Raw genomic sequence first — 119,676 nt, 5'->3', positions numbered from 1 at the left:
ACAGAAGGTCACTTCATTCAAATACCTTGAAGTACATTACACAAATAATTTAACTTGGAAGAACATCAGGAAATCACTATACTCAAAGCTACGCCTTCTATGGATGCTTTTTGGGAATTTGGGGGAGGGGACAGATTTTTTTTTAATGGCCACTATGTTTAGTTATGCCTTCCTTAAACAATCTCCAAACTAAAACTAATTAAGACTGAAGTTATATTGAGCAGAAATTTGGAAACTAAATGGTCCATCTGTCTGTGGAAGCACAGATTCAATGTTTTGTTTTGTTTTGTTTTTTTTCACTAAAAATTGTGGCTTCATCCAATATTCCCTCAGAAACTAATGATTTATTAGTCTCTTAAATTTCCCCAAAAGATGTCGCTCCTACACCAGCTCAACGTCCCATTAAGACTAGAGCCCTTGGGTAGATGAACTCTGGATATAGCTAATATCCCAGCTAGTTAATATATATAATCTGTGGGTTTGCCTGTGACAAATAGCATTTATAAAAGAATATTAGAGGCTTGTTTATTATCACTTCTTGGAGTCTTTAACATGTACCCCAGAATTAAGGCAAGCAAGCACTTAGCAAAGACCATTGGGACAATACCCTCCTGACTTAATCCCTAGAATTTCTTTTGAGTTTGAAGCCATTGGTCAACATTGCAGGAAACGCCACAGAACGGTTTTATGAAATTCATCATTGTGTCGACTGTAAGAGTATTGTTGATTACATTACACAATGGGATCTTTTTGTGTACTCTCGAGTTATTTCCCTCTGGCATTATGGAAATACTTGTGCTTGTTCTCAACAGTTCATTTGCTGCTATCCTGTAGACACTGAGTTGTCTTTTCACGTTTGCCAATAAGAAGCTAGAGCTAAGTTTGTGCTCTATCCCCCAAAACAGGGCATGTTGGTGTTCACTATCTATATTAGCCTGCTTTTTGGCCCCTTTTTCCTTCTTCTACTTCAAAATAATATTATCTGGCTATATTCATCCTAACCCTATAAGTTGTCTTCTATTCTTTTGAAACATGTGGTTGTATTTCTTTAGACCACACCAGTCAGAATGAGCAATAGAGTCATAATATATGAAAAACCTTATCACCCATGCTTGGAAATCTTAGTCACCCAAGCAATTTGTCTCTTCCTTAGGGTTCCAGAGTAGCTCATCAAGTATCCCTATAGCAAATGTTCACAGTCACAGAGGGGAGCATCTGTAGTTAATGACCAAGAAATTTACAATTAAATTCATATGCTACATCAAAACACAAGAAGAAACATTGGGAATAGAGTTTCATATATAGGAAAATTCTTAATACAGTGAACAGAATTTTATATAATCAAGGAAAGGAAGGAAGTAAAATATAATTTAATTTGTATCTAATCTCTGATATAGAGAATAGCTTTAGCATATGAACAAAAGAAAGCAAAGTGCATAAAATTATAATACTTACCAAAAAGAAGTATTTCTCTTAGTCAAAAAAAAAAAATTAAGAGGCAAATTGGAAAAATATTTTAAAAAATGAATAGACCTATTTTTAATATCTTTACATGAAGAACTCTTACAATTTTATTTTAAAACTCGGTTTTTCTACAACTTAGGGCTGGTTGATGGTTTATGATTCCATATAGTACATGACTTCATTCCATTACTTTGGTCTCCATGACATAAATCGTTTAACTTGGAGTGTACATCAGGAAGCAACACTCTGAAGGCTGCGGATTCTATGGACACTTTATTGAGATTTTTTTTCTCCCCCACCTCCATCTTTTAGTGTGCCACAGTGGAATTTTGATCACACCATCCTTAAATATTTCACGGAATAAAATTATCAGGTCTGTGCTATATGGAGGAAAAGTCTCAGCCCTCAATAGCCCATCTGTGATTAAGAGAAAATTCAGTTTTTTCCTGGGGAGAATCTTGGCCATGTCTTACCTACCCTCTCAGCCATCAATAGGATGGCCCTTTCGGTTATGCTTTTCAGTACGTGGAGAAAATCTGTCTTAACCCCAGATCCCCTAGCATTTAATGCCTGAACTCATGCTGTCTATCAACCAAACAGAATAGCTGTACTCTAGATATTTATACTTTTGCCTTTATTCTGTTGACTGTGATTTTTAGTCATACTACTTTTATGTTTTTTGTTTTACTTGCTGATATTGGAACTGAGTCTACACATTCACTTTTTTTTTTTTTTGGAGTATAATTATTTTTCTTTTTTCTTTTTTTTTTTATTAAATCATAGCTGTGTACATTGATATGATCATGGGGCATCACACACTAGCTTCATAAACCGTTTGACACATTTTCATCACACTGGTTGACATAGCCTTCCTGGCGTTTTTCAGTTATTGGGCTAAGACACTTACATTCTACATTTACTAAGTTTCACATATATCCTGTACCAGAATGTTTATTGCAGCCCAATTCATAATTGTTAAGTCATGGAAAAAGCCCAAGTGCCCATAGATCCACAAATGGATTAATAAATTGTGGTATATATACACCATGGAATATTATGCAGCCTTAAAGAATGATGGAGACTTTACCTCTTTTATGTTTACATGGATGGAACTGGAAAATATTCTTCTTAGTAAAGTATCTCAAGAATGGATTACACATTCACTTTTAACAGATCTTGTCATGGTCGTCAGAAGCTAGTGGACATCCATCCAATTTTGTATTTTTTTGTTGATTACTCTTCATCATCATGACATATTTTTTCTTTTTGAACTTGTTGCAATGGTCTAGTTTTTATTTCTTCTCTATTGATTTGAGTTTTCCATACCCTGCTTCGACTATACCAGTGGTTATCTTTAATTCTGTCCTCAGAATTCTAATATTATCTGAGCAAGACCATGTAAAAGGAACTGGCATATTATTGGAACAAAAATTAAGATTGCAGTGAGCCTATCATTTCCCATATGAAGCATGTGTACACTTCATTTTTGGCAAGGTGCTAGCCTTAAAAATACCAATGCAGTTATACAGGGAATTCAGAAAGAAGACTCCAGAGAGTTGGTAAGCCTCTGTCTCTCAGCATGCTGGTCATCTTTAAAATACCAAGGAAGCTATGTGCAGAGAACAGAAATAGGAATGCCTTCTAGTGCCAGCATGCACCCTCCAGCTTCTCCTTGCAAGAGCAAACTCTTTCATTTTTTTAACGTATTTATTTTTCAATAGGGAATATATTTAGATGGTTCAAAAATAAAAAAAGATATTAAGGGAAGATAATACAAAGTTTTATTTTTCCTCCACAGTTGCTCATCCGCCTACTTCCCCTGACTACTATTCCCAACTATATGTAGCCACTTTTACTAGCTTTTCGTATATTTTTACCAATTTCCTTTACATAGTACCAAAAATTAGGAATCTATATACATATTTCTCCTCTCTTTAACATAAAATACACCAGATTAATGCAATTTTTTTACTTAGCAATATTTCCTGGGATCTTTTTTCTGTGGTTACCCTTGTGTTCACATTTAAACCCTAAATTTGAATTGATGCCAATTTAACTGCACTAACATACAAAATCACTGCTCTCGTACAGCTCTTTCCCCTTTTTTATGTTATCAGTGGTATAAATTACATTTTTATGTTGTGTGTCCAATAATAAAGATTTACAATTTTAATCCATTTGTCTTTTAAATTATGTAGAAAATAGAAAGTAGAGTTACAAAACAAAATTACAATAGTACCAGCTTTTATATTTATACATATATTTACCTTAATGGAGATTTGTATTTCTTTATATGGATTTGGGTTATTATAGAGTGTCCTTTCATTTCAACCTAAAGGAAATGCTCCCTTGAGCATTTCTTGTAGGGTAGCTCTAATAGTAAGAAAATTCCTCAGCTATTGTTTATCTGGGAATGTCTTAATTTTGCCCATTTTTTTTTTCAGGATAGTTTTCGCAGGCATATAATTCTTCATTGACAGGTTTTTTTAGGCTGGGATAATTATAAGGCATATCACAGAGAAGGCCTAAATTGCATTAAACTGGTTTTTAGCTCAAAAATTTAAAGATACTGTTAGTGAACTCTCTCAGAAGAAAGTAAGAGATTATTTGAAATTGTAGAAGGGGAAGTTATTGTCAGTTGTGGTAGAAGGCTTAGAGAAATCCTTTTCTGCAGCAACATGGAAAGAGCTCACACATGATAAACGTAAATATATAACTATTTCAGGCTAAGTATTGAAAATATGCCTGGTTTGCTTAAAGCAATACATGAGAGGAAAATTGCAATTAAAGAGAAAATTGTTAAACAGAAAGTAACTGGGAGTGGATTACTTTTTAAATTTTAGCCTATCTAAGTGCCAAGTAAGCCTAGAATCAGAAATGGCTACAAAAAGTGTAGCATAAAAAGAAAGTTGAGGGTATTATGTACAGCCTTTTGTTAAAACTTCAAAAAATCAAAAGGTCAGAGTATTCAGTCATATAAATGACCATTCAAATAAACTAAGCATGTGTCTCATAAATCTTCCCAAACTAGAGGGCTTCCAGGAAACATAATGGTATTGTCCCTCAGGAGAAAGGCAAAATAGAGAAAGGATTCTCTTAAAAAAAGATCTGGGGGACTGAGAGTGGTGGCTCATGCCTGTAATCTCAGCACCCTGGGAGGCTGAGGCAGGTAGATTGCCTGAGCTCAGGAGTTTGAGAGCAGCCTGAGCCAGAGCAAGATCTGGTCTCCAAAAAAACAGTCAGGCATTGTGATGGGTGCCTGTCGTCCCAGCTACTGGGGAGGCTGAGGCTTGAGCCCAAGAGTTTGAGGTTGCTGTGAGCTGTGACGCCACAGCACTCTACTGAGGATGACAAAGTGAGACTCTGTCTCAAAAAAATCTGGGGATGTGGCTTTTGTCTAATAAAGTTAATCACCAAGAAATACATTGAAATACATGGAAGATTCGTAAAGTTCTTGAGAAAATGATTATTCAGAAACATCTCCAGCTTGACCTACAAAGGAAACTATTCACACTATTCACACTACCACCACCTCAGCAATTCTACTGGCAGGAAGCAGGCCGATGAAGCTGCTCAGTGATAAATACACGCTACCCTCACGATAAAGAAAGAATGACTGAAATTAGAAGGTGGAACCAAGAGTTACAAAATATTTTTCCCAGACCTTGAAGCCTGATCAAGAATACATTTGCCCAACTGGATTTTAGAACTGCATTGAACCAGTGTCACCTTTTTGCTTCCATTTTCTCTCCCTTTTGAGTTGAGATGCCTTTAACTATTATCCTATACCTCTCTCATCTGTTATGTGATTACATTGACAGCAGGTAACTTGTCTCTTTAGTTCCACAGATCCATAAATTGAGAGGACTCATACTTAAGAAACCGTACTTATAAATGACATGCAGGAGCCTCCTTTATGTCTGATTTAAATGATCCTGATAATAAAATTTTAGACTTTGAGATGATGATATTTAGATTTAGATGACAAGATTACTTTTTACTTTGAGAAGATGCTATAATAGGACTCTAGAGAATACTGAGGTAAATGTGTGGCAAGGATGTGTATCTCTGGGGACCACAGGAAAGACTGTGATAGGAAAAATTCTAAGATGGCTCGCAATATTCCCAAATGTCTGATATAATTGTACCTTGTATAATTCCCTCTCATTGAGTGTAGAAGGGACTAGTAAATATGGTTATTAGGTTACTAATCAGTAACTTTGACCTAATTTAAAAAAGAGAATATTCTACATTGCCCTGACCTAATCAAGTGAGCCTTTAAAAGGGAGACTATGTTCTTCCTGAAGGGAGAGATTCAGAGTGGAAGAGATTCTCCAGCAGGCCTTGAAGAGGCAAATCACCACATTGTGAACAATCACGTAGTAAATTACATTGTCAGGAACTGAGAGAAACCTCTTAGAGCTGAGAGTGGCCCCCAACATATAGTCAGTACAGAAACAGGGACTATGGTACCACAACCACAAGGAACAGAACTCTTACAACCATCAGTGAGTTTTGCAGAGGCCCCTGAACCTCAGATGAGCTCCTATCCCAGCCAACACCTTCATTTCATTCTGGTGAGATCCTGAGCAGAGGACTCACCTAACCCATATTGTGCTGCTAAGTTTGTAATTATTTCTATACAACAAGGAAAAACAGATAACCTACTGCTATATATGTCTCATGATTCCCCCTCTTAAAAAAACATCTGTATAAATCTTGTCCTTGTCTCTCCATTCTATGTTGGGGGGGGCAGAATACGCACAGTTTTAGTATATGTCTCTGTATCAAGAGTAGCCACATCAAAGGAGATCTTTCTGAACCTAATACATACAGATCACAACATCTTACAATTCAAGTCGGTTTCCATGTATGGATGAAAACTTGGGGGTCTTGACTTGGGTTTAGTATCTTTTGCATGTGGGAAGAAATAAATATTTAGGGACAATGTGCCAACTATGATAGGTTGATTTTCATTAATGGCCTCAGTTAATGGTATCCCCCTGTTCACAATGTACCCTGTTATCTTATATTCCTTTCCCACTCTGATTGAGAGCTCAGCCAGTTTATTTGCTTTAGCAAATGGGATGTTAGCAAATGGTTCACAAAGAGTGAATGATTTGAAAATCCAGCTGAGATCTGAAGAACAGTTTAATCAAACCCAACCTAAATATATGACTCACGGTGAGCTAAAAAATGCTTATTATTTGAAGTCACTGAGTTTTATGGTGGTTTGTTTCACATGAGACGTGTAATAGTAGGTAACTAACTTATCAAGAAATAAGCTACATAGCATAATCTATTTGAGAGCTACATCTCCCACCCCATTTTTTATTTTTAGATTCTTGGAATTTTTCACAAAATAGACTTAATGGGTTCACAGAGTTGTGAGGCTCTGTGATGCAGAGTTACTGGGCACGATGGATTTGATTTCTTTTAGGAAAGACTTTTTTGTCATCTATCGAGATGTAACAGCAATATGTCTCACTGGGAACTGTCCGGACATTCAGTAAAGAACTCTTCTATCTCAATTGACTACTTGGCTTGGCCTGGGAGTTTACAAAATCACCATTCAGATCTCTGAACCCCCAATGGAAGCAGTCTTAGTTATTCATTTTAATTTTCCAACGATTATTCAGAGATGAGAGCTCACCAGAGATAAATTAGGTCATCACTCTATTTACTTTTGAAATGTGTCTGTTCCTCTTTAAGTTTGTCTAAGATAACCCTGTGTTACACATTCACCTGAAACAAGACCCCTGGCCTTCATTATCTTTACCCACAACAGAACCTTTGGCCACTCTGCACTAATGCAGACAGTACCAGGTATTCGTATACATGACTAGTTAATATTTCACCAATACCATCTGTTGTTGCCCATAAGATTTGTTTCAGATACTTACCACAAACTTACGCACACAGCAATTTGGCAGATAGTATTGAAAATACCTGAGATAGATCATTTATCCTGCTCCTTGCCCTAATAAAAGTGGACTTTTGTAACTAGAAAAAGAATGCTCAAACTAAACTTTTGATTTTATCCTTGATATCTATTCTTTTCCCCAGCCTTTTGAAATTCAAATTGGAGCAAAAATACACCCAGGAACTAAAGCCATCATTCTAGAAATCATCTTGATTCCTTCTTTCCCCAAATTTCCTTCATCTAGTCCACCAGTAAATCTTGTCAATTCAGCGTACATAAAATTTCTCAGAGACAAATATATCTGTTCACTTCTTCTTTTCTGTTCTATTCCTGAACAGCTGCTCTTCCTTTCTCTTTGTATTAAGTTCTTTCCTTTTCATCTATTCTTCATATTTTGGTTACAGTGCTGTTTTTAAGCATTTTTATTTTGAGATAATTCCAAATTTGAAAACGCTTTATGTATAGTACAACCATCCTCATATACTGAGATTTACCAAATGTTTGTATTTTAGCACTCTTTCTTTATCATTTCTAATACCCATCCATCTATATATTTCTGAAAGTAGCTGAATAGAAATTGCAGACATGATTCCCCTTTCTCTATATATTTTTTTACGTAAATTCTTGATAAAGACATTTTATTATATGATCTCAGTTCAGTCCTCCAACACAGGAATTTAACGTTGCTAGAACTCTACTGTCTAATTTTCAGCTCTGACTCCAATTTTACCAATACAGTACTTTTTTCTGACCCATAATCAGTTCAATATTACACACTGCATTTGGCCATAATATCAAGACTCCAGTGGATGCCTGAAACCACCGATAGTACCAAACTCTATATATGTTATGATGCTATGTTTTTCTCCCTATCCACACATAACCTCTGGGAAAGTTTAATTTCTAAATTAAGCATTGTAGAGATTAGTAACAACGACTAATAATAAAATAGAACAATTATAACAACATACTGTCATTAAAGTTATGTTAATGTGATATCTCTCTCTCAAAATACACTAGAACCTCTTTCAGTTGACCTGATTTTCGTAGACTGGACATGTAGCACCTGTGTGTATCAGTGCCATAGGCCTAGTTCCTTATATTGACCACCTCCATACATTGACTAGTTTGACACAATCCCTTGTATGGTCAACTTGCAGAGGTTCTACTGTTTCTTGTTATACTGTATTCTCCCTTCTTGTGAGGTGAGATGATAAAACACTTCATGTAAGTTTAATGCTTTTTGTACAATATGTTGCTATTAATGAGAACATGTTTCTGTTCTTATCTCCTACCAACAAACTTAATGCTTTTTCCATCTTAACTAAGCATTATGATGCACTGTAACTGTAACTTGAAGTGCAACAGCTAAACTAGCAAGAACTTCTTTTTCTTTCTTCCCAATTTCACAGGATGAAGCTGTGTTTTTATTGTAGATCTTAGCAACCTACACATATAATATTTTTTGCCTTACTAAGTTGAGAACTCTCACATTTTCATATAAAGGAAGCACTTTATGGCTTCTTTTGGCATATCTAAATCGCCGCCATCACTACTCTTGAACTTCAAGGCCATTATTAGGTAAAATAAGTGTTACTTTAACATAAGCACTATGATACTATAACATTTGATCTCATCATGCAGACAGCTACTAAATCACAAATGGGCTGGCAGTGTCTGCAGTGTGGATATGCTGGACAGAGGGATGATAGACATCCCAGGTCAATGGAGTGGGCAGGATATTGCATCCTGCTACTCAGTCTGAATGGTACAGCATTTTAAACTTATAAATTATTTCTGCAATTGTCTATTTAATATCTTTGGACCACAACTGACGATGAGTAATGGAAACCATGGAAAGAGAAACTGAGGGCAAGGGAGGGCTACTGTACCAAGCAAATCCCCCAAACTAGGCAGACGCAAGGAAGGCTTCTCCTTCACAGGTTACAGAAGGCTCATGGTCCTACTGACACTGATTTCAGACTTCCAGCCTCCAGAACTGTGAGACAATAAATTTTTGTTGTTTTCGGTACTAGTTTACCATACTTTGTTGCAGCACCCCTAGGAAATTAATATAATAATAAATCTTTGTATTTCAGGAAGATATTTTGAGACAATGCAAATAACCTGTTCTTCTAGATACATAATTTTGCTATAGAGATAGAAGATGTATGTATACATGTACATATCTATATATTTTTTAGGTCTGTCCACTGACCTAGAGTGGATCAGGGAAAGTATTAAATGAGACCAGAACATTGTTTTTGTGCCAGAAAATAAGAATATACCAAAGAACAATGGATATTTATCAAAAGAACTGGCCCCTTGTGGCCAGAAGGGGCACACCCTGGCCAAATATGGGATAATTTGATTGACTAAATATAATCATGCATTATAGTCTATTGATAAAATAACAGTCCCATCAAATATAGAGATGTATGTAAGCACACACACATCCTCTGTCAGTTTATTAAAAAGTTCAGGTTCATATTGTTATCTCCAATTCTAACCCATAACTGTGGAGTTCATATTAGCCTTTCTTCTTTTCACAAGTCTAACTCCCTGCTCCAAAGGTGAGAAATGTGGTTCCCATTGTCTACAAAATCTTTACTGATTTACACAATGCTCAAAGAGTAAGTTTTCAGTATTGTGAGCCCATACTACTATAAAAGCAAACCTACTGGGCTAGAACATTTGTATATAGTTCTTTTTGTTTTTACCTTAAAACAAATAGTCAAGACATTATATTCCAATTGTATAGGTTAGTTCAACCCCCACCATTTGAGCATGTTTAAGTTATTTATTTTAAATATTTAGATGTATTAGTTTTTCTACTGTGAATGCTCACATCCTTGAGATTATTTATTTTATTCATTTATTCAAGTATGTGAAACATTAGTACAGTTCTAAATGTAAGAACCTTATTGAAAAAATATACTCAGAACGTTAACCCCCCCTTTCCATACTTTCTACCTCTTTCTCCTACCCTGCATAGGCAACCAATCTCATTAGTACATGTATTTAGTTTATCCTATGTTTTTTTCTCCATATGAGTATTTTCCTATATCTCCATTATTATTCTTTCCTTTTTCAGATACAAAATACTATGGAAACTTTTTGGGTTTTTTTTTTTTTTTTTTGGAGACGGAGTCTCACATTGCCACCCTTGGTAGAGTGCTGTAGTGTAATAGCTCACAGCAACCTCAAACTCTTGAGCTTAAGTGATCCTCTTGCCTCAGCCTCCCAAATAGCTGGGATTACAGGCACCTGCCACAAGGCCCAGCCGTTTCTTTTTTTTTTTTTTAAGAGATGGGGCTCACTCTTCTTGCTCAGGCTGGTCTTCAACTCTTGAGCTCAGGCAATCCACCTGCATTGGCCTCCCAGAGTGCTAGGATAACAGGCATGAGCCACCAAAGGAAATTTTTTCTACTTTCAGTTTTTACTTAAAAATATATGTTGGAGGAATGTTTATAGTAGCTCGATTCATAATCACAAAGATGTGGAACCAACCCGAGTGCCCATCAACCCTTGAATGGGTTAATAAACTGTGGTATATGTATACCATGGAATACTATTCAGCCATAAAAAGATGGAGACTTCACTTCTTTTGTATTTACCTGGAAGGATTTGGAGAACATCCTCTTAAGAACCACAAGAATGGAAAAGCAAGCATCCAATGTACTCAATATTAATATGAAACTAGTAGATGAACAATTACACATTTGATGTGGGAAAAACACATTTAATTCAAGAAGGAGGAAGGGGAGAAGGGGTTTGGTAAGCTTTAACCTATTAAGTACAATGTAGAGGTATGACACACCTCCTGGGTGAAGAACTCAACTAACTTGGACTTTACCTAACAAATGCAATCAATGTAACCTAATCATATGTGCCCTTATGTATCCTTATTAATATGTACCCTTATTAATCTGAAATAAAAAATAAATGAATAAAAAATATATATTGAATGAATATATATTGAAATGAATACCTAAAAAACATATATTGGAAATCACTTAGTAGCATTTCATAGAAATCATCTTCATTCACTTTTACTGCTACCTAGTACTTAATTATATGGATATACCATTGTTTATTAAACCACTTTCCTAAGTATGGGCCTTTAAGTTATTTCCAATATTTTGAAAGTAGAATTACACAATGAACAACTTTGTGCAAAGTAATTTTTATACTGATGGAAATGTTTTTTTAATGTACAAGTGAGATTTCTAGTTAAAGACATAAATACCTAAGTAGTTATCCTAGACATTGCCAAATTCCCCTCAAAGTAGTTGCACTAGTTTGCCCCATCATCAATATCTGAGCATATTCCCTTACAGTCTCAAGAACAGAAAATGTTGTCATACTTTTTAATTTTTGCAGATTTTATAAGTGAGAAATAGCATCTCAGTGTGGCTTATATTTGTATTTTCCTAATTATTGAGGGATTTGAACATCTTTTTAAATGTTTGACCATTTATCTGGCTTTTGTAATTGTACGATCATGTCTTTTGTCCATCTCCTGTAAGGTTCTTGGTATTTTCTGCCTCAGGTTAAGAATTCATTATGTATTAAGAACCTTTTTACCTGTGATTTATGTTACAGTTAATTATTTTCCATTTGCCAGTTTTCTTTTGATTTTGTTTTTGCCATGCAAAATAATTTTCATAAAAGGTTTTACATAGTGAAAGAGAATAGTTTTTAATCTTACAGCTTAATTTTATGAGATTAGTATGGCCATTCTAAATTTCTTTGGGTTGTTATTTTGCCTCAATTATCTTTATTTTTTTAATTTCACTTTTAACCTGTTTGCTTCTTTGAACCTCAAATGTATTTCTTGGGGACAACATATAGTTGATTTATGCTTTTCTTTTCTTTCTTTCTTTCTTTTTTTTTTTTTTTTGAGACAGAGTTTCACTATTTTGCCCTCAGTAGAGTGCTGTAGTGTCACAGCTCATAGCAACGTCAAACTCTTGGGCTTAAGCAATTCTTTTGTCTTAGCCTCCCATGTAGCTGGGACTACAGGCACCCACCACAATGCCTGGCTATTTTTAGTTGTAGTTGTCTCTGTTGTTTAGCTGGCCTGGGCTAGGTTCAAACCTGCCAGCCTTGGGGTACATGGCTGGCACTATAACCACTGTGCTATGGGCACCGAGCCTGATTTATGCTTTTCTAATCAGTATCCCAATCTCTGCCTTTTAATTGTGAAAATTTAATCTATTTGTATTTAATACAGGTACTGATAAGCTAAGATTTACATCTCCCATTTTGCTATTTGCCATGTAAGATGTATGTATTTTGCCTCTATAATTTCATTCACATCCCTTCTCTTCTTTGTACTGTTACTGTCGTAAAATTACTGAAGAAAGTCCTTCTCATGGAAATGAAACAAGAGAAACTTGAATCTACATGTGGAAATAAAGAGTATTAAAGGTAACTAACTACATAGGTAAATATAAGAGATAATAAAAATGTATATTTTGTTTGTCATTATCTTTCTTCTATGTGTCTTGAAAGACAACTCCATAAAGCACTAATTATTAATATAAGTTTATGTTGATTAGAATACAATGTATAAAGATGTGATTTATGGCAAATGCCTCAGTTTGCTCTATGGAGGATACTGTAGTCTGAGTACCTAAGTTCATTCACTTTTCATGACCATGTGACTAACTCCTCAATAAACACCTTGGATGTCAAGGTTTAGATTAGCCACACTTTGCATATGTCATCACACATTGTTACTGGAACAATTACGCACATCTCTGTGTGACTTTGCTGGGAGGGGGCACCTAGAAGCTTGTGTCTGGTTTCTTCTATATTTACTTCATGCACCTTTTCCTTTTGCAAATTGTGATTTATATCCTTTTGCTGTAATAAACTGTAGCCATAACTCTGACAGAGTCTATGTTCTCTGAGTCTTTCTGGTGAATCACTGAACCTGAGGAAGGTTTTGGGGACCTGGAGTGAAGTTTTCATTTTGGTTATTGTTCTATTTATTTCAGAATTTCTATTTGTTTCTTTCTTAAAATTTCTAGCTTTTTATTGATATTTTCCATTTGGTGAAACATTGCTCTCATGCTTTCATTTAGTTCTTCATACATGGTTTCCTTTAATTCTTCAAATATATTTAAAAATAACTGATTTAAAGTCTTTGTCTAGTAGGTCTAACTTCTATGCTTCCTGGACAGTTTCTTGTAATTGCTTTATTTCCTGTGTATGGACTACACTTTGTTTTTTTTTTTGCATGTTTCCTATGCATTTTTGTGCTTCTGAAAACTATTTTAAATAATACACCAATCCTGTGGATTAGATCATCTTTTGTGTGTCTGCCTCCCACAGAGTTATGTTGTGATTTTTCTAAACTAATAAAGTGTATTTTTTGTCATGTGTGACTACTGAAGTCTCTGCTCAGTTATCTTCCATGGTCAGCTAAACAGAGATTTTCTTATATGCCTTTGCCAAAGGACTCTGTGTACATATTGGGTAATGCTTTAAAACTGAACCAAGTATCTGGGAACTCTGCATTAGCATTCACTGTCTGATTGCACAGAGCCTCAAGATCATCCTGAGGTGAGAGCATCAGGCCTTCTCAGGTCTTTCATGAGCATACATACAACCCTAAATATTCAAGTGGTCTTATAGGTTCCAGGAATGCACGGAAACTTTTCAAAGCCCTCAAGGAACTCTCATTCCATAAAGTTTTCCTTTTAAGCTCTTTGATTAGTATATAGTTTGCCTCAGCTTAACAGTTTCCAGCATCTCGACAGCTAGAAAGTTCATAAATTGCTTCTAGTTGTTTTCACTGAATACCTCAGGGAAAAACTTTTTACTCTGTGAGAACTCTGTCTCAGATCAAATAAAGCAAGCCTTGTAAGTTTGGTCATCTAGGAAACCACCAGACAGGTAAAATAAAGACAATTCTTTTCAACAGTCTTTGGATCATGTTACTTTTCTACTTTAAATGTTTTATTTCAAATACTCTTAGAATAATATGCAAACTCCTTTATCTGTAAGACTGATAGGACACTGCTTACATCTCCAAAACCACCTTTAATTCCTTTCTCATCAAATTCCATGGCTTCAATGACTACTTATACTCAAGATGACTCACCAGTTGTAGCATACTCAAGGTTCAAATTCATGTATCAAATTGCCTACTTCTCTTGATTTTCTCAAAGGCACTTGAAGTTCATCTTGCATAAAACTTAAATCATAATTGTTTTTCTCAACCCTTGTTCTCATCATTGTTGACACGCCTCAAAGATGGTACTAGCATTTGCTAAGAAAAACCCACACATCAGAATTGGCTCCTTCCTGTTCCTTTAAACCTTTACCAAAGTATCAATGGATCAAGAACTACTGTCTATTTTGTCTCCTAAATAGCTCTTAAATTTCCCAACACTATCCTAGTAAAAGCTATTATTTCTCTAATTTTTATCTACAATAGCATTCTAGCTGGTCTATCCACACATACTTTTCCCACCTACTCTACCTGTTCTCTATATTATTGTTGGATTGTTTGTAGAAAAAATGAAAAATATGACATTTTTCATTATAATAATAAAATCCTACAGACTTTTCCTGCCTTTAAGTTCATTCATGACTTGATCCTTCCTACATCTTGGGTCTCACTTTTCCCCACACTTCACCAACATCCTTTACTTATACATCATATTCTGGCTACATTGGACTTCGTAATAAAACCCTATACTCACCAGGATCTCTTCTCCCTAAACAGTTGTCTAAAATAATTTTTCTTATTTTTCATCTTATGAATTTCTTCTTTCTTGTTTTTAAAAAACATGTATTTTTATATTTTTAAAATAATTTAAAGATGTTTATTCTGAGCTGAATATGTGTAACCAGCCTGGAGTACGTGGCCTTGTGAATTTTACTCATCTTTTTATATCAGTACAAATTTTAGGGAAGCTTCTCTGACCTTGATAAATAGGTAAGTTTCTCTGTGATAAGCTTATCTATAGCTTATACAATTACTTTCCTTCATAGTATTTATCATAACAGGTTGACATCTGTGTGACTACCTATGTTTGTCTGTGTTTCCTGTTAGATTGTAAACTCCATGGGAAGAGAGCCTTTGTCTAACTTTGTTCAGCACTGTATCCTTGCAACACTACCTGACTCATACTAACTTATTAGGCACTCCATACGTAAGAAAATGGCAGGGATTTTTCAGAGGAACTTCAAAATGCAGATTTATGCAGCTGCTCCAGCTTAATATGGCTTTCTTGAAGGTTTTTGTTCATCTACTCAATTAGTTATAGTGGAGACATGAGAGTGATAGCTCAAGTCTTGGACTATTGATCCCAAGAGTCACATACCTACTACTGTAATTGGTATTTCAGGGCAAAGGCTTACACCGACTAATAACTGGAAAAGGTGTCTTAAGTTTACCTTTGAAACTCAAAACTCACCATGTAATTTGCCCATTGTGAGAGTGGGTAGCTGGAACTGAAATCCTCAGCATGTGGCAGAATCCCCTTTTTATTCAACCATAAAATAATAACTATTTATTAGAGTTGTCATCAACCAAGGGAAATTATTTGGACTCTTCCCACCAAAATATTAAGTCAGAGGCAAGATCACTTTTTGCTGGCAATGATTTCTACCATCATTCAATTTCTCAATGTGTTCAGTGCAAAACAATGCTAACTCTAACTTCCATTTTCCAATCCCCAAATGGCCCCTTCACCAGAACAGAGGAATAAAGTTCCTGCATCTTTATTCTGCAGTTCCTGATATGTCAATCATGCATTATTTTGTTCCTGTTTGCTGGGCTTGGCTTACTAGGAACAGTTTGATTTCATCTGGCAGGAGCAACAGTTTGTTAACTCTTTGCATCTGTGCCTCCACCTAGTACTCTGGTGCCTTGCAACAACTGTTCCTTCCTCCTACGACATAACCCTGACCTATTCCATTTACAATCTCAAGCTGATTATTTCTGGAAAACACCAAATGGCAATACTGCAGTTATCTTGGAAAGGAATCAGAGTTAAGAGATACATCTTTAAGAAATGAAAGAGCCCACATCCTCTGTTAAGTCCCAGAAAGAAGTGAGGAGTTCCAATGTCAATGACAAGATAAAGTTGTTCCTGCTTGGTGAGAGACATGTTTCTGTACACAAGGGAGTTGTTTTTGATTTTAGAATCAGATTTAGATAGCATTTTTGTGACATATGACCAATTAACAGGTAACAGAAATTTGCCCACAGCACAGTAAGAGAAGGTTTTCCAGCTAGGCCAGTCTGCAACAAAAGCTGACGTGCCAGCTAGCCTGATGGCTACCCTGATCCAAGTGTGTCCAAGATGCATGATGCACACCAAAATGGTATGAGGAAACTCTGTTAAGGCTTGAACCTCAGAGTTACTAGGAGGCAACTATGCTGTTTTTTGTGTAACAACTCCTGGCTTGCTTCTAAAACCAAATATCTGATTATAAAGCGAGGTAAGTATGCAACCTGGGCTGCCCTGCATGAGCTGAGTGTCATCAGTTCCACAATCCATAAAACTATGTTTACAAACATTTTAAGAAGTGGCATACAAAACAAAAGGCTTCATGAGCCATCAAAGTTAAAGTATTATTTAAATGGATTACCTACTTGAAACATAGAAGCATAAACATTTGAGATATTCATAAATGCAGGTGATAATCATCTTGTTGGATGACAAGGAGCACATAAACCTGTGCCTGGCAACTAAAAGATTCCTACCAAAAAGAAGGCAATCGAAGGCTTTTCTGAAGTAAATATCACCAGGCATCAGGCTTCATTAGTAATATTTATTTTAAAGATCACTTTTTATTGTAACAAATATAAAGTCATCAATGTTTTTACAAATTGTCAAAAATGCTGTAAGTACAAAAAAAACATTAGTAAAATGAAAGTTATGTTCTATTATTTGGTACATACTTAATACTGTCAACGTGCACACCATATGCCAAAAAGCTCATGCATTATGGGAAAAGAAAAGGAATAAGATATTAACTGCCAGATTGTCTGATTATAAATTCATTGCTTCCGTCAGTTTTCTTTCTTCAGGGATACCATTTACCTGCAATGTGTTAAGAATGAATATGAACATGAGTTAAGTCAGGGCATGGATGCTTTCAGATTTTAAGCAAAACAAATTATGGCAAGCAGAAGAAATTTTCTACCTTCTTAATGTAATTTAAAATAATTATATTGCATTATTCCTCTGCATTTGGTTTTTTTTAAAAAAGAAAAAATTCTAAATTAGTTTTCTCCCTTTTAAATCACAGCTATAATATTTGTATTTCTCAAAAGGTACGGTCTGAAAATTCCTCCCACAACAAACAAAATGAATGAGGTTGACTGTGGGATGCATGACTACAGCTTTTAATGGTGGCTTATTAAAAAAAAAATCATGTGGGCTTGTAGGGCAGAAAAAATTAGAAAACCTGAAGGGGCAGCAAACCTAATGGCTTGAGCCTAGTCCAAAAGGTAATGCTACTGCCAGCGTTTAACTGCTCTATTATCCCAGCTAGTATTCATGTCCAGAAATACAACACTAGCAGCTAGTTCATTTCTCAAGCTTTTGACAAGAATTTAAAAGAAAACAACTAAATGAAAGAAACTTCAAAATCTACTCTCTTCTGATAAATTCTATATAGGTAGCTACAAATACAATTACATGATATCCAAGAGACGAACTCTATGCCTAAATTACTTTCATAAAGAAAACTGACGCTAGCACAGGGCTTTGGGGCACTGGAAGAAGCCAATTATTGTTTCATGATAATCACACACACATGGAGCTGCCTCTTTGTGGGACCGCGATAACCAGGGTGAAAGAACAGAAGAGCTGTCACAGCCACAAATATACATAAACAGCACTGAATTCATGCGTTTGCAGACAGAACAGAATTAATTCAGAAATTGAGAAATAAACTTTATTTTTTCATTTAAATGAATAGAATGGGAATAAGAAATGTAACTGCCCATTTTGCTCCTCTCCCCAGGAGTATGACTGTGATATTAAGGTATCCGAGGTAGAAACACAAGCTTTCATAATTATAAAAATGCTAGGATAGTCTCTCTCCCTTTTACGTGCTTGGGGACTCATTGAAAAAATAACAATAACAACAAAACAACCAAGAGGAGATAGTGTATTTTAGTCGATAATATGATCCAAATTGCAGAAAAACAGCATTAACTAAAAAAGGAGATCAAAACTTTCTTGACTCAAGCAAAATACCTACTCCCTAAAACCTGTTTTAGAAAATAATTTAGAAAATTAGGTTGAACAAGCCAAAATTCCCTTAGGAAAATTTCTGGGCTCTTATCACATTTGCTGAGGCATAAATCATTCTTGTATTTGGAAATACTCCGTATTACTAAAACACAGCACACTAACAAGTGTACTTGCTAAAAAATCCATGTGATTATCAAATAAATCACCACAATATCATCTGCTCAAGCTTCCAATTTCCCTTAGTGGATAAATAAATCTGGATTTTTAAAGTACTCAAAAGAATGATTTACTATTTTTTTTTTAAGAAATTGTCTTGTCTCCTTTCTACTCACTCCATGAAATAATTAAGAATCCGAAGATAGACACCTTAGGAGAGATGAAAAGTCTCTAAGGTTAATGGAGAAGTTCTGTCATTTCCACTGCAGAAATAGTCTTTTAAAATTTTTCCTCTTAAAAAAAAAATAGGCATAAAATCCAAAGTAGCAGGGACTCATTTATCTTTTTTCCTCTTCAGGTGACACATATTTATAACAAAGTTTGTTCCTTCATCAATCTCCTAAATGCTTACAAAGTAGCACCAACCACGTCAATATATTGAACGGTCTTGTTGAAACACGTAAGCATTTAATTAAAATAAGTCATCAATATTGTAGGAAAAAATTCTGATAAACATTATTTCATAATTAAAATCTGATGAACAACTTCATTGTACTTGCCTCAAATCTTTGAAAAGTTGTCAAACGAAAATCTCCTTTAAATTCCCGAAAGCAGTAACAGAGAAGATAATTTCTGAATGAGAACATCCATTTCTATATGCGCCTGAAGTTTTTGAGGGACTTACTTAACAGCTTCCTTACTACAATGCCACTATTCATGCTTAGAATTCCCCACCCAACTTACATTTTTAAAACTTCTCTTGTTTTTCCAAAAGAGCTACAAAGGCAACACTGGTTGCCTGGCAATTAGAACTAGGAATCAACACTAACTAGAAGACAATCATGAATAAGTTATCTACTCAGTACCGAAATGAATGAAATAATTGGCTGTAGAAAAATTTTAGGGGCACTTGAAAGAAGACGTAAACGTAAAGAAAGCAAGTCTTAGGAAAATAGAATAGTCCAGGGAGAATTGTCCGCCATCTTGTTGTCATTGGTCATGTTATAACAGCTTTTTAAAGCGGCTTTTAAGCCAGGCCAACCATTTCTCATTTATCGCCCTGAAGCCTCAGTGATTAGTCACAATGGTTTCCTTTTGTAAGAGTCAGTTTCAACCTGCTCACTTACTGAGACAAATCCTGGATGCATCCAAGCTAAGAATCTTTCATACCAAGGGGAAGAATAGGGAGCTTCTCTGAAGGAAGAGGATTTTATTCAGCCTTCCTTAATTAGACAGGACCTCCATGGATGCTTTTGCTCTAAGATCATTTAACCTGCGTTTATCATTCAGATGCCAATCTATGTAATAATCTGAGCTATTATCCTGAGGTTCTAAGTTTGATTAAGGAATGACAAACTCTTTTGCTTTACTTGGTGAGGCTATAGCTTCATAAATTATATAGTGCTATAATTACCTTTTAATCTATTAGCTTCATCCATAAACATTGACTTACTACTCTTAGTACTCACCTGTAGTTTGCTGTTGGGGAATCTGTGTCTGATGTGGCAGGTTCCTAGAAACGATTAACATTTTTAAGTAAAGTTGTGTGTGTTTGTTTACACACATATAAATAAAGAGCAGACGTATTAGAATGAAAAACTTTATAGGTAAATGTGACCCCAGACCATGTGATCCAGCATAACTCCCCCTTCCATTTCATGAGTTGATGGATGAGCAAACTGAATTCCTGAGGAGAATAAATAACAACAATATTTGAGAACATTCATGGAATTCTTACTACAGGCTGTATGTAAAGTCTAAACTATATCACAAGAAGCTTAAAAGGTAAGTATTATTATTTTGCCCATTTTATAGACGAAGAAATAGCCTTTAAGGTCCAAGACCATATATTAGGAAGCAATAGATAAAGATGTGAACATAGCATCTTCACAACTTGTGCTATTATAACCTGTATATTTTCAGATCTAGGTCTAAAACATATATACTCACACATTCTCGCTGAACAATATATAGACCTACCCCCTTCATTCACTATCTCAAACCTGAGCTTATTTATCTTCATGACAGGGAATGACCCTCACCATCCACCCAAAAGTACTTGTCAAAATGCTAAAGTCATCCTAGCCTCTTCCTGCTCCTTTAGTCCCCACATTCAATCCCTTGGGAGCTTTCGATATTTCTTCTCTATTTCACTTTAATCTGTCCCTTCTTCCTCATCCCCATTGCTAACTTGGTTGAAGCTATTATTGTTTTTCACTTGGATTCTCCTAGCTGGTCTGACTTGTTTCCTCGTTCACATTCTTGCTATTATCTACTCTAATCACTGCTGTAAGAATGATCTACTAAGACACAAGTCTGATTACGCCATGCAAACAACATGTCTTAATATTTACCTGTATCTATCTGCAAATTAAGTTTCAGCTTTCTTAGTGTGGCCTAGAAGGCCATCACTATGTCTGATTCTTACATAGAGTGTCCCCTGTCTGCTTTAAACAGACAACCAATCACTATAGCTACTACCACCATGTCCTATACCCAACCAGCTCTCATGTGGGCTTGCAAACTCAACTCAGAAATTGTTACAGCAGACAGGTACGACTCCTATAAGTTAAAAATTTCCACATATATTTTAGTTTAAATATATTGTTTAAATATATTATGTATTTTATATATTATTTTTAATTAAAAAAATCTTATCTCAAGAACCACCTCTCTATACCTCCTCACTCTGTAAGCAACCCCCAGGTAGGTTACCACTTGGCATGCTTTCATACACATGCTGATTATTGCTGCATTCCTCTGCATGTAATATTTAACTACTCCAAAGTGCCTTAAAAGCAAAAACTATCCTATGTTGTTAAATATCTCCAGCTGTAAGTACACAGTGTGTTTTGAATGAAGATATGCAAAAGTGAAGATACTTACAAAGACTCGCATATAATATATATTTATTTACAGACACATCCGCTTATTTTCAAATTTTGATATTAAAATTAGTTCACAAAAATGTGCATTTTAGGTTCTACAGAGGAGAAACTCTTGGGGTCAAACTCTCGCTACAGAGTAAGGTTTGATCAAAACTAGAGATTTTCAAAATTGTTTGTTTCTCTTCAGAAGTGGAATTCCTTTTAATTGAAATCCTAAGCATAACTCTGACGTACAAAAGAGATAAATGTGAGGTTGCTCGGGTTCAAACAAGGGAGTTAGGAATCCTGTCTGCTTTGTTTCTTTCCTTTCGCACCACATGCTGGCCCCTACGGCATTTCTAAGAAACTTCTAAAAAACATTCTGAAAACCGCTGATTTGAATCATTATGGCAAACATCATGTTCCAAAAACAGCATTCTAAAGTAGAAAACAGCACATACTAGTTAGATACTGTTTAAACTCTTAATGTAATCTTAGTTAACACCATCAAGTGACTTTTTAAAATTTTTCAGTTCCAAAATATATTGATAAAGAAATAAAAAAATCCATTCTAATTCAATTTAAGGATATGACTAAATAATCCCAATAATTGTATTCTTTTTTTGCTATTACTTGGCCCTACTTATCCTTGTGTGATCTAAGGTAGTATTTCTTTGGGTTTGTTTGTTCTTTCAGTATTTTACACAATGTATTTATATTGGTTTTAGTCATGAAAGCAAAAGATAAATTTATAAACCACAAAAGGGAAATGATTTCTAGATTTTAAGAAGAAAAAGCAAACATCTTTACTACAAAAGTCAAAATGCAATTACACGGGCATCTAGGTTGGGATGGGAAGGGAGGATGTGTTTTATTTTAACTACTCAGGTACAACTGACTTCAGTCTATTCTACATTAAAGTTAGTACAGGGCACACTCTATCTACACACCCCCTCCCCATACACACACAGCACCTCCTCATTCCCTGTCATCTCTAGCTCTACCTAGCCTATAGACAAATTAAATCAACACCCTTTGACAAAATACAGAAAGCAAAAAGGACAAAGAAAGCACAGAACAGAGGTGTTCTAACACAGGCAGTGGTTGGCCAAAAAACACACAGGTTTTTCAAAAGCCCTAAATCAAGAATACCCCAAATTCAAAATCAGTATTTGGACAAGGTAGTTGGAAACCCCCTTGTCTCGCAGGCCTTCCCAGTCACCCCATCTGTGGAATACAGCTTGAAACCACTGATTAAACCATTCGATCCACGCCTTGTCGTTTCTTCTCTAGCCTCCATTTTCCCTCTTCTGCTATGTTGCTAAATCTTCTAAATCACACTGGGCTGGGCTTGGTGAAGGGAGATGGTTGGTTGAGAAAGTACTACACACAAACTAGCAAGAAACTTGGAAAAGATTCATACAAAGGCAATCGTGAGTTATTACTCTGGTTTAGGGATGTAGAAGTATCTTAGTGCATGTTTCCAATTAGTTAAGTTTAAATGAGGCAAATGTACTTCTTGCAATTTCAACTGAAATTGAGCTGAGTTATATCAAAAGTGTTTATGTGTGCAAATAGGTGCTCAACCAAAAAAATGTTGACATTCAACTTCCCCAGAGTCTCCAAGGTATGCACACCTAGCTCTGTTTTTGTGGCTGCCCAAACTTGTGACTGCATGTGGGCCCATGAGTATTAGAGTGCTAATACATCTGTGATGGGCATATTTGAAATTGTATGTTCCATTTAAAAGTTGATGGGATGTACCTCATAAGAGCATACTGCTTCAGGCCTACTGGAAAAGTGCCTACAACTAATTCTGCTGGAGCTAAGACAGAGAGAATGCAGGAAGAAAGTAGGAGCATTTCCACCTTTGGTGAGAGCAGGCTGCTCACGGGATCATACAGGAGGGAGGGAGTTGGCTTAAAATACAGGCCCCAAAATGCTTCAAATGAAGGGTCTTAATAAAGCCATAAAACTATTGATAATAAGTTATTAATGGGCTAACTGAAAGGTTATTATGTATAAACTGCATTATGTAAAAATGTAATTCTCTACATTATTAGCATTATTTTCTAATTTTATTACCATTAATTACATGCATTTAAATAGAACATTGGGTAAATTAGTCATTGCACGAATTCATTCCTAAAGAAAGCAAAGGCAATAACTTGCAAATTAATAGTAAGTGATTTGGGGAGCACACAATTATTTGTTATTTCTACAACCATTTTAAGGTAATCTGACATTCTTGGATACCCTGTAGAGTAATTCTCTAAGTAGGGTTGAGAATTATTAACTGATTATACAGCTACTTGCTTCAAGATTCAAAAGCAAAGTGATCTCCATGCTGAAAGAAAATGACATTAGTTATGTGGAATACAAAACATTTCTCTTTTGAATTAGTAGGGAGTCATTTAACAATAAGAAATAGTAATATACATATTTTTGGAATTGAATAGCTCTGAAATATCCTTGGCTGTTTGACACTTCCTGTCAACAGTAAACCATTATCTTGGTGCTTTCAACAGATACTTTCATTAAAACTTAATTTTTTATTTATAGAATTTTACCATAAAGTTGGTTCTCATTATTACCAAAGGGAAGACAAATGGAAAAATACTTGAATACAAGCTAAATGATTAGATACTATCTTTAGTTAGAAGACTTAATTCTACTTTTATACTTGTTAATTTGGAAAAGATTAAGCACAACCTACCTCCTGTTTTGAGGGAGACCTAATTATCTTGCCTTAGATATTATGTTTAGAATAGTGAATAGGAAAGATTTTTGTATAGACAATTAAAATCTTGTTGGAAAATGTGTGGGGAACTTTCCCCTATTACTCATCGCCTAAGGGTCCTCATGAAGATGCCTCCCACTCAGAAAAAATCAATTGGTATTGATGTTGGTATGAGAAACAAGAAACAAATAATGAGGAGGCAGCTCTTCCCCTAGAAGGCAATAAAATTCGTTACGATTTAATAATAAATTATTTTTCAGAAAATCAAATATTTTCGTTCCTCCAATCAATGTTTCTTTCTTCAAATTACAGAGATGACTATGATTTCTCAGTGGTTTTGAACTTTTCTAGGCTTAGTGTTTTTCTGGCCCACTCAGGCATTGTTTTCTGATTATCACTCATCTCTCACTTTACATCATTGTCTTGCAGCAGTTTAAGGAGGTGTGGAAAAGTCTAGAGGCTGATAAATATAAACCTATACACACCCCAAACTTCTAGACAAGGTGCATAGATTGCCGGTCTTCCACAGTTTTACACAGGGGAAATTAGGAGAAATGGTCCCCCTTTTAAAACTATGTGGAGGAGTATAAATAACAACCCTTCCACTTCCCCACCCTGCACCAGAATATCAGAGGCTCTGGATTTCCCAGTTTTAAAACTTAAGTCTTTTATGTTTTTAAGTTGGGTCTTCTCAACCTTTTTTCCTGCTGTAGCACAACATACACTTCAATCAGACTCCAAATCCCCAGACTTAGGGCCCCAGGATCTGTATTATAAAAGCTCCACAGTGATTCTGACCTACAACATAGTTTGAGGAACGAGGCCAGACTCTCTCTCTCTCAACATTCCTTTTAGGACTTAAAATTTTATGACTTAGAATTTATTTTTTTTTTCATTTAAATAATTACGAAGGTTAATCTTTGATGTACATCTATCAAATCTATAATAGATTTCTGACATTAACTATTTGTCACAAACATAACCTCCATTCCACAACGATGATTCTTTGGGCAAAGCCAATTTATTTTTTAGAATTAACTTCTATAATGTGATTTCCAGAAATGAATTGTAATAAGGGGAATGCTTACAGAGGAAAAAATTCTGACTACTGTTAGTGGTAACACTTATTCACTGAGCTACAAAGATAACTAAGTACAATACAGAAAACCCAACTGGAGAGGAGAGATGGGTGGCCTTCGACAGAATCCCTAGCTAGTATTCCTCAGACTGTCAAGGTCATGGGACACAAGCAAGGTTTATGAAACTGCCCAGACCAGAGAAGAACTAGGAGACATGTTTATTGTGTCCTAGATAGAATCCTGGAACAGAAAAAGGACATTAGTGAAAAAATGAATAAAATCTGAAGTTCTGAAGTCTAGATAATAGTAAAGTACCAATATTGGGTTCTTCGTGGTACCCTAAGATATTAAAAATGGGAAAAATTAGTGCTAAGGGGTATCTGGGAACTCTCTGTATTATCTTTGCAACTTTCCTGTACCTCTAAAATCATTCCAAAATAAACATTTTATTAAAGAATAAATAAACAAAAATAAAATGAAACTGCCCTTCCATTTCTAGACAATGTGATAATTTTAACAGCCTATTTACATTCTCTCTGTAATCTGAGAAGCAGAGGGTACGCTGTATAAAATGCAACCCCTCCTTTCCGAGCATGTACTACATCTCCAGGTTCTGCCTGGCTTCCCTTCCCAATACCTCTTTATTCCTTTTGCTTGTAACCTGAGATCCCTGTGAGGTCAATGACCAAGCTATCTATCCCAGACTACACTATCACACTATCAGGATAGGTAAATAATCTAATCTCAGTTCTGACTTAATTTAGCTTTGTCTCTTATCAATGCCTCAAATTTATCATCTGCAAATGATTAAACATTTTCTACTGACTGATTTATGGTGCCAGTCTGGCGCACTGGCAAGCATTCTACCAAAAAGAAAATATTACTATGTAGTCAATAACTATGGCAGCCCCTCATCACAAGTTCTTTGAACTAAACAGACTTGTTTAAAAGACCAAGGTCTTTCTATGCAGCTCTGAAGGAAAACTTGAATATCCTTGAGTCTTGCTTAGAAGCAAACACAACTTTTAGTCATATTCTTATGTTCATGAATGATAAATTCAGTATGAATATGTGAAAATGAAATGCATGCCCTTCAAGAAGGGTTAATTAATAAGTACAGGCGGCATCATCTAAGCTTTTACCTGGTTATTAAGTAGTGTAATACTTCATCAACTAAAATATCTCATTTTAATCTTGAGAATTCAGTTCAATCCAAATGACCAAAATATTTATATGTATCTACTTGGTGCTGAAATGAAACTTTGAAACACAACTATGTTTTTTGGGTAAGTGGCAAAAGTTGAATTTACGTAAAGGACAGCTATGATGAACTTGATATAATAAATTCCCTATTATCTGGCATGGTTGGAAAATGAGGTTAATCACATATTCTGGCTTATAGAGAGTTACCATAGAGACCGTGCACATATTATCCATTTCCAAGAATAAAAGAAAGATAATATACACTCAACACTGAAACAACACCGAATGTAATTTAATTTTCCTCTGATGAGTCAGACGCACTTGATGATCCTGCACTGCCTCAGAATAATCATTGTGAACATCATCAATGATCTATGTACCCTATTTATATAGAAGTGCTAGTTAATGGAGCTTTTCCATTAGCAGATATCTGAATAATATAAGGTTTTCTGAACTTAAAAATACGTATATGCTGAAATTGTTGCAAGTTCAATATAATAGCCAATTGCATTTGCAAATAGATCTGATCAACTTAACAGTTTTGATGGGGGTTCTGGGAAGACTGGAAGATGCATTTGGTTGTAAACTACATAGAAAATTTTATTTTGCTTGAATATTAGTAGCAACATTGCAAAAATCCTAACTATAGGAAGCCAAAGTAATTTTTAAGGAGCTATTTGTATTTTCAATATATATGGTCAGAAAAGGTATCTAAAAATGACAGTAGCTAACTGTACTAGCCACAGAGTTTTACTGATTTGCAAATTTCTCCTACTCATTATAATAAATAGCTTTGTATCCTAAAATTTTATAGCATTGTTACTTTGTCAATAATTTCCCACACTGTTTTCTGAAGAGTTACCTATTCTGACCTTTTCCCATGGATTCACAAAATGTTTTAACACATTTGTCTGAGGGTCTGAGAACTCCTGCAGCTTAAAAAATAAACACACAAAAACTGTTTTCCAAGGGTATATGCCTACTTCTTTTCTTTCTTTCTTTTTTTTTTTTTTTAAAGAGATGGGGTGTCATTCTGTTGCCCAGGCTGGAACATGCAGTGCTACCATCATAGCCTTAAGCTCCTAGGCTCAAGCAATCCTGCCTCAGCCTCTGAAGTAGCTGGCAAACGCCTCTACCTATACAGATGAGGTCTCACTATGTTGCCCAGGAAGGTCTCAAACTCCAGGCCTCAAACAATCCTTCTAACTCGGCCTCCCAAAACGCTAAAATTATAGGCAAGCCCCCAAAATTGGCCTGCCCATTTCATTTTTGAAGAATATCTATCAACTTTTCACTGGCACTCTAGGGCAAACAAGAAGAAATATTAGTTTTAAAGAGTAAGTGTAAATTTTTTTATTTTGAAAGTTAAGGTCATTCATAATTTTCAAACTAAAAAAGCAAGATAAATTGGTAAATTGTGAATTATTATAATATGCTTGAAATTTGACTAATATTTCTCATCAGTACATAATCCTAGAAAACTGAGTTTTATGATGACCCATAACAGATAGAAATCCATCCTTTCCATTCAGTACAACTAAATTTTGTGAGACTTTAATATTTGTATCCATGGTACATTAATGTTTCCAAAACTCAAAATTTTAAATGTATGTAATTTTCACCACCGTTCATAGGACTTAAATGAATCACTTTCTCTTTCTCTCTCTCTCTCTCTCACATATGCACACACATAAACACATCTTTGGCCTATACAATACTAAGTAAATAATCTTAGAGAACGTTAGTAAAATGTTCATAATACTTTTGGATTTCTAAAGTATTCTAGACAAATTTATCTAGTCAAACTACTCGTATTATTATTATTGAATCTTTAAATTACTACGTGCATTCAAAATAAACACTGTCAAGAGGAAAATATTTGCAGCCAGCATAGTTCCCAGAAAAATTTTTAATCAATAAATGTTTACTTTTATATCACATTCTAAGGGAAAAGAGACAAAGACAGAGAGAGAGAGAGAAAAGATTTTTCTACATATTAGTTCTATCTACAAAAGTAAAATGAAAAGGAGGAAATTCTCAAAAGCCGACTTTGTGACTTCTAGTGCTTGGGGTAATTGAATTCAACCCATTTTAACATATGGTTAAAATGAAAACAGAGCCATATTCTTAAAAGTAAACACCGGTTTTACCACCATTCCTTTATATCAAAATCTAGCTTGCAGGCATATAACATGGGTTCTTAAAACCACCTGTGTGATTTCCTCACCATACCTGCCCCTTACAGTTTCCTTCCAGGCTTTCTGACTGTGGTCTTTCCAGCACTAGAAAGGTTTGCACTGACGAAACAGGTGTTTACAGCCCAATTGGAACTACTTGTTTTAATATACAAGCATATCACACACACAAAAAAAACAACCTAAAAATCCCTTTGTTTTACCCCGAGGCAAAAAATTTAGATCCTATGGGATCTATGCATTAATAAAAGCCTTTAAAATGGTTAATTAACAAAGCCAAATAATTCTAACATCTCTAAAAAAAGAAAATCAATTTGATCTGCTTTAGGATATGCTTCTTTCTTCGCAATTAACTCATCTTTGAGTAAGCATCTGTATTAGTTTATCATCAAGGCCAATTTCTTAAATATTAAGGTAAATGTGTTCTTGTTTGGATTAGTGACGGAGAAAACAAAAAAGCATTTCCTGAAAGGAACTCTGTTGTATTTGTGGCAGGATAGTGTGGGATTTACACTATCAATGTCCTTTTGGTATTTTCTCTTCCAATTATAAGCAAACAAACACAACAAGGAAAAGCTTTCGCCTTTACAGACATTAGAGAAAATATACATGTATGTCAATAATGACGGCTCCAAGTGGATACTTACTGCTGCGTTTGCATCAAAGGCATGTTAGTGCTATCATAGCTGTCTGTGTGTAGAGGAGGTATGATTTCCCCAGTCACAGGGTGAAACACAGGAAGTGTTGACAGGGGCCATGCTATCTCTCTATTCTTGGACATGTCTCGAAGTTCCTTGGTAGACTTTTGAATAGCACTGTGATGAACCAGTTGGATGCTGAGTCAAAAAGAAACAAAACAACATATATTTAAAATCACACATTATCCTGATGGATCATCAATTTGACAAAGTTATGAAATAATGTTTTCTCTTAAAATAATAAGACATTATTGCACTCTAGGCATTTTACAAGTTATTTCACAGAGTTATCTCACTAAATTTTGTGAGACTTATTATTTGTATCCCTGGTACACTAATGTTTCCAAAACTCAAAATTTTAAATGTATATAATTTTCACCACCGTTTTAACATACTTTTAACATAGCAAAACTAAAAATTATAAACTGATTTTGAAATACATACTTTTTCATTAAACGAAGCTGAGAAGCAATTGTGTTATAATATTATAGCCCTAAGTAACAACCTAGTTTTCTATTTATTTTTTATAGTTAAGATAAAACTTCCATAGCTTTTATATTGTTGCTTCTGGTGGGGCATTTATAAATACTCACATAAGTTTCATTTTATGGTAGGTTATTACTGTAGATTCTGGAAAACGTGTATGAAAGGCCTTTTCATCTGTTCTCTGGTTTAGAGAAGTGCAGATTGGGAAATCACATAATATAAATGGCAAGTTAATATTCTGAATCTGAAATATTTTAGGTTTAATTTTTTTTATCTGTGTAATCTTAGTTTTCAAATCCTTTTTAGCTTTGGTTTCTACACCTCCTAACTACCTCTATTTAGAAAGCAGCTTTCACATGTACGAAATAAACTATGAAAGATGACAAATGAAAAAAAGCATGACACACACGTGTAGAGCATGATGGGCAACTGAGGAGTGGAAAAAAATGATAAAGAAAATAACAGGAAAGAAGACACTTACTCTGGTGTTTGCATGTTTCTCTTTTCCCTAGAAACAAAACAAAATTTATGAATTAAATAATAGCATTGATATTTGGAACATTAAGACTATATGCTCATGGGATTTTGCATGATGTGGAAATGCTGACATTGTTACTATTAAATGCAACCGGGCAGCATTTGCCACCAGGTTTATGACATTACTTGGATGAGTACATGTACAGCAATGGAATACTGATGAGAAACACATAGAAAAATGAAACAAATGGAGATTAAGAGTCAAGCTCTTGATTAAAATAAATTCTATGACATAATGAAATCAGGCTACATGTAAAAATGGAAGAATTTGCTACTTGCTGCTTTATTAATTTTTTACCCTTTGCTTTGTTACCCTGACTTCCAGAAAATCTCAGGAGATTATCTTAATTGACATAGATGCCCTGAAAGTACTAACTATTCATGAGGTGAAGATTCATTACTCAAATTATACCTTAGTTTTATTAATTTGCTCCTAAATTGCTTTCTTAAATACATTTTAAACATTTAAATTATGTCACCGCGTTTTACAGCAGAAAAGATTTCAAAAGGAATTCTGACCATCACTTCTGATCAAACTAAGACAGTTTATTTACTTAAAAGTACAATTACCACGTCAATAGATTCTGAAGTCTCTGCTCACAAAAGATAGCTTGTATAAGCAAAATATCTAGCCTCAATTATTCTTGGGTCTGTTTACCAGCATGCATTTATATCTAATATTAATAAATTTTGAATAAAGTAATTATAGCTCCTAATTTGATTTACTAGACTCAAAACTATTTTAATTCATTTTAAAGGAATAAAGTACTGCAGTTTAACTTGAACACATTTTCAATTCATTTATAAAGCATTTTATGAACTGAACGGAACTCTGCTTTTAGTAGAGTCTCTATGCTGCTATCGTAGCAGGCTCCCTGATTCTTTATCAGTGTTTAGAGTACTCACACTCCTTCCCGTCGGCAGCACATGATATAAGCAAGAATCAGAAAAAGGACCAGTGCTACTGCCGAGGGCACAGCCAGTGTAATAAGGAAATCCGTGTAATAGTCTCTGCTTTTCAAAGAATCAGATGGGGGTTTGTATTCTCCACCATCAGGCAAAATCCCCTCTCCACGGATCACTTCCTGATAGGTGGACACTTGCTTTGTTTTATCAACCTGATACAAAAGAAGACAAACATCAAATTAATATCTACAAACATTAAGAGATGTTATGATCAGGACATACCAAAACATTCACTGATAAATTATCTAAAAAGTCGTCTTTTCTAATTATTTTATCATCTTGAATTTGCAATTATTTATTGCAGTAATAAAAAGGTAAGGAATGACCACAATAAAGGCTTTATCTTGATCTATTTTCTCTGCCCTTCCCACATTAGGAATACGGGCACATATACGTATACATACATACATAATGTCTCTCGGTGTACATGTGTCTGTAAGTATAATCCTTTTTCAGTTTTCTACTTCTAAAGCAGTAGTCCTTCATACTACTATGTAAATTTCTTGTTGCCTAGTGACAAACCTATAGTGCAGATGTTAACAAACCTTAATTGGCTGACAGCCACGTATGGAGGTCTGGTTTCTAAGTTTTGTGAAAGTGGAAATTAAAAAAAAGATAGACAATTTCCAAACGTATTATCCTTGGTCTTTCTGCTACCCAGATATGGAAGTAACTTTCAGGAAAGACAGTCTAAGAAACACAAAACCAATCCAATGCTATACTCTTACCATTAAATAAATTCTATCCCAGGATTAAAAAATGCCCAACACTTGCACTATGCTAATTTACCTAGACAGCAGTTGAACTGCTTTCACTGAGTTGCATATAATTATGTTCAGGTTTTTACAGGAGGACACTAAAAGGATAGCCATGTGAAATTTATTACTACATTTGCTACTAAAAAAAATGTTGGGGAGAATTATTTGTAGAATGACTGCGTATCCTCTCCCAGAAAACTCCACTGGTAGAATTTTGTTAATAACACAATTCTAAGGCGAGGTGCAGCGGCTCACTCCTCTAATCCTAGCACTTTGGGAGGCTGAGGTGGGAAGATCCCTTAAGCTCAGGAGCTGGAGGCCAGCCTGAGCAAGAGCCAGACCCTGTCTCTACTAAAAATAGAAAAAATTAGCCAGGCATGGTGGTGCATGCCTGTAGTCCAGCTGCTCAGGAGGCTGAGGGAGGAGGATCCCGTGAGCCCAGGACTTTGAAGTTGCTGTGAACTAGGCTGATGCTGACGCTACGCCACTCTAGCCTGGGTGACTGAGTGAGACTCTGTCTAAAAAATCAAAACAAACGAACAAAATCCCACTAGTAAAAACTCTGCTATCTGGCAAAGGAATTGATGTTCTGCCTCTTCTTTAAGAATGAGAAATGCATTAAGATGCATTTCCTGTTTTTGCCCTGCATGTGAGGAGGCTTATTGTCAAACATGATCTTATGCTTATTTTATGGGATAAAGTTTAGGTCCTGATTTTCCATTTCTTTTATATTTTATTTATTATGTTTATTGTATGACTCTTTTATTCAAGTCTTCTGAAAACTTCTGTGCTAAGACGTGGAATATAATATATGTAAAATAAAAAATAAACATCCCTGACTTTTCCATTTATACGGTGGAATAAAAATCTTCAAAGCACACATCACTATTAACCTTTTAGAAATTAGGGAATATTCCTAAACATGAACTCATTTTACAATACAAGCACAACTACAAAAGAGTTGTTATGGGCTATCATGTACTGACTCTGGGAAAAAGACCCTATTTAAGTTAGGATAGCAACATCTCCGTTTTCTACACCCTTGTATGATTAGGGCCATGGTTAAATTCTGAGCTTTGCAAATTCACCTATAACACACATAAACCACAAGTTAATAATTTTACTTGATTTAAGAAAGCAAAGAAAGACCATTTTTTCCCCTAAGACACAAGGGATATGAGAAAAGTCCAAGGCAAAGGGCCACAGGGGTGCGAAGTGCTGCAATGTGAGTAACATGTTCTCCAGTACTGGATCCTAGAAAGTTGCCTGCAGTTGGCTCTCTTAAGTCATAAAGCAATAGTTGTGTTTATGTGTCAATAATTTTGTTCAAATGTCAACTTTAAACTTAGATCTAATTCACTCACCACCAGTCATAAAGAGTTGACAGAAGTTAAATCTAAAGGTGGTGAAAAAGTTAGAAGAACATTCCTACCTTTCAGGTACAGGATTAAATTATTATTTATGGACATATAAAATAAAATATAAATTTAAATGTAAAATATTGCACATGTATTACATATATATGTTCTTTTTTTTTTTTGTAGAGACAGAGTCTCACTTTATGGCCCTCGGTAGAGTGCCATGGCCTCACACAGCTCACAGCAACCTCCAACTCCTGGGCTTAAGGCGATTCTCTTGCCTCCCAAGTAGCTGGGACCACAGGCACCTGCCACAACGCCCGGCTATTTTTTGGTTGCAGTTTGGCCAGGGCCGGGTTTGAACCCGCCACCCTTGGTATATGGGGCCGGCGCCTTACCAACTGAGCCACAGGCGCCGCCCCATATATATGTTCTTATATTTTATGCAAATTAAAAAGTTGTATGGAAAGAAATATTAAAGATTTATGAGATACAGGTAAGATTCTAACTTTCTTCTTGTACTTCAAACTTTCCCTAAAATTTGAGTTTTCAGGACATTGAGTCATAGCATATTATTGCTATATTTTTGGAGTTACAATTGTTCTTCATTCTTTCTTCCCAAAGTAGAGTGGTGGCAGTATGTTCTGCCCGTATCCCACTGACTCCATAATCCCTACTGACTTAGGAGCTACCTGAATGTCTAGCGGTTCATTTGGATCACCTGCCAAGGTAACCCAGCCCCAGCAACCAATCAAGGGTAGAGTGAGATATTTTTTCCTACATGGATGTACTGTTGACAAGCTTACCAAATCCTTAAAGTCAAGGAAAGCCGACTGCAGTTAACAAAGTAAACCCAGGATTTGTTCTTAAAAGCAATTCAGGTTTTTGCCAAGTGCTATCACCAGCCACATCACTCTTAATCACATTTGTAGAAACAAAACGAAAACTCACCAATGAAATTTTGCACCAGTCTATGTAAAACTGAGTACGGAATTTTTTATCACATGTTATTACAGGCTCCATTTCTTGACTGCATCTCAATTGATTCTGTGGATTTTCAACTTCTCGCAAACAAGAAGAAAATGGGACATCGGCACCAACCATGACATAAACACTGTAAAAATGTGAAACTCTCAGGTTATCCTTTAAGAAAATTGGAAACACTAAAAGCAATCTACTTTGAAAGCAGGATTTATTGTTTCAAATTGAGAGATTAACTAGAATTATCCCTAAAGTAGACGCCTAGGCTTTAAAAGCAGTGATTCATGTAGGGGCTTTCTCTTACTCATTCCTTTATTCTACCAACATTTACTGAGTGCCTTGGTGTACCTTACACTCTCTCCAATCCATGTTGATTACTAAAAATTTTATTTTATTCCATTTATTTTCTTTAAAAACAATCATGTATTACATTCTGATTACTATATTTGGAAGACTACTTATGCTAAAAAAATTATTCTTAATGTACATTGTGTAAAAAATAACCTCACTGGGCAGCGCCTGTAACTCAAGGAGTAGGGGCACTGGCCCCATATACTGGAGGTGGCGGGTTCAAACCCGACCCTGACCAAAAACTGCAAAAAAAAAAAGTAATAATAAAAAATACCCTACCACTAATATAGTAAATAATTATAAGTAATAAATCAGCACTTGATTTCACTATAATAAAATTGTGAAACTAAAGCCCTGGAAGTATGGAGCTTTAGTAACCCAAGAGTTCTGTCAGTTTTTCTACCAAACAAATCCCTCTCTGCTTGTCTCTCATTAGAATGCCTCTGAGTTTCTTATTTAAGAAAGTAATGTAAGAGAAAAACTAATGTCTGGTAAACACAAACAAGGCACACAAAATTTATTTTCTTTGTGTGTATCTTAGCGATTATGAAGAAAGAATTTACTTAATTTCCTAGCAAGAATTCACAATAAAATATTTTTAGAGATAATAGCGTTTAATAATCGCAGAAAAGCTTGAGAAGACAGGAATCTCATTGACCTTTCACAAGAAAAGAGAAAACCAGGAAATTGAGTAAACATTATTTCTTTTCATGATGACAATGTTATAGCTACTTATAAAATGAAATAAAACCATCAAAGTTCCAGCTGCCTTCTTTGCAGAAATTGAGAAACTGATCCTAACATTCGTATGGAAATTTAAGGAACCCAGAATCGCCACACACATAAAATCTTGATAAAGAACAACAAAGAAGGATTACAAATCCCAATTTGAAAACTTATTCAAAGTTACAGTCATCAAGGCAGTGTGACATTGGCATAGGACAGACACACAGAATAAGGGAATAAAACTGAAAAATAAATCCTCATATTTAGTAAATTGAATACTGTCTTGATTTCCCCCAAGATAATCAAGGGGGAAAGAATAGTCTTTCCAACTAATGGTGCTGGAACAACTTGACAACCACATAAAAAATAATGAAGTTGGGGCCCCTAACTCACATCATGTATAAAATTAACCCAAAATTGATGAAAGAAGATTTCTGGTTTCTAATACGGAAGTAAACATGTCCATCCTATCAACATGTAAAAAGCTCAACAAAGTGAAAAATAATTATTCTTAGGTCCGTGAGAGAAATAAGGTGACAGGACAAACTTCTGCCTAGAAAACTGGAGAGACTTAGAGACACACTTAGAGACTGAAACCTCTGCGAGAACCAGAACAGAGGCAGGCAAAGCTGAGCTGCAACTCATGTGTGCGTAAGTCTGAGAAGGTAGTAACTCCAGAGGGACCCAGTCACCAGAAGGCTCCCACATTTTGTGAGAGTCATCCCTTTGAGATTACCAGGTTCTCACCATAAATATCAAAGAATGTCCTTGTGCTTCCAGCAAGGGAAGAAAAAAAAAAACCATTTTGAAATATACCAAAGTGTACTGTTCTTAAGAAGGTCTGCCCTCAAGAGAAACTAACCAGAGCCTAACCTGCTAGGGTTGAATCAGAGCCTCACTGACTTGGGTAAAGGTAAATACCCAGCTATAGTTGGCTCTATCCTTCCATGCAAAGGAAGGAAAATACCAATGCCAGGTCACTTTAGCCATCCTGTGCCCCCTGAGGAGGGGAGCTGAGTAGCACATGTGGAGTTCAGTCCTGAGAAACAGGCTCACTAAAAGACTGAGAACAAGTCACAGGGCTATCGACCCCCACCCCCCTTACCACCAGACTACTAACGGCCTATTTACAGCCATTCCTTTCACCTGGTCCATTAGTCTGGCTATCAAAGAAAAATCACAAAATGTACTAAATAGCAAAGCACACAATCTGAAGAGACTGCACAAGCATCAGAACCAGATTGGGAGAGATGTTGAAATGATCAGACCAGAAATTTTAGACAACCATGATTAATATGTAAAAAGTTCTCATGAATAAAGTGGACCTGCCTTGCAAGAAATGTTAAAAGAAGTTCTTTAGAGAGATGGAAAATTATATAGGTCAGAAAATCAGACATACATAAAGAAAAGTACAGCATCAAAGAAGAAATAAAGATAAAAGAATTTTAATTTTTCCTATTTTTAATTGATCTAACAGCTTGTTCAAAATAATAATAGCAATAATGTGTTAATCTATGTACGCTTAAGTAATGGATGAACATGCTTACATATAAATGCAACGAACGAGTGCAGTGATACAAGGGAAGTGAGAGAGAAATAGGGATTATTTTGTAATCATACAGGCACTTGCACCACCTGGGAAGTAGTATAGTGCTATTTGAAAGTGGACTTGGATTGCTTGTACATGTATATTACAAACTCTAAGACAACCACTAAAAAAGGAAAAAAATATATAACCAATATACTAAGAGAGGGGAGAAAATAGAATCATATAAAGTGCTTAATTAAAACCACAAGAGGTGAGCAGAGAGTGAAAGACAAAAAAAAGAAGAACAAAGAGCAAGGGCACCAAATAGAAAAACAGTAGCAAATCTAACAGAGAATAATCCAACTATGTTAATAATTAATTTAAATATCAATTGTCTAGATGCCCTAATTAACAGAACTTACCAGAGTATAATAAAAAACAAGATCCAGCTACATGCTGTTTATAAGAAATCTACTTTAAATATAGATACATATACTTTAATTGGATAGAAAAAGATACACCATGCTAATGCTAATTTTTAAAAAAGTAGAAGTAGAGATATTAATTTTAGACAGGGCAAGGAAAGTTCATAGCAAGGAAAGTTATCAGGGATAAGAAGGGCATGATAAAGGACTCAATTCTCTAAGAATATAAAGCAATCCTTACAATGTAAGAGCCTAATAACAAGGCATCAAAATATATGAAGCAAAAGCTCACAGAAATGCAAAGAGGAGGATAAATCTACTATTACAGTTGGATAGTTCAACATCCCTGTACCATAAACAGACAAAGGCAATATGCAGAAAGCTGGTTAAGACATAGTGGAACTAAACATCATCATCAGTTGACTTGATTTAATAGATTTCCATCGACTACTTCAGCGAACAGTAACAGAAACACACTTTTTTCAAGCTCCCATGGAATATTTACCAATATTCTGAGCCATTAAATATCTTACTGAACTTAAAATAAAAGAAATCATACAATGTCTGCTCTCAGAGAACAACAGAATTAAACTAAAAGTCAATATCAAGAGGTAAATGGAAAATCTCCAAGCACTTGGAGATTAAGCAACACACTTCTAAATAACATACAAGTTAAAGGAGAAATCTCAAAAGAAGTTCAAAAATATTTTAAACTAAATGAAAATAAAACGATAACATCAAAATCTGTAAGATGAAGCAAAAGCAACATTTAGAGAAAAATTGATTAGCAACTGAATTCATATGTTAGTAGAGACAAAAGATCTAAGTTTTTACCTTAGGAAATTAGAAAAAGAAGGATAAACGAAATCCAAGGTAAGCAGAAACAAACAAACAAACAATGAAAGTTACAGAATAAATCAGTGAAATTACAAAAAAAAAAAAAAAAAAACCAAGAGAAAAGAAATCAAAGAGACAAGAAGTTGGTTCTTTGAGAAGAGCAATAGAATTGATAACCTAGGCTTATGAAGAAAAGGACACAGTGCTAATCTCAGAAATGAAAGATATCTGTAAAGATTCCATGGACATTAGAAGGATAATCAATGAACAACTCTGTACCCATAAATTTGATAATGTAGATATGTGGCTCTGGCAAAAGAACAAAGAAATAGATAAATGGAACAGCAAAGAGAACCCCAAAATAGACTCACATAAATACAGTCAATTAATCTTTGACAAAGGAGCAAAGGCCATAAAACGGAGGAAAGAATCTTTTCTTCAAGTAGCATTTTAACAACTAGACACATATATGCAAAAAATATATAGACACAAAACTTATACCTTTCACAAAAATCAACTAAAAATGGATCACAGATATGAATGCAAGATTATGAAACTCCTTGAAGATAAAGTAGGAAAAAATCTAGATGACCTTGGGTATGGTGATAACTTTTTAGCAATAACACCAAAGGCACAATCCATGAAAGAAAGAATTGGTAAGATGGACTTCATTAAAATTAAGAAGTTATGGTCTGCAAAAGACACTGTCAAAAATAGGAAAAGGCAAGCCACAGATGGGAAGAAAATATCTGCAAAACACATTTCTGATAAAAGATTGTTACCCAAAACATACAAAGAACTCTTCAAATCGAACCACTAGAAAACAAACAATTCAATGTAAAAATGGCCCAAAGAACCTAACAGACACCTCTCCAAAGAAGACAAACCCCTGGCAAATAAGCATATGGAAAGATGCTCTATATTACACCAGGGAAGTACAAATTAAGACAACAATAAAATATTATCATATACCTATTAGAATAGCCAAAATCCAGAATACTAACAGCACCAAATGCTAGCAAGGATCGGGAGTAACAGGAACATTCATTCATTGCTGGTGGGACTGAAAAATGGTGCAACAACTTCCAAACAACTTTGGAAGACAGCTTGGCAAGTTTCTTACAAAACTAAACATACTTTTACCCTATAATCCAGCTATCACTCTCCCTATTTTACCCAAGGGAGCTGAAAACATTTGTCTACACAAAAGCCTGCATACAGCTTTATTCATAATTGCCAAAACTTGGGGACAATCAAGATGTACTTTACTAGATGAATGATAAATAAACTGCAGTACATCCAGGCAATGGATTATTATTCAGCACTAACAAAGAATAAGCTATCAAGACATGAAAAGACATGGAAGCAACTCAAACACATATCACTGAATGAAAGGAGCCAATCTGAAAGGTTTACATACTATAAGATTTCAACTATATGACATTCTGGAAAAGTAAATTGTGGAGACAGTAAAACAATCAATGTTTACCACGGGATGGGGGAAGGAGGAATAAATAGGTGGAACAGAGACAATTTTCAGAGCAGTGAAACTACTCTGTATGGTGCTGTAATCCTGGAGGCATGTCATCAGACATTTGTCCAAACCCACACAATGTACACTACCAACAGTAAAATCTATTGCAGACTATAGGCTGTAGGTGATAATGATGTTTGTCAATGCAAGTTCACCATCTGTAACAAGTGCTCCATTCAGGTAAGGGATGTTGATAACGGGGGACACCATGCATGCGGGGGAAGAGCAGGTATAGGGGCAATCTCTGCACCTTCTCTTAATTTTTCTATATACCTAAAAATTCTCATAAAATTAGTATACTTGAAGAACATACCAAATGCTTAAATGTGAGAGCTAAAACTATTAAACTCTGAGAAGACAATAGACATAAATCTTTATGACTTTAGATTAGACAGTGATTTCTTAAATATGAAAAAGCTCCAGCAATAGAAGAAAAGAAATAAATGTATTAAATTTTAAATATTCTGTGCTTCAAAGAACAATATCAAGAAAGTGAAAAGACAGACCCAGGGAATGGGAGAAAACACGGGCAAATCATGTACCTCATGAGGGACTTGTATCTAGAACATACACATAAAGGACTCTTCCAACTTAATAAAAAGACAAATAATCCAATGAAAAATGGCAAGGCATACGAACAGACATACTTCCAAAGATGATGTACCAACGTTTGATAAGCATAGGAAAAGATGACTAACATCACTGACCATCAGAGAAACAGAAATCAAAATCACAATGAGATACCAGTTCACCCCGACTAGAATGGCTATAATAAAGACAAATAATAACTGGAGCTGGTAGAGATGTGGAGGAATTGAAATCCTCCTATTCTGGTGTAAAATGACGCAACACTTTTGGAAAACAGTGTGGCAGTTCCTCAAAAGGTTAAAGACAACTACAGTATGGCCCAGTAATTCCATTCCTGGGGATATATTTAAGAAAAATATAAATATATGTCTACACAAAAACTTGTGCATGAATGTTCACACCAACATTACTCATAATAGTAAAAAAGTGGAAATAATCCATATGCTCATCAATTTACGAAGGGAAGCAAAAGATGGCATACCCATACAATAGAATATTATTTAGCAATAAAAAGAAATGAAATGCTGGTATATTCTACAACATAGATGAAACTTAAAACTGTTATGGAAACTGAAAGAAGCTAGCTAGTCACAGAAGACCACATGTACTTTGATTCCATTCATATGAAATGCCAGAACAGGCACATTTGTAGAGACGGCAAAGCACATCAATGGTTACCTGGGTGAGGTGCGGTGGTAAATGACTGCTAAGAGGTGCAGGGGTGCGGGTGGGGGATTGGGAAAATAACAGTGGTCTAAAAGTGATTATAGTAATCACAAAATTGTACACTTTAAGGAGGTAAAGTATATGATATGTAAATATTATATCTCAATAAAACCGTTACTTAAAAAAATGAAATGAAATAAAGTAGAGCACACAGATTCAAAGCTATGTCAATAAAAGTATGAGGTCACAGAGAAGCCTAAGATAACAAGTGTGTTCCAAATATGTTTACCCAAATTCACGTGCCCGTTACACTAAAGTTACATTAGATCTTAAGTTTAATTTGCAAAAACATTAAACAAAAAAAGTATACCTTTGGGAAATAAACAAAACGAGTAACTAAAATTAAAGATCAAATAAATTCATAACAAAAGTAGATATAAGAAACTCAGATGATCAGTGAATATAAACATATTTCATTTAAAATGAGTTACTAGATTTAAGCTTCAAAGAAAGTCAATTTCTCATCTTTTATTAACTGATGAGATAACCCTGTATTTTCCTTGATAACTGTAAAATATATTTGTATATACAGAGACAAAAATGAATATTTCAGAACGGTTAACAGCTCTATTGCCTAAGTAAGACATCGATTTGTAATTGTAATTTTTAAGATTTTAAATTAATTCCTTTCAAGATAACATAAATGGGCACAAGAGTTTTGGTGCTTTGAAATGTTTTTTTTCTTGAATTATAAGAGCAATATAAAATATTACATAAAACTTGGGATATAAAAACAGAACTCATTTATATCGCCAGGAGTACTATTTTCATTTTCCAATGTACCTTGCATAATATTTTTCAAATGCATATATTTTAACCTAATTGCAATCATTTCTAAAATATAATTTTGTACCCTGCTTTTTCAATTAATGCATCATAAGCATTTTTCATGTTGTAGTCTTTGTAATTATGGTTTTATGGCAATATAATTTTTTAAGTGCACATGATTTATTCAGCAATTACTTCAGAGTTGGACATGCAAGTTGCTTCTAATTTTTTTATGTTATAAATAATATTGCAAAGACTATCTCTGAGCTTATTCTTTAATGTTACTATCTTAAAAGAGATGCCTAGAGTGGAAACATTTTTATGACAGTTGACACACATACTGCCAAATTACTTTCATCTCCACTTGGATATCTATAAGCTTCTCCAACGTAATATGTTCCAAGCTGAGCTCACCACTACCCCACCCCACCTCCACCTGTTCCTCCTTCTATCTTCTTTCTCAATGATTGGCATCCCCAAATGCTCAAGTCATGAATTCAAGCACCATCATCTTTGACTCCTCTCCTTCTTTCCTCATATCCAATCCATCATTAGCCTCTGACATTTACCCTGAAATAACTCTTAGACATCTGTCCTCTTTGTTCTTTCCCACTGATACAACTCTACTTCTAGTCACCATCACCTCCCTCGGGTAGGGAAGCAACAGTCTTTAACAGTTCTCCTTGAACCCACTCCTTGTCATTGTCCTTAGGAAGCCTATTTGCTGAACAAGAGAGCAAGTAAAAAACACATTATACCATGTTTAGAAACACAAGCAGAGCAAAAATGTCATGCTCAAGAGCAGCTGATATTGGATTTGCCTTGTACGTTAAAGAAAAGGTGTATATACTTACCGTTTATTTTGTAGAATCAAAAAGCTTGAACCTTCTGGCTTTTCTCATATACATAATTTTGTCTGAGGCTATGTGTAATAACTCTATGCTATACAGGCCAAAATCATGTTTTTCATAATCTGCTGTTTGCCTTTAAGATAGCTTTTAGATATGCAGAAATTTAAAATTGTTATGAAGTGAAATGAGGATGATCTTTACCATTATGACTTTAGCACATGTTTTCAAAATTTCAAATGTGTATAAACAGATGAGATGAGACTGTATTACCAAGTACAAGGCTCTCGGTGAATGCTAACAAAACACGGAGCTTCAAAATCTTAGGGATTAGTGGATGTATACTAGATAGAATCATCCTTTACAACAATTTTTTCCTTCCAGTTTGAACAATTCAATTCCCCTTCTTTGAGGTAAAATGGTAATACATTTATTGAGGCCTTGAAACATGTAATGTGAAGAGCCAAGTAACAGGTAAATAACGTTAAGTCGAAATTCTGCCTTTTTCAGCAATAGTCAGATAAATGGATTCAATGGTTGTATTTTTTTCCTAATTGTCCAACTAACAAATGTATTCTTTATTTTATGTATCTAGGAGATAAGAGGCAATTTAGAGAAGAATGTGTCCACGTATGTTACATGCTGCCTGGTAACTTGGGCTCTCCACAGAAGCAGAACCAGACTTCCTGTCTTCTCCCTCTACCCCACTTCTTTTTTCTTTACGTATCTGTCATTAATCAATCGAAAAGTAAGATAAAAATAAAGAGAAAGGATCTCTGAGGTTATAACAAAACATACATAATACGCAAATAAAAGAAAAACCAAAAAATTAGGGAAAAACTGAAAAATCAAGTGTTAATAATGCCATTGTAATTCAGAGCACTGACTTTACTGAAACAGAAAAAAAAAAAACAGTAAATGTCACAATTCTCATTATTAGAGAGGGGGGAGTATGTCTAGTTCTTAGAAACCTTAATGTTTTAGTGGCACTAAAGTCTAAAAGAATTTTACTCATGCGTTCATGTTCCTTTAGCTGAGAACACAGCAACCACTGGGTCCCCTAAATACCAATATTTTCAGGCAGCAATCCCTCCATTCAGTCCTTCCCTCGTTCTACTCAAGTATGATCTCTCAAATAAAAACTTTAGTATCAGCCGTTTGTCTACCATGGTCCCTAATGCTTCAGGATAAGATACAAACTTCTCCAGGTCTGCAAGGACATACATGGTCTGGTCTTTGCCCCCTTGGTAACTATCGCTTATAGACCCCTCTCTCCCATTTCCACACTAAGCAGGTTTCCAAGTCCATCATGTTCTCTCCTATCAAGGGCTTTAGCCATGCCTTTACCTTTGCCTAAAGGTCCCCTTTCTCATTTTCTCAGCAAGCCAGTTTGTACTCATATTTTCAATGCAAGTCAGGCTTCACCTCTTCCATGAACTCTTGCCAGGCATAGACCTAAAGCAAAGTAGGAGCCCATTCTGTGATACCTCAATCTTAGCTATCACAATGATGATTTTAATTATCTGATTACTTGCATGGTCCATAGTAGATTGCAAGCACAGATTTTATATCACAAATCACTACACCCCAGAGACCAAAACAATATTCTCCCATTAAAAAAAATTGAAAAAATGTTATAGTATGAAAGAAAAAAATGATAGAACTTAAAAGAATAGACATTAAACGTACATTAATTTCACTTATTTTTTGTTACAAAAATGGACTGATATGGGTTTCCACTTTTTATTTTTATTAAAGAATTTTTTTCAAAAATTCCTATCTCGTATTACCACCAAACCACAAGAGAAAGGATACTTGTACCAAAAATGTAGGAGGGACTTTTAAAATAATTTTTATTTCAAATATTAGGAGGTATAAATGTTCTTATTCCATGGATGAACTGTGTAATGCTGAAGTCAGGGCTTTTACTGTGCTTGTCACCAGAATAGTGTACATTATAGTTAATAAGTGAGTCCATACTCCTCACCCCTCCCTTCTCTTCTTAGTTTCCAATGTCCTTTATGCCACTTTATGACCATGTGTACCACTGTGTAGGGCCTATTTACTAGTAGAACGTCTGGTGTTTGTTTTTCTATTCCTCAGTTACTTCACTTAGGCTAATAGTCTCCAGTTCCATCCAAGCTGCTGCAAAGGACATTATTTCATATGGCTGAGTAGTACTCATCAACTGATGGGCACTGAGGCTTATTCCACATCTTTGCATTTATGAGTCGTAACATTCAGAGGCAGGTGTCTTTTTGATAAAATAACTTCTTTTCCTGTGGGTAGATACCCAGCAATGGGACCGCTAGATCAAATGGTAGGTCTACTTTTAGTTCCTTGAGTAATCTCCACACTGCTGTCCATAGTGACTGTTCTAATTTACAGAGGAATAATATTATTTAAGAAAAAAGGGCAATCAGGGAAGTGACCGAAGATGGAAACAATTTCAGAACTCTAATGAAACTAACCCAGAATCATGATTTGCCATCAAATCACTATGTGGCAGCCATTGACTTACGTTCTGTCTTCCTTGAGTATAACTTCTCACTGAGGCCTTTCATACAGGACAAAATCAGACAACAAATCAGAGGGAGTATTTTGTGAGATGGTGCAGAGACGGAACTAGGATTCTCAGCTGCTAATTGGGGGTAGATCTACATGCTTTGGTAATCAGAGGAAACAGTGGTAGGTTTGACAATCTCTTAGGAAAAGGGAGTATATTCTTTAATCTCAACACCCCATCATTCCCTTCATAGCCACCATTTACACTACATCACTCACCCAGGGTTAGCAGCTATGACATGCCTGGAGTGAAATACAAACCTGCTCCTCTTTCCACCAGCTTTATCCCAGGCTAAATACATCCACGAGGCCTTAGCCTCTGGATCAGTGTCAGGAGAAAAAGCAGCACAAGACCGTGCCCAGAGACTGCAGTTTCCTTGGTATTATGGGTCTGGCAAGTAAAAACAAACCTTCTCAGAGGACTCGGCCTTCCTTTGCAGGAGCGTATGCACTTTGAAGTAAACCTTTGCAATCATTTTCTGTTTGACATAGAAGTTTGAAAGCTGTCACTGAGCTCTACAGACATGAAAATATGCTCTTCAAGAAGGACAATGAGCTGGGAAGCTACTGGGTGGGCTCTTGAAGACAGACATATGATGACCCTTTAGGTGGCGGAAGGATAGTAGGTTTACTTCAAGAGTCTACAACTGAGAGCTATTCTTGGTCATCTGCTGTTTATTTGACTACACACATCACAAACGCAAAAATTTATAGTTAGTAGATAGTGGCTGCCATGACTAATAGGAAAAAATTTTCATGAAAGTTTTTTTTTAAAAAATCCAGGACCAAAGCTTATGATTAAGCATTAAGTAGAACACGTTTCTTAGGTGGTTAATTGATACTTCCGAAGTGTATGAATATAAATTTTAAATAAAATATTTAAAAAGCAAGGGTTGCAATTCCTTTGCAATCTCTGACCCTACTTCTTAATCTTTTCAATATTTCATCTTTAACAGGATATATAGCCCAAGGTATTTTTAAAAGAAAATGCAAAGAAGAAAAGTATATTAAATAAATTAAAAACCATAATATTACACCATTAAAAAGGAAGAAAGTTACTAGAGATGAGTTAAGCATTGGATCCATTTCTAAATTTAAGCAAATATGGCTAAAAAAGTATTTGTTAACACAACATTATAAAACAAGTAAAGAAAACATGCAAAATCATTCTCAGGGATAAACTTTTCTCAAACCAGATTTTATTTTATTAATATTTTTATAAGGACAATGGAGTAATGGAGTTGGCATTGGGTACAAATTATAGTAATGCTATTTTAAAAGACATCTCATAAGAATATTTTGCAAAGGCTAAGACTTAATATTAAATTAAAACCATGGGGAGCATTTCAAATTGGGAAGAGATCTGAGACAAGAGTCCAAATAAATGTCACCAGGCGCGGACTCTCAAATATCTGACAGCATATGCCACCCTCTAGCAGGTGTTGGGGCTCAGTCTGCCAATGACTAGAGTCTCTAACAAGTACTTGTGGGACAAAAACTCTGTTCTTAATTTACAGTCACATGTTCAGGCCCAGCCCTGGGCTCCAAGAATCAGGCTCTAAGGGGACTCACAGGCCAGGAACTCTCTCTATTTTGGTTATGTTCTACTGGCAACTCTTAGGTTAGGCGTAGTTGGAAAGCACTGCTTTAGGTCAGAGTTTGGTTTAGGGACCTGCTTAGTTCAATTTAGTTCAGATTCTAAAAGTACCTCTATGGGTGAGGCCTGCACTATTGATTGGAGAAAGAGTGAGACCAGAAAAAAGTACAACTCTGGAAAACTACTAGTGCCTGGATTTTGTGCTATTTCCTCCAAAAATTTTGTTGGTTATATTTTATCAAACGTGGGAGAACATATTAATTTAAGACAACTGTTGATGACAAAGTGCCGCATGAGGGGAACGTTTCAGGGGCGATACTCCTGTTCATCTCGTTCCGTGTCCTGCTTTAATGCCTCGGGGGAACAGAGAACCATACTGTAACTCGGAAGTGAACATTTAACCTCCAGAATTATGTTTTCATATAGAAAACCAACCAGCATATAGACAAAAAAAATAAAGCAACAATTTTCCCCAAAGCACTTCTGTGTGTGCTTGACTGACTTCAAAATTCATTGCTGTAATGCAGAACATAAAACTGAATTCTGAAATTTTTAAGTTGGACATTAATGATTCACTGCTTTCCCTACCCTTCTTCTGCCTACTCCCTCAGTCTTCATCTATGTGATCTGTGATCTTTTCCCTTCCTTTAAAGCTTCCCTGAGACTTAATTCTTGCTAATCCAGGTAGTCAAGCTATTAATAATTTCAGATATCACCTGTGTAGCAGTGTTCTCAGGATCACGGATGAAGGAGGAGTTAGAGAAGGGTACGCTATGTGAAGAGTGATTTGCTCCACACACTGTACTTTTATAGGACTTGGGGGAGCAAATCCACCTCAACTTACAGACTGGTATCATAATTAAAGATCAAAATTTGTCTTGATAATAATATCGATACTTTCAATTTATACAGGCAAGAGTGTTTCTTGACCTCTACAAGTATACAAGACATACTTTGTATTTGTATAGCTTGAGAATGACAAATCCCTTTCTAATACAAGGGCTCATTTAATTATCACAACAACCTGAGGAAGAGTATAACCCTCCTAGAATAGATAAGGAAGTTGAGGCCCAGAGGAGTTCAACATTTGCCTAATGTCACCCAGCTTGTGAGTGACAAGGCCAGACTTCAGGCTCTCGTGTCATAGGAATGGGCTTCAAATCCACCCCAGCTACCAGTCACCAACACTTGGTGGAAAGAATGTTAAAGATGAAGAAATAGTTTCCTAGAATAAAGTTACAGCAGTCTGTCCGCGAGTCCTTCTGCAGCTGATAACAGGGGCACCAACTTCCTTTGAAATTCATGGTCCTAAATAATCAGCTTCTCTATGGAAGGCACAAAAGACTTAGTGCTGTAATTTATGATGTTGATCCTGATTTACAATTAGATTTCACAGAACTGGGACCTGAGATGTAAAGAACCATTAACACAACTTCTTTGTCAATATAGAAAATTATTAGCATGTTCGTACCTTCACAATATCTATTCCCTATTAAAAAGAAAAAATAATAGACTATCTGCCCTCTAAACTAAAAATGGTATAGTAAGTGGGTCAAAATCGCTGTATTGAAACATCTATATTTAAGACAAGGAGATAAAAGTCTGCTTACCCCTCCTTCAGGTCATTAATGGGAAGCGGCACCCTGCCGCCCCTGTCTAGGGCTGATGTGATGTTTATGGCGTTCAGACGCTCAGGCTGCCACACATTTTTCACCGCCCCAAGAAAGTCTCCGAGAACCTCACTGGCCAACATTTCTTCTACATTCATATTTTTAATGAAGAATTCTGCTTGATATGGCAATGGGAAGTCTAATTTTGGTGGAAAAGAGTATGCATATTTTTAATGAAGTAGTCTTTTAAAAGGGAAACAAAAGAACAATTTGAGACTTATTGAGTTCTGATAGTCCTGAGAGCCGGGAACAATATTAATACTGACTTGAAAGGTTTTCTGTATAAGAGAAGAAGTATCTAAAAACAAAGCATACATTAGACACAGAACTTTACCTATAATATAAAACAGTCTAAGGTTCAGTAATTTACAATTATAGGACTTGGCAAAGAAATAAATCTGCATTTTTAATTTATAATATTACTGATCTTTTGGGGAGCATGGTAAAATGTTAAAATTTTGATATGTCCAATAAAAACTCTAAAAATCAAAGCAATTCTACTATTTTTATCACTCTTCAATTAAAAATTGTAGGAAAATTTAAAAGTTCTCCACATTTCACATTGTTAGAGATTTAGTTAACTTTTTCCCTTCCCAACATCTCATCAAAATTTCTCTCTAAACATTTCATAATTTATATTTTAAACCAACCCAATGTCAAATTTAGACTTTCAATGTAAGCAATTCTAAGTAAACACAAAAATATTTGTTACTCAAATGTTACTCTTGAATTGTGAACATCTTTTCCCACATTCTGACTGTTCTATTGCCTACCTTTTATATAATTTTTTTTTGTAATAAATATTAACTTTTGAAAAGTATTTACTATGAGGCAGGCCAAGCTGAGGGATTTATGTGAATTAGAACATTTAATTCAAAGCAGGACGAGAAGTAGGCACTTATATTTTTCTCAATATAGACAGTCCCCGGGTTACAAACAAGATAGGTTCTGTAGGTTTGTTAAGTTGAATTTATTTGTATTGTAAGTTGAAACCGATACACGTACATACTACCTGTAATGGCCTCCATTTGTTAAGTATGAGTTGTATGTCAGTTGGATGTTTATAATTCAAGCATTTACTGTAATAGCCTCTGTTTGTGAGAGTTGTACCTAAGCCGAATGTTTGTAACCTGGAGACTGCTTAAACTTTCACATATGGAAGCTTATTTTTGGAGAGGTCTGAGAACTTATCATAAATTGAATTTAGCACATATAATTTTTATCTCATTTAAAAGAGACTATATAAAGTGCTCAGAGCAGTTCTTAACACATAGTAAGAATTATAAAATAATAAACTTTGATTTTGGATTTTTTGAGACCGGGTTTCACTTTGTCACTTAGGCTAGAGGGCACTGGTATGATCACGCTCTTGGGCTCAAGTGTTTCTCCTGCCTTAGCTTTCCAAGTACCTGGGATTATAGGTGTGTGCCCGCACACCTGGCTAATTTCAAAATTTGTTTTGTAGAAATGGAGTCTCACTATGTTGCTCAGGCTGGTCTTGCACGCCTGGCCGCAAGCAATCATCCCACCTTGGCCTCCCTCAAGTGCCGAATTACAGGCACAAACCACCACACCTGGCTAAACTTTAACTCTTATTGTAATACGAAAAGGTTGGTTATCTGAATTCATACTCTCAAAGAAGCACAAGAAAATGTTTCTGGACTCTACACAAATAAATTTTTGTGTTCTGTTGCATAGTAGGATGACTAGAGTTTTTTGTGTGTGTGTATATTTGTTTGTTTGTCTTTTTTTGCCATCCTTTTGATGACTAGAGTTAATAGTAATGTATATTTCCCAATAGCTAGGAGAGTTTTCAGAATATCATCACAAAGAAATGATAAATATTTAAGATGATGGATATGCTAATTTCCCTGATTTGATCATTATAAAATGTATAAATGCACCACAATATCACATTGTAATCAACAAATATGTACAGATAAAAAAATAGTCTCCAGTAGTAATTATATTCTGTATATCTTCTGATTTATTTCAATAAAGTTCATGTACCTGTAAAGTATTCCCCTCTTATTTAAGAAACAAAAAATAAAAATTACATAATAAATACCTGAATCTTGATGATTTCATTTCTTATGGAGCTTCTTTGATATTAAAAGGCCTTTTCTAGAGCATTGCCATCACTTTCTAAGGAGTTAGTACTTCAAGGCCCTGATTACAGGAAGTTCTTTACTTATTTCCTAAACTGTCATTTATTCTGCTTATGATTTTGTCCTATTTGTTTAATGTATAGCCCATCTGCAATCTTCTAACATATACTTATTCTCTTTTATGCAGATAAATTTCCTGTTTTATACAGATAAACAATAGCTTAATCATATTACATGTTTCTGCAAACCTAAAAATCGTCATGCAGAAATACATGATGAAGAAGAGCTTCTTGGCAATAAATACTATTTATAAATAATACCAAATATAGCTGTCAATATGACAGAAGACTATAACCTAGCCATTTCCTTAAAATGTTTTTACATCGTTTTCTTTAAGAAAACTTTTTTCTTATTATCAGAGCTACTTTTTGAAGACCTGTTTCTCGGCTTTTCCTGATCCCTATGACACTATTCCGTGGCTCCCTGAGACCTGCCATGAAGCCTGTCACTGCCACCCTGCCTCACAGAGGTTCTAGGCTGGGCAGCTGCCTGCTGTCTACCCAGGTTATGTGCCGCTGCCAGGCCTCGGAGATATGAGTCATGGCAGCTTTCTAACTCTGGGGAAATCCCATGCCTGCTATATTTGGAAATCACAGAGGCCAAGAGAACAGTGGGCCAACAGATTGGCGGCAGGCCTCTCAGGCACTAAACCCAATTTAGAGAATCACTTTTTGTACTCTCCTTGAGCACCACGCTGTGTGAGTCTACATGACTAATTTCCAGTTAGGTCTCTCAGAACAGGAGACAGCTGGGCAGGGAGTCGCACAGAACCCGATTACCCTGATACAAACTTCTGTTATTTCTTTGCCTAAAACTTGTCTGGGGACAAATAGCATGAGTAGAGGCCATGCTCAAAAATGTGCACCTTAGTGTGCATGTACGTTCTTTCTGGACAAGCAAAGACAAACATGGGACCTTTAGTTCAGTGATACTCAAATAGTTCAGGGCCACTGAAACCTATTAACAAGCAGTAAAAGTTCTGCCTGAATTAGAGGTGGTGGCTTCCAGAACCCATCTCTTCTTTCTCCTCAGCAGCATACCTTCAAAACCATGACTTTAGATAAATAGCCCTGATGCAAACTTTCAACCCCACGGTTGACCAGCAGTCTTCCACTATAAGCATCTCCTTCATCACAGGTGCCCTACATCAGCACCACCACCTGGTAAGACGCCTCGTATACTCAATATCTACAGCACTAAGACCAAATTTGAGAAGGAATGAGCTCAAGCTGCAGACAGGCTGTCTCTGTTTGTAGGAATTTGCATATTTGATAAAAAGTTTTGAGTCTCTCTGAGAGCATAATGGTGAGGTTAGATGGTCCAAGCCCACTGTAAAAGAACTATAACTATAACTATAGCGATGAACACTCAAGGAGGAAGAAAACTTTTCAACTGCCCTGCTCATTAAGTGTATTTCAATTCTACAGGGACAGCTTGAGACAGATGCAAGCATCCAGCCAACCACAACTGTAGTCAAGAACTAAAGTCTCCCTGATCCCAACACAGTACCTACCAAAAGCCCATGGGGAAGGCCAAAGTCGAGAGAGAGCCTTGGACTTGCTTTTCAGGTATGAAGGTCATTTTAATTTTAAACTTGCATATTTGTTGCCTACAATTCATACTGCTAAATATGTGGAGGAAAATTCACTTTATGAGGTTCAAGTCTGTAAGCAAGCTTTCCAAATTTCATTTTACAGAAATCGCTTTCTTTTATATAAAGGCGATTTTTAATCCAGCCTTGACTGATTTATCATGAATTCCACATTAGTAGGTTCTGATAAAATGTTTTGTGTTTGCTCATTCGCTTTTAGTTGTATTAGTAAACAGAAGCAGGAATTTCCCTATTATGAATGCACAATTGTTTTTCTGTTTTCAAAGGAAAAAACTTACATATCAGGTCCTCTCTTACATGGATCACCCTCATACAATGGTATCCCATGATTTATAAATTTTAACTATGAAGTTTTTAGTATTTTTCCCACTCATTTGTCAAAATTGAGTCAAGATATTTGAGTGTGTGAGTCTTTAAGAAATCCTTTACTATTTAGGCATACACAACAATGCGATTTGACTGCTACCTATAGTAAAATCTAAAGTAAAATAATAAAACTAGCTAATACTTATTGATTGTGCACTCTTGAGATCAGCTATATGTTAAGCACATTTCAAGCCATAATTCAGAATCCTTACTGCAGAGTTATAAAAGGGATGCTATTCTTTTTTTTTTTCTGAGACAGAGTCTTACTCTGTCAACCCTGGAGGAATGTCATGATGTCATATTTCACAGCAACCTCAAACTCTTAGGTTCAAGCCATCCTCTTGCCTCAGACTCCTGAGTAGCTGGACTGTAGTCACCTGCCATAACACCCTGCTGTTTTTAGAGATGGGGTTCTCGCTCTTGCTCAGGCTGGTCTTGAACTCCTAAACTCAAGCAATCCATCTGCCTCTGCCTCCCAGAGTGCTGGGATTATAGGCTTGAGCCACCTCATCAGTGTAGTTATACTATTCTTAAGTCTCATTTTACAGATGATGAAACCAAGGCTTAGAGAAATAAGTGGCTCATCTGTTCAGTTCCCTATCCTGAGTTCTTCACCACCATAGCACACCATGATATTTTATGACAAATTAGATACTGCTTAGTTTTCTTTTCTACATTTGACTTTTTTTATCAGTTATATTAGTTATATGGTGCTTTAAAATTCTTAACTCTGTTTTATATAGTTATGAAACATAATGAAATACTTCTTGTAAATAAGAAAATGATCAACATATTTTCAATACCTACCTTCTGCTGACATTATATTAATTATCAAATTATGCCTTGCAGTCTCAAAGGTGCGCCTATTGTAGGCAGTTATCTATTATAAAAGGAAAAGCATATTAAAGAAGTGAAATGTTATTTGTAAAACGAAATTCATTAAGGGCAAAAATGAAAACAAATTGTCATTCTTTCCATTTTCATTATTTGTTGACATACTTACAAAATATTCCTTCTCTGGGTAATAAGAATTTGGGGCTTTTAGCAATATTATGGGAAAATAAATAATTAGTCAGTTCTATTTAATGTGCTGAAACAAAAAGTTAAAATCAGAAAAGACTCTTTCATGGAAGGCCATTAAGTGCTGGTACAGATGCATCATTAGCAAACGAATTAACCATTATGAATTACTTACCGGTGATGTCTTAAGGCTTTTAAAAAATCTAAACAATATATTTTTCTACTTTTAAAAGGAGTTTAAGGAGTATAATGAAACGTACACTTTAACACAAGCACATCTTTGTGTTGTTTGCATTTAGACTAAACTGCATACCAAATTGGTCAGAAAATGTCATAAACAACCCTTTGGAAATCACACCTCACTTATGATGGTAGTAAAGCAGTAAGGATTATTGTCTATGAAGCTTATGGCACATGCTCAAAAACACAAATCAATCCTTTCCTAAAGTCAAATATTAGTAAACATTTGTAGGGCCAGTGAACTTACATCAAAGTCAACTCAGGGAAAAGCCACTGCAAACAACAAACAAAGTAAAGGCCAACAACAGGATATGGCTTCGAAATTCAAAGAATAATTAACTTTGTAACAGATAGTTAATCATTCAGATGTGTCCGCAATACCTCAAAGACATGAGTGATTGTGTCAAAGTCTTAGAATCCCAGCTTTAGCCTTCTGGCAGTGATTGCAGCTGGAGTTGACACTGAGACAAAAGAATAGTACAAAACTGATTCAAACTAAAAGAAAAAAAATCATTTTGTGCATTTAAAAGCAAATATCAAAGATTTTTATATATCACATCTGAGCTTCTAAACAAATAAACTGCACTTCTTAGAAATATTATTTGAGAATCTGAATTTTAAAATAATTCCAAACCATTAATAATGCTAAAAAGGTATATCTTCTGAAAGCATGTTATTCCACAAAGTTACAAGAACCCTCTCCATGGCTTGTCAAATTTCCACCAGATTTAATCATTTCCTTGCTGCTATCTTTTGAGACATCTAATCAATTAGCCTCACAGTGAACACTAAAATTAAGACTTGGAACTATTAAAATAAACTAGAAACTACTGCTGAAATGAAGTAAATGAAAAAATTCAAAATAGATTTCATTTGGGAAACGTCATGATTTAAAAAGTTCACCCTGCAAAAAAATTTAATCACATTTTCAATGGAAAAAAAAAGCCTTCTACCATTTGTTAGACTATCTTGAAACTCCAGCTCAAGAAAATGGATGTTTTCAAGTTGATAAGCAATTTTTTTATGGCTAGCATTCCCATATTCATTACAAATTTCATTATTATAAATTTCATACATTCTAATAAATGATTTTTGAAATCCCAAGCAACTGAGTGGAGTAAAGAATAATTCATACTGGGAAGAATAATTTTATTATCTGATTTTATATTTAATGTTTAAATTTAATGGCTATGACAGAATGTAGTCCTTCTATCACTTTTCTAATGAGATATTTAAATACCTTAATACCCTCAAATTTTACTTATGATGATGTGAAGACCTTCAAAGAATAAGTGTGTGTGTACATGTGCATGTTTTATTTTCAATCCTCTATTTCTAAAACAGTGCCTTGATCTACTTTACATACTTAAAATCTAAATATTTCAGAATTACAACATCTACTGAACTAATTAATTACTAGAATTATATGATAAAATGAGTGTGATATGCAAATTATTGAAAAAATTATAGAGAATTTTAGCTTTTTTTTTTTTTGTGGTTTTTGGCCGGGGCTAGGTTTGAACCTGCCACCTCTGGCATATGGGACCAGCGCCATACTCCTTGAGCCACAGGCGCCGCCCAATTATAGAGGATTTTAAAATGTTATACCTGTTACTATATTTATATGTATGTAAAAAATTATTTACCAGATAATTCACTATTTGTTATATGAGGGATATGCTAAATTTTTATCTTCAATATTTTAGTATATTTTTAATACATATTTATGACACCATATGTTAGTAAAAAAGTCTAAAAACGTAATGAACTCTTATGAAACCATCTTAACACATGGGTTTCTCTCTTATCCTAGACCCTTGCCCCTCCCAAGCAGAAATAAGTAATTTTCAATTTTATCTTTAATATTCTATTCGTTTAAAATACAGTTTTATTATTAATGCATGTATGCTTAAAATATATGGTTTAGTCTGTTTGTTTTTGAGCTCTAGCAACATGGTATAGGTAAACTCTATATAGTCTTCTGGTATTCATTCGTTTTGTTTTGTTCTTTAATTCAACATTGTGTTTACAGTATTCATCCATGTTGCTGGGCAATCTTAGGGTTCTTAACATTCACGATGCGAATACATAGTACTTTACTAATCTATTCTCTTACTGATAGACTTTTTGGGCTCCATAGTATTGGTTTCCAGTGTTTTGCTATGCTAACATTGTGCCTGATGAACACAATTGCAGATGTCCTCCAGGAGGGCATTTGTAAGTGTTTCTTTTGGCTATATATCTACAAGTGGGACAGCTGGATCACAGGGTACAGTGACAGTCAACTACGTTTCACCGTTCCCTATGATCAAATATCCTGGAGGCATCAGGATCTAAAACTATGGAGGACGCTCCTGCCATTAGTTGCCATTATAATTCTGATTTTCAGGGGAGTGGGGCAGAGTATAGTAAATAGTAAAACACTTTTAGCTTCTATGTCAATTCATTTTTTTTTTTGAGACAGTCTCATTATGTCGCCCTTGGTAGAGTGCTGTGGTGTCACAGCTCATAGCAACCTCTAACTATTAGGCTTAAGCAATTCTCTTGCCTCAGCCTCCCAAGCAGCTGGGACTACAGGTGCCCACCACAATGCCTGGGTATTTTTCGTTGTAGTTGTCATTGTTGTTTAGCAAGCCTGGGCCGGGTTCGACCCGCCAGCCCCAGTGTATGTGGCTGGCATCCTAACCACCGAGCTACAGGCACCAAGCCGCCAATTCATTTTTTTAAAAGTACAATATTAATTCCTGTTAAAGCTTTGATGTAATCATTGTTTTTGTTGTTATACTTTTAATTTCTAATATATTCCAGGTATGATATTATGTACTGTGAAAACTTGATGCATTTTAACAAAACCATCACTTCTAGAATAAAGGCTAAGAACATCAGCATGACTTTCAGAGCCCTCAATGATGTGCCCTACTAATATCAACAACTCCCATTCCTATCACTTGCCCACTGGTGTGCACCCTACACTCTGGCCACACTTGTAGTTCTGAGACCGTGTGATTTGTTTATACTTCCAAGGTTTTGATATGCTCTGCCCAGAATAGTTTTCCTTCTACTTTGAGAAGTAAATTCTTTGCCCTCTTATAACTCTGCACGAAACAGTACCTTCTTACTACAGCAGTTATTATAGCATTGGCAAAGTATGTGTTTCCACGCCAATGTCACGACTCTGGACTGTAAGACATGGCAAGACTCTCCTGCAACTCATCTTTCTATCCCTAGGCACCTAAGACAACACTTATCACATAAGATACCTTCTGAATGACTACATTGCAATGAATATAAAATTTGAATCCAAAATACAGAGCAAAGTATTGCAATTATTTTCTTAAGTAGAACTCATAATTATAGTATTTCTTTTAAATATCTTATTAGTTTTTTTTACTAATTAAGCCTGTCAATTTTTGTAAAGTAAAGGTGAAATAAAAAACTTTATAGACAGAAAGAAAAGAGTGACATATTTCCAAATATTACCTAGTGTGTTTCCAGGCATAAAAAATTAAAAACCCTCTGCCATGGAACTTTAATTTCAACACTTAAAACTCAAATTAATATATATATGTGTGTGTGTATATATATGTATATATAGTATATATGCACGTATATAACTTTTCTCTAAGTAAATTACCTCAATGATAGTTGGTTTCCCCACATTGTCAGCTGTTGGAGACCCATACAGGACTCCATCACTATACGGTGTCCTTTGGATATATCGAAGCCATCCAGGTCGGTCTGGGTAACCCATTAAATTTGTATTAAATGTTATGGGATCATTACTAATCTCACCTGGATAAGAAACACAGAATTAAGACATAAAGTTATTTTCACACATGCTGCTTTGGTAGTTTCAATTAAAACATTCTAAATTTTTTTCTTAAATTTGTAGCAAACTAAACACACACACGCACTCCATATGGCTATTTTGAATAGGGCCCCGTGGTAAAAAAAAATATATATCCTTTTGGTTGTTTAATTTGTCTAGACATTTGATGCAATAAAGAAAACTGATTCATATCATTTTCTGGAATTTTTTTTTATCACTTAAGAGTAAGATTAAAACTTCAGAAAAATTTCCTAATCATATTAATATATTCATTCTTTTGAGAAGTATTCCTCTTGTGAAATTCTGGACACTATGAAACTAATTATTAAAGAATATTTAAAAATGACTAAAGTGTATCATCAAAATAAAAATAATTTAATTTTAAAATATTGAAGGATAGGATAAAAAAGATGTTACAAACCCAAAACAACTATAACAATGACAGCATTTATTAAAAATGAGCACTAATAATTTTACAAGTACTATTTCATTGATTTTCAAACATAGCTATGAAAGTATCCCTAATTTAACTGACGGAATATTTTATTATATTGTCTACAGTAAGCTATTTCTCCACAGTCATAGGAAGCGGAGAAACTAGAATTTAACCCTGGCTGACTCTAGAAACTAAGCTGCTAACTCCGTATTTTCTTCTCAATTGTTAGAAACGATGCTCAAAAGTTTTAGCTACAGAGTTTCACAAACACAGAATGCCTCATACAAAAACACTTTTTCAATAATTGATAAAAACATTACCATTTTTCTCGAATATTACTAAGAACATAGCTAACTACATTTTATAAAAGTTTTCAGGTATGCTATTCATCATACAATCTACAAAAAATTAAAATGTGTTCTTACAAAATGTAATTTTCAGAAAACTCATTTTTATTTGTTATTTGAATTATAACTTAGTATAAAAAATACCACATGTTCTTAGTAATGAGTGGGAGCCAGGCAATGGGTATACATGGTGATGTGAAGGACATTGGAAACTCAGAAGTTGGGATGCTGGGAGGGAAGTGAGAGATAAAAATGTACCCATGGAGTACCATGTACACTACTCTGGGGACAGGCATACTAATTCCTCATACAATTGAATAATGTACTATACATTCTACAACTGATCCGTGTAACCCTTACACTGAACAAAAAAAAAAAAGAAAATTTAGTAAATTAACCCCCCACACACACACACAAAAACATACCAGGTTTTGGATAAGGTGGAAATTCTCCCTTAAAATATTCTCTTTCCAAAACATGAACAAAGAGGACGCCTGCAGATGGGTATACATTCCGGTCAGAGTGCACCTTGGAGAAAATAGTGTACACTGAAAACACAGAGGAAACATAAGAGACAGAAAGACAAATAATGAGACAGCCTGTTAATAATTCAGCTTGCACTGTAAAGAAGGGTCTCACTAGGTAGAAATGTCTGGGAAAAGCGAAGCAACGTGCAAGACAACTGTTAATCACAGGTTGTTTTAAAGGGAGGTAATTTCAGGACAAAACATGGAAAAACTTAACTCGCACTGAGAGCCTTTTCAAACACTATGTGAACAGAATTAGGCACATTTACTATTTTAAATTGTTATTAAGTAAGGACAACATCGATAAGACATTTTTGGAAATTTCTTTTTAGTTGAAATTTTTGCCAAGCAAAGACATCATAAGAACTGATCAACTACATAAGTGCTGCAGGTTTTCTTTTTCCCTTTATAAAAAAACAAAGTACATAGAGTAATTTTTTAATTGTAAGAATCCATACTGTATTGTTTTCTATATAAAGCACATCAGTCTATATAATACCATCAATACATGTAAGGTAACTTTTACACATACTTAGAAAAACGCACTGAATACTTTTCTGAGTGTTCATTCCTCATCTCTCTCCTAGAAATGATTTATTCCACTTTCTCTGATCTTAACATTTAATAATTCAAACAACATAATCTATTATATTATGCTACATTCTAAATAGGCAATAAAATTCAGCACAAATAATCTAAGTAAAATGGGGCAGATTTCATGATTTACAAGTTACTTAAGACATATGATGTGAGTACATTAAAATGGCCAAATTGGTTTGATTAGTTTCCACCTATTGTTTTTGCTCTGATGTCATCCTCTCCACCAACACATTATTGCCATTACCCTTGTCACCTCTACAATCTCTTTTGGGGTTTCGATCTTCCTGATTGGCTAACAGCTGCAATTTTTAGACAGATAAACCCTAACGAGCCAGTCCTTTCTCTTAGTCACTGATGGATTTGTAAATGTGGTAATTAACCTTAAGAACCCCAAAGCTGCTCACTTCAAGCTCACAACTTACAAAAAGCCCTAGATAGCGAGATCATTGACAGTAAATTTTTGAACATAAAAACAGGAACTCCCACAAAATGTTTCTTTATCTGTGAAAACTTGTCCCTGCAGTTCTGTGGATGGCTGCCAAAAAAAGGAGAACAGAACTAAAATATTTCACTTGTAGCTTCACATATCCACAGCTTTACTACTAAAAAGACAACTTCAAAGGCTACGATAACAGAGGGAAGAGAGCTGCAAGGAAGGTTTAAATTAGGTATGTAGGGAGACGCGTTCTTTCTTTATTTGTTTTGTACTAATATTTATAAGTGATCTTCCCATGGCATTTATAATACCATACCTTTGCCCAAGAATAATTTACTTACCTGCAGGAATGATCCCATTCCAACTAATAAGAAAGAATGAATCACAGAAAAATAGTAAGGATAAAGGTAATTTTTTTTTAACTAGTTTGAAATCGCGACATTCTCTGAATGCTAGGTGCTATGTGGGATGTGAAAATGAAAGAGATCCTATCCCTGTTTTCCATGAGTTAACTCTCTGGTTTGGGAGACCAACATCTACCTAATTAAGTATTATCCCAGAGTTATAAACTGCTCTGGCAATACCTGGAAAGATGGAAGAGCAATCAAGGTTAAAAACATCTAGAAAAGATATATGGAAAAAGTAGGGTTCAACATGGCTATGAAAATATTACAGTAGTAGGATTCTGAAACTCAGAGGTGGGGCGCTGAGGTTTTTCCACAGTGAACACATGTGCAAGACTCAACAGTGGGATACTGTGGGGCTCTGTCAAAGAAGGAAATTAAGCCAATGATCCTAGATCCCAGGGTATATTTAAGATTGAGGGAGGTAAAACTGGGAAGAAAAGAAGAGTCAAATTATGGAGTTTTGAACTCCTGCAGAGAAGTTATTTCATTCTGGGTATAACAAAGTTTAAGTTCTGGATCACAGCCCTACATCCAAAGCACAGAAATATTTCAAACAATCTAAATGAATCTCTTCTGAGCTTATCTAACTTCTTTATAGGGACGAAAAACACCTTGAAATCCAGCACTGAGTTTTCTTTATCTTATTTCCTCAGCACCTAGAAAGGTATCTGGCATGCTTGAATAAGTTTATATTGATAAACATATCAATACTTTCTAATACAAAACACGATATAAGTAAACACAAGTTTCCTATTAGTGAGCTAAATATGTGCAATGCTTAAAGCACAACACCCACCTTACAGATTACCATTCTCTGCTGCCATTACAAACTACTAATAGTCTCCCTTAGTTTCTGCTGCTATAAGGTAGTAAAAGCCAGCTAATAAAGCAAATGAAAAGTAGCTCCCATTAAATAATATTAAAATGATTCTGTTTTCTATTCCACCCTCTAAGGGCCTGAAGTGGAACCATTAAAGAAAAGGTTCCTGCCATTCTGTGTCACTCACTCCAAGAACTAGTATAGCACATCTCAGTTTCTATTTCCATAAAAACATTTCTTCAATCTATAGAATCAAGCCACAAGCTACCATGGCCCCTTCTGGGTTATAAGATGACACACACATTTCTTTATTCATGTGTACTCAATTGCCTTTCTTCAATCTGCTGAACTGCATACTTGCCGGTCAGTTACCTTGGTAACTCCACAGTAAAGCCTGCTGTACTTTAAGTATTCACTTTGAGAAAAACATGATACAGATGTATGACACATTCATCATCTGCAAATGGGAAATGACTAAGCCACTATGTTTTGTTTGTAAAAATAATACTTCCTTTCTGTAGCATCAGTTTAAATTATGGGCACCCATACAACATTTTAGAGAAGTGCCCTTTCCCTCTACCTTTCCCATTTGTTACCTGCAAAACAAATAGCTCTTCCACGGAGGCTATTGGAGCAGTATTTACACCTATACTTCCTTTCAAAAACAACAAATGACTCAGAGAATGCAAAGCTCTAGGTGCTTGTTCTAAATATGAGCGATATACATAAGGATGATAGGGGTCTGCACCGACAGCCACGGAGGCAGTTTCCAACCACTCACGCAGGTTGCGCTCACATCTGCCTAGGTAATATTCACAAACCATAAGCTTGAAGCACACTGTTTTCCTTAAGAGCAGTCTTGAAAATCAAATATAAGCACTGAGAATCCCCACTAAGATCTCATAATCTCTGAAATATACATGCGTACAGTGCCATGCTAATCAAGCCAAGGTCACAGGGTCTGGGCTCTCTGTGTTATCGCATGGTTTTGCAATATTCTGTGGCTGCAAATCCATTACCTCTGCAAACACATGCCACTGGATAGAAATGAAACTGGAAACCAGTATGTGGCTAAATCCAGGCGATTCTATCACTATTAATGGGAAAAACAACCAACGGGGCTCAAAAACATCATCTCCAAATAGCAAAGGGAGCTAGATTTGCAAAGATTAAACACTACTGAAGACAGGTAATCTTAAGTAATAGAATTTTTAAAGGAAAATGTACATATCCGAGTAAAGAGCCAAGAGAGTATGTAACCAAGCAGCCAAGATCATCTTTTCACCCTCCGTAAATGTAGTAATGTAGTTCCAATGGCTCTCAGCACCAGGCTACCAAAATCTTATTGATAAAATTGTTCTGTGTTTTAGTCATAAGGTATAGAGTCCGCAGATCATTTCAACAACTGTGTACTACGTGACAGCAAAGGGCCAAGAATCAAATAACAGACTGTGATATCAGCAGCAACGAAGTAGCACCTCATGCTAACTAAACAGCCTCTTATTTTCCTTTAAGAGTCCACTGGAAATTTTCTGTGTCTATGATGAGAATGGAAGGGTGTGCCTTTGTGTGCTCACTTACAATTACCTAGAAACAAAAGCAAGTTTGGATGTATTTAGTAAACATTACATTTTGAAGGCATCAGGGTGGTACACTGCTAATGAACCTAAGGCATCTAATTGCAAATTATCACAATTATTCTTAACAGCATATGCATGTGCTCAGGCAGACACGCAGCCCCTTCTCTACAGAAAAGTCCATACAACATTGCCAGCTCTTTTTCTGCATCACCAAGAACAAGTCCGTGGACATAAAGATAAAACAGCCACCAAGTGTGAGACCCTGCAAGTTCCAGCTAGATTTAAATGTTAAGCCGTGTCTCCTTTGAAATCTATGAGAAGAAAGTCATAAAGTATTGTCACTATCTACACGCAGATGACTTTTAGTAGGTGCCAGTTATGTTTAGGTTGTTGCTTTAACAACAAGTTAATCATTTTAAAAGATCCATTTACATCAGGCACTTCTAATTTTTACGGTTTGTAAGTACAGTCTCAGGTTATCAGGAACCCTCTAGAATGATTCATTCCAGAGAGCTGATTTTGCTAAAGCACTCGGTGGTGGTCGATCCTTTTTCACGATGGCATAAGAGATCATCATTCTGCACGTCAATTATTGCACTCTACTCCATTAGACAGTGACTCCCTTACGTACTGTTTGGTTGCTTTGTCGTTTACCGATCACACGGCAGGTCCTAGTCTGCCAATGCTTTTTAAGCTTATGTATTTTATAGATTTTTCTGTTTTCTTCTCTGTAGACAAGTTGTTAAATGTCATTTCTCATTGCTATCAGCATGTTCCCTATAGGAGTTTCTCTATCCCTTCTAATTTGCTGTTATTAATCTGCCGCAAGTTTAGAAACCACACTACCAAATGACGTGGAGTGGCACGTTAAAGAGCGAGCAGATGAGTGCTGTTTAACACACGCAGGGATCTGCTGGACGTAAAAAACAGGCATCTCCACTTGCAGCACCTATTTTGGCTGCCAAAGACCCTTCTGCAGCCTTTCTCATAGTTCTTAGTTGACGCAGCACACTTCTGAATAGATGATCTTGCTATAATTGGGATAGAGCCGATAGAGCCATTACTTGAGATGACTACAGCAGAAACTCCGTGTTATTAAAAATACATTCAGAAATAAACAAGTGCCCGGTTGAAAGTCTTAATTCAACCCATATATTATATAAACATGAACTGTCAAATCAAAATGGATTTAATGTGTTGTACAAAATAATTTATAACAGATTTGTTATGTGGGAAATAGATTGTATAATTTACACAGAGACCTATGGATTAAATGATGTATTACCTTTCACCATAGCTAAATCAGCCTAAGAACACTAAAACATGCTATAATTAATAAGTAACTGAATAAGAAATTAAAGTCTATTTCTTAAAGCATTTCAATTTTGTCAACTGAGTTTTAAGACGAAAGCTATTCACTGGGAAACATCCCAAAGGTGCTTTAACTGAGTCCAAATCACTTTAAAAAAATAGTATAGATTTCCCAACTGTGCACAGTATTGCCTTAATAGTAACTATGATCTGGAAAATTTTTTGAATAAAATGATGAAAAAGATTTTTAAATTTATTTAGAATATAAAGAGAGTACCCACCAGGTACAACTTTTAAAATTAATTTTTGCTTAAGCAACTTACAAGTTGTAAGTACTGACAGGAAAAAATAATACTTTTGCCTAAGCAACTTAAAAGTTATAAGTACTGACAGGAAAAAATAATACTTCTTGTCTTATGTTTTACAGTTTTAACACCTAGAACGTCTTTATGAGACTCAGAGCCCTTGTATACATACACACTCCATGAAGTTGCTACCAATTCATAGGAATTAATTATAAGAGACAAATTCTATTTGCTATCTCTGTATCAAGAGAAATCATTTCAGGGTTTTTAGAGCCTGATATATTTATAGATACCTACCTAATTTATATTTTAACATGTTACTATAGTCAAATCGAAATTTAATACTAAACCAGATAATTGCTATAGAGAAATATGTTAAGAGTTTCAATAACCAGCTGGGTACATGACTTGTTTAGATTTTGTTTTTGTTCTGTTTTATTAATCGAACTTAACAAATCTTGGCTTTGAATCAAAAGCTGTCTGACCTTCCCCTTTGAGCTTACTCAACATCAAAGTACTGGAGGCCATTCATTTCGCACTGGGCAGCGATTGTTTTTAAGTCATAGGCAGTCCATATCTAGGCCTGTGAAATGAATCACAGGGAAGGCATTAGATTGTCCTTGTACATTTCATTTCTCTAAAAGATATGACCACGTTTCTTTACATGAGGTAGGAGGAAAACAATTACAGATTTTTTTTCCCAGCCAAAGCCAATTACTTTAATTTTTCCAAACTGGAATTAAATATCTTAATCATTACATGATAGCATGTGTTTTTCTTCTTTTTTCTTAAGTGTCAGTTGGGAAAAGATTGCAAACCATGATTAGTTAGTGATCAATACCCTTAGATAACGTGCTATAGTTGACAGGAACTTTAGATGTTATCCTGTCTGGGCATGCCACTTATCTTTCCCTATTAAGAGACAGATCATAACATTACTTCCTACCTGGATATGATTATCTGTCTCCTACTCACCTCAGGACTCCTGACAGTCACTACCACTCAGAGTTGGCATGCATTTCCTTTCCTAGAGAGTTCAGTCCATTTTATAGATGACAAAATTAAATAGAGGGATTAAGTGACAAGTTCAAACCTGTATGACTATTAAGAGAAAGAGTCAGGACTTGACCCAGGGTTTGTTGATTTGCAATCATAAATTAATACCCTTGTTGGTTGTGCACTTGATTATTATATTCCACAATACTAAGCTTATTATGTTGTATGTGTATAACACATTAATTTTCTTAATTATCGCTCCTTTTTTATGAAGAACCAGGATTTGACTAGACAACCCAAATTTACTCTATAACTTCATAATGCGAGACCTTACATCTTTTTAATGGTCCCTTACAGGAGGCTCTTCTAGGCTTACTGTCAAAGGTCTGCATGACTTGAAAAGTGAAGTATCCCTCTAGATGATGCGTGTTCCCCTTTGGTTGAGGAGGAACAGGAAGTGCCCCTAGCTAAAAATACCCATTTTTGCTTCTGAAAGGTGGCAAAGACAGGGGAAGGATCCCAAAGTTCCAGGACTTCAAGATGGTAGAAGAGAACTCTGTCAAGTTATTCAAGTATGTATTATTTCATTTCCAGGATTATTCAGTTAACATTTAACGCTTAAGTTGAAAGGAATGATGAAATCAGGACAAAATCATTTTGATTTTATTGTGGTTTCTTAGGAAAATCTATTGGTAAACCTAAGGCTAATTTATTTTGGAATGTGAGTTGTACTACAAGAGAAAGAATTAGAAGATGTTTAAGTGAAATATATGAGTAATGTGAAGGCTTAGTCCTTTTTAAATTTTTTCAGGGGTGAATTTTAAAATTTTAAGTTTTCTGCCCCTGCCCCAGGAAAAAAAGAAAGAAGTCCATAGTTAGAGTATTATTTGTGAATTTTGTCACCACTTAACTATGTGCTGAGGTAGAATAATGTCAAATGTTTTGGTCTGAGGCATTCAAATTCCTCAGAATCCTATTTATAGAAGAGGTACCATCCTCCTTTAGTTAAGAATTTGCATATTATTTAAAAATAAAGTTACACAAAAATATCTAATTGCTAAAGTTATTTTATTACATAAATGCTCTTATAATCTTCTGGGTTCTCTTTAAATTGTCAAAAAGAGAGAGATTCATGGTCAAGAACATCTCAAGGACAGTAGATATCTGAGATAGCGTTTAAAATGGCCTTGCTGTACAAGTCAGTAGTATTTGTTATTACAATTTCAAAAGCAATGAAACAACTCTTCACACTGTTGATGAAACTTATTCTCTGTATAAGATTTTTTTGATAATACAGCACTATAAAGATTGGATTAAAACAGGATAAGGAGACCAAGACGGGAGAAGAATCTAAAGCAGTGATTTTCAATCCATGTGCCACGAGAGGATCTTAGGCATGCCATGAAAAATCTTAAAGATCATAAATTAAATCACTTTCAGAAGAAGTTCAAAGCACAATTAGTATATTCTTTTTTTACTTTTTTTTTTTTTTTTTGATCAATATAATTTAAATGTGCCTGGGGAGTTTAGCTATAGGTTCAAGTGTACCATGAGATAAAAAATGTTAAAAAATATTGGCCTAAAGTATGAGATCAAGAGAAACAGAGGAAGCAAGACCACATGATAACCTGAACTGGTTTACCTCAGTAGATTCAAGATAGATCGATCATTTCTACTGCAAACCACAGTAATCTCTTAGATCATAAGCAGAAAAATCAGTGTGAGGTCCCATGGGAGTATGGAGTTTGAAATAAAAAGAGATTGGAATCTCTCAGAGATTCTAGAGGATGCTATGTCAAGGTCTTGAAACCCTAAGAACAGTTTCATGATAGATGACTCAGCTGGGTCTAACAGCTGTGGAGTACTCTTTTGGCAAATCTAACAGGAAAAGGAGGGATATGCTCAGTGGTTCTAGGGATCAAAGTTAAAGAGAAAACAACTAAAGAAAAGAGGAAGAATGACTACAATTTAGTGAAAAATGGTATGACGCCCAGAGGAAGAGTCTTAGGAGATCCTGCATAGGGCACCAGGAGCCAGGGCAGACCCCAAGTCCTTTGGAGATGACAGTGCAAACTGCAGCAGGGAAGGACATCTGTAACATTTAACTAGAAAAAAGATTAGACTAGGAGAAATGGATATGCCAAAGAACTGATGGCCCACAGCTTGATGGAGGAACCAAGGGTAAACAGGTACAATTCCCTTAAAGGAACTACAGAGAATCTGCGGAAAATGTCTACAGTGGATGTGAAAAAAAGGACTATGAGACCATGTGCTTAGGTCCCGAAACAAGTAGATCCAATGCTTTTTAAAACAAAGTTATGTGATCTTTTCATGTGAAGTTATTATAACAAAACTCTTTTTTCCTATAGATATTAGCAACTAAAATTTCTTAAAAATGCACACATGGATTTATTTCAAAGACAGCCAGGAAGAAAAGATGCTGGGAACCATTGTTCCACCATGAAACATATCTGGGGGCAGAAGATTCTAGCTGAAGAGTAATTTGGCACCACCTACAAAAAAAATCAGTGACCCCAGCATCAGAGAAGTATGAAAAAGAGGTAAGCCAAGAATCACTCCTTACAAGAATCCGGCAGGTTTAATCTGGCAATAAGGCCACCTTTTCAAAATTACTATTCCTCTAAAAATGTTTAACATTATTATTTTTTTTATAGACATTTTGGTTTTCTTAAAGTTAGAGAAACCACTTGACTATTCTGTTAATGTTCATGATCACACATAAACAGTATTTTGTATGCGTGTGGAAGGATCGTTAAAAAAAATCAAAAATTATTAAGTGAAAGTTCATAATGGTAATTGATATTTTGAAAATAACTAATATTTTGACTGTTAAGTAAGGCCTATTCTCCCTAATGAAGGGCATTATGGCAAAGACCCTGAAATACTGCTGATGAACACTTTCATAGAGAAGAAAAATGGGGCAAGTCATCATTCAAGTAGAAAAGAAGTGCCCATCAAGAATTTAAGAGTAAAACATACCAATTTAGTTTCACAACAAAATTATTTAAAATTAGCCAAATACTTTATGATCATTTTTCTAATATTACATAAGTGCTATTTTAAAATACATGTTAAATGTACTTCTTAATGTTTTTTAATGTTATAGATTATAACTTGTTATAGTAAATAAATTGGGACAATTTTTGTAAGTGGCAAGCTCGTGACTGGATAAGGGAGAACAATACGTTAAAAACATGGGACAGTTTTTAGTTTAACAGAAAAGGGCAAAGCTACAGCAAGAAAAAACACTTGAAAAATAATGGATTAAGAACATAGGGGATCAGAGAAAACAAAATTTTTTTTTTCTGATTAACTTGTCAAACTAAAAAAGAAAAAAACAAAAACCACACATGACTAAGAAAGCAAAAGGAATATTCAAAGTGGACACTTAATGGACTCCCCCAAAGGGATTTAGATTTACAACCTAAACTCACCATCTTTCTTCCCAGCAGCCATTTTTCTGCTGATAATAAAACTGTTGGCCTGTTTGATCTTCCAGTTAACTGTTCCACTTATGCCATCAGCACAGCTTAATAAAAAAGCTTTTCAGAATAAAACAAATGCACAAAAAATGAAATTAATATCAAATAACAATTGCAGATCACCTACTATTAACGGGATCAGATTTATTCCAGCTCAGCTAGTTATTTCATTCCAATCAGCAAATATTTCTTACATGTTAATACAAGAAAATATGGGGATACAAAAAAAACAAGACATAGATCCTGCCCCCCAAAGAGCATATAATCCATGTGAATTGACAATTTGTGTACAGAAATATATATATATGTATATATGTGTGTATATATACACACATACATAATGTAATATATAATAGTAATTATAAACTCATACATGATGGCAGAAAGCACAAGTTCTACAAGAACACTGAGGATGAAGCAATCGTCTTTGGCTAGGAATCTTGTGCTAAGTTTAAAGTATGTTTTAAATTCACAGTTGAGTTTGGTAACATCACACTGGTAGCAATGAATAGGATTAGGGTTAAGGGATATAAATACGGGCTATTGCAAGAGTGTAGGGTAGCAGTCAGGTTGAAGCACAAGGAAAGAAAAGCTTGTGTCAGTTACAAGACACCATGGAGATAATACCAACCATACTTTTCTAAATTGCTAGGAGGGGGCTAAAAGGAAAATCAAAGAAGGCTTTGAATTTTTTATCTAGAATGACACAGAACAGTGATACATTAGGCATCTCAGAATATAAGTCAGTTTCAGGACAGAATGAATTTAATTTGGGATATGTTAAATTTAGGCATCAGTTGGACATTCAGATGAAACCATCTAAGAAGATAGGAATAGAGCTCTGGTTCATAAAAGTATGTAAAGGGGCTTCAGATACAGATCTGAAGTTCTCCAGAGAAATGATTGTTGAAGCCAAATCCCTAGTGCAATTCCTTAAAGACGCTATGCCTCGATGTAGCACACACATTAGGCCTTATGTAGAAAGTGATCTGGAGCAAATACACGTTCATGTTCTTGACCCATTCATTTACCCTATTTTTCATCATCCAAACTGCCAATATTACTGTTTTCACTCTTGTTTTTCTACCTTACCTTTCAGACTTGATATATTTGGGCATCATTTTTCTGACTACAATATCAGCTTTCCACCCTATTCTCCTTTTCTCTGTCCATCTCAGGAAAGTTCCCTCTGGATTCAACTAAGCTCCCAAATTCCCCCATGGTCTACCTTATAAATCTGTCCTAGCTACTGAACATGAAATGGACTAAGAAAGAATGCACAAAAAGTAGGAAGGACAAAAGAATGTGTTAATAAATATATCTATCTATTAAAAACAGAGAATGATTCAGTACAGAAAAGAATGGTGGTCATAACGTTGGACAACTGGGTCTGAAGTATCACGTAAGCCAACGAAAGAGAGATGCCAAGGAGAGTGTGATCAACATTCTCCCTTCACTGAAAAAAGGTCAAAGAGGATTAAAGGTTATCAAAGACGGCAAGATATGAAAAGTGAGACATTACTGGTGCCTCCTTGAGTTCTGATAAAGTGGTAAGAAGAGAGGCCAAACTACAAAAGGTTAAGATGTGGACGCAGTAAATACAGTTAATCTTTTAATAATGTTGGCCAGAGCAGAGAAGCAAAAGGATTGAGTGTGAGACTGAGGAAGAGCAAGGCGGAGAGGAGGACTGGTGTTTAGTACGGGGAAATATATTTTGTACATAAAGTGAGGAAAGGACGTAAAGAGACAGGAAGGGACTAAGGATAAAGAACAGGAACATAGCTGATGAAACACAATTCAAAAAAAAGTACAATAGGTAAGACCAAGCAAATATAGGTAAAGAAAATGCTTTCATGAGTGAAACATGAACGACAGAAACAATTAGTAGGATACACAAACTTAACATTAAGAGTTTCCCACCTTAACAAATGAAAGATTAAATGTATATTTTCTTTTCAAACTGAATTTTCAGCAAAATTTTCAACGTAAATTATGAAAAAGTCCCAACTTCCCTTCGAAGATGAAAAAGGAATGCAATTTGAAACACAAATTAGTAATTTGATAATTACACATTGTATGCTTATATCAAAGTATCACATGTACCCATAAACATGTATAACTATTATGTACTCATAATTCAAAATAATTGTTTTAAATCAAGGTTACTAAAAAAAAAAAAAAAAACCTCAAGTGACAATTTCAGTGATACCTGAGAATAGAAATCAAAGGCTTTAGTACTCCCTAGCATAAGCTACTTATGTTCAGTTTTTTAAATATGAAAAATGAAGTATACAAGTTTTATCTGTTATATGACCAATCTTATCAAAAACTTGTCTAATAAATGGCTGATTCAATAACTGAAATTATGTACTTTAAAATCTAGTTGAATAATATAATAGGCATTTCCTAATAATATAAGCTAAAACAGGATCACAAATGTTAATAGTATCTTTTGGAAAAATACCACCCACCCCCTTGCTGATTCTCCCCCTGGCTAGGTTCCAAAGTCAACATACCGGGTAGCTCCCTAAAAATACATATGGATATGTAACCCTAAAATGTACATAATAAAAATCTGAGAACACATATTCATGATTCCACCATGGAGAGTCTAGGTACAGCGGTGAGACAAATTCACAAATCATTCATTAGAGTGAGTCTAATGTTCTCATAACTATGTACTCTGACTGACAGAAGACCTAGAACCTAAAGGAATAAAGAATATTGATCTGAGTCACATATACACACCAAATGTAGGGCTTACCTTAAAACTGAAAACCCTACCCACTCCTGCCTACAACCAGTCTACAGATAAAACCAATTTGCAAGAGCAGGCAAGACACTGCTGCATGATGGAAAATTCTACCCTAGAAAGACAGGGAGCAGGTGGCCGAAGTCTTCTCTACAACTTTCCAAAGAACAAAGAATACATGGATCTGATAAGCAATATTTAGATTTAACTGTTTCCTTCACCACGTCCTGAGGAAGGTGCTTTCACATAGATTGTCTAATTCAATCCTTATAAAACCAAATGAATCTGTTAATGTGTTGGAAGATTATAGAGGCTTAACCTTAAAGCAGAATGGAGGCGGTGCCTGTGGCTCAAGGAGTAGGGCGCTGGTCCCATATGCCAGAGGTGGTGGGTTCAAACCCAGCCCCGGCCAAAAACCACAAAAAAAAAAAAAAAAAAAAAGCAGAATGGAATAAGTCCTTCAGGCAAGTAGACACTCTATAAAATTCTTCATTTCTCTGTGAACTGGGTGGTTACCGTAAAAGAATGGGTTGAGTGCCCAGACAGCTCCTTTTTTGTTCCTTCCTGTATTCTAGCTCAGTGACTCTCAAACTATGTGGTACATAAGAATCATTGTTCAGAGTTACATGCACAAAACTACACATATGATACTTTTTGGGTGACTTAAAAAATTGGAATTTCTGTCTTACACTCTTACTTTTAGCATAAAGTTGAAGACCACTGTATGTCCTTGGCTAATGAACCAACATAATATTGTTCATACTTTGCAGGTCTTATATAAGGGCAGTCTAGCTGGCTTTTATAGGATTCAGAAAACAAATTTAATTGGTATGTAAACTATTAAAAAATGGAGGAAGGGTAGAATAATTTAAACACATCCCGCAGATATTGCTCTATTTTAAGGCCAGAATTGCTTTTGAGCACATTTTTGAAAGTTCACATTGATTGATCCATATGAAGTCCCACTTTGACCACAGAAGACAGAAGTCCAATAAATCTAAATAAAAGGACAAGTTTTTATGCCTCTACTCACCAGGCAATGTCATTAAAGGAAAGACACGACGCCACAGATGATGTTGCTACTTAAACACTCCCCACACATAGAAGGAAAAAAAACTCAACAATATGGAAATAACTATTTGTTTTTAATTATGTGTCCAAGATCACGGATCTACTTGACTTGAGTCTTATATAAAAAAATTGCCAATATCAAGTGTCATACCACATAACATAAGCTGTACACTGACAAGTGTGAAGTACTCACAAAGAAAGCTAGTATTTAGAGTTTAATTTTCATTAGAAAAAGACCAATGCATATTTTATGTAAGAATTGTCCTTAGAATGGAAAAATATGACTCAATTTTTGAAATATTTACCCTATACACATTTTTTTAAGATTAAATCTAATACTTGGTAAACGGTCTGTGAAGCTAGTGAATGATGCCCCATGAATATATCAATGTACACAGCTATGATTTAATAAAAAAAAAAAAAGATTAAAACTAATGTGTAAAAAAAAACAACCAACCTGTATAGACTATTTCTTGGACTTTCTCCAAAGATTATGGTCCATCCTCAGAAATGTTAAAGAGATGAGAACTCTAGGTACTCCCTGAGTTCATGCTAAGCTGTGCTACAGTTATATCTGTATGAGTTTTGCTCTAATTCATAAATACAAAAGCAAAGAATAATTTGCATCCTGCATTTACACAGCCTAAACTAAGAAACATTCAGGCAATAAGCCAGGGTATCACTGTATACAATTTAACAAACTTGCCAATGTTCCTCCTCCGAAATCATCAAAGTCTAAATTAATCCAGAGGTGGCTGGCAGGCTTTCCACTTCCCTAGAAACCATACAATACTTCAAGTTTGTCTTAAGTTTCCATTATTCATTCTCAGTCTTGTAGCAGCGTGACTACATTTCATCTGGCCCGGGGCAAAAGCACTCTCTGAAGAGATACTACTCTTTCCAAAACCTGAATAATTTGCTGACTGGGAGAGGAGGGGATTTCTATTTAATAAAAGCAATTGAAGAGCTGTGAATAGCAACTGATTGCTGATGAGCTAATCAGAATGTCAAGAGACAGAAATAATAAATAATAACTTATTCAGACATCACTGTCCAAGTAAACAGCAGGATATACCAAGTGGAATTTAATCTGATTAACACATTCACCTTAAACCAAACCGTCAAGTTTTTCTCTGTCTATACTTCACTTGTCTCTTTTCATATTCTACTTCAAGGGGATCAAAAGACTTTGCTTTCACAAACTGGATATATAGCTCACACCCACAACATCCTTTCTTTCTGTCACCACCAACCCCAAGTTGCTGTATTGCTCCTTTACCATCTACATTTTTCTCTTCCCTTCATTTATACCATTCGCTTTAATACTTTTTAAATTGTTTTCTACATTAAAAAAAAAAACTATCTTCAGACTTTTCTTTCTATGAACTGTTAGTTGATTGTTACTTCTTTTCATTAGCTACCACATTTTGAGTGCTAAGTGCTAGATACCACACTAAGGGTTTTACCTATATTACCTTATTTAATCTTCATATCAATTAAGTGAAGTAGGTAGAGTTACTTCCATTTTACAATGAGGATGTAAAGTCTTAGAAAATGATGTGACTCATCCCACGTCATATGTTTAGTAAGGGGTAGAGTTGAATTTTGAACTCATTTTGTGGCTGACTGAAAAGTCTATGTTATTTACTTGTCAATCCTGCCCCCAAACACAGTCATGCACTGCAAAACAAGGATATGTTCTGAGAAATGCACCAGTAGGCAATTTCATCACTGTGAAACATCTTAAGAGTATACCTACACAAGCCTAGAGGTATATTTCCTTTATTTATTTACATATATTATTCCATATGGAAAACCAAATGTCTCATCACCATTAATGAATATCACTCATTTCCCCTAATAATCTGCAGTGCCAGTATCAAGTGCCATACACACATATATCAAGTTTCTCTATATGCTCCATCTTACGGGAGCATATTGATACATGCAGTCATTGTGACTGACACATCATTGCACAGTACAGGACAGTAGTTAAATGGAAAAGCAATCTGTAAACTGTATTATTTTCATGTAATTTGAGATATTATTACTAGTAGGTCATCTTCAACTTATTTAACTTTCTAGAAGAAGTAAGTTGCCCCCATGACTCCTGAGTTAGAAGTAGCTGGTAAGGAAGCAAATGTTACTGCTATGCAGGAGCTATTTATCCTATGTGCTATGTGAACCAAGACAAAAACAAAAAATGAAATGATTTGTTCAAAGAAAAAAGCTAAAAAGTCAGCAGGAATCGATGGGGAGAATAGGCTTTGCTGAAAATACTGTGGCCTCAACTTCTGAGGAGTCAGGAAAAGATATTCCTAAGAAAAGTGTTATAGCAAGACTTGAAACCAAGAATGCCAGAAGAAAATGCCTCCAAACTTTATTAAAACAGAAAAGACTGGCAGAATTGAACATAAGAAATTATGTAATACAATTAAAATTATTACTACAATTAAAATACAAACTAAAAACTTAGAGCAGATATAAAAGACTTTGGAGGGATATACAATTTGAGTGCAGAAAAGTGGTATTTAATATGACAGTTTTTGGAGACACGAGCAGTTTTTGCTCTGTTGGTCAAACAACCTAAGAAGGTAAGCTCAGGTTTTCACTCCTGGAAGTAGAACTATCATAGAAATACTAGATTAAAAAACGAGCACCAGTAGGAACTTTAAAAAAATGATATATATTATACAGAGTAGTTATATGCACCATTACAATTTAACATCCTCCTCTGCAAAATGTTGCATTGTTGTGAAATCAATAAAATTTGTGAAAAGCAGAACACAAAACAACATGTAGGCTGCGTAAAATCTAGTGTAATAGTGCAATCTAGTGGAAAAGGATTAAAAGGCAAAGTGCATAAGCTCTTGGGGAAGTAAAGCTATGGGAAAAAATTTCTGTTTAAAAAAACAAATATAATAATAGTGCTTGCATGAGCTGTCCAATTAAGAAACCCTTTAAAGAGAAATATTCTCATTTTAGATATTTGCTTTAAACTGTCATTAATTTTCCTTATTACAGAAAACATACATTCTCATTGTACTACATACCAACAGTATAAGCAGGAGGGTATAAAATAAATCTTCCCTCTCACATCCCTATTGCCATCCTGCCAATGTCAATGACTAGGGGATCTAGTCAATAGTTCTTCTATCTTTCCACATTCTTTGTGTGCAAACATATATTTTTACACATTTACACGTAAACATACATGCCAGGATCTTTTATACATAATGTGATCACACTTTTTTCACTTAGACTATATCCTGAATGTGTTTACAAGACAGCACATTTTAAGGCTGCATAGCTTCCTGCTGTGCGATTCAGTCATAACTTGTTTATCATTACCTCCAATTCGGCCTGTCCAAACTCACCATCTTTCCCTTAAAAACTGATCCTCTTCCAGCTTTCTTCATCTTGTATTTGGTACCACTATCTAGAGAGCACCCCAGACATCTCCCCACGACCTGGCAACCTCTACCCCAAATTCAATGCAATACCCACCGTGTGGATTTTTAGCCAGCAAAACGTCCCTGCCAGCTTCCTCTCCTCATCACCACCCTAGCCCACAAGGTCCTCATCTCTATCCTAGATGACTAAAGGAGCCTCAGAACTAGGCAGCCTAACTAGTCAGCCGCAATCTATTCTGACCCCTCCAACCCCTTCCTCACAAACAACTGAAGTGCTCTTTTTGAAATGCAAATGTAATCCTGTCCGGCCTAAACCCCTCCAAAGATTTCCCATTGGTCTCAGCATAAAGATTAAACTCTTTAAGGTGGTCTACCAGGTCCTGCAAAATTTGTTCTCAGACCTCCTGTCTAGCCAGTTTCCATTGTGCTTAGCCTTCTCCTTCCATGCCAATTTCACTAGACTTCTTTCAGAACTTTCCATTTTCTAACCTGCCCCTTCTGCAGAACTTTTTTTTTTTAACCTCAAATATACCTTCCCTCTTCACTTCACTAACATTTACTCATCCTTCAGATCTGAGTACTTCCTTGGAAAAGCCTTCCTTAATCCCCCTTTCTGACCAAATCCCTTACTTAGGGGTCCTACTAGTGTTTACAGCACTTACCATAGTTTTAAGAACACATTTATTTGTGTAATTATTTGATTAATTAATCTTTATCAAGAGTAATCAAATAATATTGGGAAAAAACTGTTTGATCAGTTTTTGTCAACCCCACTAGGTGTAAAACGTTCTACAATGGCTGGAGTGTGTCTTTTCCAGCATCTAACACGCAAAAAAAAAAAAAAAAAATACAAGTAGTATTAATTAGTAAAAACGACCATGATTTTTTTTCAAGGTTTTCATTATCACTATCAATACTATAATAAACATTGTTATCTGTAACTCTGAGCACTTTCACCAGTACATCTGTAAGCTAAACTTCTAAAAGCAAACAGCTAGACAAATAATGTACATTTCAGATTCTGATAAGCACGCGCAGCAATCTGTTCCGTTTCTACTTCGGCAGTACTAGTCTTTGATTAGAATCAACTCTAACTACAGAAAATGAAAGATGTTAAAGGTGATACACTGATTAACCATTTCATAGAAGAGAAAAGCTGATGTGATTTTACCACACAGTGAGAAACACTAATTTGCCAAGGAGAAAAAAAAAAAAAAAAAAAAAAAAACCTTGGGGCTATTTTTCCTCTTCTTTTGCATTCCAAGGTAAAAGAGCAACTATTATAATTCTATGGGTACTGCTGAAGAGATAGAGAACTAAAATATTTCACTTTAACTGCTATAGGAAAATTAGCTATGATCCCTTCTTTTAAATTTTCAGTGAACCCCAAATCTCCATAATAATCAAAGCGGTGACCAGATGAATGAGCGAAAACCTAAAGAATTTGCACCAGCGCTGCCTAACTTGTAAACATTTTTTAAATGAGTGGCTTCATTTATCAGAAAAGAAAGTCTGTCTTCCCTGTCACAACAGATGCCGTGGCGATTCCCGTGATACAGAATGCCAAAGATCTATTCTAAAAATCTGATTAATCTAAGGCAATTAGATTGGAAGTGAAATGTGCTAAAGATGAATGATTTTTAAGTAATGCATTTAAACTGCTATTGCATAAAAGTTCTTATGCGAAGACATAAAAATTAAAAATTTTTAATTAAAAATGTTGCCAGAAAGTGATCCAAGAAAAAAATAGTACTTTAGCTTTTACATATTAACTAACACATTAATGTTTCTCAGACTACAACAATAACAATGCCAGTAACTAATGTTTTGATGCTACCTATTTATTTCCCAAGATAATTTCTTCAAGTGATAAAATTTAAATGCTGGAGATTATTATTTCCCGAGCACAATACCAGAAGCAATCACTGCATTCAAGGAATTGCAAGTAGCCGCCTGCCGATCAGGTGAGTGTTGACAAGCCAGAAACTCATCTTTGAACATTTCTCTCTTGGAAATATGAGCTCAGCCCAAGACCGCCTGTGGCATCTTCAACAATTGGGATGCAAGCCATCATAAGTTGCTGTGTGCATTATTACAATCCCACAAAGGTGCACCACACTTTTATAAAAGAGAGAATAAGGAAAGGAGAATGTTGTGTAACATCAAAACAATACCTCACATAGTCAAAGTGAGAATAATTATTCTGACCTAACAATTGGAGTGGAGGAGAAAGTTCTGGGTGTGAGGCTGGAGTGAAAGCAGCAGGCAGAAGTTGGTTAGAAAAGATGACAAGAATTTTCTCTCCTTTCTTCACATCTCTCCTCAGAGTTCTCCTTAGTTTGCAATGCTCCAGGGCTCAAAAATAGTTTCTGTAGAGTCAGAAGTGCTACTCAGAAGAGAGTCCCAGAAGGAGGCCCTGGGTACTCCACAAATTGATTTTGAGCAATCACATTTTCAAAGTCAGATATGATAATCAAAATAAACAGTCAATAGGCAGATACACAAACAGGAAAGAAAAATCTGCCCCGAGACATATTTGAGATACTAAGAATGTACAGTCAGAAATGAGGCTAACATGACAAGGAGAGAAGTGAAAACAGCAAAGGGGTAGACATTACTTTTGATGGAAAAGTTTTATTTTGCTATCAAAAAGCTAAAAAATTGTATAAGTGTAGCAAGGAGATATATGGGAGGGGGTTGCAGAAGGGAGAACTGTCTCCATTCCCTCCTTGGGAAGAGGCAGCTAAGCTCCTGCAGCCGAAGGCTGAGCTGTCTTCCACCATCAAGCAGCCAGCAGCCAGCCTGCTCCCCTACCCCTGGGCACCCCAGCATCCAAGGCCATCTCAGCCCCAGAAGCCTGCTCCCAGACAGCAAGAAAACCAGGAAAGGAGGAACTCTAGGAAGCAAATAAAACAAGTTAAAACCCTCTGCAGGGGAAAAAAAGTATACATTTTATTTTCTTCTCCGATTTTTATGCTTGAAATGAAATGGAAGAGGGAATTTTGTGTTATAAGTACTTTGTTGTGACCATTCTCAAGTTGTAAGAGATTAATTTGGAACACATAGGACTATTCTTTTTAGACAGTTTATCAGAAAAAAATGAAATGTTTCCATCACAAGTATCTTTGCAGTCTAAGCTAAAGTATTATCACGGCATTCAAATTAAATATTCATCGCAAGGAAAGTGAACAATTCTGATGTTTTAAAAGAATAAAACAAGGAAAGTTGATTCTCTTGTTGCACTGCACTGACTGTTAGAAAGGTCTCAAGCTTAAATCTGTCTGTACCTTTCACCCACTGATGCTAGTTCTGCTTTCTGAAGCAAACTGAAGAGAGTTCATGTCGACTTTTACTTCTTGAGCTAAACACTTCCAGACCCTTTGAGGATACCTCCTGTGACAGGATTGCCAGACCCTCACTCTCTCTATGGACTGCTCTGGAAGTTGTCTAATTTGTCAACATCTCTTTAAACGTGACAGTCAGAAATGGACACAATCCTACAGATGTGGCTGATTAGAGCAGAATACTATTAATTTTTGTGACATATGGATACTATACTATCACCAGAGCCTACATCTGATTTTTTTTTTTGTAGTCACATCATGCTGCTGGTTCATATCAACCTTTTTCCTAAAGAAGTGCCACCATACAAAGTTACCTCCTTCCATTCACCAATGAATTCTGATTAATTTACTGATATATATATTTTGCTTTCAGTACTGCATCACAACCTATTTAAACTGTTGTAACTCTAAATTGTTACCTATTTGTAACAGCAATACCTTTTCAATTTATCCATAGATTTTAAAGTAAGCCTTGTAGGTCTTCATCCAAGTTATTCATACAGACGTTGATGAAGAGACACATCAGGGCAAAGGCTTCTGATCCTTAACCAGGGAAAACTTCCTGACCCAAACCCCGTAACTCACACACCTGGCTGGTACTTGTTTAGCCTCCTTCCCGCTCACACAGCAATCCTGCTAATTATAATTAGTCTGTACACCATCGCTGCCGACTGACAAATGCTTCGTTGAAAGCAAACTCACTTATCTTTCTAAAGAAAGTGTAAAAAAAATTACACATACTAAAATTACAGTTATATAAGAATATGTATGCACATACAACAAAAACGGGAAGGGAAGAAGCGTCAATGGAAATGTTTATTGTAATGTCTAATCTATGGATTGTTCAGGGTTTTGTTTGTTTTTCACTCATTACTGCCTTTAATACAGTGAGATTGTTCACAATATTTAAAACATTGGGAAATAGAATTTAGCCTGGCAGCAATCCACGAGAAGTAGCTTTAAGAGCTTTGAGACTGTCTGCTCCTACCAACTTGAAAACCTGAATCAGAAACATATTTATTTGAAAAGACTTGTTGATCCCTAGGCACGCTGGAGTCTTCTTTTTTATTTTTTTAATTTTGCATTGCTGCTTTAGGCTTAATATTTCTGAAAATCAGGGAGCTAGCAAGCCAGAGAACTGGATCCTTAAGTTTAGAAAAAGCCTGAATAAAGTATGTGGATGTGTTCATTTATGTCTGTCATGTCTGTCTGTCTGTCTCTGCTGGAGAGGTTGGGAAAGGATGAAAAGAAAAGTAATATTTCTGTGAAGCTCTGGACTAAACCAGAGCCAAGTGTAAGGGGCTCTCACCTCCAGCCCAAGAATCTCTAACCGACACAAAAACCCATATCATCTATTCCCCTACAGTCATTTTTAACACTAAGACTAGAGGGAAAAAAATGAAAATACACATTTAGGTATTTAAAACAGAGAATATGAAACGGTAAATTTTAAGAAAGGGGTCAGGTAGAGTAATTATGGATAATTAGTAAAACAAGAAAAAGTGGCTAGTTAACTTAGAGAAAATGTGACATATAAATACTATACTTATTAGAATCCCAAACAGTCTGAATATTTGGATTGAGAAATTTTGAACAAGTCAGGATTTCTTCACTGCTTCAGTATTTTATTTAGAGCATGATTTTCATCAGAAAAAAAATGAGTATTAGCAACTGGATACCTGTTACCTTTATCTCTTTGAGATTGACCCTAACCAGTTTTATCTGGTACTGTCCCTTGCTATTTTCAATGTCTGTGAGGCAAGTGAAAATTCCACTTTGTTTAGAAATTTAATTTGTCCACCAAACCAGAAGTTCAAAAAATATGAGGTAAATCAACAGCTTTTAGGTTTGTAGCAAACTTATAAAAATGGATGAAATGATCAACACAAAGTCCAGTTATTACTTGACAAGTGAAAATTCTACTTTACTTAGAAATACATTTTCCCTGCTATACTAGAAATTAACCCAAACACAGGTGGTAAATAAGCAGGTTCAAAAATTCATAGTAATTGTCACTAAAATTGAAGAAAATGTTCAAATAGAAAGTCCAGTGATTATCTGGCAACTGAAAATTTTACTTTGCTTAGAAATAAATTTTCCCTTATGTACCAGAAATTAAGACAAATACATGTGGTAAATCAGAAGGTTCACAGATCTATAGAAAACTGCCATTTAAAATGGACATAATGTCCACATAGAAAGTACAATTATTATTTGAGAAGTGAAAATTCCAGTTAGTTTTAAAATACAATTTTTTGATCACCATAGACCTTAACCTAAACACATGAGGAAAATTCAACAGCTTAATAGATCAATGGTAAATTGTCATAAAATAGGAAAATGCCAAAATAGAAAGTCTAGTTTTGACAAATAAAAATCCCACTTTATTTAAAAATACAGTTTTTCCACCAAGCTGGTACTTAAATATAGGTGGTAAATCCTACAAATAAAAATCCCACTTTATTTAAAAATACAGTTTTTCCACCAAGCTGGTACTTAAATATAGGTGGTAAATCAATAGCTTGATAGATCTACAGCAAACTTCCATAAAAATACGTCCAGGTACAAAGCTCAGTCATTATTTGATTAATGCACATTAACACCTTTTGCTTTGTATACAACGGTGTGCAAAACGAGTAAGAAATAGTCAACATCGGGAACAAACATCTGAGAAAATCCAAAATTCTCTTAGATATTGAATGTCAAAAAACATTTTAAGTTCTTTCCAATTAATTTTGCCTTGTTTGGGGTTTTTGAAATTGGTTTGTGGTTTTAGATGACATAAAAGTATTGTCTAGAATATTTTCTACTCATGTTGTCTTTTATTTTTAGTATCGTATTGTAGTTTTAAATAACAAAAAAGTTTTATCTAAACTATCTATTGATGCTTTTTTTTTCTTCCTGGGAAAGTATATTTCTAAGCAAAGTAAAAATTTTTTCATATGTAGAATTAAAAGTACAAGGAAATACACTAAATTGATAACTCCATGTATGTTAGAACAGTGAAATCAGACAAAATTCTTCTCAGTTTTCTGGTTTTAAATAGTTGTTAACTAAGGTTGCTTATTAAAAATTTTAATTAGAAAATTAACATTTTCTTTAAAGAAGGCCCTGCAAATTTAATGTTATTTGACATTTAAAAGCTATTTTGATAGAAAATAATTGAGGAGCATTGATTTGATCCTATTTTAATTTTTTGGAAAATATGTATATGCAACTCTGTGAGAAATATATATTAGGTACCTATATATACACAAAGAAAGTCTGAAAAAGCAGACTCTATGATGTATACCAGCATTATTGCATGGGTTGAAGAGGTACAGGTGATCCTGTCTTCTTTGCAATTTTCTGAAGATTTCCCCCCTGAATTCTGTACAATGACTAGGAATTACTTTTATTATGATAAAAATGCCAACGAAGATTTCAAAAATCCTGGTTAACACTTTGAAATGAAAAAAAATCAAATTGGTTCAAACTTGTTCAAACTTTCAAAGTCTTTACATAGATTTTTAAACTTAAATTTTTCCTGCTTTTCATCTATACTGGTTTTTAATCTCACTTTTTAGAAAAAGAGTGTCTATCAAGTTAGCTAGATGAAGTAACTTGTGGATTAAAGAAAACTAAGTATTTGGCAATCAGCAATCACTAAAGCAGTACTGTACTAAGCATAAGAAATCTTGGAATTATTCTATCTTGCAGAAGAGGGTGAACATCCGAAAGAATAAATTAAAAGACACTTCTAAAAAGTGTCATTATGTTCACCCAAGTTACCAGAAAAAACTATTTCATTGTTGGAAGTCTGCACTTCATTCATTCACATTCCTGATGGTCAACATTTTATTTCTAATAAAATCTTAGGAAATAGGCTACAGTTTTGTTTATTCCTTTAAAGTCTCGTTTTTTAAGTGTTGTCCCTGCCACCCTGTCATGTACAATAAATATAATTCTTATTTATCTTCTATGTATAAAATAATCTATAGTAATGTTACTAAAATGTGCTCCTTTTTTAGTCTTCGAATATGAATGTGTTTCATCTGCGTTTCAGAAACCTAACTCAGCTGTAAACAATTTGGTTTTCCCTTTTAACTTAAACTTCTTTTACTAAGATCTTCAACAGATTGTCAGTTTCCTCAGCGCCTAAACATTGAGAGGTGCTTAGATGGAGATCCGTGTGGGTTGAGATTTTAGCATCCTTCCTCATCGGTATTTTAGAATCTTGTAACCCACTGCAGTTTTCCCTAAAGTAAAATATATGTTTGTATGCATAATTTCACGCAAACATTTGTGGCCCAATCTCGGTAACCCGAAGGAAAGGATTAAATTTGCGGTTACCGTGACTAAACACATTCCCTCACCCTACAAGATTGAAGAAAATGCAACATTGCAAGGAGAGCGAGGTCTCTGCGCAACCTAATTACCACCCAAAGTCTGTAGCTTGGAGGCTCCGAAGCCCGCCAAGCACGCTGAAAGCATGCACAGCTGTTTTTAATTGTTTTTGCTTTCTGGAAACAGTGCGTTTGGAGGGGCAAATGGTGCTGTTTGCAGTATCTCTGGCCCCGAGTCAGGCTTAACCCTGACCTGAACGTCCGGTTTGGCTCCTAGCATTTCCCGATTCCGCTTCCCAGCTCCGTAAAACCTAGGAAAAACGGAATTTCCGCCACCGAGAAATGCGCTTAGGAAGAGGGGGAAATTAGGTATTTTAAATGTCACATTTTAGCGTTCTCTCTCCATCAAGAGAGATTCAAGAAAAGGAGAAAAGATGTTTGGATATAAGGGACTCAGCATGACACCCATTTCCTTTGGTTAGCATCGGGCTGCAGTGCCTCAATCGTGGGTAACAGCCCCCCAGAAAAATGGGCAACGACCCCCAGCTCTTTGCTGCAGAACTCAGAAGAGGTCCACCATGGGGGCCTGGGGGAGAGAGAGGGCTGGGATGGGAATTACAGATGGAATTTCCGTGCCCGCTAAACTGGGAGGGGTGCACGGGGCGCCGAGTAAAAGAAAAGGCCAGAGATCGAGCCTGGGGAGGGACCCACTGGGCCTGGGAAATAGGGTGCGGGCATCCTGAAGAAGGGGTGCAGTAGGGCCAGAGGCAGCAAGAGGGTCTGAAGCCCAAAAGGCCGCCCGCGTGCCCGGAACCCGAGTGGGGGGAGGGGAAGGAGGAGGCCTCTTGGCCCCAGAACCTCCACGTCGCGCGCAGGGCACTAACCTGTCAGCAAGAATGTGCCAGTGGTCGCGGGGCTCATCCTGCGTGTCCCCCGACCCTGTCCAGTCCAAGCACAGGGGTCTCCCAGCTCCCACCACCGGGGCAATTGCATTCTTGGCCTGGCTAGGCCGGCAGTCCTCGAGTCTCCCCTCCCCTCCCTTTCTTCTTTTCTCCCAGCTTGGCCAGTTCAGCATCAGCATCCTGCACCCCCTCCTTAATCCCGTGCTCCCTCTAGCGGCGGGCCGCTGTAGCGAGGCCACCGCCCCCACCCCCATCCCCCCATTCGCCCGCCCCCGCATCCCCCCTCCGCCCCCAGCCCGCGGAGCACGCTGGGATTTGGCGCCCCCCTCCTGTGTTCAGCCTATATAAGGCTGGCAGTCCCGGCTCTCGGTACACGCGCTTCAACTTCGGTTGGTGTGTGTCGAAGAAACCTGACTACGACCTGAGGAGAACACCGGAGAGCGTCCACCGAGCCTTGCGCAAGGTCCACTGAGCGGGCTCGCGTCCGGAGCCACTCCGGGCTGCCGAGCACCCGGTGGAACCCGCTGCCGGGCTCAGGTGTGGGACCTCGTCCTTGGCGTCCTCGCAGAGGGGTCCTCGCGTGGTGAGTATGCGGTGAGGACTTTTTTTTTTTTAAGATCACGTTCAAACCCGGTTCCTGTCGGGAGCTGCGGGAGATGAAGTAGCGCCCCTGAATGTCTCCTCGCAAACCTTGTCACGCCTTTACCGGCTGTACCCCAGAACAGAGTGGGGAAACCAATCCTTCAAGGCTTTGGTTTCCAGGACCTAAGTCCCGTAGCGGGCTGTAGACGAACATGAGCTGCGGACGGTAATGAGCTGCAGACGGACATGAGCTACAGACCTATTTGCAGTTTACTCCTCAAATCGCTATTAAATATTGCACTAAAACTGGTGGGCGCTTAATGCGCTAACACTGGAGATGAGCGCTTCAAGCGCTAACACTGGAGATGGGCGCTTCATGCGCTAAAACTCATGGGTGCTTCATTGCGCTACAACTCATGGGTGCTTCATTGCGCTACAAACTGGTGCTGTATTGCGCTACAAACTGATGGGCGCTTCATGCACTACAGACTGACAGGCACCTCAGTTGCGCTACAAACCATTATGAGCTGCAGAAGACTGGTTTGCGCCTTAATTGCGCTACAAAATCTGAGGTGTAGAAGATTAGCGCTACAAAAACGCTATGAAAATTACAACGATTAACTCTACAACAGCGCTTCATTGCGCTACAAGGCACATGGACCGCAGAGGTACGCGAGCTGCGGAACAATTTACACCTAAAATGCACTACAGAGTGCTAACAGCTGCAGAGGTACCTGAACTGCGGGCTGTTTTGCGCTGCCAATAAACCAGGTATAGAAGGACATGAGCTGCAGAGTACAATTACTCTGTCTTAGAGGGGGACCCCACCCTTTCACCTTTGGGAATGGCTCCCACTGTATCTTTCTGCAGGATGGTGCTCTACATGATGGTGCTGGTAGACAAAATGGAGCCTCGGGCAAAAATTAGTGTTTAACATTCTGCCCACACCATTCCTGCTATAGCAGTGGAGAGGAAGGGTGCTGACTTGAGTGGAAAAAGGCGTCTTTGGGTGATGGCAGAGTAGGCTGCCTCCCCAGTTGTGCTGATGAAGTGGCGATGTAGTTGTGGTGGTGCGAATTGGCGTCCAGCAACAGTTTGCTGAGTTTGGGGTGGGGGGAGGATTGGCTCTGGGGTGATTGGTCTTGCTGCAATGAAATGAATCTGGCTGTTGGAGGGTGGTGGAAGGGGGGGTGGGGAGGGGGGATCCTGGGAGAGGCATGCAGATACTCTGCAGCCTCGAACAGCCAGTCTCAGACCTGCCCCGCCCATCCCAGAGAACCTTCTCTGCGGAATCGGCCCTGAGCGCGCTTAGCGCCTCCCTCACCCCCCTAGCGCCTACTTGGAGTGCGCCTCCCCCAAAGCGTGCCTTCCTAGAAGCGCGCCTTCCCAGGGCACGCCTTCGAAGCCCAGCCTCCCCGCCCGCCTTCTCTGAGGTGGCTTGCCCAGACCCCGCCCCTCCCCGCCTCCTCTGAGGTAGCCTGCCCAGATCCCGCCCATCCCCTGCCCCGCCTCCTCTGAGGAGGCCTGCCCAGACCCCACCCCTGCCTTGCCAAGCCTCTGAGGCACCCAGTCCAGGCCCCGCCCCTCCCTGGCCCACCTCCTCTGAGATGGCCTGCCCAGACCCCGCCCCTCCCCACCCACCTCGTTTGAGGTAGCCTGCCCAGACCCCGCCTCTCCTTGGCTTGCTGAGTCTGGGTTGGTCTATGGCCCCCGCCTCCCTCAGCCCACCTGCGCCTGCGCAGTGTGACCCGCAGCCCCTCCCGTCAGACCCATCTTCTGTGCGCCTGCGCGCCTTCTTTGCCTGAGCCTGGCTGTTCGGTCCGCCCCCCTGCGGTTTCTCTGCTATGCTGGTTTTGCTTTCTGTCCACTAGTATCTAACAAATAATAAGAATAATAATAATTAACAACAATAATGATTATGCTTGGCATTTGTGTGCACTTTTAATATGTGTGCTTTGCATATATTAAATAATAATTCCACAGTTTAAACTCCTGATAGCAGGTTATGAAGGGAACTTCAAGCTGACATGGCTAGTGCCTTTAAAGGCAATTTAAATATTTTTAGTACAAATGAAAAACAAAATTTTTATAATTTCACATTTAAGTGTTTTTGAGACACTAGTGGACGTACTGGGATCAGATGCTTTGGTGGATACAAAGTAAGGAACAGCTTACTGTTCCTTGGAGATTTAAGTGGCTTTTTGGTGCTACTGGCCTGGCCTCTGAGTGAGGATGAGACTTTTACTTGTGTGCCTATGAAACTGGTTTTCTCTTTGTTTTTGTTTTTGTTTGGATCTTAGGTAATTAAGCCCTGGCTAGCTTGCCTACATATATTAAATTATGCCTGGAACATGCTAGGCATTCATTAAATATGTTAAATGAACAGAGCAAATTGGTTTATTTGGTGTCTGCAGGTCTTTTCTGGTTTCTTGCTGTTTCCTGTGGTGCTTTGCTGTCCTGGGTTACCTTACACACCTTTTCTCTCAACGTTTTAGTATCCTTAAAAAAAAAAAGTATGTTATTTTTAAATTCCAATAATGTAAGCTGTAATTATGATACAAAACAACTAAATTTAAATTATCCCAAATAATTAGCTTTTTTCATAAAAAGCTGATTATTCCAAATAATTAGCTTTTTTCATAAAAAGCTGATTATTCCAAATAATTAGCTTTTTTCATAAAAAGCTGATTATTCCAAATAATTAGCTTTTTTCATAAAATTATTATAAATAATTGCTTTTTTCATAAAAAGCTAATTATTTAAATTTGGGCCAAGTGGATTATTAATGGCACATACTGGTATTTTTTAAAATTTGAGATATGTAACATAAAGTGATTACATTAGAAAATATAGATGGTTCCAGCTGGCATAATTAAACATTTGTATAAAAAAAGTTGTAAGTGCCAATCAGATGTACCATGTAAAAATTATGACTCTAACTGAATAAATTTTAAACTCTGGTTCTATATTTTACAGACGATGAGCCAGAACTTTGTTAAAGGGGAATTTGGGAGCTTTGGCTTATCTATCACTTTCCCCTTACCCCACCCCCAGCAAGTATACAAAGTATAGAAAATACGTTTATCATAATTACAGCTTTAAGTAGCTCTCCCTCCTCTTTGCACATTGTGTGTCTGCAAGTTAACACGGTTCAAAACAATGGTAAAAACATGCATATTAATAGAATTTGCATTATATAAATAGTACACAATATTATTCAAAAACTTTGGGCAACATTTGAAAATGTAAAACAACTAAGAATTGCTTAATGAAGTATCCTTTCCTAATGAATGTTTATGTATGGTTTTTGGCTGTTATTCCTTTTTGGTGTATTTGGGGAATAGAAATTTTTAGAAGTCATTGTGAAATAGTCAATAATTAATCAAATGTATTTCATTCCTAAATAGACTAAAATTGGAATCATTACTATGTAAAGATGGCATTTGTCCCAGGCAGCTTGGATTTATTAAGTGTGTCCTTTCAGTTTTCAGGAAAAGGGCCTCTTGACCCCACCTTTCCAATCCAGCCCCTGTTAAGGGGTAGTTTAAGTAGTCATAGTTCTTTAATTTAAATTAAATAAAAATGCTCCTTGCTCCAGACTAAGGAGCTACCCCAATTACCATTTAAACATACTTATGCTTTACTTAACATTCACTTTTAACCTGACTGCCCACTACCTTATTACTTTTAATGGACAGACTGCTCTGTGCTGGGCAGTTGTGTCTCTTAAAACTTAGAGTCCCACCCCCAAATTGTAGTTCCCCTACCCCCTTAGTAAGAGCCTGCCTGTTTTTGGTAAGGTCATAGGTCTTAAACTGGTTACCTTGAAAGTTAAAGTATTTGTTTGACTAGGACTGTATTATAGCCTGAATGTCCTGAGATCAGGGTGGGGGATGGGGGTGGGGAGATGCATCCCTAAGTTAGGTAATTGCAGCCCCTCCCTATTATCTTAACTCTAATCTTGTCTCCTTTTAAATTATTTTCCTGTATACCAAAGACATTTGAATTTTTAACCCTTATTGATCTTTTTGTTTCCTTAAGCAATATACTAATTGATTACTGATTTTCTAAGGTATTATTTTTGTCCCATCCTTGTTTTTATTTAATTTATTTGGTATTCATTTTTGCCTTGATGGGTCAGAGAGTAATCAGCTATGTTTTAAAACTTTTATTTGTTTAAAAGAAGTTTTTAAAACTTTATAACCTAATAATTTTTGAAACTTTGAAAACTAATAAAAAGTATTTAAAACTTTGAAAACTAATAAAAAGTTTTTAAAACTTTGAAAACTAATAAAAAGTTTTTAAAACTTTGAAAACTAATAAAAAGTTTTTAAAACTTTGCAAACTTAAAAGTTTTTAAACTTTGTAAACTAAAAGTTTTTTAAACTTTATAAACTAAAAAGTTTTTTAAACTTTATAAACTAAAAAGTTTTTTGAACTTTATAAACTAAAAAGTTTTTTGAACTTCGTAAACTAAAAAGTTTTTTGAACTTCGTAAACTAAAACGTTTTTTGAACTTCGTAAACTAAAAAGTTTTTTGAACTTCGTAAACTAAAGTTTTTTAAACTTTGTAAATTAACTTTTTGTTTTTAAACTTCATATAAAAGTTTTAAAGTTTTAATATTTTAAACTAAAAAGGTTTTGAACCTTTTAAATAAGTGTAATATATTTAGATTTTCCAAATACGGGATTTGGGGTTTGAGATTATTTAAAATAATTAAATCACTAAATGATTAATGCACTTAACCCTATTTTCAGAAAGTACACAGACACTGTCATGATTTTTTATGTGTGATCTATTGTCATTACACTCATACCATAATTAGAACACTTAACCATTCCCCCACACACACACACATTCACTCACCCTTAGGAGTATAGCCCTGTCCCATTTAGGGATTGCAAACCAGTAACTGCAGGACAAACTAAGGCCTTGGATTTGTTTGACCAACACAGCTTTTTTTTAAATATATGCACATATAATGTGTAAAACATATATCTTTGTGCTCATCTTGCTATAGTTGCAGCCCCTCCTAGTCTGTTTACAAAAGAAAGTTACCTTTTTGTGTTCTGTTTAATAACTTTATTAATATTGTAATTACTCATGATATAATTTACCTGCATTATTTGTAAATCCACATAAGTTTGAGGTATGCTATTATTGGGCTTCTTTGATTGTCACTTTTATAGCCGAGCCCTTCTAGGAGGCATCAATTAGTATTTCTTAAATAACTGTGTAATGAGGAGGGAAATAAACACATACCTGTTGTGGTTAAATGCCATTTCTGTCCCACTGAGAATTCTCTTTGGGAAATTAAATCATGGTCAGAGGGTAATTTAGATAGTCTTGTGGCCTTTGTCGTCGTGGTTTTTATTTAGATCTGATCAGTTAATTACCCTCTGTAGAGGTGGACTAGGGTCAAGGCTGTTGGCTGGAGTGCCCCCTCCCCAGGACTGCTGTGATTTCAATATGGCTTTCTGTTTTTGTGGTTCCTTATTAGTTTAAACATTAGCTATTGTTTTGCCTAACGTCTCTAATAAGTTATTTTGGCTTTAATTTGCATAATTTATTTGGTATCCATATTTGCCTTGAAAGTGTCTCTCTGTTCATTGGGCAAAAAGCCACTTGTTTGGAGGGTCTCAACATTCTTTTCTCATCTGTAAAGGTAAGCATACTGCTGATAAAGTTTATGTGTTGAATCATAACAAACAGGTGTGGGCTTTTGAGGAGGAAAGGTCATTTTGGACATCAAAAAGTATTGTGCTTTTTTGTTACCTAGTGTCCTGATTGATAACTTCATTCTCTTTAATTCTCAGAGTTTAGTTTTCTTTCTTCACTAATTATGAATGTAAACAAGTAGGGCAAGGAAATGATTTAAATATTACATTTGTTTTTTTGTCTGTATTGTGCTGCTTTGAGTACATATTTTGAATTTATACATTTATCTTCATTTGCAGAAATAAGCGGATTTTGAAAACAAAGAGAAGAAGGGGTGTAAGAGGGGGCCAGGATCCAGGCCTCCATCCCCACATCAGTGAAGCTACAGCCGGGAGGTCTCCTCCCACCACAATCGTCATCCTGGGTCCCGCAGGTCCAGCCGACTGCCCCCCTCCTCCCCCTCCCCCTCCCCCCAACAACAACAACAACAACAACTCCAAGCACAGCGGCCACAGGAGCCCCTGTGTGCCCAACATGACCGAACGCCGGAGGGACGAGCTCTCTGAAGAGATCAACAACCTCAGAGAGAAGGTCATCAGGCAGTCCGAGGAGAACAACAATCTGCAGAGCCAGGTGCAGAAGCTCACTGAGGAGAACACCACCCTTCGTGAGCAAGTGGAGCCCATCCCCGAGGAGGAGGAAGATGACATCGAGCTCCAGGGAGCTGCAGCTGCTGCTGCCCCACCCCCTCCAGTCGAGGAAGAGTGCCCAGAAGACCTTCCCGAGAAGTTTGATGGCAACCCAGACATGCTGGCTCCTTTCATGTCCCAGTGCCAGGTCTTCATGGAAAAGAGCACCAGAGATTTCTCCATTGATCGCGTCCGCGTCTGCTTCGTGACAAGCATGATGACCGGCCGTGCTGCCCGCTGGGCCTCAGCCAAGCTGGAGCGATCCCATTACCTGATGCACAACTACCCTGCTTTCATGATGGAAATGAAGCATGTCTTTGAAGACCCTCAGAGGCGAGAGGCTGCCAAACGCAAGATCAGACGTCTGCGCCAAGGCATGGGTTCTGTCATCGACTACTCCAACGCTTTCCAGATGATTGCCCAGGACCTGGATTGGAACGAGCCTGCGCTGATTGACCAGTTCCATGAGGGCCTCAGTGACCACATCCAGGAGGAGCTGTCCCACCTCGAGGTCGCCAAGTCTCTGTCTGCCTTGATCGGTCAGTGCATTCACATTGAGAGAAGGCTGGCCAGGGCTGCTGCTGCTCGCAAGCCCCGTTCCCCACCCCGGGCGCTGGTGATGCCGCACGTTGCAAACCCGCACCAGGTGGATCCCACCGAGCCTGTGGGAGGAGCCCGCATGCGCCTGACCCAGGAGGAAAAGGAGAGACGCCGAAAGCTGAACCTGTGCCTCTACTGCGGAAACGGAGGTCACTATGCCGACAACTGTCCTGCCAAGGCCAACAAGTCTTCACCGGCGGGAAACTCCCCGGCCCCGCTGTAGAGGGACCTTCAGCGACCGGGCCAGAAATAATAAGGTCCCCACACGATGATGTCTCTTCATCTGCACACTTACAAGTGATGCTCCAGATTCATCTTCCGGGCAGACACACCCTGTTCGTCCGAGCCATGATCGATTCTGGTGCTTCTGGCAACTTCATTGATCACGAATATGTCGCTCAAAATGGAATTCCTCTAAGAATCAAGGACTGGCCCATGCTCGTGGAAGCAATTGATGGGCGCCCCATAGCATCGGGCCCTATCGTCCACGAAACTCACGACCTGATAGTTGACCTGGGAGATCACCGTGAAGTGCTGTCATTTGATGTGACTCAGTCTCCATTCTTCCCTGTCGTCCTAGGGGTTCGCTGGCTGAGTCTACATGACCCCAACATCACCTGGAGCACTCGATCTATCGTCTTTGATTCCGACTATTGTCGCTACCACTGCCGGATGTATTCTCCAATACCACCATCGCTCCCACCGGCAGCACCACACCCGTCACTCTACTATCCAGTAGATGGGTACAGAGTTTACCAACCAGTGAGGTATTACTATGTCCAGAACGTGTACACTCCAGTAGATGACCACGTCTACCCAGATCACCGTCTGGTAGACCCCAACATTGAAATGATACCTGGAGCACACAGCATTCCCAGTGGACACGTGTACTCACTGTCCGAACCTGAAATGGCAGCTCTCCGAGATTTTGTGGCCAGAAATGTAAAAGATGGGCTGATTACTCCAACAGTTGCGCCCAATGGAGCACAAGTTCTCCAAGTGAAGAGGGGGTGGAAATTGCAAGTTTCTTATGATTGCAGAGCTCCAAACAGTTTCACTATCCAGAACGAGTATCCTCGTCTATCTATTCCAAATTTAGAAGACCAAGCTCACCTGGCAACATACACTGAATTCGTACCTCAAGTACCTGGCTTTCAGACATACCCACCGTATACCACGTACCCGACTTACCCAGTAGGCTTCGCCTGGTACCCAGTGGGACGAGATGGGCAAGGAAGATCTCTCTACGTACCTGTGATGATCACCTGGAATCCACACTGGTATCGCCAGCCTCCGGTACCACAGTACCCGCCGCCGCAGCCGCCGCCCCCGCCGCCGCCACCGCCGCCGCCTCCCTCCTACAGTACCTTGTAAAGACCCGTCGTGTCCTTCAGGATCTCTGCCCTCAAAATTTATTCCTGTTCAGCTTCTCAATCAGTGACTCTGTGCTAAATTGGGCTACTGTATCTTCAGGGCAACTGAGGCACATCCTCTCTGAAATGCCTGTGGAAGGTCAGGGCCACCAGAAAATCCTGGAAGCCTGGGTTTTACCTGCTAAAACCTCTATCACCATCTAAATTATAGGCTGCCAAATTCCTTGTTTAACATTTACAGAGAAGTTGATACAAACAGGAAATGCTGATTTCTTTATGGAGGGGGAGACAAAGAGGAGGACATGACTTTTCTTGCTGTTTCAGCCTGATAAAGGAAGCCAAAATAACTGGTGCAGTGTGGAAAGGCTTCCATGATCCTCTTGCTGCACCTTTAAAAACTTCACCATCTTCAAACTCCATTTTCGTGGTTCTGTTATTTCTCAAGGAGCAGCAACTCGACCAGTTCTCTTAGAAGCAGGCAAAAAAACATGAGACCCCTCAGGCCTGAAAAGAAAGTGCTCTCTCAGATGGACTCTTGCATGTTAAGTGTGTGCCTTCACATCCTGGTGCAAACCACATGTACCCAAGAACTCTGTCTTTGACACAACACTTTACCATCATCATGCCAGTAATGGCTTCCACAAAGCATTGAATCTGGTAACCAGCAATTACTGGTGATTCCAGGGGTGTCTGTGAAGTGATGTGACCTTTTAATCATTTATGAGGGCTAAAGAAAAATCAAAAGAATTTCAAATTCCCATACCCAACACTAAGAAGAGACTTGGAGTTAATTTGCATGAGCATCATCAATTGGCTGGAAAAGTACCAGGTGAAGTTTTAGAAGCATCTGTCCATGTCTCTGCCTCCATATGCATGTGGACATTCCATCATTAGTCCCCTCATTAGACTGTAGCATTAGGATGTCTGGAGAGAGAAACTGATTGGGCACTCAGATCTGCATTTCTATGCCTGGGAGCAATGTCTTTGAAGAAGAGGAATTAGAGCACTGGATACTGCCTTGAGGATTTAGACTTCCTTCTAAGAAGCACATTCAATGGATGACCAGGGATCACAGGACACAAAGTAACAGACAACACAAGAGTTGTCTTCAATCCGGTGACACGTCTGGTGTCTCCTGGAGGCTTTGTGCTATCCTGGGACTGCCTGACTTCCTTTAACCTGGTCCCTTGCTACTACCTTGAACTGTTCGTCTAACCTCTCTCTTTCTTTTAATTCTTTACTACTGCCATTAACCCTGCTGCAGGATTGGTGTCACCTTCCTGCCTGGTTGCTGAGACTCCCATTTTTGCTGCCATGCACGGAGACGAAAGAGGCAGACTTCAATTGCCAGAACACAGGTTAAGCAGTAGAAAACATGGTTTTATTTCCCATTGCCTATCATGAGGAGGAGTCTGATGGTGAAGTTTCATTTTTTTCATCAGCATCTTTCATGTATTCATTATCCCCCACCCTTATTCTTGCATGTTTAAATATTTAGCTATAGTAGTGTTCTTTAACAGTGTTTTAAAGTGGTGACTATGCTTTCAAAGATTTCCATTGAATTACAAAATACAATTCTTAGAGTTAAATTAGTATAAGTGATAAATAACATAGTGTAAAGTATTTCTTTACTGTGAACTTACAATACTGTGAATGAGAGGCTCCTTAGAACTGGAGTATTTGTGTAATATTTTAACCTGTTGATCCTGAATCATCAATTTGAATATCATATATAATTTCGCTTCTATCAATTAGGCCTTTAAAATTATACAAAATGATTATATAATTTCAGAGAAGAAACCTAATTGGCTATTTATCTAATAAAAAACATTTTTTTCAGTGGAATCAGAAAGCTTGTCAATCACTTGTGTTTTTGAGTAATTATTTTTAAAGTGGTGCATTTGTGCTTCTGAACGATTTTGAAGCGTTACACTCGTATACCTCATATCAATTCATCCTCCATAGATTTGAATTCACGTTGTTCTGTGTCAAATTTATGGTTGTCAATTGATCCTTTAAGCTGCAGAGTGCCTTGAAATGGGCCTTGTCTGCAGCCCCCCTTCCCCGGCATGTGCACACATGGACATTTGCCGCCACTGCAAGCAAAAGAAGCTGGAAAAGCTGGCCAAGGACAGGAATGGTCAGGGAGAGCATGCTGATGTGGGTTAACAACTCACAAAGTCCCTGACACACAATGACTGTTTACTGAAGCTTGTGATAAACTGTTTGGCAGTGTGTGCTATGCTCTATTGCTATATATGCTATCTATAAATGTAGATGATAAGGATAAGTAATTTTAAATTTATTATTCTATAGTATTGAAGTTTGGTTAAGTTTCCTTTCACTTAATTGATTTATTTTATTGCTGTTGATCAAATTTTTGTTATTTTAATTTTGTTTCTTGAATTTTTTTTTTTGGCATTTTCCAACAGAAATGCCTTTATTCATAAGAAAGGAAAAAGCAAGGGAATTTAATGTCTAAAGAAGTTAGAAAGGGAGCAAAATAAAAACAAGGCAGGTGGATAAATCAAAACATCAGAATTATTAAGCCAAGTAGATAGTCAAGGGTTTGAAACAAACTGGCAAAATTACTTAATTGACTTTTGGCCCAAATTTGCATTGTAAATTTAGGAAAAAGGTGATGTAAGAGCTCCTATTGCTAAGGAAAGTCTAGAGAGAACTAGCTAAGGTTGTTATTGTAGGGTACTGAGACAGAGAAAGTTTACATACATTTCTGAAGGATCAGTTTAGTTTGAACAATGAGGTATTTGTCTTAGATGCCAGAAAAAGAATTAGTTTGATTAAATCAGGGGAAGTAGTATAGTGAACTTGAAGGGGTACATCTATATGGTATGGTCTAGAATTCTGTTTAAGTTTGCAGGTACCTCTTGGACTTCTGAATTGATCCAGTCATCATCCACCATAGACATCCCACATCAGATACAGTTCCAAGATGGACAACAGAGAATACCCTGCTGGAAAAAAGACCTGGGCAGCAATGAGGGACCACCTGGAGAAATGAAGAGCCTGGTGGGAACCATTTTCATCTAAAGAGAGAACACTCATCTGATGGGACTGAAAGTTGTTTGTTGTTTCAGATTGTAGACTGCTGTTGAGTTGGTCTGTGGAAAATTGCATTGTTTTATTTCTTTGTGTAATCACTTTAAGTAATAGGGGATATATATATAATCATAAGTATTTTAGGGTGGGAGGGACTATTAAGTAATCTTAAGTGGGTGGGGTTATTTAGAAAGTTAGAATAATAGTGTGTATTAGGTATCTCTATAAGTGGACATGTGTACTTACTTATGACCTTTTACCCTGTAATTCCTACCCTTAAGGATTCCAAATAAACTCAGAGGGACCTAACTGCAGGGAGATCAACCTACTTAAAGTGAATTGGACGTGGATAAAACCTAGGAGGAAAAAGTTAAAAGGTTAACAGTTTAGTAGATGCCCTAGGTAGACGGACAGATACCTTTTGAGATATTTTTGCTGGAATGAAATTGGTCATGATGGATGGTAAATATTCATGGAAGTTCTAGGAAAGTGATGAATAAACACCCTTGCTTTCCCCCTGTCAGTAGCCCTCCCCCACCCTGCCTCCTCTCCTGACCCCTGCATCTCCCTCCCCGACCCTTCAAACTATATTGCTGTATTCTCTTTACTCTGTATTTCTCTCTATTTACTAATATTGTATCGATGTTATAAAAATAATTCAATAAAGATTTAGTGGTTAAGTGCAAACTGTGTCCTGATTATTTCAGCGTCAACCATCATCAAGAGGGTAGAGTGGGGGATTGGGGAGGTGGGTGCCTAGGAAGAAGGGGTAGGGAGAGTGGGGTAGTAGGGAGATGGGGCTCTAGGAAGAAGGGGTAGGGAGGGTGGGGTATCAGAGAGGTGGGGCCCTGGGGCGAGGGGATGGGGAGGGTGAGGTAGTGTGGAGCTAGGGCCAGGGAAGAGGTGGGGAGAGTGGGGTAGTAGGGAGGTGGGGCTCTAGGAAGAAGGGGTAGGGAGGGTGGGGTATCAGAGAGGTGGGGCCCTGGGGAGAGGGGTTGGGGAAGTGGGATAGTGTGGAGGTGTGGCCCAGGGAAGAAGGGGTGGGGCTCTAGGAAGAAGGGTAGGGAGGGGGGGTATCAGGAAGATGGGGCCCTGGGGAGAGGGGATGGGGAGGGTGAGGTAGTGTGGTGGAGCTAGAGGGAGGGAAGAAGGGGTGGGGAGGGTGGGGTAGTGTGGAGGTGGGCCCCTGGGAAGAGGGGTGGTGGTGGGGTAGAGTGGAAGTGGGGCCTGGGGAAGAAGGGTTGAGGGTGGTGGTGGGGTTGATTTTGGGATAGGGGATGGTGGTATAAAAAAATATATCAACACACAAGTCAGAATACTCCATGTAGTCAACCAATTATTACAGCTGCAAAACTTTGACATTTAAAATAAAGGTATACAATTAATAGCAACTCTAGTGACATAATAGAACAAACTTTAATATCATTTTTACTTGAAATATTTGGGATTTATTAACAAAATTATGAAGTATTAATGAGGACATAGAGGAAGACATACCAAATGCAGTAGAAATGTGTGAGAAAGTAATATGCATATTTATTTTTATACCAATTAACACTAACATCCAAATGAAAGCAAAATTCATCTAAGAAAAAAGTGGCAAATAGGGCTTAAGAAACACTCATCCTATCAAATTTTAAAATATAATGACTTTAATCAGAGTTATAGAATAATAGGTTACACTAGAAAACCTGAAGAAGGGGTGGTTAGTGTGCTAGTTGGGGGGTGGGGGTAGGTTATGTACATGGTAATACATAAACATGGTGGTTTATAGGGAAGATGGTGACTATAAGAAAAGATCTAGGGATAATGATGAAAACACACAACTAAAACCTGTCGTCTCTCAGAAGGAGGCTAACCCAAGTTGCTGTCCAAGTAGTAGAGTTCACAAACTCCAATAGTTTGGAGGGTGGTGGGTGGGGTTGAAGAAATTGGGAGTGAAGCTAAGAACTATTTAGCTATAAAATGGCCGCCTGGGGCTTACATATAATTTAAACAACGTGATAATCAACGTGATTCATCAAAGAACTTTGAAAGAAAATGAAATGTCCTATTTATCCCTACTGTTACACCTAGACTTCTCATCCAGACCCCCACTTCTCTCCATAATCTGCGTGATTAAATAAAAGTTTAAAAAAGGTGCTGACCCTCAAAATTAAGTTACATATCTGGATGACAAGACTAATTTGGAGCATTACATTTATTTTGCACAGCAGTAGCAATAATGTTTTAGAAAACTTCGATGGAAAAAATGACATAAAGAACCCCTCTTGGAGGAGGGAGTGGGTTGGGGGCATGGTGTATGGCACACTTCTTGGGGGTGGGACACAATTACAAGAGGGATTTCACCTAACAAATGCAATCAGTGTAACTTAATTATTTGTACCCTCAATGAATCCCAAACAATAAAAAAAAATTTAAAAAAGAGCCCCTCTTACACAGTGTAGTACACAGTGTAGTGGACACCAGTAATCAGAACAATTGTTTAAGTGATGACCACAATATATTAACTTAAAACACATGAAGGTACATTCATTGGCTAATCTTGATAGGTGTTCCATGATTGGAGCTCTGACTTGCCTTTTTGAATAAATTATATCAGCAGCACAAAATACGAAGCTACACCACATGTGGGAAAAGACAATTTTAAAAACATATGAAAAGACTTAAATATGTGGAGAATTACTTCTGATCCATATACACCTCAAAGAATACAATAATGAATCTGAGATAAATCAAGGTCTATAAGAAGGAAGAATCCAGTGTATGTGGGGGAGAGGAAACAATTATCTAAACTAGGATGAATTGTTTTGAATTTATAAAGATAAAGACTGAGCACAGCACAATGGGAAAATATTTGGTAAATAATCTGTGAAATAATTAATAACTAATTTATTATTGAAAGCACCTAATATTTTCCCATAGGAATTAAATAAATACCAAATTCCCAGCCTTTATTCCTTATCCATAGGTTCTGCATTTTTGAATTCAACCAACTTTGGATCAAAAAGATTCAGGAAAATAAATAAATAATAGTACAATACAAATAAACAAAATGGTACGACAACTATTCACATAACATTTACATTATAGTAGGTATTATAAGTAACAGAGATAATTCAAAAGTATTTAGGAAGTTGTTTATTACATATAATAATTTATTACATATAAAGGACTTTAGCATCTGCAGATTTAGATAGTTTGGGGAGGGGCGGGGAAGGGACGTGTTCTTAGAACTAATCACCTGTAGATACCAAGGGATGACTATTTGGAGAAGAATCTGGTTGGATAAATAAATGGGTGTGAGTGTGTGCGGGGTATGTGTGTGTAAAGAAATCAATTACAATTTATATTGATTTAATCATAAGACAGTTGGCTAAGTCTAAGGGTATACAATATAGGGCACAGAAACTGGACTGAGACACAGTGCAGTTGAAGGGCAAACACCCAAGAATTTTCTAACCAGTTGTCTTAGTTTGCATTGCTGTAAATAAGAGAACACCTGATACTGGTAACTTCTAAAGAAATTTATTCAGCTCACACAGTTCTGTACACGGAGAAGTTTAAGGGTATGGACCCAGCTTATAGCAAGGACTTTTTTTTTTTTTTGAGATAGAGTGTCACTTTGTTGCCCTTGGTAGAGTACTATGGTGTCATAGCTCACAGCAACTTAAGACTCTTGGGCTCAAGTGATCTTCTTGCCTCTACCTCCCAAGTAGCTGAGACTACAGGCCCCCGCCACAACATCTGGCTAGTTTTTTAGAAACGGGAGTCTAGCTTTTGCTCAGAGCTGGTCTTGAACTCCTGAGCTCAGGCAATCCACCCATCTTGGCCTCCCAAAGTGCTAGGATTACAGGTGTGAGCTGCCACATCCAGCATAGCGAGGACTTTCATGCTGCATCACAACATGGTGGAAAAGGTCACAGGGGGAGCAGATATATGCAAATTCAAAAACCTGAAGGTGTTCTGGTTTACAACAACCCATTTCCAAGGCAACCAATCCATTCCCACAAGAAGTAATTGAATCTTATGGAGTGGGGTTTGAGGGGGCACTAACAACTTTAAGAATAGCACCAAGCCATTCAAAAGGGATCTGCCCCCCCATAACCCAAATATCCCACTAGGCCCTGCCTCACAACATCAACTCATTGGGGATCAAATTTCAACATGAGTTCTGGTGTATATAAATCATACCCACACCATAGCACCAGGATACCCCAGCTGTTCTTAGGCACCACAGTGGCCTAAGTAGGCACCATTTAATTACCATTTAGTAGAGAAAAGAGAAATTGCATATATTTGACATTTGGGTTATTTCCTAGAATATGCTAACTTTCATAAATGTTTATTCTTACTAGTGTTTTTAATTGATTGTTTAGAAAGAATGAACAAGAGAAAGGGAGGCCAAATAGCTCTTTCATCCCAAATTAATCTCTTAAGCAACCTTCTAGCACAAAATAAAGTTCCCTAATTCTATTCCAATACAGTCCCTAGAGATAATTGACACCTATACATCTAGAATTCCCATTTCTGGTAATTCAGGATAATTTACAGAATAACATTTTGACCCAAGAGAATAACTCTAAAAGGTGAGCAATTGAACCTTTGAAAGATCACTAATGACTGCTTGATAGCTAGCTTGATAGATGTTACATTAAAAAAAAATCCTTGAATTAAAATTAATCACAACAGGCTAGTTCTTCTCAAGGAGTCCATGTCAAAAACCAACAAAGAAATAGGTGGAAATTATACTCAGAGACAGACCCTCACAAGAATTTATTATAGGTAATATTCATCTTTTGTGTGTGTGTGTGTGTGTGTGCAGTTTTTGGCCAGGGCTGGGTTTGAACCGGCCACCTCTGGCATATGGGGCCGGCGCCCTACTCCCTTGAGCCACAGGTGCCACCCTAATATTCATCTTTTTAAAATGTAAACAAAAACATTTTTTGCTACTCTATCTTTAGGAGGTTTCAATATCATTTAAATATCATTTACAGCAACCTGATGTTAGAGTATGTCTAATAAAATGGTACAACATCCCACCTTCAAGGTCTAAGATGATGTCAAGACATATGCATCTCACTTACAAGTGGGACCTAAACTATGACTATGCAAGGGCACACAGAGTGGTACAATGGACTTTGGAGACTCAAAATGAGGAACGATAAAAAATTCCATAAGAGGGACAAAGCACCAGGCAAAATTTTATCTCATTTGCTATTTTAATTTCAATTATGTCCATGGAAATTTAATGTGTGAAAGAGAAGCTTTTGTAGATAGCTGAAGGAAGTAGGGACTTCCTAATAGATGCTGAGGCAAATTTTATTTTAAAGATGACTGCACCAGATATATAATCTCAACACTCCACATGCTCTTCTTACAATGTGACATGAATGTACATCTCTTCACAAGGGGAGCCTGTGTTCCCTCAGGGTGAACCTGAGCAAAGATTTGTAACTGCCTCAACCACAGCTAATGTGGTTATTGATATAGTTTGGTTAATATCGACCTTGTTTATAATTTTTTTCTATTCGTTGCTCTTCTTTTTGTTCCTTTATTTTCCCTCTTTTACTTTTTTCCCTGGTTTCAGTTAAGCATTTCATGATTTTCACTTACATCATCTTTTGCCTTATTAATTCTACTTTGTTTTTAAAATAATTTAGTAGGGACTACCCTGGAGTTCGCAGTATTAATTTTCAACTAAGTAAATTTTACCTTTAAATGACAAGGAAGTGGAAGAGGCAAGTTTTTTGAGTTTTAGCTTGGTGAGGCTCATAAAGAGGGAAATTATCCAAACACTGAAAAGATGTTCAAAATTTCTGGGTAGCCAAAATGAATGACAAAATCTACTACATATTTGTCTTGACTATTTTTTTCTCATATTTTCCACCTCTTTGCTTAGTGCTTAAAACAGTGAATTTCTTTCTACATTATCTTCCAGTATGTAGATCATTCTACAAATATGTCATTTGTTTTCAGTCCTACAATTGAGTTCTCTTTCATCAATATCATGGTGGTCATGCTTTTGATTTCCAAGAGTTCTCAATTTTTGCGATAGTTCCAATTATTGCATGCAAAAACCTTTCACATTTTTTGCATGCAAAAACTTTTCACATCAATTTGAAGATATGAATTCCAAATTGTTTAAAGACTGTTTCTTTTTTGTTACTCCCTCATTTTAGTACCTTTCTTTCTTGTTGTTTGTTTTTCTCAAAAACCCTGGCAATTCATTTTTTAAAAACTATTTATATTTATAAGTGAATGACTTGCTTCACCAGCACAGGTGTCATGGGGTTCCTTGGTCATTTTCAAGCTTTCTTTCCTAGAGTGAACTACTCCTAAAAGGGAGAAGTAATATTAGGGCTCCATAAGTCGGAGGGAAAAAAGCTTATAGGAATATTTTTTCTTTTTCTTTTTCCTTTTTTTTTTTTTTAACATAGTCTCACTCTGTGTCGCAAGCTAGAATGCTGTAGCATCAGCTTAGGTGACCTCAAACTCCTAGCTCAAGCAATCCTCCTGTTTCTATATCTCAAGTAGCTGGGACTGCCAGCTCTTGCCACCAAACTTGGCTATGTTTATCTTCTTTCATAGAAACTGGGGGTCTTGCTCTTGCTCAGGCTGGTCTTGGACTCCTGAACTCAAAAGATCCTCCCACCTTGGCCTCCTGGAGTGCTGGGATTACAGGCATGAACCTCCACAGAGAAAATTTATAGGAATATTTCTTGCTATAAGATAAAGGGCATGTTTTCTGAAGGGCCCATAGATAAGAAGTGGACAGATAATCTACTGACCTTTTTCAAAAGGTGAAATAAGAAAAGGATCACTGTGGGCCAGCTCGTTCCAGCATGGAGCTGCACGTCCTTGTTGTTTTCGTGATGCCCCTTCTGAGAGTCAGATTTTACATTTTTACCTCACTCCAGCCCGGGAGCTCATGCTGAGTCTTCAATTTCTACGAGTCAGAAATTCTACTTTATTTAATTCTTCTGATGGGATTTAGCTTGAAAACTAAAGAATGTTCAAGTTGGGACTGGACCAACTATTGCACAATTCTTCAGTGAATTGGCCTACTGTTTGGCCCATGGCCAGCTCCCATTACCAACCCTGTTGACTCAATGCTCTTCATTCCTTTGAGGTTTCTTGTACTTATCCTGCTATCTACTATATGTTTTCAAGAAATTCCTCAAATTGAGGAAGAAAGAATCTTCCCCAACACGTTCTGTGAAGCAAACATCACCCTGATACCAAAACCAGGAAAAGACCCAAACAAAAAGGAGAATTTCAGACCAATTTCACTCATGAATATAGATGCAAAAATTCTCAACAAAATCCTAGCCAATACATTACAGCTTATAATCAAAAAAGTCATACATCATGATAAAGTAGGTTTCATCCCAGGGATGCAAGGCTGGTTTAACATACGCAAGTCCATAAATGTTATCTACCACATTAACAGAGGCAAAAATAAAGATCATATGATGCTCTCAATAGATGCAGAAAAAGCATTTGATAAAATCCAGCATCCTTTTCTAATTAGAACACTGAAGAGTATAGGCATAGGTGGCACATTTCTAAAACTGATTGAAGCTATCTATGACAAACCCACAGCCAATATTTTACTGAATGGAGTAAAACTGAAAGCTTTTCCTCTTAGAACTGGAACCAGACAAGGTTGTCCTCTGTCACCTTTACTATTCAACATAGTGCTGGAAGTTCTAGCCAGTACAATTAGGCAAGACAAGGAAATAAAGGGAATCCAACTGGGAGCACAGGAGGTCAAACTCTCCCTCTTTGCTGACGACATGATCTTATACTTAGAGAATCCCAAAGACTCAACCATAAGACTCCTAGAAGTAATCAAAAAATACAGTAATGGGGCGGCGCCTGTGGCTCAGTGAGTAGGGCGCCGGCCCCATATGCTGAGGGTGGTGGGTTCAAATCCAGCCCCGGCCAAACTGCAACAAAAAAGTAGCCGGGCGTTGTGGCGGGCGCCTGTAGTCCCAGCTGCTTGGGAGGCTGAGACGAGAGAATCGCGTAAGCCCAAGAGTTAGAGGTTGCTGTGAGCCGTGTGACCTCATGGCACTCTACCCGAGGACAGTACAGGGAGACTCTGTCTCTATGGAAAAAAAAAAAATACAGTAATGTTTCAAGATATAAAATCAATGTCCACAAGTCAGTAACCTTTGTATATGCCAATAACAGTCAAGATGAGAAGCTAATTAAGGACACAACTCCCTTCACCATAGTTTCAAAGAAAATGAAATACCTGGGAATATACCTAACGAAGGAAGTAAAGGACCTCTATAAAGAAAATGATGAAATCCTCAGAAAGGAAATAGCAGAGGATATTAACAAATGGAAGAACATACCATGCTCATGGATGGGAAGAATCAACATTGTTAAAATGTCTATACTTCCCAAAGCAATCTACCTATTCAATGCCATTCCCATTAAAATACCAACATCGTACTTTCAAGATTTGGAAAAAATGACTCTGCGTTTTGTATGGAACCAGAAAAACCCCCGTATAGCTAAGGCTGTTCTTAGGAATAAAAATAAAGCCAGGGGCATCACCATACCAGATTTTAGGCTGTACTACAAAGCCATAGTGGTCAAGACAGCATGGTACTGGCACAAAAATAGAGACATAGACACTTGGAATCAAATAGAAAACCAGGAAATGAAACTAACATCTTACAACCACTTAATCTTTGATAAACCAAACAAGAATATACCTTGGGGGAAAGCCTCTCTATTCAATAAATGGTGTTGGGAGAACTGGATATCCACATTTAAAAGTCTGAAACTAGACCCACACCTTTCCCCACTCACAAAAATTGACTCAAGATGGATAAAGGACTTAAATTTAAGGCATGAAACAATAAAAATCCTCCAAGAAAGCATAGGAAAAACACTGAAAGATATTGGCCTGGGGAAAGACTTCATGAAGAAGACTGCCATGGCAATTGCAACAACAACAAAAATAAACAAATGGGACTTCATTAAACTGAAAAGCTTCTGTACAGCTAAGGAGACAACAACCAAAGCAAATAGACTACCCACACAATGGGAAAGGATATTTGCATATTTTCAATCAGACAAAAGCTTGATAACTAGGATCTTTAGAGAATTCAAATTAATCCACATGAAAAAAGCCAACAATCCCATATATCAATGGGCAAGAGACATGAATAGAACGTTCTCTAAAGAAGACAAATAGGCTTATTGTACTCTCATTGAATCCCCAACAATAAAAAAAAAAAGAAGACAGACAAATGGCTAATAAACATATGAAAAAATGTACATCATCCCTATCTATTAGAGAAATGCAAATCAAAACCACCCTGAGATACCATCTAACCCCAGTGAGAATGGCCCACATCACAAAAACTCAAAACTGCAGATGCTGGCATGGATGTGGAGAGAAGGGAACACTTTTACAGTGCTGGTGGGACTGCAAGCTAGTACAACCTTTCTGGAAGGAAGTATGGAGAAACCTCAAAGCACTCAAGCTAGACCTCCCATTTGATCCTGCAATCCCATTACTGGGCAAGGAAAAAAATCCTTTTATCATAAGCACACTTGTACTAGACTGTTTATTGCAGCTCAATTTACAATCGCCAAAATGTGGAAACAGCCTAAATGCCCACCAACCCAGGAATGGATTAACAAGCTGTGGTATGTGTATACCATGGAATACTATTCAGCTATTAAAAAAAATGGAGACTTTACATCCTTCGTATTAACCTGGATGGAAGTGGAAGACATTATTCTTAGTAAAGCATCACAAGAATGGAGAAGCATGAATCCTATGTACTCAATTTTGATATGAGGACAATTAATGACAATTAAGGTCATGGTGAGGGTGGGGGAAGGGGAGAGCAGAGAGAGAAAGAAGGAGGGGGGTGGGGAAAAGAAGACCAGAGAGAGGGAAGGAGGGAGGTGGGTGGGGCCTTGGTGTGTGCCACACCTTCTGGGGGCAAGACATGATTGCAAGAGGGACTTAACCTAAAAAATGCAATCAGTGTAACCTGGCTTATTGTACTCTCAATGAATCCCCAACAATAAAAATAAATGAATAAATAAATAAAAAGAAATTCCTCAAATTTTAAGTATGACAATGACACTCTGCTTGATCTCCAGCACTGTTATACATTTGTTCTTTTTCTTATATCACTTTTATTTTTCAAGGATGGATAAAAGGGAATAGTGTCTATCACCTTTGTGTGGTGACCACATTTGGTTTTTCCCACTAACACCATGGGTAAAATTAGAATTATGAGAATCTTAGACTAAATAAAATAAACAATGATATATTGGTCTGATAGAAAATTCTGCCTTTTCATTGGGACATTTGGTACTTGTGTTCCTGCTAAACGATTCTTAGGTATGTGCATCTTGACTATGATACTTCAAAAATGCAAATTACCATTTGATTTTTGTACAACTCATTTCAGTTCTTCTGATGAGAAACCATTTTCTTAGTTCTTTTCTAAACAATGTATATGTCCCTTAACATAAAAAACATATTAACATAAATATTTCCATATGATGAAATTCTAGAAGGTAGAATTTTTAATTTTAGATTGTGTAAACATGTATATAATTAAAAGGGGGACATTTAAAATTACATGTTTTTGATTTTTCTTTTAGTTTTCTAGATAAATGTTATGCCATGCCCATGGCTATACATGGTGTCATAAAGTTCATATGCAGGCTAACATTTAAAACCATTTTAAATTGCCCATAAACCTTATGGACCCCCTGTATAGAGAAGTAATCACATCTTGGAGTAGTAAATTTAAGATAAGAAGAATCTGAACGCAAAAAACAGCCTTATCTGTCCTGCTTGCATGGAGACTCCTGCATGGGGCTATGATGAAACCTGTACTTTTAAAACTTCAGGTATTATTTCTTCTCTGTTTTTTTTCCTGCCAGCTGCTGACCTTCAAAACAACATATTATTGAGATGACTCATGAGAATCAGTAAGAAATAGAACGTGTTACTACTAGATGTTCCTTCCCGCCTTAAACTGCTTAATACTGTTTGGCATTACCATTTAAAGGCAGAATAAAATTATAAAAACTGAAATTAGAAATTAGTCCTGTCAGCACACCTTAAAAGAACCAATTTTGTTAGGAATGTGCAACAGAACGATGTTAATTATTCATTGAACAATAACATTTATGATGCAGAAGAAAGAGCGGCACCAGCATTGTAAGGTGAGAGCTCTCTTAAGGCTTCTAAGCCTAACGTGGCAAACAGAAAGCTCTGTGGACTCCATTGTGATTTAACTCACAACCTACATCTCTCGAATTTCCCTATAAACAATATGAATATTATATGCATAAAGATTATTTCATGAAAATATTATAACATTAGCATATTCCTTTTTTTAATATGTAGGACTTACCTTATAAAAGTGCCTGTGAGACAGGCACAGAAGATGGCCCTAAGGGTGGAAATGGCATCATGAATCATCCTCAAAATCTGAAGAAAATCATGAGTGCAAAGTACTAACATTTTTATTTGCCATGACAAAAAGAGGCAAAATTTGAAAGTAAGGATAAAAGTTGGGTACTATATCCCTTCTATGTCAGACGGGAATGACAGACACCCAAGGATTTTCTAGGGAAGGGGTTCTCAAACTTTAGTATACATTCAGAATCATTGAAAAAACTTATTAAATCACAAATCATGGGGCTCCATCCACAGTTTCTGATTCTGTGAATCTGGTATGGAGCCTGAGAATGTTCATTCTAATTTTCAGGTGATACAGATGCTACTGATCCAGGAACAACAATTTCAGAATCCCTGATAAAAAAGAAGATACATACCCATACATACTGTACACTATCACTTAAAGTTACCAGGCATTATTGACTTTTGTTCAGCAGAAATGGAAATAAATTCTGCCCAGAAAAACAGATAACAATAAATATTACTGCCCTAAGACATTATCAGTTGTCAGTATTACCCAACCCTCTTATCGAACATTTCTCTGTGTGTGCACATGAACACATGTATGTGTAATAGCTTCTCAGTTGCCCCCTGACATGATCCTACTGGTTCCCTCAAATATTATTGTACTTAAATATAATATCCTTTATACTTCATCATGTTATATTTGTACAGATCATGATTTTAGTTTTATAAACATTATACTCTAGCACATTGGAACAAATGATTTTTTACTGAATTTTGGTGCTCTTTTGGACTTTATAGTTTTAATCAAGTATTAGAACAGAACATCAAGATAATATCTTTTATATAGAGAGGCATTTTCCATCTTTTGTGAAACTCATTAAGTTACTTTGATATTTCTTGTGTTATTACAGCATATTTCTTTTTCTTGTCTCAGACTTATATGTGCTTTTACATTTTCTTAAAACTTTATCAGCAAATTATATGATGATTATTAATCAGAAATAATTTTCTCTTTATTTTCATTTTACTGAAGCAGCCTGCAAAAAGTCCTTTTTTATGTTAACATAGGGAAATACATGACTGTGTATATTATTCATAAAAATTGGGTGGCTTCCATATCATACAGTAAAAAACACACTTAAATCACTGGGGGATTCATAGCTACAAGTTTAACTCTAAATTTATTCCTAATTTCCTCTGGGTCTTGAAGAATCCCTAAACTTTTTCATTTTTTTGCATCATTGTTTCCCAGTATTGTAATATTTGCAGGGTATGGTAATTTAGTTGAGTTAAAGGCAATTTTAATAAATTAGTAAGAAATAAGTAGTATCATCGTACTTTCAAGATTTGGAGAAAATGATTCTGCGTTTTGTATGGAACTGGAAAAAAAACAGTATAGCTAAGGCAGTTCTTAGTAATAAAAATAAAGCTGGAGGCATCAGCATATCAGATTTTAGTCTGTACTACAAAGCCATAGTGGTCAAGACAGCATGGTACTGGCACAAAAACAGAGACATAGACACTTGGAATCGAATTGAAAACCAAGAAATGAAACTAACATCTTACAACCACCTAATCTTCAATAAACCAAACAAGAACATACCTTGGGGGAAAGACTCCCTAATCAATAAATGGTGTTGGGAGAACTGGATGTCTACATGTAAAAGACTGAAACTGGACCCCCACCTTTCCCCACTCACAAAAATTGATTCAAAATGGATAAAGGACTTAAATTTAAGGCATGAAACAATAAAAATCCTCCAAGAAAGCATAGGAAAAACACTGGAAGATATTGGCCTGGGGAAAGACTTCATGAAGAAGACTGCCATGGCAATTGCAACAACAACAAAAATAAACAAATGGGACTTCATTAAACTGAAAAGCTTCTGTACAGCTAAGGAGACAATAACCAAAGCAAAGAGACAACCTACACAATGGGAAAGGATATTTGCATATTTTCAATCAGACAAAAGCTTGATAACTAGGATCTATAGAGAACTCAAATTAATCCACATGAAAAAAGCCAACAATCCCATATATCAATGGGCAAGAGACATGAATAGAACCTTCTCTAAAGATGACAGACGAATGGCTAACAAACACATGAAAAAATGTTCATCATCTCTATATATTAGAGAAATGCAAATCAAAACAACCCTGAGATATCATCTAACCCCAGTGAGAATGGCCCACATCACAAAATCTCAAAACTGCAGATGCTGGCATGGATGTGGAGAGAAGGGAACACTTTTACACTGCTGGTGGGACTGCAAACTAGTACAACCTTTCTGGAAGGAAGTATGGAGAAACCTCAAAGCACTCAAGCTAGACCTCCCATTTGATCCTGCAATCCCATTACTGGGCAAGGAAAAAAATCCTTTTATCATAAGCACACTTGTACTAGACTGTTTATTGCAGCTCAATTTACAATCGCCAAAATGTGGAAACAGCCTAAATGCCCACCAACCCAGGAATGGATTAACAAGCTGTGGTATGTGTATACCATGGAATACTATTCAGCTATTAAAAAAAATGGAGACTTTACATCCTTCGTATTAACCTGGATGGAAGTGGAAGACATTATTCTTAGTAAAGCATCACAAGAATGGAGAAGCATGAATCCTATGTACTCAATTTTGATATGAGGACAATTAATGACAATTAAGGTTATGGGGGGGGAAGCAGAAAGAGGGACGGAGGGAGGGGGGTGGGGCCTTGGTGTGTGTCACACTTTACGGGGGCAAGACATGATTGCAAGAGGGACTTTGCCTAACAAATGCAATCAGTGTAACCTGGCTTATTGTACCCTCAATGAATCCCCAACAATAAAAAAAAAAGAAAAGAAATAAGTAGTATCAAAAATATAAATCTTTGAAACTACACTAAGGTATAATTTCACACACATTAAGATGGCTGCTGCCAAAAATCCCACAAAAAAATAGGTGTTAGCAAGGATGTGGAGAAACTGGAACCCTTACACACTGTTGGTGGGAATACAAAATGATGCAGTTGCTATGGAAAACAGTATGACAGTTCCAAAATTGAAAATAGAATTACCACATGATCCAGCAATTCCACTTCTGGATATGTATCCAAAAGAATTGAAAGCATGATCTGAAGGAGATATTTGAATACCCGATGTTTATAACATTATTCACAATAGTCAAAAGATAGAAGCAGCAACCTAATGCTCTTCAGTGAATGAATATATATATATGTGTGTGTGTGTGTGTGCAATAGAATACAGTATAAGGTTCTGTAACAGAGGGATTGTAACAAACTGGTCAGCATAAAGACCTAGGCCTTAATACATGTAGTGCATAGCTGGTCTATGAAAATTAGGTCAACTTAAGGAGGTGGTCAATGTAAGGAGACTCTACTGTATTCGGAAGGAAGTCATGTCCCATGCTTGTAACATAGATGAACTTTGAGGGTATGGTGTTTAGTGAAATAAGCCAGTCACAAAGACCCATCCCATGTGGTTCTACTTGTGTTAGTCATCGAAGGCCATCAAATTCATAGAATGAGAAAGTATAATCATGGTTGTCAGGGACTGGAAACATGGGGAAATGGAAAATTGCTGTTTAATGGGTATAGAGTTTCAGTTTTGCAAGGTGAAAACATTCTGGAGATCCATTGCACAACAATGTGATCTACCTAATACTGAACTTACTATGAACTGTATACCTAAAAATGGTTTAAATAGTAAATTTTATATTATGCGATTTGAATACAATTAAAACTATTTTTTTAAGTCTATATAGGATTAACTTCATGGCTTTACAAGAAGGCAGCTACGGGGGGTATAATTCCAGTCTCACCACAAGTTTCCCTTCTTGCCTTGGTGCCTCCTTTTCTAACCTATTTTTATGCTGAAGTGCCACCTTTGGAGCATCATTCTTTGTGGCTATAAGGATACTCCCTATTGTGAATAAATACCTGATGTAACAACCTATTTCATTAACACTTTCAAAGAACATTTATGACAGATTAAGAGTAGGTGTTGATAGGAAGGAGGGCAGAAGGCCCTTGGTGAAGGGACAGTAAGAGTTGGTGAAGCCTGGTTATGTATCAAAAACTTCATCTACCTAACTGGACAGAGGCCTGCAAAAATGTTTTTCCTTCATATTTCCTGTTGCCCTGGGGAAAGTTGCTGTTACCATAGAAAAGGGATTCAATGTGGGTAACCTATGCATTCCTGTCTAGGGTCGACAAAAGAAACCTTGTGAGTGAATTAGCATGCTCAGTTTTAAGTGGTGTTTCCCCCCCTTATTTAAATAAAGCCCTTATTGACTGTTTCTTCTCATTTCCACATCTTTTAGTTCAGCGGAGGAACAATTATATTATGATTATTACAAAGGAACTAGAAGCGTCAATTCATTTTAAGGTTAATTCAAACACAGACCACTGGACTCTCAGCCATGTGCTGCAACTTACTTCTGGAGGAAACCTCATTCTTAATTTTATGATGTTTTTACACGTGTGCCAAAAAAATGGATACTAAGGAAAATGAGAAGCAAGTAACTCGGTAACTTTTTCAGAAATGCTTACTTGCTATTGCTAAAGCTGTATTTATTAGGAGAATCCTAAGACATTCTATCGCAGAGTTGACTACTTTTTTTTAAAAGCTGGTGCTCCATAACATTTCAAGAGTATTCTCAATGTGGAAACAATGTTTTCTATATTAATGACATAGGAAAATGTTTATTTTGACACAGTAGTATGGTAGTGAAAAAATTAAATTGACATGATTTATATTACCTTGTGTGTCTACATCTGTTCCTTCCCTCCTGTCTGTGACTTTTAAAAGGCATCCTTGAGGATTTTCTGGTGTTTGAGCTCTTTTTATTTTTAATCAAATGTTAAAGTATAATTCATTGTACAAAATTTGGGAAACACAGTGAAATGTAAAGAGAAATGTTTTAGAAAACCATAAACTCACCATCCTTTCTTAGTTTTAGTTAATAAATTGATCTAAGTTCTCTTTCAAGTATTTTTTCATAAGCATTTTTTTAAATACAGCTGAAAGTGTTGAAGGTTTTAATTGCAATTTTAAAAGAAATTGCAGATCTCTGCTTTAAAAATGACTAGGATATATGTATGAACCTGCTTTGTTTTGTATTTCTTTATCTTTATTCTCCAGCAACAGAATTTAGCTGGATTCAGCTATCTTTCAGCATAACTAGTTAATGATATACTTTCACTTTTGACTTCAATGTTTATTTTTCCTATTTGACAGGTAGGATTTATGTAACTCCGGAATGTATTTGATTGATAAATATTAGCTATAGGGAAGCAATCAATACATTTGGTGCCACAGTGTCACAATCTGGATCTATCTGGAAAACACTCACTGTGACAGGTGAAGGCTGTGGATTTAAGATGATAAGAGGGCATAAGGTGATGATGAGACTTCCATTGCTCAAGTTGGGCAATGGTTGTTCCTTTTGTAGGGGAGGAAATTTTTTCATTTTTTTTCTACTACCCATGTTAATTGGTTAAGGCCTTGTAAATTAAACTGGTAAAGTATAGATTAACAAGAGAATAATAAAGTTTGTTATCATACACAAAGGATCCTCTGTGATGAGTAAGTCAAAGGGGTGGTTAGCACTAGACGCATATAGCGTCTTACAATAAATTTTAGAATGGTAAAATTTAGAGATATGACAAGACAAAGGAAAAGAACTTTGAGTTTCTAGGGCAGCAAATCATGGGGAGGTAAACATGGGGGAATGAATGGAAGATAAAACTAGTAAGATGTGTTGTGTAGATTCCTCTAGTGGAATCTCCAGGCTGGTAAGAGTCTAGAGTTGTCCCCAGTGATTAACTTCTGTCCATGCTGTTCAAGAAGACAGGGGAGCACATTTACAATTTATGTTCTGCTTTTAATCAAATAGGGGGAGAACAGACAGGTTTTCTTCTAACTGTTTCTTTTAAATTGTCTTCAGCTGAAAATCATCAATATGCCAAAGTGACACATTTGGTGGCATATTCTACTGCTCTTCACGTCCTTTTCCTTGATATTGCCTCACAGTTGGTGCTTCTAAGATTGGCCCTTAAAGTGATGGGACTGAGGATGTTTACAACTGAAAACTGCAGAGAACCAGGAAAGGCTATCATCAGAAAAAGGATCATTGACTCATAGTTTCCATCAAAATGTGTTCTTTATAAGATGACTAATAATTTTGACATCTTTTCCGTACAGTATACTAATAGATAGCATTTACCGCATGCTTCCTATGTGTCAAGGACATGGCATTTATTATTTCATGAAATCTTGTTAACAGTCCTGTAAATTAAATACTGCTATTTTTCCCATTTTAGCAATGAAGAAATTGAGTCACAGAGAAAGTAAATAACTTGTTGAAGGTCAATAGCCAGTTTGTAATGATGTCAGAATTTGAACTTCTGCAGTCTGACTCAAGAGTCTGTGTTCTTAATCATGGTCTGCTGTGTCCCATCTGGTAGGTTCAGATCAATAAACCCTCTTCAAGCTCTTGGAGCCTTGTGCTCAGTCATTTAGTCATTTCTGGAAAGAAAAACCAATTACTTAATGTCAACTGTAAAGAACATTTATAAGTTTAGTTAAAAAAATCTCTGAGGAAACTTAAACTCAAAAAATTTTAAGGTATATTTACACCATGGAATATTATGCAGCCTTAAAGAAAGATGGAGACTTTACCTCTTTCATGTTTGCATGGATGGAGCTGGAACATATTCTTCTTAGCAAAGTACCTCAAGAATGGAAGAAAAAGTATCCAATGTACTCAGCCCTACTATGAAACTAATTTGTGGCTTTCATATGAAAGCTATAACCCAGTTATAACCTAAGAATATGGGGAAGGGGGAGAGGGAGGGAAGGGAGGGAGGAGGATAGGCGGAGGGAGGGTGATTGGTGGGATTACACCTGCGCTGCATCTTACAAGGGTACACGTGAAACTTAGTAAATGTAGAATATAATTGTCTTAACACAATACTAAGAAAATGCCAGGAAAGCTATGTGAACCAGTGTGATGAAAATGTGTCAAACTATTTATAAAACCAGTGTATGGTGCCCCATGATCACTTAGTGTACACAACTATGATTTAATATTAATAAAAAAAAATTTTAAGTTAAACTCATATTTTTTGTCTTTGAAATGGACCAGAAAGATTACTGGCTATCTTCAATGTAAGACTAGGAGGTTGTCTGAACATACCACTACTGTTACTTGATAATATACATTGTCCATACTTATCTTTGTCTTTGAGCCATTTTACAATTCTTATAAGTTGTAAACAACTGATAACAATGCAAATCATTATTGTCCAGAATCATGAAAATAAATTTTGTCTGAGGGAAATTAAGCTGATTTTTCTCTACTTCCCATGGAATAAGCCAGTTTTACAACTATTTGTAAATTAATTTCATCATATTTACTGCTTATATATGTGTTTATTCATTAACTCTCACTTGCATCAATTATTACATTTATGACACTCACAAATTAGTTAAATAAAACCTTCAACAGATGTCTATTTTAGACTTGTATGGGTGTCATGATTATACCTTATTTTAAGCTTGAAACTTACTTTTCTTCTTTTATTCCAATCAGTATCCATATTCTATATATCCAATCTCAAATATATTTTAAGATATCTTTTCTCTCCTTTTATCTTATCTGGCATCATCTAATCAGTATTTTCCCGAGCAGCTTTGATACTTAAAAAATGCTATTTTATCATGGACATGAACTTTATGAATGCCTAAACACAATTAAAATATACATCTATTAGAATTTCCTCTTTTATTGGGAATCATTTTGTTATAAAAATTATTGACTTTGACTAACATAAACCTAATATTAACTTTTATTAAGAAAATTATCCACAAATGAATACATAATTATACTGCCTAACACTTTTCAATCTTTTTTTTTGTTGTTGGTATTATATACAATACACTTTCCAATCTTTATATGACTTAGAGACTCTCCCTCAAGTTTTTAAAAATCATTTTGCCTACCTTTATATTGTATATAACAAAAAGTGAATTTAAGTAAATATTTTATTTTACATTAGCGTATCAAGCACTTATCTAAAATAATATTAAAATTTGAAATGTTTTAAATTTTAGTATGTGATAACTTTTAAATATTTAAGGATAAATTTAGACTCTTTCTTGTTCAGTAAGAAAACAATGCTATTTCATTTCCTTTGAATTGTGCAGGTAGCCTTTGTTAAAAATAACATTTTAATGAAATATGCTTTATTTGGGAACTGAATAATATATATAGATATATAACTAAATGTTTGCATCAAAAAGAGCAAAACACACTTCATGACCTTGAAATTTTATCACAGTCTTTAAAAACTTAGCTGGTTTGTTTTTTAAATTTATTATGTTTGTTTATTTGTTTTCATTGATGTTGTAAGAGTAATGCTTTTAGGCTATTTCAAAGATCTTTCCCCAAATAAAAAAATTTCTTAGAGATATAATACTTATTTCCCAACACATGGATTATATATTATGTTTTCTCATTTTGTTTTAAGTTTTTTGAATCCTTTTCTTCTAGGACAGCTTCTAGATCTGGTCAAAAACATTTTTTGTATAATAATCATGAACACAGCAGAACTACCTGCTTAATAATATGACTAAATGGATGAGATTGATTTATTACAGTAACCAGTGTCAAAATTGAGAAGAGTAAAAGTTCTCGACTGGAGTATAATATATAGCCATTTCATAAGAATTTCATCAATCTTTTTCCTTGGATAAAATCATATTATGGACAATGAAGGCATTAACAAATCTCCTGTGCCTGTCATCTTATTTTGTAAAATGTACAATCTCAGAAAATTTTATATGAATATTTTACCTGTACAAAATTGTCCTTTGTTTTGACAAGCCTTCCCATAAATTTACAATGAAAGTGATAAGCTAATTCAGAAATACAAATATACCAAAGCAACCTGAAATGTGTCTAGCATCTCTCTTACATGGGGCTTTTTGGGAAATCTCAAAGATAATTTTAATTTTATAAGACATCTCAGAGCTTGCTTTAGTAGCACATGTGCTAAAATTGGAAAAATATTGAGATTAGCATGGCATCACACAAGTATGACACATGTATTTGTGAAGCATTCTGTATTTTTTTCAACAAATGGTATTGGTAAAACTGAATATCCACGTACAAAAGGATAAAGTCAGACTCTTACATTATACCATATACAAAGATTCACTTAAAATAAATCAAATCTTCAAACATAAGATCTAAAGCTATAAAATTCTTTGAAGAAAACAAAGAGGGGAGTTTCATGATAACAAATTTGGCGATGATTTCTCAGATATGATACCAAAAGCCCAGAAAACAAAAGAAAAAGTATCTAGAGTAGATTACGTCAAAATTTAAAACTTTTGTGTATCAAAAACCGCTATGAATGAAGTGAAAAGGCAACCCACGGAAGGGAGAAAATATTTGCAAATAATGTATCTGGCAAGAGGTTAATATTCAGAATATATAAAGAATGCCTGCAATAAATAACAAGAAAACTCAACCTACTTTCAAAATGAGCAAAGGGCTTGAATAGATATTTTTTCAAAGAATATATACAAATGTCCAAAAAGTACATAGAAAGATGCTTAAAATCACTAATCATTAGGGCATTGCAAATCAAAACCACAATGAGATAGCAGTTCACTATTATTAGTATGACTATTGTTGAACAAACAGAAAATAACAAGCCTTGCCAAGGATGTGCAGAAACTAAAACCCCTGTGCATTGCATGTGCAAATATGACATGATATGTCTGTTATGGAAACTTAGTATGGTGGTTCCTCAAAAAAAAATTAAACATAAAATTACCATATGATCCAGCAATTCCACTTCTGGTTGTATATATGAAGAATTGAAAGCAGAGTCTCAAAGAAACTTTTGTACACTTATCTTCATAGCAGCATTATTCACAATAGCCAAAAGGTAATGCAAAGATGTCTTGATGGAAGGATGAATAAACAAATCGTGCATATACATACATTGGCATATACAAAATTATTTAACCTTAAAAAGGAAGAACATTCTGACATATGCTGCAACATAAATGAACCTGAAGACATTATTCTACTTATATGAGCTACCTAGTAATCAAGCAAATAGAGGCAGAAAGTAGAATGGTGAATGCTTGGGGCTACAGAGAGAGATGAATGGGCTTTTTTGTTTAATGAGTATGGAGTTTCAGTGGAGAAGATAAAAAAGTTCTGGAGATGGATGATGATGATAGGTGCACAAATATGTGAATGTACTTAATGCCACAGAACTACATATTTTATAATGGTTAAAATGGTAAATTTTATGTTAAGTATATTTTATCACAATTTAAATTTTTATTTTTTAATAAATTGTATTATTTATTTTTATTTCAGATTAATTTGAGGATACAAATGATTAGATTACATTGTTTGCTTTTGTTAGGTAAAGTTCAAGTTGTAGTTGAGTCCTTCACCCAGGGGATTGTGCTGTATACCCTTTCATTGTGCCCATTAGGTAAGAATTCACCAATCTCCTTCCCTCCTCTCCATCCCCTATCCCTCCTCTCCCCTCCTTCCCCACTTGAATTTAATTATATTTTTTTCTTGTGTGGGCATGTAGTGGTTTTATCTATTGGTCTCATATTAGTATTGAGTACATTGGATAGTTCACTTTTCCACTGTGGTGATACTTTACTAAGAAGAGTGTTCTTTAACTCCATCTAGGTAAATACAAAACATGTAATATCTCCATCTTTTTATGGCTGGATAATATTCCATAGTATACATGTACCATACTTTATTAATCCATTCATGTGTTGGTGGGCACTTGGGATGATGCCATGTCTCAGTGATTGTGAACTAAGCTGTGATGGACATTCTAGTGCAAATGCCTGTATGGTAAGATGATTTTTTTTCTTCTGCGTAGATACCTAAGTGGAATTGTGGGATCAAATGGAAGGTCTACTTTTAGCTCTTTGAGGAGTCTACATTCTTCTTTCCAAAGAGGCTCTATTAGTTTGGAATCCCACAAGTGTGTAAGAGTGTTCCCTTCTCTCCACATCCACACCAGCATCTGCAGTTTTGGGACTGTGTGATGTGGGCTATTCTTATGGGATTAGGTGACATCTCAGAGTGGTTTTGATTTGAATTTCTCTGATGATTAG

General features: G+C 36.3%; 2 protein-coding genes and 1 pseudogene across 9 annotated transcripts; 2 read left to right on the top strand and 1 right to left on the bottom strand.

The window, feature by feature from the left end:
- Positions 1 to 17,167: 17,167 nt before the first annotated feature.
- SGCE (sarcoglycan epsilon) lies at positions 17,168 to 85,313 on the bottom strand. 8 transcript variants are annotated; one of them, XM_053609686.1, is made up of 13 exons: positions 85,098 to 85,294; positions 69,261 to 69,368; positions 59,249 to 59,371; positions 57,846 to 58,003; positions 53,759 to 53,831; positions 48,746 to 48,944; positions 34,613 to 34,775; positions 31,486 to 31,697; positions 30,524 to 30,550; positions 29,506 to 29,694; positions 20,244 to 20,287; positions 19,335 to 19,369; positions 17,168 to 17,457 (listed from the first exon to the last, which is right to left on the bottom strand). In XM_053609686.1, exons 1-13 carry the CDS (start codon positions 85,204 to 85,206, stop codon positions 17,407 to 17,409), a joined length of 1,491 nt encoding a protein of 496 aa, XP_053465661.1. In that variant the 5' UTR covers positions 85,207 to 85,294; the 3' UTR covers positions 17,168 to 17,406. The 8 variants fall into 8 exon arrangements, with proteins under 8 accessions (XP_053465661.1, XP_053465665.1, XP_053465663.1 ...); XM_053609690.1 differs by lacking the exon at positions 69,261 to 69,368 and having other exon boundaries at positions 85,098 to 85,313; XM_053609688.1 differs by lacking the exon at positions 19,335 to 19,369 and having other exon boundaries at positions 85,098 to 85,287.
- Positions 85,314 to 85,441: 128 nt separating this feature from the next.
- PEG10 (paternally expressed 10) lies at positions 85,442 to 97,765 on the top strand. The gene is given in 3 exon segments (XM_053553611.1): positions 85,442 to 85,709; positions 91,656 to 92,839; positions 92,842 to 97,765. Coding segments are annotated over 3 exon segments (2,367 nt in total). The 5' UTR covers positions 85,442 to 85,704; the 3' UTR covers positions 94,020 to 97,765.
- A 19,774-nt stretch (positions 97,766 to 117,539) lies between these two features.
- Positions 117,540 to 117,638, top strand: LOC128560571 (uncharacterized; annotated as a pseudogene).
- The last annotated feature ends 2,038 nt before the right edge of the window (positions 117,639 to 119,676 follow it).

This window comes from Nycticebus coucang, chromosome 11, assembly GCF_027406575.1.
Source record: "Nycticebus coucang isolate mNycCou1 chromosome 11, mNycCou1.pri, whole genome shotgun sequence".
Classification (NCBI taxonomy): domain Eukaryota; kingdom Metazoa; phylum Chordata; class Mammalia; order Primates; family Lorisidae; genus Nycticebus; species Nycticebus coucang.
Note: the sequence above shows the minus strand (reverse complement) of the source record. Positions and strands in the feature narration are given on the sequence as shown.

Excerpts from the sequence above, each read along its gene's own strand:
- SGCE (XM_053609686.1), bottom strand. The coding sequence starts at position 85,206 with ATGCAATTGCCCCGGTGGTGGGAGCTGGGAGACCCCTGTGCTTGGACT. Across the intron at positions 53,832-57,845 it reads GGAAACCAACTATCATTGAG|ATAACTGCCTACAATAGGCG; the intron begins GTAATTTACTTA and ends CTTTTATAATAG. Across the intron at positions 17,458-19,334 it reads CAACTTTTCAAAGATTTGAG|GTAAATGGTATCCCTGAAGA; the intron begins GCAAGTACAATG and ends AACACATTGCAG.